Source organism: Manihot esculenta, chromosome 17 (genome assembly GCF_001659605.2).
Source record: "Manihot esculenta cultivar AM560-2 chromosome 17, M.esculenta_v8, whole genome shotgun sequence".
NCBI lineage: Eukaryota > Viridiplantae > Streptophyta > Magnoliopsida > Malpighiales > Euphorbiaceae > Manihot > Manihot esculenta.
The window spans coordinates 2,206,324-2,350,502 of record NC_035177.2 but is presented as its reverse complement, the minus strand read 5'-3'; the positions used below and the strand labels follow the sequence as shown (position 1 = coordinate 2,350,502).

At 34.9% G+C, this 144,179-nt stretch overlaps 9 protein-coding genes across 15 annotated transcripts; 4 read left to right on the top strand and 5 right to left on the bottom strand.

Annotated features, from left to right (window-relative positions):
- Positions 1–14,150: 14,150 nt before the first annotated feature.
- Positions 14,151–21,484, bottom strand: LOC110604429 (alpha-glucosidase 2-like). Its single transcript, XM_021742587.2, is given in 20 exon segments — positions 14,151–14,533; positions 14,535–14,586; positions 14,913–15,021; positions 15,124–15,353; positions 15,816–15,936; positions 16,016–16,103; positions 16,224–16,293; positions 16,398–16,518; positions 16,672–16,839; positions 17,330–17,515; positions 17,660–17,746; positions 17,820–17,962; positions 18,047–18,215; positions 19,463–19,558; positions 19,651–19,733; positions 20,161–20,278; positions 20,481–20,618; positions 20,740–20,808; positions 20,909–21,185; positions 21,327–21,484. Coding segments are annotated over 19 exon segments (2,319 nt in total). The 5' UTR covers positions 21,143–21,185; positions 21,327–21,484; the 3' UTR covers positions 14,151–14,496.
- A 14,377-nt stretch (positions 21,485–35,861) lies between these two features.
- LOC110605670 (trihelix transcription factor GT-3b) lies at positions 35,862–39,568 on the bottom strand. 2 transcript variants are annotated; one of them, XM_021744317.2, is made up of 3 exons: positions 39,161–39,568; positions 36,285–36,881; positions 35,862–36,141 (listed from the first exon to the last, which is right to left on the bottom strand). In XM_021744317.2, the coding sequence occupies exons 1-2, from the start codon at positions 39,473–39,475 to the stop codon at positions 36,285–36,287; spliced, it is 912 nt and encodes a 303-aa protein (XP_021600009.1). In that variant the 5' UTR covers positions 39,476–39,568; the 3' UTR covers positions 35,862–36,141. The 2 variants fall into 2 exon arrangements, with proteins under 2 accessions (XP_021600009.1, XP_043808126.1); XM_043952191.1 differs by having other exon boundaries at positions 35,862–36,133.
- Positions 39,569–55,893: 16,325 nt separating this feature from the next.
- Positions 55,894–57,402, top strand: LOC110605083 (cytochrome P450 89A2). Its single transcript, XM_021743388.1, has one exon. It carries the CDS (start codon positions 55,894–55,896, stop codon positions 57,400–57,402), a length of 1,509 nt encoding a protein of 502 aa, XP_021599080.1.
- Positions 57,403–68,373: 10,971 nt separating this feature from the next.
- On the bottom strand, positions 68,374–68,799 carry LOC110605430. The gene has a single exon (XM_021744018.1). It carries the CDS (start codon positions 68,797–68,799, stop codon positions 68,374–68,376), a length of 426 nt encoding a protein of 141 aa, XP_021599710.1.
- Positions 68,800–69,150: 351 nt separating this feature from the next.
- On the top strand, positions 69,151–75,398 carry LOC110604478. Of its 3 annotated transcripts, none has more exons than XM_043952788.1 (4): positions 69,151–69,480; positions 69,577–69,697; positions 72,971–73,170; positions 73,492–75,398. In XM_043952788.1, exon 4 carries the CDS (start codon positions 74,372–74,374, stop codon positions 75,179–75,181), a length of 810 nt encoding a protein of 269 aa, XP_043808723.1. In that variant the 5' UTR covers positions 69,151–69,480; positions 69,577–69,697; positions 72,971–73,170; positions 73,492–74,371; the 3' UTR covers positions 75,182–75,398. The 3 variants fall into 3 exon arrangements, with proteins under 3 accessions (XP_043808723.1, XP_043808722.1, XP_043808721.1); XM_043952787.1 differs by having other exon boundaries at positions 69,154–69,480; positions 73,246–75,398; XM_043952786.1 differs by having other exon boundaries at positions 69,158–69,480; positions 73,242–75,398.
- LOC110605431 (tetraspanin-8) lies at positions 72,658–73,572 on the top strand. Its single transcript, XM_043952767.1, has 3 exons — positions 72,658–73,170; positions 73,242–73,415; positions 73,492–73,572. The coding sequence occupies exons 1-3, from the start codon at positions 72,658–72,660 to the stop codon at positions 73,570–73,572; spliced, it is 768 nt and encodes a 255-aa protein (XP_043808702.1).
- Positions 75,399–78,236: 2,838 nt separating the features above from the next.
- Positions 78,237–89,901, bottom strand: LOC110605156 (SH3 domain-containing protein 1). Of its 3 annotated transcripts, XR_002486341.2 has the most exons (12): positions 89,756–89,901; positions 89,553–89,643; positions 86,796–86,909; positions 86,526–86,595; positions 86,300–86,448; positions 83,970–84,071; positions 83,699–83,899; positions 81,339–81,401; positions 80,805–80,957; positions 80,077–80,242; positions 79,855–79,929; positions 78,484–78,561 (listed from the first exon to the last, which is right to left on the bottom strand). XR_002486341.2 is itself a non-coding variant. In XM_021743507.2 (11 exons), exons 2-11 carry the CDS (start codon positions 89,610–89,612, stop codon positions 78,445–78,447), a joined length of 1,104 nt encoding a protein of 367 aa, XP_021599199.1. In that variant the 5' UTR covers positions 89,613–89,643; positions 89,756–89,900; the 3' UTR covers positions 78,237–78,444. The 3 variants fall into 3 exon arrangements, 2 of the variants coding, with proteins under 2 accessions (XP_021599199.1, XP_021599200.1); XM_021743507.2 differs by lacking the exon at positions 80,077–80,242 and having other exon boundaries at positions 78,237–78,561; positions 89,756–89,900; XM_021743508.2 differs by lacking the exon at positions 80,077–80,242 and having other exon boundaries at positions 78,237–78,561; positions 89,553–89,658; positions 89,756–89,876.
- A 6,726-nt stretch (positions 89,902–96,627) lies between these two features.
- On the top strand, positions 96,628–107,425 carry LOC110605681. Of its 2 annotated transcripts, none has more exons than XM_021744328.2 (7): positions 96,628–97,068; positions 97,247–97,404; positions 97,942–98,190; positions 103,987–104,121; positions 104,729–104,911; positions 106,487–106,648; positions 106,807–107,425. In XM_021744328.2, exons 1-7 carry the CDS (start codon positions 96,771–96,773, stop codon positions 107,227–107,229), a joined length of 1,608 nt encoding a protein of 535 aa, XP_021600020.1. In that variant the 5' UTR covers positions 96,628–96,770; the 3' UTR covers positions 107,230–107,425. The 2 variants fall into 2 exon arrangements, with proteins under 2 accessions (XP_021600020.1, XP_021600019.1); XM_021744327.2 differs by having other exon boundaries at positions 96,639–97,068; positions 97,217–97,404.
- A 603-nt stretch (positions 107,426–108,028) lies between these two features.
- LOC110605008 (LRR receptor-like serine/threonine-protein kinase FEI 2) lies at positions 108,029–120,660 on the bottom strand. Its single transcript, XM_021743297.2, has 14 exons — positions 120,467–120,660; positions 119,019–119,248; positions 118,385–118,520; positions 117,407–117,478; positions 117,229–117,300; positions 116,032–116,103; positions 114,937–115,008; positions 114,754–114,825; positions 114,479–114,570; positions 113,995–114,159; positions 113,536–113,868; positions 111,871–112,116; positions 111,312–111,445; positions 108,029–108,730 (listed from the first exon to the last, which is right to left on the bottom strand). The coding sequence occupies exons 2-14, from the start codon at positions 119,113–119,115 to the stop codon at positions 108,500–108,502; spliced, it is 1,794 nt and encodes a 597-aa protein (XP_021598989.1). The 5' UTR covers positions 119,116–119,248; positions 120,467–120,660; the 3' UTR covers positions 108,029–108,499.
- Positions 120,661–144,179: the final 23,519 nt, after the last annotated feature.

The window sequence follows — 144,179 nt, the reverse complement described above, 5'->3', positions numbered from 1 at the left end:
GAATGAAGTCCAGTAGCTTGCTCATTATCAGAGGGGACTGAATCATGAAATTCGCTGTATGATGGGAGTAGCTGCGATTTTTACTTTGGCAGGTGCTATTGAGATGGAGACAAGATCAGAAGAACGTGCTGAATGGCGGCCTCGACATCAATCTAATTGAAATTTTAATTACAAAAATTTTGGTTCGATAGAAACTCAGCAGTATAGAGGTAATTACAGCGGACAACCTTCTAGGGCTGTAAATTCTAGTAATCATCAGAATACTATGAAAGAAAGGAGAGATGGTAAGGGAAAGGCAATCTTCAATACAGCAGATAAAGGAGGCAAAACCAATCCTTATAAAAAATTAACCGAAGACATATGTTATCACTGCAGGCAACTTGGACATCGATCAAATAATTGTCTAGAACACAAGGGAGTTAATAATGATCGTTGATAGGTTAATGTGGTTGAGGAGATGGTTGAATCTGAGGAGGAAGTGGATGAAAACGTTGGGTCTATTGTTAATTTTAAAGATGGGAAAGTCACCTATGTGGTGAACAAAAATTTATGCTCGACCAAATAAGAAGATGGGACGCAAAGAAGATTTTACAGGCAAAGTGTCGAATGGGAGAAATGATTTGCCGGCTAATTATAAATAGCTGCAGTTGTGAGAATCTGATAGCTAAGAAATTGGTGCAGAAACTGTAGTTGCCTACACAGTTTCACCTTTTGCCATACAAAGTTGGGTGGATTAAAGAGGGTTCGACATCAATAGAATTTGCAGCGTGCCTATTTCGATCGATAAATCTTACACTGAATCTATTAATTGTGATGTTGTGGATGTGGATTGCTGTAAAATTTTGTTAGGTCATCCTTGGCAGTTTGATGTTGATGCATTGCATAAGGAAAAGGAGAATTCATACATGTTTACATGGAATTAGAAGAAGATTACTATTTTGCCTTCTAGTTCGGTAAAACATCCTAAAGTGGAAGGAAAAACTGCTATTGCTGTCTCTATGGGAGTGCAAAGGCTATCAGGCACAGTTGAGAAATCTGGAGGCACACTAGCCTCATTAGTGAGAGCAAAAGGTGAAGTGGAGGATGCACCTTCTTTACCACCACCCATGTAATACCCGGCTAGACTCCGGTATCGGAATTCCTACCGTCCGGTGGAATCTCGGATGTCGGAAGCCTCTAGTAGGGTAGAAACATGTTTTCATAAAATGTTTTAAGGATTTCATGGTTTTAAGTAAAATGGAAATGAGTTTTTGCATAAAAACAACCTTGGAGGAAAACTCAGGTTCGGCCGCCGAACCTCAAGTTCGGCCGCCGAACATGCGTGCCTTCGGGAGCGCCTTTAGGCCCCCGAAAGCATGAGTGAGGAAAGTCCAGGTTCGGCCGCCGAACCTCAAGTTCGGCCGCCGAACATGGCATGCATGCAGAGGCACGTTCGGCCCCCGAACGTGGCCTGGCCAGCCACTATAAAAGGGTCCCTTAGCCGAAAACGGGCGAGCTTTTTCCCCATTTTCGGCCAAGGTGAGCTCTCCGCCGTCCCTCACCGATCTTGAGTTCTTTCCTTCCAATCCTACTCGATTTTCATGAGTTTTTACTTTGTTTTGAAGATTTTCAAGCTTTGAGCAAAGTTTTGGAGCTTTGAGGTTCAAGGGAACTCAACCCTCCCATCTCCGAGTTTAGGTTGTCTCTCTCGATCTCCACGAGGTAAGAGCCGATCTTAAGCTCATTGCATGTTTTAAGTAAGTTTTAAGTAGATCTATGGGGTAGAATGCATGTTTAGCTCATAGTTAGGTTTATGGGTTTTATATGTGATTATGAACAATGTGAGTTGCTTGTTGTGTTGTAGTTGGGGTTTTTGTTGGTTTGATGCCCCTAGGAACTTGTATGCTTGTTTGTGTAAGTTTGGGAATGTTGTAGAATAGGTTTATGCTTGATTGGGTAGTTTTGGAGGCAATGTGCATAGGGGAGCTGAGTTTCTGCCACTAAGGGAGAAACCAGGTTCGGCAGCCGAAGGAACTTTCGGCCGCCGAACATGCTTGTGGAGGCAGCCTTCGGCTGTCGAAGCTTGCCCCCGAAAGGAGACTTTCGTCTCTGTCTGGGAGTTTCGGCCGCCGAAAGTGCCGCCGAACATGCATGAGTTTCGCCTCTGTCTGGGAGTTTCGGCCGCCGAAGGTGCCGCCGAACCTGCCTGACTTTCGGCTCTGGAGGGACTTTCGGCCGCCGAACCTGCCGCAGAAAGTGCCCTGTCCAGCCCTCTCTTGCATGTTTTTCTATGATTATTTTATGATGTTTAGGGGGTTTTTGGGGAGTAGTTTAGAGTTATGTTCATGTTTGTTTGGTCCCTCATTTGAGTCCACCTGTGTAGGTTCGGACCCGAGGAACCGAGGACCCCAGCAGTGAGTCAGCTGCTCCAGTGTCTAGTCAGAACTACCCGGAGGTGAGTGGAATAACTCATTACGTTTTAAAGCAAATAATGGACTTTTTAGCATGTTTCACGCATCATGAATGCCATGAGATGTACTAGGTTGTTTGCATTAGAATTCACGAATATGTTGCATTGCATACTTTATTGTTGATTGATGTGGATGAACGTTGGATGATCCAAAGCCCTCGATCTATGATATGACGATGTGATATGTACAGTACGGAATGTAAGACCAGTGGGACCCATTCTACGTTCGCTGGCACCATGTAAGGGAAAGACCAGGACCCATTCTACGTTCTGGCACATTTGGACAGTTATGTTATGCTATGTTATGTAAGAGAAAGACCAGGACTCATTCTACGTTCTGGCACAGTTGGACTATGTAGAGGGCTATTGGTGACAAGTTCATCCTTGATGTGATTAGCTGTGATGTGATGCATTCCATGTTGCCATATGATTTAAATGTTTTTATTATTCTGCTCACTGGGCTCTAGTAGCTCACCCCTCTCCCATTTTCCCCAGGATTGCAGGTACAGGGTAGACCAGGAGATCCGTAAGAGTAATGAAGTCATGTGTATGTAATAGATAGTGTGGACATGATAAATGTATAAATGTTATGTAGAAGTGTAGTTTTAGTCTTGTAATGAGATGTGAGGATTAGAGGTTGTGCTTGACTATATGTATAAGATATCCCTTTTAATACATGATCTTAGACATTCTATGATGATTATGCAAACCAACTCAACTTATGATGTATCGCCCATTGGGGCATTGTTGAGATCCCACAGAGGGGTTATGATTATGATTATGATTATGTACAGTGCATGCACAGGTTGAGTTTGGTATATGAATGAAAGAAAAGTTTAAATTTTTATGTATGTTGTTGATCATGTATGGGATTAAACAGGTTTACAGGTTGTATGTCAGGCTTGCTACGGGTCCCGGCGGCCTTAAGCCGACCTGGATCCTAGCGCCGGTAGCGGTCCGATTTTCGGGTCGTTACAGAATGGTATCAGAGCCCTAGGTTCATTGGATCGGACCTAGAGTGTCGGGCTCATAGTTTGTTCTAGAAAGTCAAGCACAATAGGAAGATCATGTCCACTAGGATAGGATGTTGAGTCCTGTCTTGTATGATGAGGTGAAATGCCATGATTATATACATGTGCATTGATGCTATGATATGAATAATATATATGTGATGCGGGTTCATGTGTGCCCACATGAACCATATGATGCTAATGTCTTTGTGATGTGTACTGTTTTCAGAAAACAGGATGAGAGGAACTTGTCGATCTGCACGATTGACTGGAGTACCGCTTGAGGATGAGGGCACGAGCGCCCGTCCTCCTACATTGCCTAGGGCAATGTCATGTAGAGCAAACAGAGAAAGAGTGTCAAGGGACCCTAGAAGGTCTTTTGATGCTAGCAGAAGGGGGACTGATAGGGGAGGAAGTTCTTCAGATGTGAGGGAGGTTATGGAAGAGGATCAGAGGAAGGATGTGAATCTGGATGTTAGCATGGAGGAAGAGGGAACATGGGAGTCTCAGGGAGGCGCTCAGGCCTCGAGGTATGGTTTTCCACCCCATTATCCACCCTTCCCACAGGGTTCAGGGTATCCGATGGGAGGTACATCGGATTATTCCAGCTTTAACCCCTACCCTACCTACATGCCTTATCCACCTTTCTATCCACCTTACACACAGTACCCAGCTTATCCACCCTCACCCTTCTATCCAAACCCGGCAAACCCCACCTCGGGGAATGCTGCACCCCCACCTCCACCACCTACAAAACTAGCAGCCCCAGTTACTCAACCTTCTAGACCTAGCTCAGCCGGTGGGAGCAAGGTAAAGATGACAGATTACCTTAAGCTGGATGCTCCCAAATACAAGTCAGGGGATGACCCCTTTGAGTATCTGAGAGTAGTGAAGACAATAACTGATGAGCTAGGGGCGGATGATAGCAGGGCCATTCAGATGGCAGGGTTCACCTTAAAGTGCAAGAAGGCACGGGAATGGTTCAAGTGTTATGTGGACCCGAGACTAGACGGCATGACATGGGAAGAATTTGCAAATGAGTTCGCTGGATGGGCTTTTCCAGACAGTTCCAGAGAACTGAAGATGATTGAGTTTGAACAGCTGAGGCAGACAGAACACATGAGTGTGGAGGAGTTCACGGATAAATTCTTAGAGCTATTGCCTTTTTCAGGGCAAGCTCTAGATACCGATTCGAAGAAAGCCAAGAGATATGTTATGAAGCTGCATTCCAGGTACTCCTCTTTGATTCAGTCAGTTGAGAGGGAAAGTTTCCACACTGTGGTGGATATGGCTCGAAGAATGGAGGCGAGTGCTATAGTTGAGGGGTCAGTGAAGCAGTCAGTGACCCAGTCTTCAGGGGTTAAGACCCCAAGCAGAGGAGGGCCAGGTCTCTCTTCTCAGGGCTCAAGTAGTAAGAGGTGGAATAACACCACCAAGAAACCGAAGAAGAATAAGTTTTGGAGTAAGCTGAAATCCGGTCTGGGATTCGGCGGTGGCTCGAGCTCAGGTTCAGACGGTACAGAATGCCAAAGGTGTGGGAGGCCACACAAAGGAGTGTGTCGAGCTGGGACCAATTCATGTTTCAGATGTGGACAGGAGGGACACATGGCTCGGGAGTGTCCTAGAACACCTTTTATGGGCCAGCCCCAGCAGACAGCTTCTGGTAGTGTGGCGCAGCCAGCAGCTCCAGCCACAACTCAGGACAGTGGCAGAGGTAGAGGGAGAGGAGCAGCCTCTTCTTCTGGTTCCCGAGGTGAAGGTCCATCAGCTCCAGCCAGGATCTTCACCATGACTCAGCAGGAGGCTAACACATCCAACACCGTGGTGTCAGGTAATCTCGTCATTGGGTGTTCTGATGTGTATGCATTAATGGACCCGGGTGCATCTCATTCATTTATTGCTCCAAGAGCCGTTGAGAGGTTGGGTCTGATAGTCTCTGGGTTAGAGTGTCCCCTATGGGTCAGTGGACCCAAGTGTGACCCGTCAGTGGCAGAGTCAGTCTGCTAGTACAGTCCAATTTTTGTTGAGGGAAGATGCCTCTCCGCCGACCTTGTGGTTCTAGATTTGACAGACTTTGACGTCATTCTAGGGACGGATTGGCTATCTACCCATGGTGCTACCTTGGACTGCAGGGACAAGGTAGTCAGGTTCAGAGATCAGAACGGGTCAGAGGTTGTCTTCAGAGGAGACAAGAGGGGTACACCTAGAGGTCTGATATCAGCTCTTCAGGCTCGTAGGTTGCTTAGGAAGGGATGTCAGGGGTATTTGGCTCATGTGAGAGAGCTTAGTAGTCAGGTCAGAGAGCCAGCCTCGGTGCCAGTTGTCAGAGAGTTTCAGGATGTCTTTCCAGACGAACTTCCAGGTTTACCACCTGCTAGGGAGATAGAGTTCGAGATAGAGTTGGTGCCTGGAACTAGACTGATCTCTATCCCTCCCTACAGGATGGCCCCAGCTGAATTGAAGGAGTTGAAAGAGCAGTTGCAGGAGCTGGTAGAAAAGGGTTTCATCCGACAGAGCACCTCACCTTGGGGTGCTCCGGTCTTGTTTGTGAGGAAGAAGGATGGATCCCTTAGACTTTGTATCGACTACAGACAGTTGAACAAAGTCACTACCAAGAATAGGTACCCTCTGCCAAGGATCGATGATCTATTCGACCAGCTAGCAGGAGCGGGTTGTTTCTCCAAAATAGATCTAAGATCGGGGTACCATCAGCTAAGGATAAGGGATGAAGATGTGCCAAAGACAGCTTTCAGGACCAGATATGGACATTTTGAGTTTCTTGTAATGCCGTTCGGGTTAACCAACGCCCCTGCAGCATTCATGGATCTCATGAACAGAGTATTTAGCCAATACCTGGATCACTTTGTTATTGTCTTCATAGATGATATCTTAGTGTATTCCAGGAACGCAGAGGAGCATGCCCATCATCTGAGGTTGGTTCTGCAGACCTTGAGGGAACATGGCTTGTATGCCAAGTTCTCTAAGTGTGAGTTCTGGCTGAGGAGCATTTCATTCTTGGGGCATGTAGTGTCAGAGAATGGAATAGAGGTGGACCCCAAGAAGGTAGAAGCTGTGGCTAACTGGCCTAGACCCACTTCAGTGACAGAGATTAGAAGTTTCTTGGGTTTGGCAGGTTACTACAGGAGGTTCGTTCAGGACTTCTCAAAGATTGCAGCTCCTCTGACCAGGTTAACCAGAAAGAATCAGAAGTTTGTGTGGACCGACCAGTGCAAAGAGAGTTTTGAAGAGCTTAAGAGGAGGTTGACTTCGGCACCAGTGTTAGCTTTGCCAGCTAGCAGTGAGGACTTCATGGTCTTTTGTGATGCGTCCCGTGTGGGACTGGGTTGTGTGTTAATGCAGAATGAGAGGGTGATTGCTTATGCTTCTAGACAGCTGAAGGAGCACGAGTTAAATTACCCCACACACGACCTAGAGATGGCAGCAGTAATCTTTGCACTCAAGATGTGGAGGCACTACTTCTATTGGGTTAATTGTGAGATCTTTACAGATCATAAGAGCCTGCAGTACATCCTGAGTCAAAGAGATTTGAACCTGAGACAGAGAAGATGGGTGGAGCTGCTGAGTGACTATGATTGCAAGATTCAGTACCATCCGGGTAAGGCGAATGTTGTGGCAGACGCCTTAAGCCAGAAATCACTCGGCAGTTTATCCCACATATCGGCAGAAAGGAGGCCATTGGTGAAGGAGTTTTACAAGCTCGTTGAGGAAGGCCTTCAGTTGGAGTTGTCTGGTACAGGTGCTTTGGTAGCCCAGATGAGAGTGGCACCCGTGTTTCTGGAGCAGGTGGCTCAGAAACAGCATGAGGACCCAGAGTTAGTGAAGATTGCCAGGACTGTTCAGTCAGGCAAATATAGTGAGTTCAGATTCGACAGCAAAGGGATCCTCCGCTATGGGAGCAGACTATGTGTACCAGATGACATAGGGCTAAAAGGAGACATTATGAGAGAGGCTCATAATGCAAGATACAGTGTTCACCCCGGAGCCACCAAGATGTATCAAGATCTGAAGAAGGTTTATTGGTGGCCAGCTATGAAGAAAGAAGTGGCACAGTTTGTGTCAGCCTGCGAAGTGTGTCAGAGGGTGAAGCTGGAACATCAGAAGCTGGCCGAAATGCTTAACCCGCTACCTATTCCAGAGTGGAAATGGGAAAATATAGCTATGGACTTCGTAGTGGGGTTACCGGCGACGTCCAACAGATTGGACTCCATATGGGTGATTGTGGACAGACTCACCAAATCTGCTCACTTCATCCCTGTCAGGAGTGGCTATTCTGTGGACAAGTTGGCGCAGGTGTATGTAGATGAGATCGTCAGGCTGCATGGGGTCCCTGTTTCAATAGTGTCTGATAGAGGGCCCCAGTTCACCTCCAAGTTTTGGCGGAGTCTGCAGAATGCTATGGGTACTAGGTTGGATTTTAGCACTGCTTTCCATCCACAGACGGACGGACAATCAGAAAGGACCATCCAGACCATAGAGGATATGCTCAGAATGTGTGTGCTGGACTTTGGCGGTTCTTGGAGGCAACATCTACCTTTGGTGGAGTTTGCCTACAATAACAGCCATCATGCTAGCATCGGGATGGCTCCATATGAAGCTTTATATGGAAGGAAGTGCAGATCACCTGTTTGCTGGGAAGAGGTTGGAGAAAAGGCCTTGGCAGGGCCTGAGCTAGTAGAGATTACCAGCAGGGTAATACCCATAATCAGAGAAAGGATCAAAACTGCTGCAAGCAGATAGAAGAGCTATGCAGACATCCGCAGAAGACAATTAGAGTTTCAGGAGGGGGATCTGGTATTGCTCAAGGTGTCTCCTATGAAGGGAGTTGTTCGCTTCAGGAAGAAAGGTAAACTAGCCCCACAATACATCAGACCCTTTGAAATCTTGCAAAAGATTGGGAATGTGTCGTACAAGCTGGATTTACCTGCTTCAATGGAAAGAATCCATCCGGTTTTCCATGTTTCAATGTTGAGGAAGTTTGTGTCAGATCCGAGCAAGGTTCTTAGTGAGCCTGATGTGGAGGTCCAAGAGGATCTCACCTACGTTGAACAGCCAGTACGAATCATAGACACCCAGATCAGAAAGCTAAGAAACACGGAAATCCCGATGGTGAAAGTCCTGTGGAACCACCACAATTTGGAAGAATGCACTTGGGAGACACGGGAGTCTATGCTCCAGCAGTACCCTCATCTCTTTTAAGGTTAGATCTCTATGTGTTTATGTGCTATGTATGTATGTTATATTTTATGCCATGCTATGTGCTAGTTGAGGAACATTCGGGGACGAATGTTCTTAAGGGGGGAGAATGTAATACCCGGCTAGACTCCGGTATCGGAATTCCTACCGTCCGGTGGAATCTCGGATGTCGGAAGCCTCTAGTAGGGTAGAAACATGTTTTCATAAAATGTTTTAAGGATTTCATGGTTTTAAGTAAAATGGAAATTAGTTTTTGCATAAAAACAACCTTGAAGGAAAACTCAGGTTCGGCCGCTGAACCTCAAGTTCGGCCGCCGAACATGCGTGCCTTCGGGAGCGCCTTTAGGCCCCCGAAAGCATGAGTGAGGAAAGTCCAGGTTCGGCCGCCGAACCTCAAGTTCGGCCGCCGAACATGGCATGCATGCGGAGGCACGTTCGGCCCCCGAACGTGGCCTGGTCAGCCACTATAAAAGGGTCCCTTAGCCGAAAACGGGCGAGCTTTTTCCCCATTTTCGGCCAAGGTGAGCTCTCCGCCGTCCCTCACCGATCTTGAGTTCTTTCCTTCCAATCCTACTCGATTTTCATGAGTTTTTACTTTGTTTTGAAGATTTTCAAGCTTTGAGCAAAGTTTTGGAGCTTTGAGGTTCAAGGGAACTCAACCCTCCCATCTCCGAGTTTAGGTCGTCTCTCTCGATCTCCACGAGGTAAGAGCCGATCTTAAGCTCATTGCATGTTTTAAGTAAGTTTTAAGTAGATCTATGGGATAGAATGCATGTTTAGCTCATAGTTAGGTTTATGGGTTTTATATGTGATTATGAACAATGTGAGTTGCTTGTTGTGTTGTAGTTGGGGTTTTTGTTGGTTTGATGCCCCTAGAAACTTGTTTGCTTGTTTGTGTAAGTTTGGGAATGTTGTAGAATAGGTTTATGCTTGATTGGGTAGTTTTGGAGGCAATGTGCATAGGGGAGCTGAGTTTCTGCCACTAAGGGAGAAACCAGGTTCGGCAGCCGAAGGAACTTTCGGCCGCCGAACATGCTTGTGGAGGCAGCCTTCGGCTGTCGAAGCTTGCCCCCAAAAGGAGACTTTCGTCTCTGTCTGGGAGTTTCGGCCGCCGAAAGTGCCGCCGAACATGCATGAGTTTCGCCTCTGTCTGGGAGTTTCGGCCGCCGAAGGTGCCGCCGAACCTGCCTGACTTTCGGCTCTGGAGGGACTTTCGGCCGCCGAACCTGCCGCCGAAAGTGCCCTGTCCAGCCCTCTCTTGCATGTTTTTCTATGATTATTTTATGATGTTTAGGGGGTTTTTGGGGAGTAGTTTAGAGTTATGTTCATGTTTGTTTGGTCCCTCATTTGAGTCCACCTGTGTAGGTTCGGACCCGAGGAACCGAGGACCCCAGCAGTGAGTCAGCTGCTCCAGTGTCTAGTCAGAACTACCCGGAGGTGAGTGGAATAACTCATTACGTTTTAAAGCAAATAATGGACTTTTTAGCATGCTTCACGCATCATGAATGCCATGAGATGTACTAGGTTGTTTGCATTAGAATTCACGAATATGTTGCATTGCATACTTTATTGTTGATTGATGTGGATGAACGTTGGATGATCCAAAGCCCTCGATCTATGATATGACGATGTGATATGTACAGTACGGAATGTAAGACTAGTGGGACCCATTCTACGTTCGCTGGCACCATGTAAGGGAAAGACCAGGACCCATTCTACGTTCTGGCACAGCTGGGCAGTTATGTTATGCTATGTTATGTAAGAGAAAGACCAGGACCCATTCTACGTTCTGGCACAGTTGGACTATGTAGAGGGCTATTGGTGACAAGTTCATCCTTGATGTGATTAGCTGTGATGTGATGCATTCCATGTTGCCATATGATTTAAATGTTTTTATTATTCTGCTCACTAGGCTCTAGTAGCTCACCCCTCTCCCATTTTCCCCAGGATTGCAGGTACAGAGTAGACCAGGAGATCCGTAAGAGTAATGAAGTCATGTGTATGTAATATATAGTGTGGACATGATAAATGTATAAATGTTATGTAGAAGTATAGTTTTAGTCTTGTAATGAGATGTGAGGATTAGAGGTTGTGCTTGACTATATGTATAAGATATCCCTTTTAATACATGATCTTAGACATTCTATGATGATTATGCAAACCAACTCAACTTATGATGTATCGCCCATTGGGGCATTGTTGAGATCCCACAGAGGGGTTATGATTATGATTATGATTATGTACAGTGCATGCACAGGTTGAGTTTGGTATATGAATGAAAGAAAAGTTTAAATTTTTATGTATGTTGTTGATCATGTATGGGATTAAACAGGTTTACAGGTTGTATGTCAGGCTTGCTACGGGTCCCGGCGGCCTTAAGCCGATCTGGATCCTAGCGCCGGTAGCGGTCTGATTTTCGGGTCGTTACAACCCATTAAAGAGCTATTGAAGGAGTTCCCTAGGGTATTGGAGGAACCTTCAAAGCTTCCACCTTTGCGGGATATTCAACATCAAATTGATTTCATTCCTGGATCCAAATTACCGAATCTGCCTCATTACAAGATGAGCCCAAAGGAGAGCGAAATTCTTCAAGAACAGTTTGAAGAGTTATTGAAGAAGGGGCACATTCGAGAGAGCATTAGCCCTTGCAGAGTCCCTGCCTTATTAGTTCCAAAGGAAGATGGAACTTGGAGAATGTTTATGGATAGCAAAGCCATCAATAGGATTACAGTTCAGTATTCCTATTCCTCTCCTAGATGACATGCTCAATCAGTTATCAAATTCTAAAGTCTTCTTTAAGATCGACCTTAAAAGTGGCTATCACCAAGTTCGATTAAGGAGGGAGATAAATGGAAGACAACCTTTAAAACCAAAGAAGGCTTGTACGAGTTGCTGGTTATGCCGTTTGGTTTGATGATTGCTCCGAGTATGTTCATGCGACTTACAAACCAGGTTTTGCATCCTTTCTTATACAAATTTGTGATTGTTTATCTTGATGATATCTTTATTTTTAGTCCCATGAAGAAGAACATTTATAGCACTTCCATCAAGTCATGACAGCTTTTCAAGAAAATGAACTGGTTATTAATTTTAAAAAATGTATTTATATGACAGAGCACATTTTGTTTCTTGGATTTATTGTTAACGCATAAGGGATACATGTTAATAAGAAGAAGGTAGAAGCAATATGGAACCGGCCCATTCCCAAAAGTATTTCAAAAGTTCGCAGCTTTTATAGACTTACTACTTTCTATCGGTGGTTTATTAAAAATTTCAGCAGCATTGTTGCCCCTATTATAGATTGTTTGAAGAAAGAGAGAGTGCAGAAATTTACTTGAACTGACTCTGCCAACAAAAGCTTTGAGGAGATTAAAGATAAGCTTACTTCTATTCCTATTCTTGCTCTACCTAATTTTGATAAACTGTTTGAGATTGAATATGATGCTTGTGAAGTTGGGATTGATAGTATGTTATTGCAGTCTAATAGGTCTATTGTCGTTTTTAGTGAGAAATTGAATGATGCTAGGAAGAAGTGGTTTATTTATGAGTAGGAATTATATGCAATGTTCTGGACATTTAAAACTTGGGAACAATATTTGATGGGGTAGGAGTTCATTATTCACATAGATCATCAATCTTTTATTTATTTTAAGACTAAAAAATATGTGAATAAGATACATGCTCGATTACCAATTTATTTTGAAACTTTTCATTATGTCATAAAATATAAGGCTGGCCATAGTAATAAGGTAGCAGACGCTTTGAGTAAGAGGCCTGCTTTATTAATTATAGTTAGTCAAGAGGCCATGGGTTTTGAATTTCTGAAGGATTTGTATGCTGCAAAAGATGATTTTGCTGATATATGGGCGAAGGTCCCAGCTCGTCAGCCTGCTGATGAGTTCTTGATACATAATGGATTTCTTTTTAAGGAGAACAGGTTATGCATTCCTCATTATTCTCTGCGGAAAAAATTGATTTGAGAGGTTCATGATGGAGATTTGAGTGGTCATTTGGGGCGTGATAAGACTATTGCCGGTTTAGAGGTGCATTTTTATTGGCCAAAATTGAAAAATGATACAGGTCGAATGGTACAGAGGTGCCCAGTTTGTCAAACTCAGAAGGAACATGCCCAGAATACGGGCTTATATACTCCATTACCTATTCCAGAATACCCTTGAGAGGACTTAGACTATAGATTTTATTTTTGGTCTTCCATATAATCAACATGGATGTGATTCCATTTTTGTTGTCATTGACAGGTTCTCCAAAATAGCGTATTTTATTCCTTGTAAGAAAACTAATGATACTTTTCATATTGCAAAATTATTTTTTAGGAAGGTTGTTCGTTTACATGGCATTCCTAAGACCATTACTTCTAGCAGAGATATGAAGTTTCTAGCCACTTTTGGGTGACCTTATGGAAGATTTTTGGGATTGAACTTCGATACAGTAGTGCTGCTCATCCTCAAACTGATGGCCAAACTAAAGTGGTGAACCGCACTCTTGGCAATCTTCTATATTGCATCTTTAGTGATAAGAAAACTGTATGGGATCTTACTCTTGCCCAAGCAGAATTTGCTTACAACAGTTATGTCCACAGCTCTACAATGATGTCACCCTTTGCAGTTGTGTACAGGGGAATTCCAGCACATACAGTTGATTTTATTGCCCTTCCTATAAGTTTTCATAACAGTATTGCAGCAAACAACTTGGCAAATTAGCATGTGGATGTTTTCAAACAGGTACAACAATGCCTTATGGAAGCAATGATAAGTATAAAGCTGTAGCTAATAAATATAGGCATTTCAAATCCTTCAATGTCGGTGATCAAGTTATGGTGTACCTGCGCAAGAAACGTGGTTGAGGACAAAAAAAGTACCCAAAGAAGATTAGTCTATTTCAGATTATTCAGAAGATTAATGACAATACCTATGTTTTTAACCTCCCAGGTTATATGAAAATTTTCAAGACGTTTAACGTAGCGAATCTATTTCAGTACTACCATACTGAAGATAACTCGAGGTTGAGTTCTTTACAATTAGAAGAGAATGATGCAGAGTAATTAGTTTTTGGATTTTATGACAGACTTAGACTGGACTTAATTTTTACTGCCGATATCCATTGAAGGTCCACAACAGTTTTTTAGAAAGAAAATTTTGAGATGTATGACTTTGAAAAGTGTGATAAGTGCTACATGCCAGTCACAAAGTTCAAGACAAAAATTCAATCGTTCAGGAGATCAATTTTGTATTTTTATTATTTTTTAAAATTTTTTCATAATTTTTCATATTAGGACTTTTTCTATTATAAATAGTCATTTTCTTGACTATTTGAGACACTTTTTAATTTTCAAGAATTCAATAAGAAATTTCGGTTTCTAACCTTTCATTTTTTTGAATTTCGTTCTAATCAAACGTTATTGATTAAAATTTCTCACGGAGTCTAAACAGTCTTATTTCATTTGGATATTTAAAAAATAAAAAGTAAAACAACAATTATTTTACACAAAACTCCATATTTACAATACACAACTTTTTTTCATTCATTTCACACATATGTTTTTTTTTCTTTCTTTTTTTTTATAAAATAAACACAACTCCATATTTACAATACACACAACTCCTTATTCTCACTCATTCACTCATTTTTTTTACAATACACACATCTCCATATTTATAATAAAAAGTTACATGATATTATATATCACAACATCACTCTTGAGATTTTGATAAACAATCTCTTTATTTTTTTATAATTATGATGAGATTCTTCGCTAAGACATATCCCATGAATTAACGAAAAAGGTCATCTATTTTAACATATTCAATCACCATTTTTCAGATCATTAGGGCTTGAATTATGCACCATCTGGTCCTTGAACCTCTTTAACATCTGGGATCTGCTTATAACTTTCTGTATTGGATAATGAGCAAACAACATGAAATTACCTAAAAGGTTGAATATTCATATGAAAAAAAAATTCAAATTTTAGGATTCATCAGTAAATTGACTTATAAATATAATAAAAGATTACAAAAAAAAAAGGAATATTTGACACCATATATTTACCATGCACATAATTATTAGAATAATCTAATTATGCCATCACTTTAATGCATCAAAATAGTGTTAATTGAGAAGATAATAGTAATATTATCTTACTATATATATGGGAATCAAAAAGGGAAGGCAAGAGAGAATGAGTGTGCACACTAGAATCTCCAAAGAAGAAAAATTACCTAAACGAGTTTTATACAGTTTCTCACTTACTGATACCAACTCAGAAATTTCAAAATCTGAAGGAACGGCAATTATCACATCTTCTCCATCTATGCCCCATGAATCAATCTGCGTGAACAAATTAAGATTTTAAAATACTTCAAATTAAATGGCAGTTTATTTGCAATGCAAGCTTTAGCCAATTTCTATTGTTATGTAAAAAGACTGTACCTTTGCACCTCCACCGAGTAATAATTGCACATGCAAACGTCTTTTGGGTCTCTTCCAATACCCTTTTGTTTCAGAAACTCTAACAGTAACAATTGAAAATTGAAGTTCTCTTTCACAAACTTTAATGACTATAGAATGACGTTCAGCAACATAATGTGTAAGCAGATATCCACCCTTGGTGAATTCATATCCATCACCAGCATCTTCAAATAATGTACCTTTAGCTTTTCCTGTAAATAAGAAATGGTTTATTGATCCCTTTGATTGCTGGATAACACAAAATCATGCACTTGTAGTGAGAGGGAGAGAGAGAGAGCGTAGTAGGTAACACAAATTATACACAAATTTTCAATAATAAATTAATTTAAAGATATTGTAGACATGATATATAGTGGAGTTGCTTGATTCTAAACGACTCAGTAATTTACAATTTTATCATGATCCTTGTAGCGTAAGTTGAAGAATGACATAAAAAATCACAAGATTCAGCAGTTTTTGGAAATATGTAGACGAAATACAAAGAGATATTTTTCACAATATTATCAAGAAAGCATAATTTTCTAAGAATTAAATACCAGTAAACAATAGGTTAAATAAATGAATGCTAAGTAAAAAAATCACCTTATAAATATGAACTCAAATGCATGTAAATTTTAAGATATTTTTGTGACAATTAACATGCATTATATTACCATTTTCATCTAAAGCTACAATGAGTGTCAAGTCATCGGAAAATTTTGCTTCATCAACATGCTGATGAGGGGGCCCCAAAGGAATTATAAATCCACCTTGCAAGTATAAAGTTGGCAAGTCCTATTATAAACATAACACAGTTAGGGACAAGACAAATGCATCTTTAAAAAAAAGAAGACAATTAAGATAGTAAGCATACCGGATGTGAATCATCAAAATCAAATCTCAACCAAATTCCTTTAGGCAGATGATATTGCAATTTGTCTGTTCCCTGATCTGGAATGGTACTACAGAAGATGGAAAAAAAAATATCAAAACAAATTGCATAGGCACTCTTAAAATGCTAGTTGTACTTATATGTTTATATCGTAACCTAGTGATTTATCTTATAATAAGGAGAGAAAAACCTTGCATAAACCAAAAGTGGACCCAATAAGAAGGCATTTTCAAGGGTTCTTAAGCTAGTATCTTTTGTATCTGCACAAGTAATTAGCATATGTTAAACACTAAATTAAAAAGGGAGCATTTTTTTCTTTAGCTAATTCAAATGAAATTGCATTATTAAGAGCATAAAAACATACCAGCAAAGAAAGTAGGAGTTGCCACTGGTGTACCCATTGTATGAGCAGTATAAAATAGAGTATATAAGTGTGGTATAAGGCGATAACGTCTCTTCAATGCAAGGCGACAAACTTCTTCGCACTGTTGAAACTTAAAACTGAAGTTAGTTCACAATAAAGTTGCGACAATAAGCTATGGGTTTTGCTTAACTAATGGGACTTTTACATACATATCATTAATAAAAAAATTTGTTGGTGGATTGGTTACTATCAAATTGTTAGCACACAAACAAACCTCTTTTCCAAAGGACCATGGCTCATGATCCTTGGTTTCTTTTGAAGAATGCCCACGGGAGAAAGGAAACATTGCACCGATGCCCATCCACCTTGCGAAAAGTCTAGGTGTTGCATCTTCCGCAAATCCACCAATATCAGGTCCAGAAAATGGCTGACCACTAATTCCCTATTCATAAAGTAAATCCAAAATTAGATAATTAGTTTTGCGAGAGATGAATTTAGAACGTACTTTTATTTTTTAAATAATTTACTTTCCTTTTCCTTTTACAATTTTCTCGTTTCTTCCAAATTAAACTATATCTTAATACTGAAAATCAATGAATAATTCAAGAAAAGAAAGAAGTATGGAAGACCGAGAGGCTATAAAAGAAAATGAGTTTAAACAATAATGGGCGCGAGGGTTGTGTTGAATTCCACATCGGTTGTGAGAAGGGGGCTATAGACACTCATCTCCTGGAGCTAGTTTTTGGACGAGTTAGATTTGATCCAAATTTAACACAGATCAAACAATTTATACCTAAAAAATTAATTCATGGTTCAACTATACATAAAACTAATATTACTAGCAAGGTGTGTAATCATTTTATTTTATAAGTAAACTTCTAGTCCTAAATTAAATACAAATACTAATTAATCAAACTTCATAAATTACTTACCAATTGAAGTACCATGGAGATAGACATATGCAGGTGCAGCCAATTAGAAACATTATCTCCTGTCCATGTTGCAGCATACCTTTGACTGCCAATAAATCCAGCTCTAGTAAGAACAAAGGTACGCTTGTTTTCATTAGCCAATTTCATGCCCTCAAATGTTGATCTTGCCATCAACATGCCATATACCTAAAAGTAAGAACTTAAATTTCAGAATTCATTTAGTTATCAATATAAAAATAAAAAAAATCATGACAATAAACTATTTTTAATTTCATTTGTAGAAATCACTCTCTTTCTAAAGAAAACAAATAGAAAGCAAAGGATGAATACATTGTGATAGTGTGAGTGCTCCTGATGACCCCCAAGTTCATCATCTCCTCGGTGAATATTGCTTTCAGGCATTGTTTTTGATTGTACCTAAAAAGTTAAATAGTAAGATCAAGTCCATTGAAGAAATTACAAGCACTCAAAAATTGATAATGAGAGTTACATTTTGAACAGCTGGCTCATTCATATCATTCCATATGCCATCGACGCCATTAGAAATGAAATCTTTAACTAAACCAGCCCACCAAGAGCGAGCCTTTGATTGTGTGAAGTCAGGGAAAACACAAAGCCCAGGCCATACTTCTCCTAAAAATGGATAAGAAAACAGTTAAAACTCCAAACTTTTTTTTGGGTGGCCCCAAGTGGGGGTGAAGCAAACTAAAAACCCACCAGTAAATGGTGTTCCATCTGCACTTTGAACCCAAACATCACTTTCAGAGCCGCTATCATATACAAAATAACCTTCATCACATTTGATACCAGGGTCTAGCATCCAAGTTGCTTTAAAACCTAGATTATGAAGATCATTTGCCAACGATTGTGGATTTGGAAAACGCCCCTGAAACAATACATAAGAAAATTTCTCTATCAAGATTAATAATTTCAAGTTTATTATAGAATAGATATTTGTATCTATGTTAATATCTGTGATTCAGATTATTCTTGATGCTTAATGAATTTAGCAAAAGACAAGAAACTAATAAAATTATAATGCATAATAGTAAATAAATTCAAATGAGTACATAATTATTAATCACTAGTAGCAAGTCCATAAACATGTGTTGACTCAATAAGTTATAGTTGTAAGAAGTGTTATATGAATATGATCTAATTATTTAGATACTTGCACCAAGATGGTTAATTTTAGAATGCTATAGTTGTGAGTAACCTTCTGTGATTGAGTGAATTAGATCTGTCATTGGTCGCCATGTTTATGCATGTAAATGTTATAGTATATATTCCTTTTCCTCCGAAGGAGGATTTTAGTAAATAATAAAAAATAACACTTGGGTTAAGGGTCAAGTTGGTAATTTTTTTTACATCTCCCTCTGCTTTCAAAAAAAAAAAATCAATTGGAATATGAAAACATGACTGAATTAGTCCTAATTACTCTTCGAGACGAATGGATGAAGGGAGGAGCTTCTTGAACAAGGAAAAGGAACTTCATGTACATAAACTGCTTGAACATAAGTCATGGACCCTTTTTTGGCAGAAGTAATTCTTTCTTGTAAAGAGCCGATTTCAATACTAAGGATAGGTTAAAGTTCGAAAGGTTGACCTATTCGGGAATCTCCAGATCTACCTTATTTTCAACTTCCCAAAGAATCCAGAGACTAGAAGGAATAATCAAGCAATGCTTCTCCATTTTCTCTTTCTATTTCTTATCCCTCTTCATTTTCTACAGTCACTTTTAAAGAGTTGAATGTGTACATTTTGTTTATTTGCATCTCAAGACTTAATTATTGAGTTGCAAGGTGGTTCAATTTTGGATTCCATTGACAGCCTTAGCCCACTAGAAATGTAAAAGAATAAACTTTTTATTAGAAAGAAGAATATCATAATCTTGCTTTTCTACATATATATTATGTGCATTTGTGTTTTGCGTTTGTATTTGTAGGAAATTGATTATAACTATCAAGATTAGGATAGTGCAAGCTACTAAATATGCTCCAAGAGAAAAATATCATTCTTGATTCTAGAATTGGATAATGATCATTGGAGGAGGAAGTTGTTTGGCCATAAGCTGCATTTCGATTTAATTAAGGTTGAATTTATCATGGAAAGTAATAAATAATTGAAACTTGCCTGATGAAATGTGAAACAACGATAACCATCCATATAGTCAATGTCCATCCATATGACATCACACGGAATGCCTTTCTCCCTAAATGTTTTGGCAATCTGCAAAACTCAACAACAATAACAAAGGATAATACGATGTCTAACTATCAATGGCTCATAGTAAAAGCAACAGACAAAAGTTTACACAATACCTCCATGACCTTTTGAGCAGAATCATAACTCCAACGACATTGTTGATAGCCTAAGGCCCACTTTGGAGGCATAAAAACAGTTCCTGGATAGGGAGATACAACATTAATCACTATGGTGAATATATTAAATAAAATAAAGGAACACTAGAAGTTGTCAAATGCAATTATTGAATGCTTTAAAAACAGTTCCTAGTTCAAATCCTCCCTTCATTCATCCTCCAAAAATATGCAAAAATGTGATAAATATTCATGAATTTCTTTTTTTCATTCTTTCTCTTATCCCCTATTTTCTCATCCCATTATTGTAGATTTTATTCATGAACCATCTTATTTACATATACAAGATTTTCTTGTAAAGGACGATTCTATATATAAGGCACCCAATATTTGTTAGTCAAGTTTCTAATATTAAACCTAACAATAAACCCAACACAACATGGACATGCACACAAAAAAATAATTGAAAGTGGACATAATTAGAATCACAGAGAAGGAGCCAATGTAAATTACCAATTGCATGAGATAAAGATTGCAGGACAGCAGTGGGGGAAGCAAAAGGACCAAATGTAATGACAGGATATGAGGCTGAAGCAGTGAATTGAATAATTGATACCGTCGTCAAATCAATCTGCTTATGGCATATGTGTGGATAGTAAATTAGGTGAAAGATATAACTTAAAGATTTTTAAAGAGTTTGATTATAAGGAAAATATTTACATGGACTAATCAAGTGGGTCCCACCATGAAAAAATAGATGGGACCCACTTTTCTGTCGTCTGTAGTGGACTGGATCCACCTAAAAATTCCCCATTTCAAAAGAAAAAACATACCTCACAACGTTTTGTGGTGTCAGCAAGAACACCTATGGCCTCTCCATTTGGAAGAATAGCTAGCACCCAAGGATGTGATTGATACAAGGGCATAGTTTCAGGACCATAAGCATATGAATCTGTGTTCCATGTTTCAATCTGCATTTTTTTTTTAAAGAAACTACTTACATAGAATTTCTAGAGTTCATCTAAGAACTCAATAAGAATGTGATCTAATTTCAAAGTGAAAATGACATGTATAGAATTTAAAATGACTTACTTTTTTCCCTGTTCGCTCAAGTGGTCCACTAACTTCTCCAGTTCCATAGAAGGAGGTACCTTTCGGAAGCTAAACCAAGGAAAACGAATATCATTAGCAATAAAAGATGCATGTAAAAAACAAAATGCAACTAGAGAAAACATAAAAAGGAAGACAACCAATAGCCAACCTCAAGTTTGACAATCTGGTTTCCTGAATTGCATTCAAAGGTAGGGATATAGGAAGGAACGTTGAATAATGTGTCCCTAAGCTTCGTATTGATGAATGAGAGACTAGGATATGCAGCAGCTCTATCAATTGAAGAACAATCAAATCGAAAAACTCCATCCTCCAGGATCGGCTCAAAAAACATTTTCCCTGATTTGGCATCAGAATTGACTGTATTCTCTTCATTACCAGACATTTTGGATACCAATGCCAACTTTGCACAGTCAGGCCTCTTGCTTCTGCATGCCAAAGATTGAATAGAGTTACACTCTTTATCAACCCAAGTTTATAATAAACATGACAAGAATCAGCAGAATTCAGAAAATGGTTATATTCAAACGTAGAATCACTACTGAGTGCATGCATGAAACTGAAATTACATTTTCAGAATGAAAAGCTAGCACAATGCAGAAACAGAGATGATTGAATGATGGATATTGAAGGCTTGGAATGAAACTATATATATAATAAGAACTTGGGTGATGGAATTCTAAGAGTGAAGATTTCCATTAGCGTAAAGTAATCCATCATTCACCAAATTCTTTAACCAAGAACCTCTTTTAACTTTCTCTTTAGTGTTACTTGACATTTGGGATTGGAATTAAGGATAACTCAATGGGATTTGGAAAATTTTGATAGCTGAATCACATCTTTAGCAAATATCACTTCAACCTTTTTATCATCTTCACCAATAAGTCTTGTAGCTTTAACCTCCCTTATTAATTGGATTGAGTCCTCCATGGTCTTTCAATCAGTTATGTGTATAGAGTTTAATTCAATACTAATTAATATTAATAATATAATATTTATTATTTACTTATTTATATTCTGCAAGTAAAATATAATTTGATAATGAAAAATATTTAATTGTATAACTAAAAATAAAAATAAATATTGATTCAGAAAAGTAAATTAATTAAGCATATGTAAAAAAATATAACAATACTGTTATGGTAATTAATAAGAATTAATTACTAAAAACGATATATAAAACTGACATAGAGCAATTAGTCTTGGATTTTACGGTAAATTTATACCGGATCTAACTTTTAGTGTCGACGTCCGATAGAGACCTACGATAGTTTTTCACAGAGTTCGATATAAAAATTCCATCGTTTAGGGGTCAATTAATTTATATTTTAACTATTTTTTTTTTAGATATTTTAAGTATTTTCATAATTTTGCATATTAGGATTTTATTTCTATTATAAATAACCTCTCTTAACTATTAAAAACTCACATTTTCAATTTTTTAGAAATTTCAATAAGATTTTTCATTTTATAACCTATTTTTTCTCTTATTTCATATTACGCAAACGATATTGGTTAAAATTTCTGATCGAGTTTAAATAGTCTTTTATCACAAATATTTTCTTTTTAAAGTGTTCCTCTTAATTTCAGCTAAACAAATTTTAGGATGTCATGTAAACAATTAAAAAGAAATTATTTATTTTAGTAATAAAATAAAAATAAATTTCAGTTAGGGTAAAATTTAAAAAAGAGAATGAAGCTAATTGTTATCAAATTAAATTTATGTTTGTCACTTGTTTATATAGTAAAATGAAAAATAATTTTCTTTATAGATATCGTCATTGTTAAAGCACGAAGAATGTAGGAAGAAAATCTTGCTTGCTAAAAATAAAAGGAAAAAGAGAAAAAGAAAAGAGAAAATGATAAGAAAGGAAAAAGTAAAAGGGAACTTTTACTGTTCCTAACAGTTAAAGACGTTTGGATAAAATAACAGTAAAAGTTCAAACCTTTTTTTTATTTGTTTAGGCAATTCGACATTCAAATATTTGTTAGATTGATAATTTAAACTTTCATTTTTTTCGAAAAATAATTTATATTTGAGAAATAATTTTTATAAAAAATATTTTACTACATTAATTATTTACTTGTCTTGCAGTGAATTCCATTAATGCAATGTCATGGATAAAGTATTAATTCATTTTACCATAAAAAAAATCATATTCAAATTAGTTTAATAAAGATAATAATAACTAATATAGATTTAATGATTAGATAGTTAAATAATTTAAAAAAAATAAAATGAATAAAAGTAAAATAGTTAAAACTTTAAATGAAAACTTTGATTGGTTTTACAATAGATCATAGAAATTTAAAATTTTAATTAATAGAATCAAACACCAAAATAAATTTTTAAGATACTCAAGCATTCTCTTAGTTGGGAAAAAAAAACATATTAACAAATTTCTTTTTTTTTTTTGTTAGTCCTCTTTATATTGATTTCTTTAGATATAAAGATAATGCTGCTAAAGAATTATATTTGGAATAAATAAAAGAATAAATTACTATAATTTATTTATTTATGTAAATTAGTTAAAAGAAAAAAAAACTTCACACAAATTATAAATAAAAAATAAATGAACAATTAAAAAAAAAGTAAAAAGGAAAAATGAGAAATAATATAGCTTTATTTACAACGTGATCTATCTTTAATAAAAAAAAGGTTTATAAAGTAAAATTAAAAAAATAAATTAAATTAAATTTAAGAGAGAGAGTAACGTTAATCATTATTAAATTAAAATTATTTATAAAATGAAATAAAAAATTAACTTCATTCTCAAGCTATAGGAAAGCATGAAAACTTGTAAGAAGAAAAAGAAATTTGGATAAAGTAAAATTTAGATAAAATAAAATTCATTAGTTATTTTCACTGTTTTAAAAAATATATTAAAACACTCGTTACTTTTTAAAAGTTTACTAACTATTAAATATTATAAAAAATTTTAAAATATTTTTGATATGAACTAATTAATTAATAAATATTTTAAAAATATGATAAAATTAACTAATAAATTTTTTAAAACTATAGAAACTAAACAATAAAATAATTAACAACTAAAATAAACGGAGAGACTAATTAGTAAACTTTCTAAAACGTCAGAAATATTTTAATATATTTTTTAAAATAAAAAAATTAACTAGTAAATTTTATTATATAATAAAATTAAGATTTATCCATTAAATTAAGACTAAGTAAATAATATAAATAGGAGTAAATTAATTAAAAGAGTAAATATATAATATTATTTGTAGAAGGGGAAGAGAGTGACTAACAAATATATTTAAATTAAATATATATTTACATTTAAATTATATGTTATTTTTTGATACTTATAAATTATTAAAAAATATAATTAAAATAACCTTCTAATTAGAATACAAGAAAGTATGAATATAAATGTTCTGTCATATATATCTACATATATGTATATAATTTTAATTATTTTATTTTGCTTCTTCAAAATTAATAATAAGATTAAAAATATAATCAACGATAAAAATTTTAATCTCCTAAATATTTTTTAAAATATTTAATAGGTTAATATGATTTGATTGATATCACCCAACAATCGCCCAAAATAAATCATGAGCGATCACCATAAGATAGAGTCACGTGGCAAGAGTTTGATAAGCCGATACGCGCCTCCATCCATGCAAGGGAAGACACAGACACCGTAATACCCGATTCTTCATCAAGACTTACCATTCTTTGAAGAGATCGAGTCTTTATATACCATCGAGTCTTTACTGACATGAGTATCGAAGTGGCTGCCGTAGGCGCCAACCACTTCACTTTCTCTCTCTTGCAGATTAACCAATCACAGTACAGTTCTATTTCAGCCACGTCATCAACTTTGTTTCAGCAAAGTTATTTAAAATTCATTAAATTTTCTCTGTTCATTTGGATTAAAATCGGTCTCTTATCCCCTTTATCTTAAAAAAGAAATATTTCTTTTCTCTCTCTCTACATGGCCGGCGATTGACGGGTGTCAAATTCGTCAATTAAAACTGATTTCCTTTTTCTTGATTTAATAGATTTTGTAGATAGGGTGAATGAGTGTCAATCCCAATAGGGATCTCAAATTTTATTTAATTTTTAATACCAAGTGAGGAAAAAGAAGAACTCTTTATAACAAAAGAGAGAAGAAGAGGATTTCTATTGATGAAGTTGTTTTTAAGAAAAACTAAAGAAAAATAATGCGATTGAATGATGAAATAAATAATCAAATAAAAAAAATTCAGCTAAAAGTAATCAAAATTGAGAGGTTTGCAGTTGATCGTTGATTCAAAGATAATTCATTAAATTTTTCATTGTTTGGTTATAATGTTCAAACAAGCGAATCCCACCAAATCTTCTTTAAGATTAGATTAATTCGTGTAGCGCTTTCTAATTAATTAATAACTCTATCAAACGTGTAGATTTAATGAATTAATTGCATTAAAAATAGAAGAATCTAAACTTGATCAACAATTACAAGCGAATTGTTTAAACCAAATCAATTAGTTTTTTAACATAAACAAATACATTAATTGCTACTTGTATTAACTCAATTAAATAATTATATATTTACTTGAATTAATTAATAATATATTGTCTATCTAGAAGATTCAATGGGACTCTTGAATTCCTAAAAAGACAACAATGAAGGTGGTGTTCGTTAAAAATAGAAAAAGATTGAAAACAGAAATTAAGATAAATAAAAATAAAAAAATAAATCTCACAACATAAGTAAACCTCAACTTATTAACCTCCAATTGAAAAAAAAAAAGGAGTTTAGCACTAAGGGCCATATAACAAAATTACAGAAAATAAATAAAAGAAAAAGGATAAAGGGTTCGACTAGAAGAGGAACCGAAAGGAGAGAACATGGAGAAGAGAAGGTGTAGAGATGATTGTGTAGATGCCTTCCTACTTCTAAACTAACCTTTATATAGCATCTTTCCAATAAAAAGATAACTATTCAAAAAATAAAAAAGAAATATAATAAATATACTACTACTATGATTGTTATCCTAATCCTAATTTGATTGTATTTGCAGTTATCTGAAACAATTTTGAATTCTATACTGCTGTCAAAACAGAAATCCTGCAATTTGTCCGTCAAGCTTGGGTCACAGCCTTAAGCAAGCTCGTACCTTCCAGACGAAAATAGCTCAAAAACAACCTTTTTTTATTTCTTTTTTCATTTTCAGCTCAAAATCAGTCCAAAATCAAAATCCAAGTAAAAATAAATTGTTTATATCAAAATCATAGCAAAATCATAGAAATTAATATGGAAAAAGTTGTAAGTTTTATCACTCATCAGTGATTCACGAGTTAATGCTAAGGTTACTACCAATAAGAGCAACTGCGAACTTCACTAGATGGCTAGAGGTGATAACAAAGAGGCCAATTTTCTAGCCAAAATGGCGACGGCAGAAGAATGAGAGTCGATGATACTTGTGTACAAGACTTTGACACAGGATGATCTGCCGACTGATGAATGGTCGGCTAAATAGGTAATAAAAAAATCCTCTAAATATATACTAATTAATTGTCTAATTATACAGCATATCCTCAACTCAACCATGGTTACGATGTGTAATGAAAGATGAGGGCTGAGAAATGTTTTAAAAATCCTCTAAATATGTACTAATTAATAGTATGTTATACAGGAGATCCTCAACTCAACTATGGTTACGATACGTAATGGAAGATGAAGGTTGAGAAATTCTAAAAAACATTCATGAAGGTAATTATGGAAATCACGAAGGAGCTCGGACAATCGCCAAAAAAACATTCAGATAAAGATACTATTAACTAATGATAATGAAAGATGCAAAACAGCTTGTCTAGAGGTGTCATCGATGTCAAGCGCATGCAAGTACTTTGAGATTTCAGGAAATTTTGAAGAAATGTAATTCAATTTGAATCAAGCCGAGTGTTTATGAGAAAATGCTACAACCAAAATGGCTGTTTACATAAGCAAAATATCCAGAATGTTCAACAGTAAGGTCAAGTCACGTGCTTTTATTGTAGGGTACTTAGTTCTTAAAAGAACAGATACAATAGATGCCGAGTTTAATAAGTTACGCAAAATCTGAAAAAGATTATTTAAGGCCCCAAAGGTTATTCATCGAGGGTCTTATGAAATGGCCAAGCTAAATGGCCGAGTCATTTTCCACTCCTAGAATATTTGTGAAAATTTTATTAATAATAGTTATCAATGTATTTTTCATGTGTTATGTTATTCAGTGACAAGGAACGATGGGATTGCCTTCTTTAGAAGGATTGAAGAGCATTCATTAAAGGCCACAAAGCGGGTTCCGCCAGATCTAGGTGTTAGTCCCACTAAACAAGGCCACAAGGCGGATTCCGCCAAGCCATAATCCGGGCGTCAGTCTCACTAATTAAGGCATCTTATACCAGGCCACAAGGCGGGTTTCACCATACCATAATTCGGGCATCTGTCTACTAATCAAAGCATTTCATGCCAGATCACAAGGCAGGAATCTGTCAGGCTATCTGGATTTTAGTCCCGCAACATAAGTTATCTCAAGTCAGGCCATAAGGCGGGAATTTGTTAGGCCATCCAAGTGTCAGTCCCGCAATATCAAGGTATCTCATGCCAGAGCACAAGTCGAAAATCCATCAAGCTATCCGGGTGTCAGTGTCGCAAAAACAAGGCATTTTATACCATGCCACAAAACGAAAATCCATCAGGCCAACCATGTATTAGTCTCGAAATACAAGACATTCTCATGTCAGGCCACAAGACAGAAATCCGTCAGGCCAATTGGGTATTACTCCTATAACATAAGGCTCCGAGTGTTAGTCTCGCAATACAAGGCATATCATGCCATGCATTTTTTAATTACAGTGGGACACAACCGAAACTTTTCTTTCTCATTGTATGCAATGGATTTTATTAATCTTGATCCTAGAAAAGGATTGCATATTTTGTTAGATGTCCTCTTTATAATAATTTCTTCAAATAAATACATAATGCTGCTAAAGAATTATATTTGGAATAAATAAAGAATAAATTACTATAACTCATTTATTTATTTAAATAAATTAAAAGAAAATAAAACAGTGTAACAAAAAGCTGCAAGAACAAGAAACTTCACACAAATTATAAATAAAAAATAATTGAGCAATTTTTTTTTAAAAAAAAAAAGAATAATGACAAGTAATATAGCTTTATCAAAGTGAGTGGGTCAATTGATCTTCCTTTTCCACGTAACTCAATTGTTGTTGATTTTCTCAGCAAAATCAAGGTAAAAAGAGATATTCCTTTGTGAAAGAAGGTGACTCCAGCAAGCTTACTTCTTCATTTATTCTCCCCAATCATGTCTGACTTTAAGGAGAATGTTACCCAACACTCATTAACAAAGCCTTAGGAAAACATTATTAAATTAAATTTATTTATAAAGTAAAATAAAAAAATAACTTCATTCTCAAGCCGTAGGAAAGCATGAAGACTTGTAAGAAGAAAAGCACATTTGGATAAAATAAAAATTAAAAGGAAAAAAAATAGCAACTTTTACTCTTCCTAAACCCTAAAAATTAAGATCGAGCAATATTTAGTTCAAATTGAAAAAATCGATTGAATTAAATTAATTTAAAATTTTGATTCGATTTTTTATTTATTTCAGTTTATTTTGATTATTAATTTTAAAAATTTTGAATATTACAGTTGGATTTGATTTTAATAAAAAAAATTAAAAAAATTAAACTAAACCAATTAATAATAATAGTATATTATTTTAAATAATATAAAGAGATTATATTATATTAAGGTTAAAATATTTTAATTAAATTTTAAAATATTAAAAGTAAAGTGTAAAAAATAAAAAATTTATTAAAAATTAAAGTCGATCAAATTGAACCGAATTAGGTCAGTTCAATACGATTTGATTTTTAATCAAAATCAATTTGATTTGATTTTTATAAATACTAAAATTTTAATTTTCAATTTATTCGATTTAAATCGAACCGACTGAATGTTCACACTTAATAGAAATGCACCCTCTTTTAGTATAGTATAATAATGTGATACAAGCATAATTGCATATTTTTTATCATTAATTTTTAAGAAAGAATTAATATTTAATCTCTAGATATTATATTTCTTTTACATTTAATCCCTTAATTTTATGATTTTTTACAATTTGATCCTTCAGTTGTATCTCTTTATATCTTCCCTCACTTTCTATCTCACCCCATTTATCTCCTACGAGAGAGAGGTAGATGAAAAATAATACAATTATAAATAATAACAATATAATAATTTAAAAATACATCTCCAAATACTAATAGCTAAGTGTTTGTTTATAGGAAATAATTTTTTACTTTTCGTTTTTTATTTTTTAAGAAATTTGTAGTTTTCATTTTTTTATGAAAAATTAGTAAAAATATAAAAAAATATGTTCATCTATTAATTAATATAAAAATTATTTTCAAATTAAAAATAATGAAAAATACCCAGAATTTTTATGATTAAAAAAAATTATTTGAAAATTTATTTAAAACTTAATTAGTTTTATTTTTAATTTTTTTACTAGGTACTAATAATTTATTTTCTAGTAATATAACTAATTTCAAATATTTCTTTAAATAATTAGTTAATTTTAGTCATAAAAAATATTATAATATATATATATATATATATATATATATATATATATATATATATATATATATATATATATATATATATATATATATATATATATATATATTTATTTATTATAAAAGGCTTATTATTTTGCATTTAGAAAACAACTAGAAAACATAATTTTCATTATAAAAGAAAATTGTGGAAAACATTTTAAAGTTATTTTCCAAAATATAATTAAATGTTAGAAAATTGGAAAACTGATTTTCTAATTTGCTATTTGAAAAACTAACACATGTGAATACAAAATTTTTTGTTTTCTGATTTTGTCAAAAAAAAAAATTCTAGAAATTACGTGCACCAGTTTTCTGTGAGTGAACAAATCCTATATAATTTAATTTCTAAAATATATGAATTTAAATGTTAATAATAATAAAATATAATTATTAAAATTGTAACTTATCTTAAAAAAAAAAAACTAAGCAATATAACATGAAAAGTAAAGTAAACCAACAACAATGGTCGGTTTAGGTGGAGAGGGTGAGATGAATTGACCCACTAACTTTGGTAAAGCTATATAATTATTTATTTTTTTCTTTTAAAATTTTTAGCATTATTTTTCTTTATTTATAATTTCTGCGAAGATTTTATTGTTGCTTTTTGTTGCGCTTTCTTTTATTTTATTTTTATTAATTTTGATAAATAAATTAATTATGGTAATACATTACGGATTTACACAACGATACTATGCTAATAATTTAATAGTGGGTTAAAATTATTATAAAAAATTTAATTTTTAATTAATATAATAATATATTTTAATAAATAATTTATTTTATATTTAATAAAATTATAATTTTAATCGCTTTTTTATCCATTGAAAAAAAAAAAAAAACTGCAGCTTAATACTATAAAAACAGAGACAGATAGATGCGACAAATTTCAAATCACTACTGTTGACATATAATTACAATTTTTTTTTTCAATAATTTATAATTATAATTTAAATATATAAATAAATAATTTTCAACCGCTATTTTAAACTTATTTTTATAGTAAAAATACTTATTAGTATAATTTATTTAACTTTTTAGTTCATTTGTATTTTGGATGAATGTATGGAGAGAATCCAACAAAATGTGCAATCCTGCCCTTTTGGAGGAAGAGGGAATAATAGGAAGAGGGAGTAATAAAATGCATTAGATTTTGTTGATCTATTTTAGGCTAATATATATATAAAAAAAAATCATATGTGATGACTGTCAAACTTCTGGTATTCAGACCGAGGCTAGATCCTGACGAAAGAAACAGGTCCAAAACCCAGTAAAACTCACTAGGCAGGTCGATCCAGTGCCCCCATCCAGCCCGTGATTAGAGCAGGCCAGACTGACCCAATGTTTGGATCCACCAGCGGAGAGTCTAGCAACTGTGATATGACGGGGAGTAGGAGAGCAGGCTAGGCTACGACATGGCCCTACCAGCATGTGTGCCGGAAAGAAATTAAATGGCCGCCTGATGAGAAGGGCAAGCGGGTACGTCTGTACATACGGATCTGCGTAACAGAAATAGGTGGCACTATAGCAGGATGGCAGTTATGCGTCACTAGAGAACAAAGGAAAAAGAAATAAAGGGGGAATACGGGACCCCTCATATTAAGTTTACACACACCTGTAAACCCTATTTTTCTCTGGATCTTAGAGCATCAATTGACGCCGTCTGTAGAAACGAAAGAGATCTTTTCGTCACCGGAGTTTATATTTCCATAACACTCACTGAGATCCACATGGCTAACCACAACGAAAATCACACCAGCAGCACCCCAAACGACCTAAGCTCTGCTCATGAAGGACAACAATTTGTATTTTTTAGTCCCACAACCCCATCAAACCAATCACCTGTACTATTTAATCCCTCGCCGAGCTCGACAGGAAACGCATCCAGAACCATGGTTTGATGAGAAGGGCAAGCGGGTACGTCTGTACGTACGGATCTGCGTGACAGAAATAGGTGGCACTATAGCAGGATGGCAGTTATGCGTCACTAGAGAAAAAAGGAAAAAGAAATAAAGGGGGAATACGGGACCCCTCATATTAAGTTTACACACACCTGTAAACCCTATTTTTCTTTGGATCTTAGAGCATCAATTGGCGCCGTCTGTAGAAACGAAAGAGATCTTTTCGTCACCGGAGTTTATATTTCCATAACACTCACTGAGATCCACATGGCTAACCACAACGAAAATCACACCAGCAGCACCCCAAACGACCTAAGCTCTGCTCATGAAGGACAACAGTTTGTATTTTTTAGTCCCACAACCCCATCAAACCAATTACCTGTACTATTTAATCCCTCGCCGAGCTCGGCAGGAAACGCATCCAGAACCACCCTATCATTCTCAATAGGTAGTGTTTTGTAGCTAAAGAGCCATGGTTTGGAGCTCTTAGCCATTGGTTCTGAACCCCAATCCACCTTCAACTACCAAAACCCCCAACATAGTAGTCAGAGAACGGGTGAAAGAAGTGGAGAGGTTGATAGGGAAAATGAGCTCGCAGTCAAGGCCAGAGACAAGAGGGTGAGAGAGCTTATTGAGAATGATGAGGCAAAAAGTTACTCTGTCGGGCCAACAATAAGGACAGAAAGCAAGGAGTGGGAAAGGGGATATCGCCTAGAGAAAAGGCTAAGGCAGGAGGAGACGGATGTGGACCAAAAGTTGAAAAGAATGAAGGCACAACTCCTAACTGAGCTAAGGGCAAAAGATTACCAGGCTCTCTTACCCACATCCTCACCTTTTTCAAGGTGGATCTAGCAGGAGACCATCCCGAAGAAGTTCATGATGCCGCCAATGGTGGTACAAGACAAAGACTTCATCCAATGGCCTAAGCCCATGAGAGCTGATACCAGCCGAAGGGATCCAAATAAATACTGCCAATACCACTGGACACAGCCATGATACCAATCGTTGCTACCGGCTAATCAATGACATAGAAAGACTGATCAAGAGGGGGCACCTCCGAAACTTCGTGAAAAAAAAAACCAGAAGGAGAGGCCCCAAGAAAAATGCAGCGGTGGAGAGACCCCGCAGACTAGGAACAGGGCCTATGAATGATGGATCTAGTGGAACTATTAACATGATCGTGGGAGGAACTAGAGGTCGGATGAGTAGAAGAGGGAAGAAGAGACGCGGGAATGGAGAGAGGAGTAGCAGCGAAGTCCTGTAGATAATGGGGAGTTTAACATCTCCTTTTCTCCTGAAGATGCTCACGGGATTCAAATGCCCCATGACGACGCCTTAGTCATTGAGGCTGTCATTCACAACTTCAGGGTCTGCAAGATCCTGGTAGACGATAGGAGTAAAGTGAACATGCTGCCCTACAGAGTCTTTCAGCAGATGAACTTATCGGAGGAGCAGCTGGTGAGGTATCAGGCCCCGGTCAAGGGGATAGGGGGAACCCCGGTGGCAGTAGAAAGAAAGGTAAAGGTGGCCCTAACGTTGGGAGAACTACCCCTGTCACGTACCCACTATGCAATCTTTCTGGTGGTGAAGCTCCCCCTAAGCTACAACATCATTCTGGGAAGGCCAGTGCTGTATGATTTTAAAGCAGTAACCAGTATCAGGTACCTGACATGAAATTTCCCACTGAGGCAGGGATAGTAGTACCTGACATGAAATTTCCCACTGAGGCAGGGATAAGAGTAGCCCGAGGGAGGCAGGAAAAAGCCCGGGTGGTATATTTGGCCACAGTGACAGAGCCAAGCGCGACGTCTGAAGAGGTGAATCCGGAGGTCATGGAGGTCCGAGATGAAAAGGAGGCCAGGACGGAGCCCGTCGATGAGCTGAAGACATTTCCACTATCTAAAAAAGAAGCTGACAAAGTCTTCAGCCTCAACGCGAGCCTTAACAGAGACCAGAAAGAGGCAGCAATGGCTCTTATCAGAGGACATGCCTCAAGCTTCGCCTGGAAGCCTTCTGACTTGCCAGGAATAGACCCCAAGGTGATGACCCACGAGCTCAACGTCCTCCCCGGAGCAAAGCCAATAAAGCAGAAGAAGAGAGTGTTCGAGAAGGAGAAACAACAAGCCACTCGAAAAGAAGTTCAAAAGTTAGAAGAGGCTGGGTTCATTAGGGAAGTAATGTATCCACAGTGGTTAGCAAACCCTATGTTAGTTAAAAAAGCCAATGACAAATACCAAATGTGTATAGACTTTACCGACCTAAACCAGGCCTGCCCCAAAAATTGTTATCCTCTTCCCGACATAAATAAAATGGTCGATTCTATGGCCGGTTTTGATTACATCGTCCCTTGATGCTATGTCTGGGTACCACCAAATTCCTATGGACAGGTCGGACAAAGAGAAAACCTCGTTCATAACCGAAGATGAGACTTACTGCTATAAGGCTATGCCCTTCAGGCTGAAAAACGCAGGGGAGACATACTAACAACTAATGAATAAAATCTTCAAAAGCCAAATAGGGACAAACGTAGAAGTATATGTTGATGACATGGTAGTGAAAAGCCAAACCTTCCAGCAACACTTGGCCGACCTAAAGGAAGTATTTGGGATGCTAGAGTAGTACAACATGAGATTGAACCCGACGAAATGCACTTCCTTTATCAGAGGAGGAAATTCTTGGGCTATATGGTTAGTGGGAATGGCATTGAGCCAAACCTAGAGAAGGTGGAAGCCATATTGAAGATGACAGAGCTGACCAGTGTAAGGGATGTACAGAAGCTCACATGAAGGGTGATAACACTCAACCGGTTCATATCAAAATCCACAGAGAAGTGCTTGCTATCCTTCAAAACTTGCCTTGGCTCTTTATACACTCAATGGACTTATATGTTTATGGCTATTAGTAATACTTCTTCTAATGTAGCTTACGTTGTTGCTCCTTCATCAAAAAATGGTCCTATAGAATGTTGCTATTGTAAGAAACCTAAACATTGCATTTCTGATTTGGCTCGTAAAAGATCTTCTAGGATAGATCAATCTAAATCACAACAGCTCCACAACAATTCATGCTCTGCTGCTTCAGTCACTAATGATGACAGTATAAACACAATTCCCTCCAACTCTACTTCACAATCTTTTTCCATGCAAGATCCTTAAAATTTTCTCCATCAATGATCCATTGCTTCTGGTAATCCTTTCTCACCTATCATGTTTGTCACCCTAAGTACAAATTCTTGGTTCTTTGACATTACTTATTTCAATCATATGACTTCCAATCCTGATTTATTTGTATCTAAAAATTTCAGTTTCTATTTATTTAACATACATACTGTTGATAGTTATAAAATGTCTATTATACATGTCGGTCATATCTCTACTCCTTATCTATCCATCTTGTTCCAAAACTTAGTTCCAATCATTTATCCGTTGGTTATGATGTTCATTTTTATTCTCCTGATTGTATTGAAATTGCAATTTATCTAACAACAAATATATAATACTAAAATATATTTATTATTGAATATTTTCATGATCATTTGTAATCATATTATCAATTCCTCCTTGAGGTAAAATATAAAAAACAATAGTAACTTGATCAAGGTTAAAATCATTATAAATAATATTTATCTCTATATTTTATTTCACGTCCCTTCCTTTCAATGATACTAAATAAACATAGTTTAACGTACTGCATATACATGACTAATGGACTTTTATGCAATAATGATAACATTCAATTTTCATACTGTCTTATCCACTTTATTTCTTTACTATACTACCAAAGACCTTCATTAGCAAATCTTTTTTTTTTAATAGCTTTCTATTGTAGTATTGAGAGTTGTTGAAAGTATTTTTACTTCATTCAAAACCTATATAAAGTTGATCTAGTGAAGATATTCACTTGGCAAAGGTTTTAAGTATTAGTTGAAATTTAGAAAAAAAGTTTAAGGGGTTTATTAAAGTTTTAAGGGTACACAAGCACCTAGAAAGTATGCAGTTTGTAAAATGACTGTTCTCTTACCAGATTAAAAGAGTTAAAGTGAAGTGAAGACGTTTGTAAAATGACTGTTCTCTTGCCAGATTAAAAGAGTTAAAGTGAAGTGAAGACTCAAAGGAGTATTTTGAAAGAATGAATGCAGGCTGAGTTAACTTAACTATAGGTATACGTAAATTTATATGGTTCATCCAAGATAAATTAGTTTAATTTTAATTTAAGTATATCTGTCAAAGTTCTGGCTTTTTTGCCATTACTCTCAATATAATCTAAGGTTTTTGCAATTTTATCATACAAAAGGTGACCTTATACAATTGAACTAGTAAAATTTAAATTACTTTTTATAAATAAAGCAATTTTATTATAGTTTAAAAGAATAATAAAAATAATAATAATTATTATTATAAACTAAAATATTTATTTATGTAGAACCTAACATAACTTTAGTTTAAAATAAGACTTGGTGTATAAACCAAGATATAAGAATTACTCCCATGTGATATCCACATTGCGTCCAGAAAAAAAGAAAAAACAAAAAGGAAAAACAAAAAGAAATGAAATAGAAGAAGAAGAAGCAAGAACGTAAACATTTAACAAGTCAGTTTCAGTTTGATTTTCCAAGAGAAGCTATCTATGTAAAAGTACATCAAATTCAAATCCCTAACAAAATCATGTATTCCAGAAAGCTATAAACATAAACAATATAAACAAATAAATTTCCCTAAACAGCTGCTGCAGTAGATCTCAACTTTGACCCCCAAAAAAAAAGTTTCCCCTGGTATTTGCCACTTGTACAAGCGTTTCCTGTCCGTCTCTATTTTTCTAGATTTCCCTTTTTTTCTTACAACAATTCACATAAAAAGAACGTTTTTAGTGTTGTCATTTTTCATACACAACCATGATTAAACTTTCTCTATTGATTACCAAAAATAAAAATAAGTAAAACACAAAATTTGGCAAGTAATGAGAGAAAACTCACTGACCTATTTACCTTCAATATCATTTTCGGTTATAAGTTTGTTCAGAAGTGTAATCAGCAGTACATCTCTCCTCTCAGCCCTGCTCTCTTCTCTAATTCGCCTCTGTTCTTCCCTCTCCCTCCAGGCCTGCTCAATCATTAATCTCTCTTGCTCCATTTTCTCCATTGACTGTCTCCATTCCAGCTCAAACAACTGTTGGTCATTCGCACGCTTTTCCATCATCTCTCTCCACTGCATCTCCATCTGTTGTTGCTGCTGAAAGAACTCTTTGAGCATTTCCTGAATACCACCAATATCAGGACTTGAGGTGCTCGTCACACTTGAAGACACCTCTGTTAGAAACCTTTCACGCTTCCTCTTCTGGGAATTGCTTCTAGCTAGCCTCTCCTCCCCATCTTCATCCTCATCTTCACCTACTGAGAGTTCATCAAAGGATGTGCTTGCACTCATTCTCTTCACCCGTTTCTTTGCCTGGGAAGAACCCACCTTAGAATCTAAAAGCAAACGTTGCATGTTCTTTGCTCGTTCAGTAAATACTGCATGCAACTCCTCAAAGAATGGGCAATGCAGACCATTCTCAGGATCAGATGTCTCCTTGCCCTGTTAAATTATCACATACAATAACACTTCATCAAGAAATAATGGAAGACGTATTCAATAATGGAACTGAATATAGATCTTGATACAAACATTATAACGAACAAACAAAATACACTAAATAAGAACATAAACAGTGCATGGAAGTTCTTCTTTTCTAGATTTAAGGTAACAAATTTAGCAGGTACCCAATTACAACTGATATAGAACCAATAGCATGGCCAGAACAGTCATTTCTTCTTTGCAAACGTAAACTATGCCTATTATATCAAATGTTTCATAGTGAAAAAGAGCAACACAAGGAAATAAAAGAATTAAGCAGCTAGTTATACATGCAGTATTTCTAACTATTTTTAGCAGCATAGCATCAAAGCTTGTTAGAGGAAATCACAAATACTAAGATATTTAATAATTTTGGGTTTTCAAATTAGTTTTTAATGTTGGGTACAGTTGTTAGTAGGAAAGCAGGTTAGTTGGGCTATTAATTCAACATCAGAATTCAGATGCATACTCTAGATCTCTCTCTACTGGAATGGAAGAGTGTTCAAAATGTTTCCACATAAATAGCTACCAGCATAATGATCCTAGCTATTTTTGGTGTCCATTTAGACGCTTCACTTCCTCATATATTGCACATTAACTACTCTCCTGAGAAATCAAATTATTTGCCTAGCCCCTCTCTATCCCTAGATTTATGTTACTGCAGAACCTCATTTGCTGTTCTTTACCAGATCCTTCTTTTGCTTTTTACATTCCCCCAGTCATAAGGTTGCTACCAACTTTAGGCACCTTTCTTGCATTATTAATTGAAAGATGTATTTAGCAGTTTCTAGTTTAGATTTTAGACCCAAAAACGGATGTGGAATCAAGTTTGCATTTGGTGAAGGATTAAAAAAATTGGAGGAGAAAGTTATGTGTAATATTAAGGGAGTAATGGTCAAGGGAAGGGGTAAAAAATATCAAGATGTTAAGTATGTCTTGTCTGTCTCTGTATGCGTGTATACAGGTGACAGATGGATCTCATCTGTATATTTGGTAGTTGTGATTGGTAGCAGTGTGGGAAAAATAATAATAAAAGATTCTTATCAAAATTTCCCCTTTGACATAAAGGAACATGGCTTAAATTTCAATCCCCAAGGGGGTGAATGGTAATCCCCTTACAAAATATTTCCCAAGTAAGAGTATACCAGCAGCATTGAAACTTAAAAAGGATTAAAATTGGCCTTTTACTCTTTCCCCATTTCAGCCCTTGCCATACATGCCCACAATTTACAAGTATCATAATACAACAGCACAGATCCACCTTATTTGGACATCTATCAACCATGGTATTGTTTTATGAAGTATTGCTTTTAAAATTTATTATCAAGCTACAACATAAGCAGTAATTTTTCTTTTTGAACAAATAAGCAGTATATTATTTCAAACAGAGAATACAAAAGAACTTGAGAAAGAAATTGCACCAATATGCGTGGATGGATGCCCCAATTGATGGTTGCATTTGGATAGAAGATGTAAATCCTACAAAACTTCCTACATTTTTATCTAAGCAATTTTGGCCCCAAACTTTGGCTTTGATAAGTCAAATTTATATTATTTTTCTTTCTATAAATTTGAAATACATTGTAAATCTAATACTTTTTTTTTGGGTCAATAATTTTTATGGCCAAAGAAAGCATACAGCTGAAAAAACTGTACAATACCAACATCTGCTCATTTCCCTATCTACAATATATATGTATATTGTAACTCTATACTTGTTGATAAGTATTTTCTCAAAAAGTTAAGGATTCAACTCATTTGTGCTTATAATTTTCTAAGCGCTGCATTTTTCTGTTCATAACAAATGCAACATAATTCTCCATTGAAGTGTTTTTACATGCCCAAGAGAATGCATGGTATACAGAATGATGGCATTTTGATTTCTCTTGCTAAAACGCATTCAAGTATCTTTTATATATAAATAAAATTTTCCCAAATTAACCATTGTTCTCTTGCAACATATAAGCATACATATATACATAAAAACCCTTAATTTTGCTTGTGTATTTCACATTTAGTAGTTATTCTACTGCCTAGTGATAAGATTAGTGAGGAAAAAAAGCCTCTGCCATTGAGAAAATACCTAACAGGAACTAATATATCTACTCCATATCTGTCCAACAAACTCTGGTAAAATAATAATAATAATAATAATAGAAAAAGAATGAGGATCACATCCTATAACGGCTAGAAAATTTTTAAAATTTTCATTTGAGATCGTAATCAAGAGCAGAAGATACCTTGTAACGATTGACGAGGTTCTTCCACTTACACTTGCACTGGTCAGGGGTCCTACGGTATCCTCTTTCTCTTAGCTTTGCACTCACGATCTCCCAAAGCGCCTTGCTCCTCTTCGCAACCGTAAAATCTTTCTCCAGCTCCGCCCGAATCCCAATCAAGTCCTTCGTCTCTTGTTCCGTCCACTGTTGTTGCTGCTGCTGTTGGCCCCTCTCTTTTGACGCCGAAGGCGAGATATCCTCTGCTGGACTCAGCATCGTTGATGCCATCGCCATGCTCATCGGCCGGAGAGAGTCGTTGTTGATGCCGCTAAACATCGCAAAATTTTACTGTTATACGTATCCGTATTAGGGTTCTCCAAACTCCACTCTTTTCATTTCAAGACAGCATGTAGGTTTTGTTTACCATGTTCGCGGGTCGGGCCTTACAGATATTCAACCCGATCTAATTTTATCAAGGAAAATTACTATTAAATCTTTAAATTTTTAAAAATTTTATTAGATTAGAAAATAATTAGTCGATCTAAATTTGTGAATTATTATAGATTATTTATTGATAAAATAAAAAAAATATAATAAAATAGACTTATATAGTAAGATTTGAAAAGTTGAAAGAAAAAAAAAACTAATTTTTGTTAATATATTTTATTTTTAAAATTAAAATTAAATAATAAAAAATAAGTTATTTAAAATTATTTATTTTATGAAAATATTTTTTAGAAAAATATTTTTTATATTTTTTTAGAGTTAATAAAAATATTTTTTAATAAAAAAATAAAAATAATTTTTCTACATTGTGATTAATATATTTTACTTTTAAATTAAATTAAACAACAAAAAATAAATTAACTTGTTGAAAATATTTTTCAAATGTAAGTTATATTAATTGTTTCAATTAATAGAGACTTATTGGAAAATACTTTACGTAGAAAAATTTTTCTGTAAAAAATAATTTTCCATGAAATAAATTATTTTTCATTGTTTAATTTTAATTTTAAAAAATTGTTAACAATTTTATATATATAAAACTCTTAATAAGAATTTTAAAGTGTTAAAAAATTACTCTCTTTTAAAAGGGAAAGTCATTTTGTTTAAAATAATTTATTTTTTTCTTGATAAAATATTTTTTATTAATTAAATTTTTTAAATATTTTAAATGTTAAAAAATATGAAAAATATTTTTTTTAAAATAAATAAAGTCTTAAAACGTATATATATTTTATAAAATTCAATTATTTAGTCATTAAAATAATCATTAATAAATTTATTTTAATTTCAGTAAAAAATAAATAATATGAATATTTAAAATTATATAAATTAAATAATATATATAATTAAAATTAACTAAATAATATAAACTTTTAAGGCCACTAAAATTATTTTTTAACAGAAAAAACTAAAAGGTAAATTTTATAAAATATAACTGAATTTTAATTCAACAAGTTAGTGAATTTTTAAAAATTTAAAATCTTTATAGCAATTTTTTTTAATTCAAATAGACTTATTATTAATAAAACTATATTCATAAAAAACTTAATCAAATTAGATTAAACTAACCTGAATCAATAGGTTTTCTCGGAACATCCGACTTAAAATTTGAAGTGTTAAGTGAAGAAGTCCGAAAAAAGAGTTTTGATAAAAGGTCTCGATTCCAACACTTGCCATCCGACATGATTAACCCAGCAACAGTAAAGTTCTTTAGGCCATCAACCTGTGGGGTTTCTATATATAATTTTCCAAACCCTTACATTAAGACCGTTACCTATTATCTATCTTAATCCTTTAAGAAGCAATGGTTGAACTTGCAATAAGCTTTTCCAACAAAAACTGGTGTTAGACTCTTCTTCTGCAAACAAAATGTTCTCTCTTGGAAATTATTTTACTTTAAAAATTTTACTGGATAGCAATTATCCTTCATCTTGCTTGCCAAGTATTGCTATATTAAAATGATAAAGACTTTGAAAACTAATTCTGTCGTAGTCTTTCCCTAAATACATCTTCTTCCAAGTTAGCCAATGGATCCGTCTATGCCCATTTCCTTTGGAACCCTACTAGAAAAGAGTTTATCATTTGTTGGAGCTCCTCGTATAAAGTAACAGGGATTGAAAAGGCACTCATACAATAAGATGAAATTGGTTGTATGGCAGATTTTAATAAAATTTCTTTACTTGCACTTGAGAGAAATCTTACTTGTCAACTATGAATGCGCCTCCACACTCTTTCTTTGAGAAAAGCAAATACTTGTTTTTTATTGCAGCCTATTAATAATGAAAAATCAAGTTATTTACCATAATTAGGGGGATGAGACCCCTAACTCCTTAAAAAAACCATAGTTTTAGTCTCCTTATCCCCATTAGAGTTGAAAAAATTTCTGATTTTTGAAAAGTATCTGCTTGTCCCACTCTCATAAATTTGGAGGATATTTTTTATAGCCCTACACTACTGCATTTCTATTTGAAAAAGGAAGAAACTATCGTATGCAAACAAAAGATGTGATACATTGGGAGATCGTTTACAAACATTTGATCAATGCACATCTCCTCTTATTCAACCCTTCTAAATAGACCAAAAAGCCCTTCAGTACATATAATAAATAGATAGGGGGAGAAAGGGTTTCCCTATCTCAATTTTTAACCGGAATAATTGGTCCGAATTCAGCTCCATTAAGCAAAATAGACTATTTCACTGTAGTGACACGCATCATAATTAAATTCACAAACTTACTATCAAACCCCATTTTAAGTATCACGAGTCGTAGAAAAGTCCCGTATATTCGATCATAAGCCTTATTTATATCAATCTTTAAAGTAACCTCCCTTTTCTTTTTCTGAGTCTTCCACTCCATATGATGAATAATCTCAAACGCAGTCATGACATTATTAGTAATAAGCCTTTCAGAGACCAAGGCAGATTGTGCAGGAGTATAAGAGACTCTAGAAGAGACTTAAGTCTATTTGCCAAAACTTTAGCTACTATTTTATAGACGATATTACAAAGGGCTATCGATCGGAGATCTGTGAAGGAGATAGAGTTCTCAACTTTAGGAATAAGCACATGGTGTCATTTAAGTGTTTAGGGAGTGCACTATTTTAAATCCAATGTTGGCAACTCAAAGTAATGGACGGTCTAATAATATCCCAGAATTTTTTATACAAAGCATGATTTATTCTATTAGGACCTAGGGCTTTAAACGACCGGTAAGTCTAAATTTTATTTATTAGTCTAAATTTATTCATAAATTATTATTAAAATATTAAATAAAATTAAATAAATTGAAAATAAAAAAATAAATATGTAATGAATTTATTTAACTTTTTAATGATAGTTTATAACAAATTTAAACCAAAAAATAAAATTTTATATTTTAACTTTATTATATAAAATGAGGATAAATTTATCTGTCGTGTGATATGATTATGTGGCGTTTCCATTAATAATATAATGGTAAATTAATAGTTGTTTTAAATTGATGAAAATTTTAAAAATATAATATTTAATTGGTTATTTTTAAAATATAGAATAAATTATAAAAAATTATAAAATATATAATTTTTTTATAATTATTTTATATTATATTATGATAATAACACAACGATAATATAATATCTCTATTAATATAATTTTTAAAAATTTAAAAATACAAGTTTACATTGCCTATTTTTAAAATATAATTGTAAAAATCTATAAAGTATAAGATTTTTTTAATAATTATTTTTAATTTTAAATAATAAATTATTATTTCAGTAATTTTTTAAATATTAAGACTTATATACTATTTTAAATTAAAATAAATATAAAAAAAAATTACAACTTAAAAATATCTTAAATATAAACTATGTATAAACTATATACATACACATAGTTTATACAAAAATTTAGCCTAAGCAAAGCAAAAATAATATAATGTACAATAAATGAATTTAGAAGTGTAGAAAATTTATAAAATTCTAAGTAATACAAAATTTTACCAATTTCTAATTAACATAAAATATAATTCAAATATGCCATATTTAACTTAAAATAATTTTTTAATAAATTTTATTTAAAGCATTTTTTTCTTAAGTTGAATAATTATTTCACTTTTTTAAAAAAAAATTGCTCTCTTAACTTCATGGCTATTTTATTTGCCCTTGAATTTGTAAAATTACTTAATCCTTATATGCATGCACTTTCACTGAAATTTAAATTTTTAAGATAAGGAAAAAAGAGAGAATTTGCATAATGCTTTTTACCCATCTTATTTTATTTTTTGAAGTCAACTTATCTAATGAATCGTTGAACTATGCATATAGCTTCTTCAGATTTGGAGTTTAAGCTTTTTCAATAGGATGAATAAAGTGAGGGGATGAAATTCATCTACCTCCAAAACAATGAAAAAGCCCACAGCAAGGAAACAATATGTGACTTTGGCAAAAACAAAGGGAAAACCATGCAAGGCATACATTCAATTACCTTGGTCCAGATAATGTAACAGTCGCATCCATAGGTTGGCATACATTAAATGGTAAGATCACACAAGGAAAGAGAGTTCTTTTTTTTTTTTTTTTTTCATTTTCATTTTATTTTCGCATTTTTACAAGAGAGAAGTTTGATCAACTTGATTCAGGAGGCTTTTCTTTCGGATGTTTGGAGGCATAATGATCACCAAGCTGATTGCTATTTGCTAGCAGAACCTGAAATTTAAAAATGTGCAGTTTTAGCATACTTCAACATATGGGGACAAAATGTTCTACAAACTTATGCAAGTGGTAAACTCATTCACGCCATCTCGGTGATCTTGCCTTGCCAGAGCATATGGCACCTCACCCCCAACAACCCCCGCTTTCCTTTTTCCCCCCCTTCTTTTTTCTACCCTTAACACTGACTCGTTAACTATTTACATTGTATTATCGTAAGAAACGTCCAACTTTTACACTGGTCGTCAACCTACTTCAGCCCTCCTCCGCTTTGCAGGTTTAAGACTGGGCTAGCTATTTAGATGTATTACCGTGAAAAGGACATATAGGACAGAAGTAGCAGTAGCACAAAAACCATATATGGAAAGCAAGGATCAAGCAAAAACAAAAAATGGTATAAAGCAATATGAGAAGAAAACAACGCAAAAATATATATATATATATATATATATATATAGTAAATATTCTAATGAGCTGCAAAACAAAGACTGCACTGTTAATCATTTCTGACTCGTGTCTCAAGTTGGCCGCCACAGATATCAACTTTGAAACCATGTATCTCTCTGGCGAAGGGTTCAACTCACTCATATTGACAGGTATACTTTCTGTCAAAAGACATGACCCAATAGTATCTGCAATCAATACTTGCTTTCAAATGGGTTACTTACTGAATTCAGCTTAGATAAATAGTGCCTTGCAATGAATTTTTTTTTTCATGGGATCTCTAGAGCACTGACCCTAATAATTTAAGGTTTAGCAATAAATGAAAGGGCCATCAAGAAGGTTCTATACTGTCAAAGAATAAAGAAATGGAAAACATGCTTCACTGGAAATAACATTTGCTAAAAGTCACATAATAGTAAAAATATTTTCTTAGACCAACAAAAACACTAGCACTCTAACCTAGATTGTTAGAATCAATTGACCGTTTTTAAGTCCCATGCCTTCTTATCCATTATAAGTACTCTACAGTATTATGATGGATGATTGTTGGATGCAACAAAAGGGTGGAATTTATATACAAGGGAGTCATTCTGATGAACATTTAAAAGAATTTCTTAATCATTATTCAATTCAAGATAACTATTTTAGATAATTTTTTTAAAAAATATACATATTAGCATATATTGGAAAATTAAAAGCGTGAAATCTTTAAATGGAACACTAGAACACTAAAGTGAAAGCAATCATGCAAACATTCCAATTATAGTCCACAGTAGAACAAGAAGCTGAGCCATATTTAGAGTTCCCACAAATGGCTACTGCAGTTATTGGATTATAAACACTGTTTAACCAACTAAAGACTCAAGAGAGAGTGAACTAAATTGACAAATAAAACATATTATCTTTTGGTTTTTTAGGGTTAATTAAATTCAATTAGAAAAGTGCAACTCAATTTTTTTTTTCAAAAACTGCAACTCAATTCAATGCTAATTAAAGAACAAAAAATCTCAAACAATATTCTTAAACAGTTAGTGCCTACAAGAAAGTACTTATCAAGTCAATGTCTTCTTAATAAGCATCAAAATCAAAATCAAAACCAACCAACCAACAAATATCATTTCAATACCAAATGACACTAACTCAACAATCCAAAGCATCATATATCCTCAAGTCCAACAGAGTTCAACTTCTAAAGCCAGAGGGAGAAGAAGGCACAGGATAAAAAAAGTTTTGGTCAATTTTGGATTTCTTTCTATACCTAAATTTTGACAAACATCCTTTTTGATGCCGTTAGGGGGAAAAAGTTTAATTCTTTTCCAGGTTTTCATAACTAAAATACATCAATCTTTGCAAATAAATGAAAATTTGTTCTCTAACTAACATATTTATAGTAAAATTTTTCTCCGCAGCAACTCAAATAACAAATCCAATCACAATCACAATCACAACCTTCTTAGCAGCAAATAATAAGAATTTAGAAATCAAGAAACATGGCCCAGAAATAATCAACAAATAAAAGAAAAAGAGAAGCTAGATCTCACATGAAATTAAGGGGGGAAAAAAAAGAAAAGAAAAAAAAGAAAAACCTTGCAGATGGGGCAGCAGACTTTGAGAGCAACGGCTCTGGCCTCTAACTGAGAGCCTTTTGGCTTCTGATTCCTCTCTGCATTTCGCCTCTGCGCTTCGATCTTTTGCTTCCCTCTGGTCATCCTCTCCAATTTTCCGATCTACGTCCACCGTTTGCACTCACGCGCACAAGAGGCCTAGGAGAGGATTATTATTGGAACAGGCGAATTGAAGCCTCAAAATTTTTGAAGATTGACGTATTTACCCCATCAGTTTATTTTTCTATTTCCATGTCCACAAACTTTTGCATTTAACTTACGCATAAAGTTTAGTTTGGTCCCTATACTTATCGGCTATCTCAATATGGTCCAACTAAATTTCAACTAGATACATAATTGCATTTTTATATTATTCGAGACTAACCTATTAAATAGTTAAATTATAGTTATAACCTATTAAACATTTAAATCATACATAAATCATTTAGAAAATTTTCTCCCTCTCCATTTTTTTTAAAGAAAAAAAAAATTCAATCTCTTCCAGTTTTTCCTTTAAATTTTAACTTAAATTTTTTCTACCGTCTACGTTTTAACGAAAACTTTTCTAGTTTAAGAAATCATAGCCCCTTCTCTAACACAAATTTCATATTTGTATTTGTTTGTTTTTTTTCCATGCTCGTAGAACTATAGAATCCTATATTTGTTATTCTCTATGATTATCATTCAACACAGGAATAGGAAGCAAGATGCTAGTGATATTTGCAGAGACCCATGAATACTCCAGGAAGCGTGAGTGATATGCCGAATAGGTTACCATCTCCACCTTCATTAGTGCATAGCAAATTTAGAGATTCTCTCAACAGTTCGGTGCTTTGTGGTTTTTCTCTTGCCTTGCTTCAAACTCTTTCTGCTTCTTTACTCCTTTTCGTTGGTTGTTTGCATGTAAATGCTATCATCTACAACTTCAATAGATGACTTCATATTGGTGGCATTAATTTGTCTCTATAGAGAGCGAGAATTGGTTGTCGATTTTGTTGTATTTCGGTTTGGTTTCTTGTAACGAGGCTAGACTTACTTTTTTTTAGTTGGGTTTAGAATATACGATATGTTTTCTTAGTCATGACTAGAGGTGAGCAGTATTTCATTTAAATAAAAGAAAATTGATCAAATTAAATTAATTCAAAATTTGATTCGTGTTTTTTATTTATTTCGGTTCAGTTTTTAATTTAAAAGTTTTCGGTTATTTCAGTTCGATTCTATTTTGATCAGAAAAAAATCAAAAAAATCAAACTGAATCTAATAATATATTATTTTTAATAATATAGAAATATTAAATATAATAAGATTAAAATATTTTAATTAGATTTTAAAATATTAAAAATAATGTGTGTAAAATAAAAAATATATTAAAAATTCAAATTGATTAAATTAATCAAATCGAATTAGATTGATTCAATTCGATTTGATTTTTTATCAAAATTAACTCGGTTCGATTTTTATAAATACTAAAATTTCAATTTTCAATTTATTCGATTCAATTTTAAACCGAACTAACTAAATATTTACCCTAGACTTTGAGAACTAGATTAATTCTTGTAATAGACCTTGAGCCTCTTAATAGATGTTATTTTTCTAAAAAAAAAATCTAAGCTTATCAAAATTATAATAAATTAAATACAAATTAACTAAATTATTGATTATTTATAAAAAAAATCAAATAGTTTAACATATGATCAACTGTAATCGAAATTTTGTTAATTAAAATTTAAATTTTTATAAAATGATAGAATTATTCTTATTTAATTTTGTTAATTTATGAAAATTTTAGAGTATACTGAGTGAAAATGTAATGAGCAATATATGTGATAAAAAATTTTACTTTTTTATAATTTTAATTTAGATGTTTAGGTTAATTCTAATTAATAAAACGTTGAAAGTATTTATTCAAGCATTTAATCTCCTTTCTGCTACATTCCATAAACTAACTGCTACGCTCAAAACAAGGGAAAATTTCTGGTTCGCTTAGTAGAACACTAATCTTATAATGATATAGGACTGATTAGATTTTATCAAGAGTTTTAATTAATAATATTTAGTTAAGACGAAATAATAGAAACGAGAGATTAGAAATTGAAAAATTTTATTGAAATTCTTAAAAAATTGAAAAGTATCTTAAATAGTAAAAAAAGACTATTTATAATTGAAAATACCCAAATATGCAAAATTATAAAAATATCCAAAAATATAATTAAAATATAAAATTGATCCTCTAAATGGTAGAATTTTTGCTTCGGCCTTTATCATACTTTTAAAAGTTATGCGTCTCGAAATTTCCTTTTCGAAAAGTTATCGTGAATATTCATCAGACGTCGGTAGTAAAAATTAGGCCCGGTTCAAGTCTGCCATAAAGTCCAAGCCTAATTATCCCATATCATTCCGTTCCACTTGTAAAGAACTCGATCTCGAGTTGTTATCGGTAAGGTAATACTAGAATAGATCCGTCACGTTAAATATTTTGAAAATTTTCATCTCATTTTGGAGGTCAAGAATATAGACATTGTCATTTATCTTCTGAATGACCCGAAATGGACCAATCTTTTTGGAGTCAAGCTTTTTTTTTGTTCTCTACCATGTTCCTTGCGTAAATACACCATAACTTGGTTACCGACATTGAAGGACTTGAAACGCCTATGTTTATCAATTGTAACTTTATACTTGTCATTGGCTTCTGTAAGGCATTACTGTACCTATTTGAAAATATCCACATGTTGCTTTGTCAAATTGCTTGCTGCGATACTATTGTGAGAACTTGTAGGAAGGGCAATAAGATAAACTGTATGCGCTGGAATTTTCCTGTACACAACTGTAAAGGGTAACATCTTTATGGAGCTGTGGACAACATTGTTGTAAGCAAATTCTGCTTGGGCAAGAGCAAGATCCCAAGCAATTTTCTTATTACTACAGATGCAGCGCAGAAGATTGCCAAGAGTGCGGTTCACCACTTCAGTTTGACCATCAGTTTGAGGATGGGCAGCATTGTTGTATCGAAATTCAGTTCCAAAACGTTTTCATAAAGTCACTCAAAAGTGAGCTATAAACTTCATATTTTTGTCAGAAGTAATGGTCTTAGGAATGCCATCTAAGCGAACAACCTCCTGGAAAAATAGTTTTGCAACATAAGAAGAATCATTAGTTTTATTGCAAGGAATCAAATGCACATTTTGGAGAACCTGTCAACAATGATAAAAATGGAATCAGATCCACTTTGAGTATGTAGAAGACCAAGAATAAAATCCATAGACAAGTCCTTCCAAGGTTATTCTAGAATAGGCAGTGAAGTGTATAAGCCCGTATTTTGCGAATGAACCTTCTGAGTTTAACAAACTGAGCACTTCTGGACCATCCGACCTGTATCCCTTTTCAATTATGGCCAGTAAAAACGCTCCTCCAACCCAGCAGTAATCTTATCACGTCCCAAATAATCACTCAAACCTCTTCCATGGACCTCTTGAATCAGTTTTTCCCGCAGAGAAGATCGAGGAATGCATAACCTATTCTCCTTAAAAAGAAAGCTATCATGTATCAAGAATCCATCAGCAGGCTGGTGAGCCTGGACTTTAGCCCATATATCAGCAAAATCATCATCTGTAGCATACAAATCCTTCAGAAATTCAAAATCCACAACCTCTTGATTAACTGTAATTAACAGAGCAACCCTCCTACTCAAAGCGTCTGCCACCTTATTACTATGGTCAGCCTTATATTTTATGACATATAATGAAAGGCTCTAAAATAAGCTATCCAACAAGTATGCATCTTATTCACATATTTTTGAGTTTTAAAGTGAATCAAAGATTGATGATCTGTGTGAAAAATAAACTCTGACCCTATTAGATACTGCTCCCAAGTTTTAAAAACTTGGAATACTGCATATAATTCCTGCTCATAAGTAGACCACTTCTTCCTAATTTCATTTAATTTCTCACTAAAGAAGGCAATAGCCTTTTAGATTGTGACAACACTCCGCCAATCCCAACTCTACAAGCATCACATTCAACCTCAAACAGTTTATCAAAATCCGGTAGAGTAAGAATAGGGGCAGGAGTAAGCTTATCTTTAATCTCTTTAAAACTCTTGTTAGTAGTGTCAGTCAAAGTAAATTTATGCACTCTCTCTTTCTTCAAACAATCTGTGATAGGGGCAATGATGTTACTGAAATTTCTGATAAACCGTTGATAGAAAGTAGCAAGGTCATGAAAGCTGCGAACTTTAGAAATAGTTTTGGGAATGGGCTAATTCTGTATTGCTTCTATCTTCTTCTCATCAACATGTATCCTTTCTGCACTAACAACAAATCCCGGGAATAGAACGCGCTCCGTCATATAGATGTATTTTTTTAGATTAATAACTAGCTCACTTTCTTGCAAGACTATCATGATTTGACGGAGGTGCTGTAAATGTTCTTCTTCACTGCGACTAAAAATCAAGATGTCATCAAAATAAACAACCACAAATTTGCGTAAGAAAGGATACAAAACCTAGTTCATAAGTCGTATGAATGTGGTAGGTGCATTTGTCAAACCAAAGGGCATAACTAGCCACTTGCACAAGCCTTCCTTAGTCTTGAAGGTTGTCTTCCATTTATCTCCCTTCTTAATCCGAACTTGGTTATAGTCGCTTTTAAGGTCGATCTTAGAGAAGACTTTAGACCATGATAGCTGATCCAACATGTCATCCAGCCGCAGAATAGGAAATCGATACTGAACTATAATTTTGTTGATAGCTTTGCTATCCACGCACATTCTTCAAGTTCCATCTTTCTTTGGAACTAATAAGGCAGGGACTCCACAGGGGCTATTGCTCTCTCGAATATGCCCTTTCTTCAATAATTCTTCAACCTGTTCTTGGAAGATTTCACTCTCCTTTGAACTCATTTTGTAATGAGGCAGATTTGGTAATTTTGATATAGGAATGAGATCAATCTGATGTTGGATATCCCATAAAGGTGGAAGCTTGGAGGATTCCTCCACTATCATGGGAAACTCCTTCAACAGTTATTTGACAGGTGGTGGTAAAGATGGTGCATCCTCTGCTACGCCTGTTGCTCTCACCAATAAAGCTAGTATGCCTCCAGATTTCTCAACTGTGCTTGATAGCCTTTGTACTCCCGTGGAAACAACGACAACATTCTTCCCTTCCACTTTAGAATGTTTGACAGAACCGGAAGGCAAAATAGTAATATTCTTTCGATTCCATGTGAACATGTATGAATTCTCCTTCCCCTTATACAAAGCATCAACATCGAACTACCAAGGGCAAACTAACAAAATTCTACAGCAATTGATAGCGGCTGTCGAAGCCGTAAAAAATAAACCTATTAATAATCAATAATTAAGAACTGAAGATAGTGGCAATAGGATCGAATCCACAGGGATTTAACACTAAGGATTTCCCTAACAATGACTTGGGGAAATGAATAAAAGTAAAATAAAGGGAGTGTTTTGGAATGATGATGAATTAAGATTAAAACTAGAGTAGTAAAAGAAAGCAATAAGTAGAAGATGAGTAAATCAATGGTAAAAAGACTCTAGTTGAAGCATAGGATCTATTTCAGTTTAGAATTGATCATTGATACTTTGATTCTTCGATTTATTTTAATAAATTAGTTTAGGTTGTAAAATACGCTCCACACAACTAAATTTCTCCTTAAGTTTAGTTTGATTAGGAAACGTTCGCTAATCAAATACTAGTTAATAAGTTGCCAAGGAGTGTCCTTGAGGTTCTTCACTTTTCAACTATTAACTGCTTTATGAAATAGAGAAACCCAATTCTAACTTTGCCAACCGTGTTGTTTAGTTAGATCATATAATCTATTGTTATTTGTGTTCAAACAATCCAAGCAATTACAGACCTATATCATTCAAAACTAACAATATATTACTTCGCAATTAAAAGCAACGGGCCCTTATTGATTCTAATAGCAAGGCAATAATAACATGAAGAACAAGTTGCATAAATACTGAAAAAATAGAAGTTTGACAATAGAGTTTTAAATTTTCCAGTTCATAACAAAACTGAAATTATCCCTACTTCAACTAGAAGAAGATGTGTTTAGCCACTCATGGTGGGCAAAGAATACATAAAGAGAAAAGAAAGAAGAAATGAAGTTTTGTGCACGGGTGCTGAGGCTCTGCCGAGAATTGGGTGATTTGCTGCTGCTGCTACTTGCTGCCCTTTTATAGGTGAGAAACCCTATATCAGTCCTTTATGAGCTGAAACTCCAATTTGACTTGGTTTTTGATTCCTTCTTTGCTTGTATTTCATCATAAATAGACCTTCTTGGGTGAAGAAATCCTTTTTGCACGGTATTGGATGTGTTTTTTATGAGTCTTGGCGTATTTGAGATATGATAGGACTCTTAAAACTCGAATTTCTGCAATTCCCGTACTTCTGCACTTTTTTGTTGGCAATAGTCGATTTGGGCAGTGATTTGGGTAAATTATTTGCCCTAATCATTTCTTCAAGACACTTTCGGGTTTCAGCTGTCACTGGCTTCTGGCGATTTGGCCAGTGATCTGGGCAAATCCACTTGAACATATCAAGACTTGAGTTTTGGCTTCTTCTTCCTTCCACTTATGCAGCTTCCTTAGTAATTCTTTGAGGCTGATTTGGCCAAATCACTTCGGCCAAATCAACTTTTCAGCATTTGAAGCCATTTTTCACCAAGTTTTCATTTTTCATCTTTTCTGCAAAAAATATTATAAAAATACAAATTAAGCTAGAAAAATGTGTAATTTAGTATTAACCATAATAGTAAAAGTGAGGCTAAATTATATTTGATCAGCAATCTATACCCACAACATCACAATTAACAGGTTCAGTGTAAGATTTACCGATCGAGATAGGCACGCTGCAGATTCTGTTGACTTCAATTATCAGACCTTCCTTAATCCATCTGACTTTGTATGGCGAAGGGTGCGGTTGTGTAGACAACTGCAATTTCTCCACTAATTGCTTAGCTATCAGATTCTCATAACTGCAGGTTTCTATAATTAGCCTGCAAATTGCTTCTCCTACTCGACATTTTGCCTGGAAAATCTTCCTCCTTTGCGTCTTATCCTCCTGTTTCGTCGAACATAAGATTTTCTTCACCACATAGGCGACCTCTCCATCTTTAGAACCAGTAATAGATCCGTCATCGTCATCCACTTCCTCCTCAGATTCAGCCACCTGCTCAACCATATTAACCTGTCGGCGATCATTATTAACTCCTCTACGTTCTGGATAGTTATTCGATTGCCTGCAGCGGTAACATATGTCTCTCGTTGACTTTTGATAAGGATTGATTTTGCATCCTTTGTCTACTATAGTGGCGACTGCTTTTCTTTTATTGTCTCTCCTTTCTTCCATATTATTTTGAGGATTGCCAGAATTTACAACCTTAGAAGGCTGCCCGCCATAATTACCTCCATACTGCTGCGTCCCTGTTGAACTAGAATTTCTGTAATTAAAATTCCGATTATATTGATGTCGAGGCTGCCAATCAACACGCTCTTTTGGCCTTTTTATCATCTCAATGGCATCTGTCAAAGTGAAAATCACAGTTACTCCCATTATACAGCGAATTTCGTGATTCAGGCCTCTTTGATAATGAGCAACCTGTTGGGCTTTGTTCTCACAGTTTTCACACCTAGCCTGTAACCTCAAAAACTCCTCGGTATATTCATCCACCCTTCGATTCCCCTATACACAGTCATGATACCGGTTATACAAAACCTAAGCGTGATCACTAGACAGGAACTGCTGTTCAATCATCTGCTTCATCAACACCCAGTTTTATATGGATTCCAGCATCATTCAATAGCGTTCGTTTTGAACCGAATTCCACTAGGCTGCTGCAGCCCCTTTTAATTTATAGGCCACAATCGAAACCTTTCGATTCTCTTCTACGTTCAACACTTCGAAGAAACGTTCAACACTTCGAAGAAATGTTCAACCTCCACCAACTTATCAAGAATAGATTCTATATCCAACGAACCAGAAAAATTTTGAAAGTCTAACTTTATCTTGTAACCTTCCTGATAATTCTGTTAGGGATTTGCAGGTACAAGATTGACAACCATAGGATTTGGAACTTGTTGGGGGCATTCAATTGCGGCGGATTGGTGGATTCCCTGCTGCAGGGCTAACTGTCCAATCATCTCCCTCAATTCTGCCAAAGATGCCTCAATTGCAGCAAGTCACAACTCGTAGTTGTCTGCCACGAATGAACTTCGCTCTGATATCAATCTGATATAGGACTGATTAGACTCCGTCAGGAGCTTTAACTAATAATATTTTGCTAAAATGAAATAATAGAAACGAAAAGTTAGAAGCTGAAAATTCTTATTGAAATTCTTAAAAAATTAAAAAGTATCTCAAATAGTTAAGAAGAGACTATTTATAATAATAAAAAAATTCTAGTATGCAAAATTATAAAAATATTCAAAAAAATAATTAAAATGCAAAATTGACTTCATAAACAATGAAATTTTTTACTCGAACTTTTTAGAAATGAGAGAAAAAAAAATTATTATTAAGTCTCTAAATCCTTAAAAATTTTATTAGTTCATCCATATTTAAAAATTATACAATTAACCTATATTGAATATTTATATTTTTTAATCTATATAATTTTAAATATATATATTATTTAGTACTTATAAGATTAAATATTCATACTATTTAATTTTTGTTATTAAAGTCTAAATAAATTCACTAATAATTTTTTAATAAATTACTAAATAACTTAATTTTATAAAATATAGAGATATTCTACTCGTGCAATTTTGATATAAAGACGAACTAGTAAATTTCTAAAAACTTATGAACTTATACTCATTCTCTCATAAATAAAATAACAACACTAAATATTATTTTTATAGAAATAAATAACTCTGTTCTATTTTAATCTAAAAAATTTACTTTTAATCTTCAATATTTCAACTTCTAGTATACTAATATTTTTTAAAAATATTTATAATTCATATTTATTGTTTATAATCACTTTTAATAATAATTAATAATAGTTATTTTTATTTACTTTTATTTATTTGATTGGAATTATATATTAGATTATTTAAATTTATGAAAAATAAAATTTGAATTTTTAAAAAATTATTTTTATAAATTATTTAGATATAAAAAATTTTAAAAAAAATGAATTTAATAAATTACGAGTTGGATTAATTTTATTTAAAAATAAATTATAAATATAAATAAAATTAAATAGTATTTATGTGGATAATAGATTAAACTATTTAAATTAAAAAAAATTAGAATGGAAAAATTCATTCGATTTGTAAAATTTTATTTATGTAAATTTTCTCCAATTACTTTGAGTCTCAATTTAAAAACTTTATCTTTAATATTTATATTAACAAAAAATTTTTTTAAAATGAATAAATTTAAAGATTTTACTGAAAAAAATGAAATTCGACTCTGACTTAAATATCATGAAAAGAAATTTTTTTGGGTTAATTATTACTTTATGAAAGAATGCACCGTTAAACATTAAATTTATTTTGTTAATTATTTATTATTTTAGGAAAGAATACACTATTAATTATTAAACTTATTTTGTTAATTTCATATCAAACATATCCTAAGAAAGTGATAATTTTTTTTTATTTTATTTAGTTGAAAATTTATTTATATAATTAAAATTACATGTTAAACTAACTAAATTTAGAGAAAATAAATTTTATTTTTTTAATAATAAAAGTGTTTTACTAGTAATATTAGATTATTTAAAAAATTTTATAGATTATTTAAATTTTAAATAAATTTAATAGATAATAAATTAAATTTAATAGATAATAAATTAGATAATAAATAATGGATTCCTGCTCTTAATTACTTACTATTGATTATTATCTTAATTACACTATTCGTTTTGGTAGATAAATAAATAAATAAATAAATAAAACGGTAGACCGTCTGTGCTTGATAAATTAACTCTGTAAACAATTTGTCATCAATCACCACGGACTACCTGCAAAATTCTTCATTCATGGATCCATGGCTCTTGTTCATCACCATTCTCTGCATTTCTGCTTCTCTTTTCTCTCTCTTCTTCCATACTAAAAATCTCCCACCAGGACCTCCTACCATACCAATCATAGGCACCTTCTCTTGGCTTCTCAAATCCTCCAAAGACTTCTCCTCCATCGAACCTCTTCTTCGTCAACTTCGTCCCAAATATGGCCCTATTCTCACCCTTCACATTGGTTACAGACCTGCCATTTTCATAACCACCCATGAAGCTGCTCATCGAGCCCTTGTACAAAGTGGTTCACTCTTTGCTAGCCGCCCTCCAGCACTTGAGACCACTCGGATCTTCTTTAGCAACCAACATACTCTCAGTACTGCACCATATGGTTCCTTGTGGCGATTACTTCGTAGAAATTTCATGTCTGTAACTCACCCTTCTCGCTTACGTTTATACTCTCATGGACGTAAATGGGCATTTGAGATTTTAAAGAAGAAGCTCGTTGAAGAAGCTGAGTCATCGGACGTTAAAGCTTTTCCTGTGGTTGATCACTTTCAACGTGCCATGTTTTGTTTACTGGCTTATCTGTGTTTTGGAGAGAATTTTGAAGAGAAAGTCATTAGAGAGATTGAGACAGTGCAGAGAGCTTCGTTAACAAATTTTATTAGGTTCAACTTGTTGAATTTCATGCCAAAACTGGGGAAGATTGTGTTCAGAAGGATGTGGAAAGAGCTTTTACAGATTCGTAGAGATCAAGAAAGCGTCCTTCTCCCTCTGATTAAAGCTAGACAAGCAAAAAACAGAAATATTATGAACAAAGAAGAACCCATATTCTCATATGTTGATTCTCTGCTAGATCTTCGACTTCCAGGTGGTGAAAGAGAGATTTCAGATGGAGAACTGGTGAGTTTATGTTCAGAGTTCATCAATGGCGGAACAGACACTTCAACCACTACATTGCAATGGGCGATGGCTAATATAATAAAGCAAGAAAACATACAAAACAAGTTGCTGAAAGAAATCAACGCAGTAACAGAAGAAGGAAGTGAAATCCAAGAAAAAGATCTAAAAAGAATGCCTTATCTGAAGGCAGTAGTCCTGGAAACCCTCAGGCGACATCCTCCGGGACACTTCATATTGCCACGAGCAGTGACAGAGGACGTGAAATTTGATGGGTACGATATACCCAAAAATGCAATGGTGAATTTTACAGTAGCAGACATGGCATGGGATCCCAAGGTTTGGGAAGATCCAATGGAGTTTAAACCAGAAAGGTTTATGAGAAATGTAGAAGAAGAAGTGTTTGATATAAGAGGAGTAAGAGAGATCAAGATGATGCCTTTTGGTGCAGGAAGAAGAATTTGCCCAGCTATTTCAATGGCACTGCTTCATCTTGAATATTTTGTGGCCAATTTGGTTAGAGAATTTGAATGGAGTGGTGAAGTTGATTTGTCAGAGAATCAAGAGTTTACTACAGTCATGAAGAATCCGCTTCGTGTTCGTATCACCCCAAGGAAGCTGTTAAGTTAATTTTAAGCTTTATTTTGTTTTTTTTTTTTTTAATTTCTATACTAAATACGTACTAGTCTATTATAATTTTTTACTGATTTTTTTCCTTTTTCTGACAGGCAGTAGTAGAGCAATAGTATTCTAAGCAACTACAATATCTAAGAAATGATGTGTTTGCTTTCAAAAAAAAAATAAAAAAAAAAAGAAATGATGTGTTGGTTCAGCTACCGTGGCATCAAAAGATTAAGTTATCAAGTAGTTTATTGTTAATTTTAGAAAATCATACTTTTCTCTATGTATTCTTGTGTACCAGACTGTTATAAATAGAGCTAGATAGCTCTGCTTCTAATATACGAAAACACACAAGTTCTTCACTATTTTCAATTTTTTTCCTTGTTAATATAGTATCAGAGCGGAGAAAGTCCAGTGAAATCAGATATTAACATTAAGATCACCATAAAGAATCCCCACAGAAACATGGAGCTCCTGATGGTCAATATTCATAGTTGAATTCAAATCATCCAGGAGTTCTAGTATTAGCTCCATTAACCTGAAAGAATTATAGGTCATGGAGCAGAGCTGTCGAGATAGGGTTCGGTGCTAAAAACAAACTTGGATTTGTGAACAAAAAAATAGAAATGCTAGATGAAGATTCAGAAGATTATGAGAAGTGGAGGAGGTAAGATTACATGATAACTTCTTGGCTATTAAATTCAATTGATAAAGAAATAGTATGAAGTTTTTATATACTACTTCAGCTCAAGATCTATGGGAAGAATTGCTTGAAAGGTATGACAAGAGCACAGGACTTTTGATATACCAAATCAAGAGGGAAATTTCTTCAATATCACAGCGTGGAATGTCAATTGCTATAAATTACACGAAATTAAAACAATTATGGGGTGAATACAACAACATTGAAGCCATTCCTTCTTGCACTTGTGGATCTATGAAGATAGCAATAGAAGTTCATAACAGTGACAAGTTAATCCAATTTCTTAAGGGACTTAATGACACATAGGATTAGGTACCACAAAGCGTATTCTAAGATCTTGAGAGTTGAGGTACAAAGAGAAGTCCAACTGAACATTCCTGAGAATGTAGAATTAGTTGCACTTATTGTCAGACCAAAAAAATATGATCCAAGAAGAGGCTATTGTGATTACTGTACTCTTGATGGTCACACAAGAACTGGTTGTTTTAAACTCATTGGCTATCCCGAATTGTTCAAAATTAGAAACAAGAATCAAAATCAGAATTCACAAGGTCAAAAGCCTAAGTTTGTTACACATGTTGAATGCAAATCAGATCTGGTTGATAACTATGTATTTAAAACTCCTTTAAACACTGGATCCTGTTCTAATCAAGGAAAGATTGATGAACTAAATTCCAAATTGGAGAACCTGCAGCTAGAGATGCAAAAATGGATGAAAGGAAAGCATAATGCAGTATCAAATACTGTGATGACCAATGCAACCACTTCCTTCTTGCAGACTCATAGTTACTCTGGTAAATTCTGTCCTCAATTGGCTTGTTATGCTGGTACATTAAAAGAAGATTCTTGGATTATAGATACTAGAGTCTCAAATCACATAATTTTTAGTTCTCAAGTTCTTCAAAATATTACAAACACGTATACACCAATAACCATTTGTTTACGTAATGGTGATGTACTTACTATAAATAAGAAGGGCAACATAAAACTGCATGAGTCATTCACTCTAACTAAGGTTCTTCTGATCCCTAGTTTCAAGCTAAATCTCCTTTTAGTATTCAAATTGCTTCAAAATACCAAAATTCACTTTTTTTTTTCTTTCTGTTGTGTTTTTCAGGACCAGAAGACTAGTACAATAATAGCAATTGGAAAGGAGTATGAAGGATTATATATTCTAGATGCATCTAGCTTTCTTCCTTTTACAATTCAGTTGTGAACATAAAAAATTTCTCAGCTTGTTACCTCCAATTTTGTAAATACCATTCTACCTCAGTGATAGATTTTATTAATAAAGAGAATGTTCAATGTTTTAATTTTATATCCAGTACTGATTTTGCTTTAATTTATGCCAGATTTGATCATAATTCTTCTTATAAACTCATTCATATTGATAAATATAAACCTTTTATTGATTGCAATTACAAATGTGAGTTGTGTTATTTAGCCAAATAAAGTTTCCCATGAGTGATAGCATGGCCCAATTTTCTTTTAAACTTTTACACATAGATCTTTGGGGGCTCTATGGTGTGCCATTTATTAATGGGGACAAGTACTTTCTCACTATTTTGGATGATTATTCAAAACATGAACAAAGGTATGGATCTACATTTTATGAAAACGACTACTCTCCATAATAATTGTAATACCCGACTAGACTCCGGCATCGGAATTCCTTCCTTCTGGCGGAATCTCCGTTGGAATCCAGAATTTATCAGACGTCGAAGCCTTCTAGAAGGGTAAAATAAGGTTTTCATAAAATTTTTTTAATGCTTTTATGGTTTTAATGAAGAAAGAAAATTGAGTTTTGAAAGAAAATACCATGGAGGAAGAGCCCATGTTCGGCCGCCGAACATGGCTCTCTTGTGGGAGCACCTTTGGCCCCCCGAAGGTGGTCTGGCCAGCCACCTATAAAGGGCCCCTTGTCCGAAAATGGGCGAGTTTTCTCTCTCTATTTTCGGGCATAGGTGAGATTTCGCCCTCCTTTGGTTGATTTTATGATTCCCTTCAAATCTTACAAGTTTTTTGATAAGCTTTTATCTTATTTTGAAGTTTTTAAGCTCAAAACCGAAGTTTTGAAGTTTGGGGACCTCTAGAGACCCTTTCTCCTAATCTCCAAGTTTGGGTCACGCCTACCCTCGATCTTCAAGAGGTAAGTGTAGATCCATACCTTTGTTCATGTTTTGAATAAGTTTTAAGAAGGGGTTGAGGGTTTTGATGTATGTTTAGGCTAGTTGTAAAATGTTAGGGTTTATGTTGGTTTATTGTTAAATGTATGAAAATGTGATGTTTATGATGTTGTTTGTTGGGGTTTAGGCTAGTTTTATACCCCTTATACATGTTGAAGTGTGTTTGCATGCTGTGGGAAGTTGGGAGATAGGATTTGAGAGTTGTGGGGCTGAAATGCATGAGTTTGTGTCGGGTTCTGCCTTTCTGGAGAGCCCAAGTTCGGCCGCCGAACCTGCTTGGGAGGCAGCCTTTTGGCCGCCTAACTTGCCCCTGAAAACATGCACTTTCGGCTCTGGAGGGGAGTTTCGGCCGCTGAACCCGCCCCCGAAAGTCCCTGACTTTCGGATCTGTGAAGGACCTTCGGCCGCCGAACCTGCCTCTGAAGGTCCCCAACTTTTGGATCTGTAGGGACCTTTGGCCGCCGAACCTGCCGTCGAAAGTCCCCTGGCCAGCTTTCCCTTGCCTGTTTTGCATGCATGTTTTATGGTGTTTTAGGGAGATTTTTGGGGAGATGTTTAAAGTCCTTATAAAGTATGTTTGGTCCCTCATTTGAGTCCACATGTATAGGATCGGACCTGAGGAATCGAGGTGATCAGCAGTGAGTTAGCTGCTCCAGAGTCAGTTGAGTATTAGCTAGAGGTGAGTAGAACACAACTCTTTTTATTTCAAAGCAATTAAACTTTTAAGCATGTTCATGCATCATGAATGCCATGTATGTAATAGGTTGTATTGCATTAGAATTCACGAATATGACGCATTGCATAATATGATGTTGATGTGGATGGATGTTGGATGACCCATTGGCCCTTGATATGATATGATATGATATGATATGGTATAGAAGTCCAGGTCGAGGCCCATTCTACGCCCCTGGCACAGAGTAAGAGAAAGTCCAGGTCGAGGCTCATTCTACGCCCCTGACACAGATGGATATGTTATGTTATGATATGTTAAGCGAAAGTCCTGAGGAGCTTCCGTTGTGGGTCGGGCACATTGGATTATGTAGAGGGCCATTGGTGACAAGTCCATCCTTGATGTGAATTGTTTGTGATGTGATGCATTTCATGAAAGCATATGTTTAATGAACCGTTTTTACTGTTCTGCTCACTGGGCTTTTGTAGCTCACACCTTTCCCCTAACCCCCAGGTTTGCAGGGTCAGAGATAGCAGGAAGTCAGCAAGGATAATGGCTATGTCATGTAATAGAGTTGTAGTGGACATGTAATGTAATGTAAAGTAATGTAATGAGGATTAGTATTGTGCTTGGCCCTAATGTTTATTATAAATCATTGTTGTACATGATCGTTATGTAAATATTTTAACAATGAGATATGATGAACCAGGCTTGACATATGAGATGTTGACCCAACTGGAGCATTTGATGAGGGCTCCAGTAAGGGGTTTTATGTATACAGTTATGATACATGCACATGTCAAGCTTGGTATATGAAAAGTTTAAAATTTTTATGAAAATGTATGATCATGTATGGAATTTTATCAGATGTACAGGATGTATGTTAGGCTTTCTACGGGTTCCGGCGACCTTAAGTCGATCTGAATTCTAGCGCTAGTAGCGGTCCGATTTCCGGGTCATTACTTAAGAACTTGTACCTTTACCACACGGTAAATCTATTATTGATTATTGATGTTTTTACACAGTTAAGGTGAAACCTAATGGCAAAATAGATAGGCTCAAAGCTTGTCTCGTAGCTAAAGGTTACACACAGATCTTTAGGCTTAATTACATTGATACTTTCTCTCTAGTAGCCAAGATTGCCTCTGTTCTTCTTATCATCTCATTAGCTGCAATTAGTTGGACCCTTCTCCACTTAGACCTTAAAAATACCTGTAACGACCCAAAAATCAGACCGCTACCGGCGCTAGAATCCGGGTCGGCTTAAGGCCGTCGGGACCCGTAGCAAGCCTATCATAAAACCTGTAAACCTGTTAAATCCCATACATGATCAATACATATATAAAATTTGAACTTTTCTCATTCAATTTCCAAATTCAACCTGTGCATGCACAACTCATAATCATCAATCCCCTCATTGGAGTCCTCAACTATGCTCCAATGGGTAACATTCATTCATACATTGAGTTTGCTTTTCATAAAATATCATTAAACCATTACATTTGAAGGATCATGTATTAAAAGGGATAAACAACATACTAGGGTCAAGCACCACTCTAATCCTCAATAACATCATTACATTACATAATTATTCAATACTATACATTACATTACTGAACTGAACATTACATTGCAATATTTATCATGTCCACCACTAGCTATTACATAACCACGACTTTACTCTAGCTGACCTCCTGGTCTAACCCGTACCTGCAAACCTGGGGTTAAGGGAGTGGGGTGAGCTACTAGAGCCCAGTGAGCAGAATAATAAAACATAGTATTTAAAACATATGATAACATGGAATGCATCACAGCACAAACAAATCACATCAAGGATGAACTTGTCACCAGTTAGCTCTCTATACAGTCTAAACATGCCAGGGGCGTAGAGCAGGCACGCCTGGACTTCCATAGCATAACATACATACCCAATCATGCCGGAGGTGTAGTGCAGGCCCCACCCGGACTTTCTCTTACATTGTGCCAGGGGCGTAGAGCAGGCACGCCTGGACTTCCATATCATATCATCATATCATAACATATGAGGGCTAATGGATCATTCAACATTCATCCACATCAACAACATAATATGCAATGCAACATATTCGTGGATTCTAATGCAAGCACCCTAGTATATCTCATGGCATTCATGATGCGTGAATCATGCTAAAACTTACATTATTTGCTTTAAAACGTAGAGAGTTATTCCACTCACCTCTGGCTAGCTCTAACAGACACTGAAGCAGCTGACTCACTGCTGGGGTCCTCGGTTCCTCGGGTCCGAACCTACACAGGTGGACTCAAATGAGGGACCAAACATACATAAATATGACTCTAAGATACTCCCCAAAAACTCCCTAAAACACCTTAAAACAATCACAAAAATCATACAAAGGAAGGCTGCACAGGGCACTTTCGGCGGCTGAAAGTCCCTCCAGAGCCGAAAGTCATGCACCTTCGGCGGCCGAAGGTTCCCTCCAGAGACGAAACTCATGCATGTTCGGCGGCACCTTCGGTGGCCGAAACTCCCTTCCAAAGCCGAAAATCCACTTTTGGGGGCAGGGTTTGACAGCCGAAAGTTGGCCTCCACAGGCAGGTTCGGCGGCCGAAAATCTCTTTGGCTGCCGAACCTGAGTTCTTTCCAAATGGCAGAAACTCAGCCTCTAACATGCACAAATGCCTCCCAAACTTTACAACTCAACCAAAACATGTATAAACACATACAATAGCTCCTAGGGGCTTCAAACTATCCTGAACCCCAACTACAACACATCAAACACACATAAACAACCCACATTGCACAATAACTCAACATAAACCTATACATGTATTTCTACCCCATAAATCAACTTAAAACTTGCTTAAACATACAATGAGCTCTAGATCGACCCTTACCTCTTGAAGATCGAGAGAGAGTGTGACCTAACTTGGAGATTTGGGGAAGATAGGTTCCTGAGGTCTCCAAGCTTCACAACTTCGATCTAAACTCGAAATCTTCAAAAACCAAGTTAAAATCCATAAGAAATCATGAAAACTCGAAGGAAGAAGCTCAAAATCAACAAGGGACGGTGGAGAGCTCACCTTGGCCAAAAATGGGGAGAAAAGCTCGCCCGTTTCGGACAAGGGACCCCTTTATAGGTGGCTGGCCAGGCCACTTTCGGGGGCCTAACGTGCCTCCGCATGCATGCCATGTTCGGCGGCCGAACCTGGACTTCCCTCACTTATGCCTTCGGGGGCCTAAAGCACTCCCGAAGCGCATGCATGTTCGGCGGCCGAACTTGAGGTTCGGCGGCCGAACCTAAGTCTTCCTTTCAAGACTATTTTCATTCAAAACTTAATTTCTTTCTTGCTTAAAACCATAAAATACACTAAAACATTTTATAAAAACATGATTTTACCCTTCTAGAGGTTTTCGACATCCGAGATTCCACCAGACGGTAGGAATTCTGATACCGGAGTCTAGCCGGATATTACAATACCTTTCTTCATGGTGAGCTAGTTGAAGAAATCTATATAGAGCAACCACTAAGGTTTATTGCTCAAGGGATTCAAGTTTAGTGTGTCATCTCTAGCGATCTTTATATGGCCTAAAGCAATCTCCGAAAGCATGATTCGGAATATTTAGTACTGTGGTTGGAATGTCTCGAAGTGAATATGATCTTTCTGTATTTTCTCGTCATGATGGAAATAGTGAGAAGTGTATTTACTTAGTGGTCTATGTTGATGATATTGTCATTATTGAAAATGATCATGATGGGATCACTCAGCTTAAACAATATTTGTTCAGTCATTTCCAAACTAAAGATCTAGAAAAATTGAAATACTTCTTAGGGATTGAAGTAGCACAGGCTAAAATGGATATTGCTATTTCTCAACGAAAATATGTTTTGGATATATTAGAAGAAACAAGAATGTTAGATTGTAGACATGTGGATACTCCCATAGACCTAAATGTCAAACTTGCTCCTAAATAGGGGGAGTCACTTAAAGATTCTGGTACATATAAAAGATTGGTTGGCAAACTCAACTATCTCACTATCACATGACCAGTTATTTTCTTTGGTGTAAGTGTGGTTAGTCAATTTCTTCAAGATCCATACAGTAACCACTGGGATGCAGTTATTCGTATTCTTAGATATATCAAAGGAGCTCCAAAAAAAGGTCTACAATATGAAGACAATAGTCACTCACAAATTGTTAGGTATTCTGATGCAGATTGGACAAGTTTTCCTTTAGATAGACGATCTATTTCAAGATATTGTATTATGATTGGAGGGAATCCTATATCCTGTAAAAGTAAAAAACAGGTTGTGGTTGTAAGATTAAGTGCAAAACTAGAATATAGAGCTATGGCTTTGACAACATGCAAACTTATTTGGCTGAAACTTCTTCAGAAATTGAAGTAGGGCGACACTGGCCAAATGAAGCTGAGATGTGATAATCAAGTTGCTCTTCATATTGCATCGAATCCAGTTTTTCATGAGAAGACGAAGTATATAGAGGTGGATTGTCACTTTGTTAGACAAAAACTGAGTCGGGATCCATTTCTACTAGGTTTATCAACTTAAATGATCAGCTAGCTGATGTTTTTACAAATTCACTCTGAAATTCATGAATCGAATATATTTATAACAAGTTTAGAGTATATGACATATACACTCAAGTTTACGAGGGAATGTTGAAATACTTTCTATAAATAGTCTAGATTTATAGTGACTGTGTGTATAATTAAGTGTTTAGATGATGTGATATGATTGAGATATGATTAGGTTATAATTAAAGAATTGATTTCTTTTATTTCCTATTATATATTCATGTAAGTAATATATATACTCCAATCAGCTTAAAAGAATCATCAAGTATATTTCTCTCAGAATCTCTCTTTCTCTATTCTTTTTCACCACTGTTTCATTATGTATACGAAAGTTTGCAAAAATCATTTATTATACATCTAATTTAAAAGCAAGAAAATAAAAGTGAAAATGGATGTTGATCAAATAGGAAATTCTTTTATGCACTCTTACAAAAATTATTTATTATATATCTCATTTAAAAGAAAGAAAATGATAGTGCAAATGAGCGGGACAGTTAAAAACAAGTTTTAAAAGCATACATTTGAGCATATAAATTCATCCGATTCAAAATTGACATATTATTTAAAATTATATATAATAAATCTTATTCAAAATATGATGTTAAATATAAACAAAATATTTTAATTTTTAATTTAATTAAATAAATAAATCAATTTATATATTAAATGCATACAATAATTTTCGTAATAAAATAGAGAGACATAAAAAAAACAAACTAATCAATTAATTTTTAAATTTTAAAAAATATATTTAAATGTTTATTTACTTTTAAAAATTCTATTAAAAAGTTTTTGCAAATTGAAATACTGTTTTCATTACTTTTAATAAAATATGGAGAGAGAGAAAATTTCTTACAAAATTATTTGCTTAAATAATAATATAAAGGCTTTTTTATTTTTTTATTTTTTTAATATTATAATTAATGGAGAGACTTTTTAACAAAATTTTTAAATTATTGAAATATTCTAATATATTCCTTTAAATCAGGAAATTAATTAATTAATTTTTTTTATTATAAAAATTAAATAATAATGTTTTACACTCATTTATCTAGAAACTTTAAATTATAACATTAATTTTTAATAAAAAATTATTTTAATAATTAAAAAATATTATTTCCAAACGTTAACTAAGTCCACACATTCGGTTTTCTACTCTTAATTAGGTGTACTTTCTTTTGAATTTGTTCATCATAAGAGTAATAGAGCTGTTGATTCAATTGTCCAGTTATATTTTAGCTTTGTGGCTAGCCCTTCGAACTAGTCTCGCTTTTATAAATCTTATTGCGTTTTTTATTGTATATTTGATTAGTGGCTAACTCTCTGAAACTAGTCTCGGTTTTATAAATTTTATTACGTTTAAAGCCATATAATACATTATCGGGCAAATTAAAAAAACTTTTTTTTAAAGAAAAACACAAACAATGTAAAATTAAGAAAGGTCTGACTTTATAATTTTTTATATTTATTATCAAAATTTTTAATTTTAGATAAAAAAAACCTCTAATTTTTAATTTATTATAGTTATAGTAATTTTTTAAATTAATATTAATCAAATTTAAATTAACTTGTAAGATGCATGTTATTATTTACTACGTAAACAATTTAGTTAATGAAAAATAAACCTTAATGAAAATTCTAAACCTTTAATTATATGATATTCACAAATTATATAACTAAAAGTACTTAATTTTTTTTCTTTTTAAATAAAAATTTTAATCGAGAATTTTAAGTAATTAATAACTTTAAGATTTTAATGAAAATTTAATTGAAATTAATAAATTACTTATATAAAAATAATGATGTAAGTTAATTTAAATCTTATTAAAATTAATTAAAAAAGTTATTACAAGTTAAAATTTTTCAATTTAAAATTAAAAGTTTTGATTATAAATGGGAACCTCTTTTGGGCTAAGAAGCCATTAAGAAATAGAAAGTGCATGCTGTATATTCAGCATGGCTAGAAGAGGACAAAGATATTGGGCATTCCCCAACCATACGTAATCCAGAATTCCAAAAGGAAGTTGGCAATTTAGCCAGAATGAGCTAAAATGTTTGCAAAGGGAAGTTGGCAATTTAGCCAGAATGAGCTAAAATGTTTGCTTGACGTCCAACCTATTCAAAACACCAATACTCAAATTCTGTACTGATAGACATCACATCCTCAACACATAAATCATGATAGGGACCAACTTTCTAACCAATATAGATGGCTTATTATCCCATTGCACATTCACAAGCTCCAACCCATATTTAATAGCATGAATTTCGGCCAATGAAGAGTCCCAGCCCAGGTTGCTTGGATTTGCTTAGTCGCTGAGAGAAGCACTTGTCCACCCCAATCTCTGATAGCACAACCAAAAGCACTGTAGCCTGAAGACCAACACCCTGAATGAGAATCAGGATTAGCAGCTATATTGAATTGACATAAGAAAAACAAGCTTTTGTCAATCACAGACTGGATGTTAGATAATGGTCATAAACAATTCAACAAAAGCATCATCTTTTGTGCTATAAATTGATTGGATCATAAGAAGAAGATTGCAACCCAGAGATGACACCCAAAATTAGAGTTCTATAAGGTAAAAATTGCAGCAACCTTGACAATCTACCAAGAGACGATGATAATTGAAGACCTCCAAACAAATACAAACTTCCAACAGTGGAGATCCTCATCCTGTGCAACAACTGTTATATTTTCTCACTCAATTTTCCTTTCTCCCCTATTTTCCACCGTTCCAAACAAGGGGCCAAATAATTATAGTTTTTAAATACAAACGAATACTAACAAATGAAACAATAACCTCAGCAACAACTTTATGACTTAGTAAGTCATCTCATAATCAAAATCATCATCTTCGTAATCATGATTGGGCACTTCGCTGTATTGATCTCCAACAGCAAGGTCACCATCTGCATTGTAGTGGCTATCCTTCTCAATTTCAGGGATTGTTGAAATCTCCTCCTCTAATTTCTTCAATGCATCATAGTTGATCTTTGAACTCATGGTCTTCTTCTTGTTGCTCTTTCTCTCATCATCTTCAACACCACCAGTTTTAAGAGCTTTCTTGGCAGGACCATCTTTCTTCTTCTCTTGTTCTGCTCGCTTTCTCTTGGAGTAATCTCTCTGCAATAGCTCCCACATTATCTTTCTCAATTCTATTTCCTTCTCGTCACGAAGATAACCGGCGATCTCCACATCATTAATACCTGTAAGGTCCAGCCCATCGGAGACGGCCTGTTTTTTCATTGCCGTTGATCAAAATTGCTAGAAAAAATCGATCAATTTGCAATATCAGATGGAATGCGTTAAAATAAGCATTGGAGGCGGTGGCCGGGTTTCCATGCCTGAGTTTGCAGCGTTAATAGCAAGCGACTCGGCTTTTGCGAGACGGTTTAGGGTGCATCAAATTACCACAGTACCCTTACGTCATACTATATGCCGCCTCCTGCCTTGAGTCGGTTCTTTTTTTTTTTTTTTTCCAAATATAATAGTTTGATTAAAATAAGAAAAGCCCATTCAGAAAAATTAATTAGTAAGTGTTTATAATTTTTAAAATTAATTAAAATGTTTCAAATATTTTAAACATTATTGTTAACATTCCGTTAACTTTCAGAAAAGTCATAACTGCCCTTTTTATTAAGGGAAATTCTGTTCTGCCCATCACCTCCAACCAATCGAACTCTTCCTTGTTACCAGAGCATATCAACCTTGCTCTAGGTTTGGATAAGAATTTTACAGCATACCTCTGCACATCCTTCACTTCTTAATTCTTCAATGTCCACTCTGCCACCATCTGTCCTCTGTTCTCCTCCTCCTCCATGTTTGTCACAGTGGCTCCTCAACCACCTTCCTCTCTCATATCTTCAATCTCTGGTGGTGCCGCCAATGATGATAACAATAGGAATCTGATGGGTTTTTCCTCCTGAGGTGTAAATGTGTTCTCTCCTTTTTCATTCATGAATTCACCACCCAATTTCCAATATTGATGTTGCAATTTTGTTTTGCGATTTTGTTGTTATGAAGCTAAAGCAATTGAGAAAGTGATAGAGATGCAGAAAAGGGAGAGTAATGAAGTCTTGCCACATGGAGCTGCTAACAAAATAGAACAGAAGACTTTTACAAAGGGCAGCATGCTTAACAAAGGGTATGGAATATTTCATTTTAATTTGCAGCTGCATAGCTGGGTTAGCTTGCTAGTCCGGTAGACCATTCTCCTGGGATTTATTTCCCTTATATCTTGTATTTCTTTTAGAATTGGGGAGAAATCAACAGAAGGGAAAATCTGTAATTTCCCATTATCTTGCAAGGCATTTCTGCTATTGCTTAGTCAAATCACGATTACATTTCTTTAATTTTCTTTTCAATTTATTTTTCTCTGTTCCTAACTCTATCAAATGGTTCAATCCGTCGAATTCTTAAATTCACAATACAACTTTTAAAATGAAAATAGAGAGGAACATGGAAACATGGCAAGAGTATTTTATTAACAAATAAAATTCGTTACTAAATTCATTATTAATTTACATTTATAAATACAATATTAGTTCTTTCCTTTTATCATTCATTCTATCATTTTCTTTCTTTCATTTTTTTTTACTTTCACTCATTTCTTATTTTTTTCTATTGTTTTCTTTTCATTTAAGTTTCTTACTTTCTAATTTTTTTCCTATTATTTTATTCTTCTATTATTTTTTTCTTATTTTCTTTCCTTTTCTCTTATTTTCTTTTCTTTTTTTCTCTATAATTTTCCTTTCTATTACTTTCTCCATTCTCTTTTCTTCCATCATTTTTCTTTTCTTTCCTCTCATTTTCTCTATAATTTCATATTAGTTTCTTTCATTTTATTTTTTTTTTCTATTATTTTCTCTTCATTTATTTTCGTCTCTAATTATTTATTCCATTCTCTCATTTCTTTAATAATTTTTTCCTATTCCCTCATTTTTCCCTCTTTTCCATAATTTTTTTTATCATTTTCTTTCTTTATCATTTTCTCTCATTTCATATCATTTATTTTTCTCTTATTTTCTATTTTCCTCACTTTATTTTATCATATATATATATATTTTAAATATATTTGCGTTGCTAAAAAATATAGGAAAAAAATTTAAAATTAATTAATTATAATAAGTTTTAGATATCTAAATTAGCTAGAATAAAAACAGGCAGAAATTAAATATCTAAATTTAAAATGCATCTAAAGTTAAGATGTCTAATTTTAGTCTAAAAAAATTTTAGATAAGTTAATGTCAATAAACTTTAGAAACTTATTTTCTCAAACTTTAAGAATTAAAATTCATTTTCCAGAAAACCATTTAATTGAATGAAAGTAGATTTTATGATTCAATATTAACAAATCAACTCACTCACTCTTTTACATTTTTTTCTAGCAACTGTAATTGTAAACATATAAGCTATAAGCAGATATACAAAATGTTGAGATTATTTATGTAAATAGCCTAGATTTATAGTGGTAATTAGGGATATGATTGTGTGATATGATTGAAATATGATTAGGCTATAATTAGAGAATTAATTTATTTTCTTACTTAGTGTGTACTCTTGTAAGTAGTATATATATCCTAATTGGCTTGAGGGGAATAATCAAGTATTTTCTCTCAAATCTTCTGCTCTCTTTTTCTTGCTTTCATCAAAGTTTCACAAAATAAACACATAACAGTAAACAGAACACACAACGCTTACTACTCCCCATTTTATCATCAGCAAAAAGGAAATAGGAGTAATCATCCAAAAAGACTAAAAGAAAATTATTTAGATATCATCCAAAAAGTTTTCAAAAATAGGTAGTTAAAATAAAAAATCAAGGGGTTTCTCTTTGCTTCCAGACTCCCTAAGTTTTGCCACTTTGGTTTCCATTCTATGTTTACCACTTCTTCTGAGTTTGACTTTGGGAGGTAAGGCAGATTGGTCACTGTCTGAGCTTAAATCATCAGAAGTAGAAGACTACTTAGCAACTTCCTTTTTTTGCTTGAAAGTTGGAACAACATCCTTATCCAAAGCAGAGGAAGCCTCATTGTGTTTAGTTTTTGGTGGAACAGGTAGGATAGATTTCCTAGCTGCAGTTTTGGTTAACTTCTTAGGTAGTGGTGGTATTTGGACAGTAGGTTCAACTTGTTTTTTAGGTTCTAAAACTGAAGGTGCAACATTAGATGGTATCGGTTTAGTGGGATTTTCCAAAACAGGCTCCAAAACAGATTCTACATTTGAATGTGCAGGAGCAACATTCTCAGATGAGATTGGATCAATTGATGGTTTTCTAGAGATTTCTGTTTTTTAAGGATTACGCATACCGGTATGATGAATAGGTGAAGGCATAGCTTAGTCATTGGGAGAATCTTTAGAATTGACTTTTTTTATGAGATGGAATTAGGGTAAATATAACAAATGTAGTATTTCCTCGTAATTCGGTAACGATGTGGCGGACTGCTTATAAGGAATCATCATTATTATAGGCGTAATAGAGATATACTGGACTGTACCTGATAATAGTAATTTTATGTTGAGACTTGTATTATTTGGAGGAGGACAAGTTTTGATGATAAACTGGGTATTGAGGTGTCCGAATCTTCCTTTTCTCGGGTGGAACTACATTACTTGTCAAATTCTTATCATATGAATTTATTTTATGGCGACAGCTCATGGCCTATTTTAGGCGATTCTCATGTATGTAGCATCACAAACGATAAATTATTATAAAAGAAATTAATTGATTGAATGTTCCAAAATTCTTGATTTGAAGCAGCGAAAAATCGTACTTAATACCAAACATGCACATAGCAAAAAGGCTAAATTGGGATCAAAACATACTAGAAAACTAATTGATTAAGACCTAAAAATAGGCTCAATGGCAATAAGGCCCTTCTGGTATAACAGAGGGAGAGGAAGATTAAAACTGAAACCAGAATTCAGTTTTCTGTGATCAAATTGAAACTAAGTACAGTAATAGAAGAATGAGACAAAACAGAAAGGAAATCTTCAAAACTTGTCTTTCAGTTGCTCCCAACAGCAATCTAGTTAATCTACAAATATATTTATTTATCAAAATTTTTCATTTTCACAATGTGAAATTCTTAATTAATTACAGCAATGGCTAGAACAAGCTACTTTATCCTCTGTGGTATGAACATTATAACATTCTTAATTTCCATGGCCATTGTAGCCCATGTTTCCTATGCATGGAGATTACCAATACAACTCTATGGCTCTTCACCTTCTGCCACCTTTCTTAAAACTCCAATTCTCATACTGGGAATTTCCCTTTTGATCCTTTCAGTTATGGGATTGGTTGCTTTGCTTTGTCATTTAATCTTTCTTCATAGAATTTATTTGTGGGTTATACTTTTCATCACAATTTCTCTCTTGATTTTCATTATATTTTCGTTGCTTGTCACCAATAAAGGTCCTCAAGGGATTGGCTCTTCAAGCAGAGAGTTTAGGGTTAATGAATTCTCTTCATGGATGCAAACTCATCTTGTGGGTAAAAATCATTGGTTTGATATCAAGAAATATTTGCTTGATTATGAAGTTTGTGATAGCTTTCAAAGAAAGTTGGATGCTTTACCTGCTGCTATCTTATGGGAGGTCGTCACGTCTGTCGAGGTATGTTTCGATTATGTACTCCACATGCAAGATGTTTATCTAGTGTAATTTTTTTCTTTTTGGCTTGGCAGTTAGGTTGCTGCAAGCCCCCATATAGTTGTGGATACAAATTCAAGAATATAAGTTATTGGGAAGTGTCAAATTCAGGAAATGAATCAAAAGAAAAGGATTGCAATTCATGGAAGAATGATAAGGAAATATTATGCTATGATTGCAATTCATGCAAAGCTGGATATCTTGAGGAAGTTAGAGAACAATGGATGATTTTAAATCTCTTTAATATATTCTTTGTGATTTATCTTCTTATTCTATTTCCACTAGGGCGTCTCTCCTTGCAAAACCACCCAGAAGCCAATCATGACAGTTATAGATCTCCCTGTTAGTCTCCTTGATGGAGTGTAAGTTCCCTTTCAAATGGGGTTTTTTAGTTTTCTCTAGTTTTATTTGAAGATCTACTTGCATGTTTGGAGATCTTCCCTTCAAGATGGTTATGAAGCCTCTTCAGCTTTCTAGGTTGGCAGTGAAAGGGAGGATTCATCACCTCTGCCTTCCTGTTTTTATGGCTTTGAAGGTAATGAACAGAGAAGTTCTTCTGTTATGTTGTCTGTTGGAACTTTCTTCCTCATTGATGACCAACACTAAGTTGAGAATATAGAGATGTTTCCATGAATGATGATAGCCAATGTCAGTGAAGCTTCCTCTGGGAGAGATGCTACTGATTCAATTTGTTGTGTGTTCGTTTTGCCCATTTCCTTCTTCAAGGCTCCAGCTGCTTGTTTTGGTTTTAGGTTGGATTGTAATTTTTAGCTCGTGTATGAGTTTTGTATCTCTATTCTAAACTCTTTCAATGAAATGAAATGGGTTTTCTAGAAAAAAAAAATTATAAAATACATTAAAATTTATAAAAAAACTCAATTTACTCTTTAACACACCTGTAAAAAATAACTGAATTATGATAGGACTAGAAAATCCCAGTCGGTAGAAGCGATTTATTATATAATTTCTCCGTTAAGGTTAGGGTCCCGCACATTCACAGAGAAAATGAAGTTGGGTCCCACGCGTTGAAAGTGCGAAAAAGCATGAGCTAGCCGTTAGTAGTGTGACGAAGTGAAGAAGCTCCCACTTCATCCTTTCCCTTCACACCAATACCTGCGAAAACCTCTCTCTCTCTCTCTCTCTCTCTCTCTCTCTCTCTGTGGAAATGGCCGATTTCGGAAACCTTTCAGACACCGACGATTCAGCAGTGGAGGAGCTCATCTCCCAAGCTCAAGACCTCTGTGTTCTTGACCAACTCTCTAAGATCAATTGTGCTGCTTTTTCTGAATCACTTCTTCCTTCTGATTTGGAAACCCGTTTCCTCAAACTCAAATCCAAACCCATAACTTCAAATCCCAACATGGATTTTGATCCTAACAAATCTGACTCAGTTGGGAAAACGAGCTCACTGAAGGATGAAGTGGATACTTTCTCGAATGCTAAAGAGAAAGAATCACCAAGAAAACAGATTTTCTCGCCTAAGGAGGAAAACCCAAATGGGGAAAAGAGTTTGGAAGAGAAATGTAAAGATGAATCGCTTTTCTCTCCTTCTGATTCTTCCTATTCATGGATTGAAAATTTCATTTCCACGCCATCCAAACATAACTCAGGGAAGAGAATGAGTTCGTTTAAGACTCCTTTGGGTTCGTCGAACTCTTCCAGGGATTCGCCGTCTCCTCCTCGGAAATCCGGCTGCTTTTGGTGTTCACCGAAGAAAGATTCAAAGAAAAAGAAGAAGGAAAACTGGAATATCATTGATTGGGGCAGCAACAATGATGAATTCTTGTCGGACTTAAACATATTTTCATCGAAAGAGCAAGAGAAGATTCTAAGGAAGGCAATGAAAGAGGAAGAGAAGATTAGCAGAGAAGCAGAGAAGATTGTGAAATGGGCAAAACAGGCATCAAATAGAATGAGTTTTCATGGGATTGAAGATGAAGGCAGCGATGATGATGATGATAAAAGCAAAATTTAAATGATATTTTGATTTCAATTTGATGTTTATTTCTATTTGGGATGATCATACATGTTATAGAAATAGTTATACAAACCAATGGTAACATTGTCTGGAGAGATGTTCTAAACACCAGTATCCACTTACGATGAAAATTAATATGAAATAGTAGTATTTATTTCCAAAGGTAATATAAATTTAAAAATTTTGAAAAATACGCTATTTAATTCTTATATTACATAGAAATTCATTAGTTAATTTTTTGATTTTTATTAATTTTAATGATTAAGTACTGTCTGTCTTGTGTATGCGAAATGAGGTCAAACCGTAACTAAAAAAGCAAATTCAAAATTCCTTCTTAAAGTGAGTCGGCTCATGTTGAGCGGTCGGAAAATCAGGCGGAACATACCTTATAAAGCCCAGCTTGTAATGTAATTAGAGGAAGAAGAGCAGGACGCTCAACCCAGTCGGGAAATCAGGCAGAACATACCTTACAAAGCCCAGCTTGTGATGTGACTAGAGAAAGAAGAGAGGTCTGGTCACTTTGTAGATTGTTCGCATGCACGCTGAAAGAGTTAAATGATTGTCTGGCATAGAGAGAAGTTCTTACATATCCGTATGTACGAATCTGAGTGACAGAAATGAGAGACAGATGACACTGTAACAGAGAGGCAATTAGACATCACTAGCGGATAAAATGAAAATGAATAAAAAAGGAGAAACGACTTACTCTCCAAAAAGAGCCTATACAACCACCGTAAATCTTGCTTTCCGAATTTCAGAATATCAAATATTATAAAAAATTTAAAATATTTTTCGTACGGAGTGATTAATTAATAAATTTTTTATAAATTTAAAAAATCAAATAATAAATTTTTTAAAATTATTGAAATTAAATAATAAAAAATTAATAATTAAAATTAATAAAAAATTAATTAATAAATTTTTTAAAATATTAAAAATATTATAATATATTTATTAAAATCGAGTGATAAATTAATAAATTTTATAATATCATAAAAATTAAATAATTTCAGATTTCATCCCATAAATAATGTTATATAATATCTAGGTACACTTTATTGTGAACTTTCATAATATATATATTAGGGAAAATTACTTTGTAGTCCCTGAGATTTAACGTAATTAACACTTCTGTCCCTCTATTTTGGCGACCCAACACTTAAGTCCCTCACTTTCTTTTCTGTCTAACTTCGTAGTCCTTCCGTCCAAAATAGCAGTTTGGGACACGTAAATTGACAAAATTAACCTTCTTCTTCTTCTTCTTCTTTCTTTTTCTGCAACTTCTTCTTCTTTTTCTTCTTCTTTCTTCTTCTTCTTCTTCTTTCTTCTTCTTTCTTCTTCTTCTTCTTCTTTCTTCTTCTTCTTCTTTCTTCTTCTTCTTCTTCTTCTTCTTCTTCTTCTTCCTACTCTTTCTGCAGCAGCTTCTTCTTCTTCTTCTTCTTTCTTCTTCTTCTTCTTCCTACTCTTTCTGCAGCAGCTTCTTCTTCTTCTTTCTTCTTCTTCTTCTTCTTCTTCTTCTTCTTCTTCTTCTTCTTCTTCTTCAACTGGAGAGAGAAAGCATGAAAGAGAAAAAAAAAAAAGGAATTTCACATTAAGAGAAGGGTATTTCTGGAAAAAATTATCACCTCTCACTTTTGACTCTTTGACCAAACGGTTTAAATGGACGGAAGGACTACGAATTTGGACGGAATAGAAAGTGAGGGACTTAAGTGTTGAGTCGCCAAAATAGAGGGACAGAAGTGTTAATTACGTTAAACCTCGGGGACTAAAAAGTAAATTTCCCTATATATTATGATTTTAATTAGAAAATTTAAAACATGTTCAAATTTAGCTATAATTGGTATAATATGAAATATGGAACTCCAACAATTTTTAAAGGTAGTAGGAACTCACAGCGTTTGGCACTGGCTATTGGCTCAATGGCCTTATAAGGATAATTTTTATCTAAAATCACTAAATATATTTTTATTTTAGTTAATTAAACTTTTTTTTTCTAAAACTATTTAAATTTCAATTAAACTTTTATTAAACTCTTTTTAACCTATAATTATAGGTTTCCAGATTAACATGAATTTTTTTTAAACAAAAATTTTCTTCTATTATTTATTTTATATTTTTTTCTCTCTATTTATATAAAAAAAATTATATATTTTTTATTTTCTCTTCATTTCTCCCTCTTATGAGTATACAATTTTATTTTACAATATATAAAAAATAGACAAATTTAAAATTACCTAAAATTATTACAGCTAGTCATAATAAAAAAGAAAAAATTGAAAATAAAATAATTTCTTCTTTTTACTTTAATTAATACTCATTAAATTAATAAAAAAAAAGTTAAAAGTAACATTACCCTAATAATCATCACTCATAGTATTAAATTTTTTTTAATAAAGTCAAAGGAATATATATAATATATAGGTTCTATTTTATTCTATTTTTTTTAATAATTTATTATTTTTAAATTTTAAATAATATGATTTTATTCTACAAGAATAGAATAATAATTATCTAAAATTAATCTTATTATAAATATGTATAAAATTATGTAAATAACTATTTAAAAAACTTATTCATTAATCTTTAAAATAAAATGATAATGAATAAATAATTTATTTTTAATAAAATTTTATATTATTATTTTTTTATTATATATTTAAAATAAATTTTTTTTTTTTTTAATTTTTTACACTTAAAAACTACATTACAATTAATATTATAATAAATCACGTGGAACCTATATAGAATGTTACATCATCATCCAGATATAACATTCAAAATGACTTGGCATGTAACAGTACTACATCATTCACAAAAATAATATAATATTCTACATAATCATTTAAAATGATGTTATTATTGCCATCAAAACCACATTATTAAAATAAAAATTACGTCATCATATCACATCAACAAAACTTAATGCCACTAATTACTTATCTTAAAACAACCCTCTTCACAACATAAGTAAAACAACCCTCTCCACAACATAGGTTTTAAAATTGTAATTTCAAATCTATAAGCCTAAATCTTGCCATCCAAGACAAAAACGAACACAGAATACACTTCAGCTATACCTTTCAAATGAAAATAATACACTACACAGGTACTTTCATATTTGCCATACAAACTACCACAAGCCAAAATAACCATTATTGATCATTGCGATTATAGTTGCTGTGTATTACGTAAACATGAAATTATCGTACAGTTGAAGCATATACAAGTTCTGGGGAATGCTTTGGTTTGGTAATGGCTTTTTAATTTTCTTCGATGATCTTGTTTGCTGGTGCTTTTTCCTGCTTTTCTATATATGCAGAAGGAAACCATCCAGCCTTACCTCTGCATTCTCCTTCAGACCACCCTGTTGGAGCCACCTTGTGATATCACACATCATAAATGGAAAATGTTAGGATAAAGGCGAAGAAAGCAATCAACCATTAATATTTAATAGAACGAGTGAGTCAGTCGCAAGCATTGCACTTGGCATCTACGTGGTTTTAGAGAAAAATACTCGGGAAACTATAGCTTGACCTTTTAATCTAAGTTCATTGGAACCCCGAGCCTTAAGAGTTACAAGTTTAATGGCGCCATTTCAAATGGCAAGAATGCAAAGTTTGCAGAATGCCCAGGTTCTAGCAGCGGGAGCTTGATCCATATTGATGGCTCATGAGGCCAAAATAATAACTATTATTATCAGCTGGAAAGGCTGCTGTATTCTCTTTTAATTCACTAGTTATTAAGAGTAATTATTTCCATATGAATCATTCAGAGTCATTTTCCAGGTCGCTTTAGCATAAAAGAATATATGGCAAAGCCATCAGTAGTTTGCAACTTGCAACCTCGCACATTGGATCAGGCGAAACGACATCAATATTTTATGAACATGAATCTTAAAGAGGAGAGGTCCACAGGAATAACAACTTTAAAGGACTGCACTAATAGAAATTATTCAAGTTTTTAATGCATCTTACCCTGAATAATGCATAGCCCAAACATAATGTTTCTAGGATAGCCAGTAAAATTATTTCATAGAATTTAGTAGATAAATAATCCTACAATGGTGATTAATTTATTTGAGTAATATCATCACTAAGATAAAATAAATAGAAAAATAAAAATAGAATACTCAGAAAGCAATAATAATTTAGATATAGCCTCATAGATATTTGCTTATAAAATTTTATATATGGACATTTACATTTACACTTGTCCCAAAGGTTGCTAGAAGATTATGATCTTCTGCAGCCATTTATGCTTGGGAAAACTATACTCATGTTGCTTTTTGACAATTTCTATATATAGTGCCTAATCCTATATTTTCTATAATTAAGTGGATTTCAACATTTCCCATGATCCAAATTACTAACGTCAACAAAATCAGATAAAAAACACAACATTAATAAAATAGTCGGTGCTTAGCACTTGACCACCAATATCATCTTTTTTCACTAATGGACAACATATTGAACTTGACCATAGTTCTATTTTGAAATTAATACACTTAGTTGAACAAAATTGAAGTTTTAGGCATCGAAACAGAAATTCCCAAAATATTCATAAACGACTATTGCTATTATCCCTTTACAAATTGAGATTTAGAAATTTTTCAATAAGTTTAACAGGTAAGTTCATGGATTAGAGAGTGGATTAGAGAGTGCAGAAAGTACCTGACGGACGAGAACATAATCATCCAGAGATAGACTTAACTCCCCTTCCGCTTGAGCATCAAATGCATGTATAACCTGCAATGTTAGAAGGTTCATAAAGGGAAAGGTAAAATCAATAGAAGTAGTAAATTAAGAAATAAATATTTATTAGCATCAAAACAAAACATTTCAAACGATTAGAGAAACTGAACCAAAACAAGTACTAATCCTAGAATCACTTACAGATAAACTAAGGAAGAAACAAATTAATGCTCTCGATGGTAAATCACATTATGAGAATCACAGTTTGGAAATCAATAGTCCTGATCCAAATAAGTGAGTGCCTAGACGCATTATGACATTCTTTGATATGTATCATCCTTAGTTGTCTTGATGATAATCTTCATCTCTGCCATATTCGGACATATTAGATGTTAGATCTTAAGTTAAAGTTAGTGGTTTATAAAGTTCAAAATTTACACACTGACATCTCAAAGCATAGAGTGAAATAGTTTATGTCTAACCACGAAGTTCAAGATGTTAGAAGTAATTGTCTGTCTTAATGTTATGTAGCCTAGTCCTAAAATGGAGCATCTAGAAAATCTTCATTGGTCAACGTTGGATTCTGTTAGTTAATGCCATTTGCCCTTTTCTTTTTATTCAAATATAAATGCTCAAATCAGTAGGCACTTCAAGCACAAAGAATAGGAAAATGTTCTGGTGACCTAAATGAAATGATAAGATCATCTTGCAGATGAAATTATAACCTAATAGCAAATACTGTATCAATTTTAAATAACGAAATGTGACATAGGATGCAATCACATCACATATTTCAAATCATAGATTAGGCAATCACAATTATGTGGAGTAAACTATTTCAAGGAAAATTAATATATTTCTTCTCATTCACATGGGAGCAAGTTTGACTCTTTGGATAAGAATATATCTGAAGAGATCAAAAGCCTTACCTTTCCTATGAACAATGCACCCTGTTGATTAATATGCATTTGATCGCCAGATCCATTTGAAATAGCGTCTTGATGTACTGGGGGCATGTTAACATCTTGCTGAATGGTCACTGATTGTGATGAAGAATCATTTAATTGCTCCTCCAATATCATCTAACTCCAATAATAAACATTTTACATAGCACCAGTCATGATCTTCCTCATACAAGCATTGAATGTAGAATAAATGTAGACAAAAGGGAATGTTATTGACACATAAACAATGCCAAAAGCTCAAGAGTACAAAACACAAATATATATAAATAAACAGACATGAGTACAAACATAGGCCCTGTTCAGTAATACTAGTTGTTCTAGTAGCTATAAGCTAAATGTTAGGATGAGTAAGGTTTCATGATCCACTATCTAATCACTCTAAATAGCATTTTAACCCTGGTCAACACACTAAAATAGTACCTTAAAAGCCGTTGCTGAACAAAGGGAAAGAGATTGAGATAGAAAGAGAGATATTACAAAGCCAGAATGGTTACAAACCTCAGCATGTAACTTATCCAAAATATCAAGAACATGTTGATGATAACATCTCTCAGCATCCACCTGAAAAATAACCTCATTTCAAATCCACATGCTGAAGAAAGAAATGAATATTCGTACCTCAACTAAATATCAGCCACTAGCAAGATATAAAGTTAAACAAGATTTTTGTCAAACAAGCAAGCAAATGTTATGTTTTACATTTGTCTACCTTACCATCAGTATAGGAAAACACTTTCAGCATAACATAACAAATAAAGAAAAGCACTATATAAGTAGAGCCTTACACAACATAAATAATAGAATCAAATACACAAACATACACCCCACATACTAGTATTTAGTAAAACATAATGTTGATATTATCAGTTGCTCACTCTATTCCACAACATCTCGATGCAAGATCTCAATTCTCAACACCAATGAGAATCGCTCTCTTTACTCCATTGTGTGTTATTTGTTCAACATAATTATTACAGAAGAATGTAAATTACGGTTTTAAAGTCTTTATTTTGTGTATTTATGCTTATTAGCTAGTTGGATAGAGTGTTGTCAAAGGCGCACCTCAAGCTAAAGGCTGCAACTCTAACACCTCAAAAAGAGAAAGACATGCGACCTTTACTAGGCACATGCCTTACACCACCTAGGCATGCACCTTGCTCCAAGCTAGAAATCTGCACCTTCTTTATTTCCACCTTCAGCGAGAACTTTCATTGGCAAGAGATCACTAGACTCGGAATCTGTCAATCTACTAGTCTAGCATTGACGCATCATGAAGTCTCTATAATTAGTGTTGCCAATGATAAACAATAGTTGGCATCTCACTAAAACCACCATATCCAGAATTGTGTACCGCCTATGTTTCCTTTTTCAACACTCATGCACTTTAATTCCTCTTTTTATATCTTACATTCAATCTTCACTCATTAGCTCTCTCATCTTTTCAGCTTGTTGGACTCCTTTTGTTTCTAGTACTAATAAAATAGAGTGATACAAGTAGAAAAAGAAAGCAATTTATCATCTATTATATCTACTTAAATTCTCATGATATTTTCCTTTTTTATTTTTAAACACCACTGACTGTTGTGTAAGTCTTTATTTCAAGAGTTCTCTATTTTTTTTTTCTTTTTCAGGAAGGCACTAACATGCTATTTAAGCAAACTATTCCTTGGTACCTCTGTTTCTAAAAGAACATAACATGTCATTGAAGTCCTCCATTTCTACATTGTTCAAAATTTCTTTTTCTCCTTTTTCCTAGCAATGCTATTGTGTTTGTTTGTTATATCACAAATATGGGGTTGTTTTTGAATGTCTAAACAGCAAGACTAGTACCTCAGCTTTTTGCGCCTTTCCAGGAGTAGGACCTTTAAAGGGGCTTACTCTATGACCTACTTCAATAGAAATTGATATTAGTATCAACTGCCTAAGCAGTAGGGAATTTGTGTTTGTTTTATTTTCTAACAAAGTTCTTATGATGCTATTTTAAAGAGAAAAAAACATGTTAATGGTGAAATTTATATTCATTTTATATAATTTTTTATGGTCATTAATTATTTGTAAATTAGTAAGTTTGACGAGTTTTTGACAAGTTTTGTTATATAGAGCTTTTTTTTTTTTGAGCTCACATTATTCAGGCGTCCCCCTGCACCTAGCACCTCATTCATCACAGCTATTACTCAGGACCCATGACCCCTTGGCGCCTTGCTCCTTTAACGAGTATGGTAGGATCTCTTTAGTTTAGTTGATTCAATATCTATTAGTTTCCCTGCATTAGCAAATTTTTTAGAAAAATTTGCATAGTAAACTATTGCAATTGCCCCATGCTGTTTCTATAGTTTAAATCCATGGTATTGACATGTGAGGTACTTTTTAGTTTTCAACTAGCGTAACCAAGTTGGACAGGCTTGCCCATGCACATGTGAATTAGCTTTAAGCAGTAAGCACGACTAAATCAGAACTTTGAACATGTAATTATTTTGAATTTTTAGCAAAAACCATAGGGTAGTAGCTCAAACATTACTGCAACTGATAAAATCTCTTCTTAAAGGGACCTTGATATAACATCTGTAAGTAATGGCCACTATTATCTTAACATAACAACCACAATGGCTTAACCTATTTGCAATTTTAAAACCACCTTCTAAAAAATGGATAGCTCTAACATAAGGACCAGACCACTGCATAACTGCATTATATAACATTATCCACCTTTGTTTCATTTGACGCATCTATCTCATTAAAACTTGCATGCAATTCAATAAAAGATGTTGACAGAAATAAACAGTATCTCCTGCAACATCCCATGCGTCATTCATTCATAAATGTGCAAACAGGAAAAGAAATGAGATCATTAACTATACCATTGCAAATAGGCGCTGAACAGTAATCTGCTGCTGCTGATTTTCAACTGACAACATGGCAGCAGTTGCTTCTTTCCCAAGTGCCATTACTGTAGATTTAAGTTCAGTCAGCCTTGCTTCTGCATCTCGAAGTCTTGTGCAAGTCTCTGCAGATATATCAGATTCTCTAGTCTTTGATTGACGCCTCAATACATCAGTGGCCTGATGAGAAAATCCCTGTTATGAATCTACCATTTAAACCATAACACACCCATGACATGCCACAGATTACCTGGGCATCAACCTCTTGGCGGAGCTTTTCATAACGGTGGGTTAAATGGCGAGCATCCTCCAAAGGAGCTCCTGTTACTAATGACCGAAGAGGCTCACAAACCTAAATATTGAAAACCTGTTACAAAGTTAGAAACATAAAAGAAATGGAAAGAGTATAAATTCTCTGAAATGAAGAGTAACCTAAAAATTTCAAACCTCTCCCATGTTGACTCTTACTAACGTATAAAAAGCATAAAAAATTTACAGCATTAGCAGAAAAAGAACAATGCTACTCATGAAACCTACTAGCACATGCTAAGAGAATATATCGCTTACATTCTAATGTTAAACAAGCTTGCTTACATTCTTATATACCTTCAATATTAGATCTTTTCACAAAAACCACTCTATATATCAGCCCAAGGCACTGTTAGAATAGCATGCAAAAGTTAGGCCCTACTATATGGACACAACAAATTTCTACAAACATGTAATCAGTGCAGGACACATGACAAAAAAGTAGAAGGCCATGAGTCACGTTATGGTGACTTAGCTTAGTAGAAGGCTGAAACATACATAGCCAAGAGTCACATTGAGGTGACATAGCTTGGTAGAGGGCTGAAACATTAAAAATGAACTTATCCCAAATCTGGTTTAAATTCTGCAATTCTCTAAAATGGCAGAAATGAATGTGCTGTATACAGAAACTTAGCTCAGAACAAAATATAATGCTTTCCCAAAAAGATAAAGCAAGCAATGCAAGATGGATTCATTTGGTGAAGCTGCCTAGAGTTGCCTTTTCATATTGGCCCAGCTTGAAAAATTAGGAATCCAGGGTTGAAATTGCAGAAGATTAGATTAAATTTAAATCTCAAAAAGAAACATCAATGGAGTTTAATGTTACATTAACCCCCCTCCCCCTTGCTTTTCCTCTTCTTCTTAGACCAAGTCTGATTGGCATTGCCTCTTAGTATTACCACAACAACATCTATGTTGGAAATTACAGCTCCTGCATTTCAATTAAAAACTAAAAGGAGAAAAAACAAAACAAGACAATGACAATGATAGACTCAGCATTTTAGAACATGCAGGCAATTAAAGTTGCAACCACATTACAAGTGTAGGATCATATAACTGGAGCAAAATAAGCATTTCAAAAATATCTGCGCTAGTTAAAGGTCCACCAAACTTTAATTTGTAAAATAAAAATCCACCAAGATTAATTTAATGAATATAAAAATCCCTCCCACCTTTAATAGCCAGTTTGCAGATAAATGCTAACCAGAAATTTTAAAAATTAAAAACAAATAAAGAAGACAAAGAATATCAATATCCTCATCATCTTCCTTTGTATCACCTACTCACTATCTCCCTAACCTACCCACCATTTCCCTCTTCCTCTAATCAACATTGGCTGACCACATTCCCAGGAAAAACACTCTCATATAAATCCAAACTAAAAATTCAACAAACACAAAGAGGAGTGTTTTGCAATTTTTTTTTCCTTAAATAACCAGAGGCAATAAATGCTCCATCAACATGCACACCAGCAATGTTATATAATTAAATCATCCAACAACATATTCTCCAGCAACGTGTATTCTAGTAATTATCACCCAAAGTCACCAATCTCAGTGAAATCCAAATTATTGGATAAATTAATCCAAAAAGAATGCCTGCACCCAAAATAATATACACTAGAATAAAATCCCCATCCTAAATCCTTCTCCCACTCTAGAAAAATCCAAATCCCAACTCAGGTTCGTCAAAGGTGCAAAGCCCAAGGCCAGATGGGTGATATCAAGGATCTATTTATGGTGTCAATTCTCCAATTCCATCCTTGATTGCCACCCATGCAAGCTTCTTTGTGCTGACATTTGTGGAACACAACAGATGCTTCCATGTCTCTAGAGGGCAGCAAAGAGAGAGAGCTGGAAGAGAAGCATGGATTGCAGGTGAATGGGTTTTTATTTAGAATTACTTTCTGCATTTCATCATTGAAATACATATTGTTAAAGGTTAGAAGCGCTTTTATGTTTACTAAATTGGTGTGATGGGAGTTTTATATTACAAAAATGTTATTATAGCACCCTAAGTTCGAGGAAAACTGAATGAAATTTAAACTTTTTATTAATATTTGTTATAAAGCTTGCCCCATATAAAGCACCCTCAAGTACATTGCCTTCATGCAATAGGCATACAGACTCATGTATTGGTAGATATTTACATATATACAAATCTGCAAAAATGTAATATCCCATGAATGAAGTTGTTGTGTTATTCTTTGTGAGATGATTGTCGAAGAACTACGAAAAAAACGGATGAAATGGAAAAAGGTGAAGAATTCACCTGATCACCAAGGATTCCAAGGAAAGTTTCCCTTTCATTTTCCATTAAATTATGTGATGTACCAAATTGAAGCACAGCTCTTGCAACATAAGAATTTGTGCATTGATTATCAACTCCATATTTGCAACAATCTTCAGCCAACTTTCTTGCTGAAATATTTGGGTGAAATATCATCTATCAGCATTGTAAAGTAAAAAAATGCAAAGAAAAAGCAAAACAAACTCACCTATCTCCATTTGCTTTGAACTTGCAGATACAAACCCTTCAATGCTACGAACAATATTCTTCTGAAAATGCTGTGGAACATAAGAAATTTTAAGAGCTTGGTCAGATTAAAAAACTCTTCTCATTGAAAAATATTTATTGAACTTTAACCAAATTTATCTATGATTGATGTACAGATATAAATGCGTGAGACAGACAAAAAGAAACCTGAATCTTTGAAATATGGTCAAAGTGTGATTAAATAAAACAATTACATGTCCAAACATTGTACCTTCGCTGACCTTGTGGAATTGTATAGCTTTTGAAGCTGTTGGTAACACTGAAATTCAGCTTCATCAACAATAAAAGCTTCATTGCCAAAATGCCCCAAATGTTTCAATACAGCCTGCAAAACATGGACATTTGAAACAAGCATAAAATTGAAGCTATGGATGAAATGAATCACACTGATAATCTTATCGTGGTAAAAATCCATTTTTCATTTGCCCCATTGTTCTTTATTAATAATGCAAATCCACCTTTTTCTCCTTTGAATTTCCAATAAAAAATAGCAATACAATTAATGTAAATAAGAAACTTGAGTTTTATTCTTCAGATGCAGATATTCATATGATTAGGAAAATAAATCATTGCACATTCTCCGCAGGAAAACAAAAAAAAAAGAATACAAAAATGTAATAAAAGAGTAATACAATCTAATTACTGGAAGTTTAAAACAAAATTTCTTAGTCATCTACTAGATTTCTCCTAATGTTCTAAAGGCCACAAATAGTTTAACCAGGATCCATCAGAAATAAATCCAAGACAAATGAGGTTTTCAGTAGGTAAAAATTAGCATAAAATGTTGTGACACATTAAAAATCCTAATAAAAAATCATCAGGGTACTTCCCTGTTTCAATGCATTGCATTGGAGCGAAGTGCCATACAAAACGGGAAAGAGGGTATAACATTCACCAAAAATTGATGCAAGAACAGAGGATTAGAGTTTCACAGGCAAAGGTTCCAAATTTTCAGGATGAGTGTAATTAAAGAAGGGACTAAAAGAAATTAAGACATGAAGTGATGCACCACGACGAGTAAGATTTTTGACCTTTAAATAATAGACGAAGGGTAGAGAAAATAACAGACATGCCATAGCTCATTTCTCATACAGGATTGAGCAACACAAGATTGAGAATTCGGATTTACAGCAATAGTATCTGTTATAGTATAAAATGTCAAGTTACAGACCAATATGGTCTAATACACCAAGACCAACTAAGTAACGCCAATATTGATGCAAGGACCCGAAAGACTACAACTTTCTATTTTCCTGCTGATGACCTAACCATCAATGACCCAGTAATTATAAAACACCTTTTCTCCTCTCTTTTTCCATTTCAGCCTCTTGATTCTAGTGTTTGAGACCAGAATACTTCATTTGCTCAATTAAAAATTGTGCTTCAAAAACTTTATGCAAAATAAGGTATTATTTTGGTCCCATTAGTAGTTGTTTGGCTAGGATAATAAATTTTTAGATCTTCATCTATGTGATTAACATACTTAGTTTTTTATATTGATTTAATAAAATATAATGTTGCAGGATGATAAAATCAGATAAGATCCAGAACAGCAATCACATCTCATACTATACTGCCATGGGAACCATTTCTAAGGGTAAGTAGCTTTTTTATCCCTGAGTTACGCGAAAATGAGCACATGTCCCTCGGTTTTTAGAAGTCAATTGTTAAGTCATTGTATTTTGATGTTATCACACACTTTAGTCTTTCCACCCAATTTTAAGTTAATTTTGTTAAGTCAATAGAGTAGTAATGATCAAATGAGATAGAAATATTTTAAATTCCTAAGATAAATTACTTTTTATTCTCTAGGTTATGTCAAAATTAATAAAAATATCTCCTTATTTACAAAGGGTTTTGCTGATGGATTTTGACTAATTCAACACTTTAAGAGTATTTCGATCATTTCTCAATCCATTAATAGAAAATCAGTTGGAGGATCGAAAGTTTGACAAAGTAAAAAAAAAAAAAAGGACTTAACTATTGATATTTAAAAACCAGGGGCATATGTTAATTTTGAAATAACCCCAACACTAAGTAGTAATTTAACCTTTTCAAAACCCTAGATAGATGCAAGTAAAGAAAATAGACCATGAAGTTAGAGCATCTCCTTAAGTTCTAGAGTAGCACGTAGTACCTAAATATGGTGAGGAACAGGCAAAAGCCTCCACAACATATATCGGGTCTCACTGCCTGGCAGCTTAAGCTTTAGGGATTGTTTGGGTGTTGTAACACTGAACTAGAGCCCCCACACAATAGATGTGAGTGAAGCTTATGCTTTAGGCTTACATTTCTTATGTTGAGTTTCAAGTAATTGTAGGTAATCTAAAATTGCTTTAGAATCATACTAGTAAATATAAATAGGGTAAAACTCCTTGTGAATATGATGCAATTGAGGGGGGAAAATCAAGTTTTGAAGAATTTATCCATGTTTTGCCTGACCCAAAAGAAATGTAAGAGTTGATGGATTATTCATATATCAAAGGATCAAGCAGAAGTCACCTATTCAATAAATTTTTTTAATTTTTTAATTTTTTTTTCCATGCAGAAGAAATTTTGAAAATAATAATAATAATAACGCACAAACTACCTGCCAAAATAAGCAACAGCCAAAATAAGCAACAGCCAAAAATTTCACCATAAGTAAGCAAAGAGGATCTAAGAGGAAAATCCCCCCGAAAATTGCCAAGCCCATTGGAAGTGAATAACCTAACTTTGCAAGAAATTCAGTGAAGTTTACTTCAACTCAATAATAATAATTTTTTTCACAATTTACTTGAAAAAATGAAAAGAATAAATAAAAATTAAATTACATAATTCAAATTCGTTTACACTATGTCAATATAAACAAAGTAACTAACTAACTGAATCACCGATCAAACACACAAATCACCAACCAGTTTTTTTAAAAACAATAACAATAATAATAATAATAAAAACAAAGAGAGAAAGAAGAGAGACAACTCACTTGCTGTTGCTTGGCAACTTGCTCTCTAAGCCTGGCAGCTTGTTTTTTGATGGCCTCCATATGGAAAAGAAGAAAACAGCAAGTAACAACTCTGAAAAAGCAATCCCTAATAATTGAATCAGACGTAATGATGAGGGTTGTGGAAAGGAGAATCAAGCAATTACGTGCATAAAAGAGAAGAAATTGAAGAAGTTTCACATCACCTGAGACTATAAAAGAGAAGAAAACTTTGATCTCATCTTTATCTGTTTTCCCTTTCAACAGATAACAAAGGATAGATATAGACAGATGGATACTCTGTAGTGAAAACTGTCGTTCTCTTTCTGTATAATTAATGCACAGAATTTTCCAAGAAAATGTTTTGACCTTGGTCCCGACACGCACGTGCTAACACGCTCGGGTGTTCTTTTAATGACTCACTTTTAAAAGATTTATTATTTAGTGGATTGTAACCATCAATGATTTTAACTATTAATATTAATATTGATAAGTGGAAGTTTTAAAATTTCATTTTAAATATATTTTTAAAATTTAAAATAATAGTTAATAAATTTTTTATATTATATGATAACTAAATAATAAATTTATTTTTAAATAATTTAAAAAATTTACCACTTAATATTTAAATCTTGTTGTTATTACAAGTCAATTCCTATATTAACTTCATCCATAAATTGAAATTTTTACTCATTTTCTTCATTTTTACAGTTAGATTATTGCAAATAGACTAAATTACTCTTTGATTAAGGTTTTAAAAACTCCGCTAATTATTTATTTTATTAATTTTAATTATTAAATATTTTATTATTTAATTTATAAAAATTTATTAATTAGTCTCTCAATTTTATAAAAAATATATTAATTAATTCATCTGTATTTTTTTTTTGAAAAAGAGAGAAATATCATTAATTCAAACCGATCAAAAAAACTATATGAGAAGTAGGGACATGAACCCAAACTCCTTGACCTGACTCAGAATGAACCGATGTTGCTAGAATATGAGCGATATCATTCGTAAACCTGTGAATAAAACCACATCTTACTTCTTCATAACTGGATAGAATCAATTTACAATCTTGAACCAAAAGACCAAAAGGTGATAAATCATTTAAAGAAGCATTGTTAATGGACACAACAAGAACCTGAGCATCCGATTCGAAAAGAACTCGATCACATCCGCACTCTTTAATCCAGCTCAACGCCTCACGAAAATCCATTGTCTCAGCACACTTAACCTCCATCTGATTGCAAAAACAGTCTGCTTTAGCCGCCATAAATCTACCATTAGAATCTCGGACTACGCAGCCGAAGCCTAGTGAATTTCGTTGCGAGTTTAAAGAGGCGTCAATATTAACTTTAATCCAACCCTACGGTGGAGGAGACCATTAGTTCATTTGTATTGAATGTATTTTAAATTTTTTTCAATATTTAACACCAAAAATTAACAAAATGACTAATTAGTAGACTTTTTAAACTATGAGAGATGTTTTAATATATTTTTTAAAATAAAAAATTAATTAAAAATTTTTTTATATCATAAAAACCAAATAATAATTTTTCTATCAAAATAATACATTAGGAATTAAGTCTCACGTGAGGTAACATCACCTGTGGATTTATCAATATAGGAGCAATGGTCGTTTGGCAAATTTACAATTTGGATATTTCAATGCCTAGTTGGTACAGAGGAACATAAATTGTATATGAAATAACAAATCAATTCCAAGCTTTTGCAAAAAAGATCCATTTCTTTTCATGATGATGATATGAGAACCAATTTGAATCAGAAAACCCAAAGCAAAGCTGGAACTCCTATTATACAATGAAGGAAATAATTCATTCATGATTGAATCTAATATTAAAAGTCCAAAAAAATATAATTTATATATTATCAATATTTTATTTTGAAAAGTCTATATTTATTTTTTTATTTAAATAAATTAAATTTTTTTTTTTGAAAAGGGAATAGAGCCCTTTAATTTATTATACGATCATGAAAAATATTCATACAGTCAGCATCCAAGAGGAGCTTAATATTAGATGAAGGCAAATCAATAAGACTCATACCAAAAACTCCACCATGCGCACTATTCGCAAGATAATCAGCTACTATATTAGCTTCCCCATATATTTGCACGACCTTAATCTCTCATTCCCACCGGATAAGAGCTCTGCAATTAATAACTAAAGACTGCAGTCTATAAACACCACTGCCTTGACCTTGAAGAAGCTGAAGAGCAATTTGAAAATCAGTTTGAATAATAATTTTTCGCCATCCCCTACTCCAAACCACATTCAAAGCATGATATATGGCCCATAATTCTGTCTCAACCACACCACAAACTCCCAACACACAACGAAAATCAAGTAGCCATTTACCAAAACTGTCTCGAAAAGAATCCGCATAGCTTGCAGTTCCTGAATTTTGACGCACATTACCATATGTGTTGATAAACTCTCCATACGCTCTTTTATCTTCTTTTTATTCTCTCTTTTCTATATTAGATCTAAAATAAAATTTTAAGTCGCTAGATAACTTTAATAAAAATTAATATTTGAATTTTAATTACGCGGTTACGGTGAAGCCAGAAGGAGGCCAAGAAATTATGGGCCCTCCTAAAATTTTTAAATATGTTAGAAATATATAGATAATTTTTTATAAAACATGAAAATTTATTATTAAATATCAATATGTTCAGAACACTTACCGACTCACTTTTATTTTAAAATTATTTAATTAAATTATCATTATATTTTATAAAATCAAATTCCTTCATCCATTTGATAAAGAAATTTTTACTATTTAGTCTATTTTTTATTATTTTTTAATTTAAAATATTTACTTCTCATTATTAAGATTTTAAGTCCAAATTTCTATTTAAATTTTTTTATATTATTTATTCATTATTTAATTTAATTTTATATACCAATTTTATTATTAAGTGATAATTTTTTTATTTATTTCGCTTAGTTACTAATCTATTTATATGATTAAAATTATATGAAAATAAAGTTTAATAAATTAGAATATTTTTTAAAAAAATATTAAATTTCAATAATAAACTATATGGTAAAAATATTATATTATTTTAATAATATTATTTTTTTATGAATTTGCATATTACAACTATAACAGAAAGAGATTTTTCTACTGACAACTCTATAATAAAATTGATGACGAACCATTAATAATTGATCGATAACTTATATGGAAAGATATATTTGTAAATATTATAATGATATTATTAAGAATATATTTCAATCAATGAAATAATTGAGGAAGATATTTGTGATTTAATTATAATAGTTTATTCACTTTTTATAAAAATTTATTTTTAAAATATATATTTATTTTATACTCCCTTTATTCCATAATTTTTGTCTATTTTAATTTTTCATACATATTAAAAAAAATAATTTATTTTATTGAATCTCTAATTATACTCATTTTAAAAATATTTAATTTTATTAAATACTAATAAATGTTTTAAATACTTATATAAAAAAAATAACAATTAATGATAGATTCATTTGAAAATAATATAAAATTAAATAGGATTATTGATGTTATATAACAATCATTCAAAATAAGTCGTAACCTGTCAACACAAAACAGGGCCGCATGGTATCTTACAAATGAGAAACGCGGACTAGCACGAGGAAAGGAAGATCCAGACACCTTAACATTCGAGCCATCACCAGAAGATTCGCCCTTCTCCCAATAAGATGAGTTTCGGCAAGAAATTACCATTACCACACACATTACGCCTGTAATTGCAGGATTCTCACCTATTAGCAGGTGATGTCTTGTATCAAGCAGACAGCCACATTACCGCCGGATTATCAGAAAAATATCATATTCATCTCTACCTCTTAGAGTATAAAAGGAAAAGAATCACAGAAACAAAAGTACGATATTCTAAAACACTAAAACTCTCAGTGGTTCATTATATTTTCTTGAAGTGACTCCCGTGGGCATCCATTACCACTTTACGTTTTCTTCCTTGCAGGCTCTAACCAATCATAGCACAGTCACATTCCAGCCATGTCATCAATCTAATTTCAGCAACATCATTTGATTCCCTTATTGAAAAATCATTAAACTCTATCTGTTCATTGAGGTTAAAGCTGGTCTCTTATTTCTTTTTCTTTTGAAAAAAGTGATCTCTCTCTTCTCTGATCTCTCAAAATGGTTGGAATTATACATGTCATCACGGGAGGACCTGATAAGGGCAAAGAAAAAAATAAGCACGTGGCAAAGGATGTCTTATCTGTCTATCAAGAATTATGGACTAAGCAAGAAGTAAGGTTCGGTCCTACCAATAAAGCAGTAGGGTTCTTTCAAAAAAACCCTTAGTTGTCAAGATCCTCCTGAACCGGTATGAGATAAGATGGGTACTTGTGGATACAGATAGTTCTGTTAATCTTCTCATCTTAAATGTTTTAACAAGTTAAGCTTAGATAAAAACAGTCTTGCCAGAGTTTTCTATCATTTAGTAGGATTAGGAGATAAGACAGTGGCAATATTAAGTACTATTAACCTTCCTTTGGTGTTGGGTGATGAGAGGTATAGGCGAGAGTTGTATGCAGAGCTTGTGGTGGTAGATATCCCATTTGCATACAATGTGATACTCGGCTGTCTAGTCCTAAACTGCCACGGTTTCATTATTAACACGGGTGCTATTTGTCTTAAGCTTCCAGCTCTAAAGGGCATAGCAGCGGTTCGAGCCCATTCGAGGTTAGCCAAAGAAGGTTACGGACACCAAGCAGAAAATCTCGAAAAAGTAACCATGCCAATTGACCTGCTGGAGAAGTCGGAGTCTCACGTAAAACCAAAACTAGCAGACTCGGTAGAGGATGTCTAGATAGGAAAGGAGTAGAAGATACGGTTCAGCACTACACTAACCGGCAAAATAAGGACTCGTCTGGTAGAGTTATTAAAGAGCCGAGTATCAACTTTCATTTGGTCCCCAAAAGATGTAATAGGTGTGGACTCGACTCTTATCACTTATAAGCTCTCTATTGACAAGAGCAGGTGATCAAAGAAAAGAAAGTTCACACCAGAGAGATAGCAGGTGATCAAAGAGGAGGTTGATAAACTTTTGAGCGCATGATTGATAAAGGAAGTATAGTATCACACATGGCTGGCCAATGCAGTCCTAGTAAAGAAAGATAACGAAAAGTGAAGAATATGTGTAGACTTCATCAACCTAAATAAAGCATGTTCAAAAGATCATTACCCATTGTCATCCATTGACAGATTGGTGGACTCGACCTCAGGCTATGTGGTGGTCTCTTTCCTCGATGCCATCTAAGGATATCACCAAATTATGATGGATATCGAGGATGCAGAAAAGATCACTGTTCATAACAGACAGAGTTTTCTGCTACAAGGTAATGCCTTTTGGATTAAAAAACATAGGAGCCATGTACCAAAGGTTAGTGTCAGGAATATTTAAAGACATGATGGGGTCAATCGTTGAAGTATACGTCGACGACATGGTGATAAAAATTTGATCTTTAGAAGAACACCCGGAGGATATCTGGAGAGTCTTTGATATCCTGGACAAGGTGGGTATGAAGCTGAACCCAAAAAAGTGCACCTTCAAGATAAAGGCTGGGAAGTTTCTAAGATATATCATCTCAGAAAGGGGCATAAAGGCGAATCCTGAGAAGATCAGCGCTATCCAAAACATGGAAGCACCCGAAACCGTCAACGAAATACACAGGCTAAATGGGCGAGTCACTGCCTTAGGCCAATTCATATCATGTCCAGCCAGAAGGTATCTCCCGTTTTTCAATGCCTTAAAAGGCGAAGGTAAGTTTGAGTGGGGAAAGAGTGTGCAGAGACCTTTGAAAGTTTAAAACCTTTTTATCCTCTCATCCATTGCTCAGCCCACTTGTCGAATATAAAGTTTTGTTTCTATATTTGTCTGTGATGCAAGAGACAATTTGCTCGGTACTCGCTCGTGAGAGCAATGGGGAATAAAGTCCAGTATATTATGCAAGCCATGTTTTGAAAAGGGTAGAGTTGAATTACCCTCCTCTTGAAAAATTGGCGTTTGCAGTATTCATGTCGGCTATAAAGTTGTAACCGTACTTCGAGTCACACACTATACAAGTTAGAATCGATTATCCTCTGCGAAAGATTTTACACAGGTCGGAGCTATCAGGACGATTGTCCACCTGGGCGGTAATATTATCAGCCTATGATATCAGGTATGTTCCCAGAAAGGCCATAAAAGCCCAGGTTCTAGCTGAGTTTATCACAGAGATTACTCCACCAATAGAACTGTCGAAATCCTCTTGAGCAACCATAGAAGAATGGAGAGTTTGGACAGATGGAGCTTGCAAGGCTGGGGGCTCAGGAATTGGGATCCTTTTGCAGTTCCAAACTGGCATAAAACTTCAATATACGGTAAAGCTCGCCTTTAAAGCCACCAACAACATAGTTGAATACGATACAGTAATAATGCCCTAAGAATCATCAAGGAGCTAGATATCCAAAAATTAATTATTTTTAGTGATCCACAATTGGTTGTTAATCGGTGTTAAGGACAATTTAAAGTTCGAGAACCGAATTTCATCAAATATGAAGAAAAGTTATGGTCCATAAAGGATCAAGAGCGGGCAAAGCAGCTGCGAACTTCACTAGGTAGCCAGAAGTAACAATGAAAAGGTGGATCTTCTAGCCAAGATGATGGCGACAGGTGAACAACACTTAACTTAAGCATTCCAGTTCGAGAGGTTACACATTCTACTTTGAATTTTAAATAATTCTTTATATTTGCCATTTTTTCAGTTTATTGACTTGAGCATTAGAGTTGTAATCATAGACGCCAACCACTCACCGTCTCTTTTTTGCATACAGCTATGTTAGAAAATTAATAAAAAAATATTTTTTTATAAAAGTGTAAAATGAATAAAAAATTATGGTATAGACGGAGTATTAAAATATTCAATAAGGCTAAATATATTGGGTGGGTTGTAGCTCATGCTCTTAAAACTCATAAATGATGGCGTTTTTAAAATACTTCAAAAATAAATTTTGATTTAAAAATGAAATATTTGGCATTTCGGCCATTCATTTACGGTTTTACACCAATACAAAGGTTTGCAATTTTAGCAGCTACCCTTAACCCTGCCTGAGCTAAAGCCAGAGTAACCAAAATGCTGAGGCTCTTCAATTCTGTTTTGAGTTAAAGAGTCCTCCGAGACATGAACCTCTCCGTCGTTTCTCAGTCCGTATCTCTCCCGCTTCCACCCAACAGCCGCACTATCTCTGGCTTCGCCACCAATGCCCCAATTATTCACCTTCCATCCAAATTATCCGCCCGCCATAATCACATCACCATCCGTTCTTCCGCCTCCGACCACCCTCTCACCTTTCTCCGAATTGCTGCTTCTTCTGCCGTCCTATTCTTGGGTCTAACCGTTGGAGTCTCCCAAGCAGCAGCTTCCACTTCTTTTCTCCAACCTCTGCCCTCTAAATCGCAGGAACTTGCAGTCACTCAAGGTAGTAAATCAATTTTTGCCGTTAAGAGAAATGCTATAGTTTTTTTATTTATTTTGATTTTCCTGGAAGCGAATATTATCTTTCTGATTATTTTTTTTTGTTTAATTATAAATAGTTTGCTTATGCTGAGATTTTGTTGGTTGGAAAGTGAATGCTTGGTGTAATTTTATGAACCCAGATGGTGATGATGCTCATGGCGATTCTAAAACTGTGGAAAGGCCTGAGAAGGAGGAACTGAATGCTGCATTTGAAACTTGGAAGTCAAAAACTTATGCGTTGTCTGTTCCTCTTACCGTTGTTGCTCTACGGGGTTCCATCCCTCCTTCGTGGGTAAAGGTCAGAAACTACATACTAGTTTAAGCTTTTCTGGCTGTTCCTTTTTTTTAGAATTGCCATCAGCATCCTCCTTTGCTAACTCTTCATCAAGCTAGTGCAAGCTTCTGAAGAGTTCCGTCCAATTCTGGGATTATAACTGGTTAAATCTACTGCATGGGTAACTTAGCTCTGAGGGGTGAAATTTGTCATTAAGGATAGAGCTCAAGCATGCCTCTGATGGAATGTCCTTTTTCACTCCATTTCTGGTTATTCCACATATCCTGTTCTCTTCTCTCCTTTTTTTTTTTGGGTTGTTGCACAACTTAATATAGTAAAGAAACTCTGATATTCTTGGTATCAATACTAGGGTATAATTGAAGAATGACATTGAATGCTTTGTGGTTCCAAATAAAGTAATTGCACTTGGAAATTGTTGTATTACTAACTTACCATATCAAAAGGGTTTGCTTGTCAATTGGATGCTTTTCTCTTTTTAAATATGATATCCAACTTTTTAACATCTCATTGCTTTAGCTTAAATCTTCTTTTAAAATGTAGGATTTCATGCAATCTCAAGGAAGGAGATTAAGACTTCGTACAAAGTTCCTTGGAAGTCTTGACAACATCTTTTCTGACTTATCAATGTCCTTTAACAAACGCAAAGTTGGTCCTGCATCTGTTGCAGCTGCTGATATTGTTAGTATTGGTGACTCCTGGCTTAGTTTTGCCATTAGCAAAGCTATAGTTGAGCCCATAAGAGGGGTAGAAGATCAGGACTGGTTTAAAGCTTTGAGTGACAAATGGAAGGTAAGAGTACAAGAGTACTTGAAGTTCATATTTTTTGCTTGTTTGACATTTTTTAACATCATTATGTGGTAAAATCTGATTCTAGAATCGTTTAGACTTCATGAACACATAGGAAAACTACATCTTTTCATGATATTGTGCAAATGACCAGAAAAAAAATTGATGTAATTTATAGAAATAAATGCAGTCTAACGCAGGGTTTCTTGCCAAATGCGTGGTATTTTTTTCCTCTATTTGTGATTTGGAAATATTTCCCGAATCATGGTGAATTTGTGCACTTCAGATGGGGAAGGACAATGTCTGTAGTGTGAGTGGTGGCATGAGTTACCGAGTGTTTGGATGCTAGTAAAAATATTAAGAATATTAAAGAACTATGCTACAAATGATTTTTTGTTGGGTTACATGCCTTTACTAGCAACAACAACAGTAAATAGTTTATAATTTTATTTTTTATATACATAAATATATAAAAACTTTTATATTTTGTAGCAGATATCTTCACTAAGGCCATCTCCAAACAACATTTTCAAGTATTACAGGATAAGCTATCAATTCTAACCTCCCTAGTATAGAATTGAGGGGGCATGATAAGGATAACCCAATACTTAGTTGTATATATATCACATTTAACAAATTGATATTTTGTGCATATGTATGAGCTCATCCTTGTATCTAATGTTATCAATGTCAACAGAACTTGTATAGCTATTTCAGATATAAGTACAACATCTTCACATTGCATTCGTATATGTGATTATACTAACTAGTCCCAGTCATGTGAGGATGTGCTTCCACAGAAATTAATTAAAGATGTGCATGAGAACAAGGATTGGAAATTATATTTGATTTAATCCTCCAGTAATTAAGTTCCAGTGATCGCATAAACCTCACACTCTTCTCTATAATACTAATTAGTAATTAGTAACAGGGCAAAACCACACATCTAGAGGATAAGTCACTAGCTTAAGCAAATATGCCAAAGAGCACAATACACCACCACTATTTCTCAATAAAGCAAGAAAAGAAAAAGAAAATGAGAAATAATAATTCTAGGAACAAGCTCCTAGCCTAACAGAATTGCCAAAAACAAGAAATCACACTCCAGTGCCCCTTTGCATTTTTGTACTTATAGTCTACTCTTCACATGGTTCTTCCTATGCGCAATAGTTTTATTGGCTATCCTTCCATGATTTCCTCCAACTGATTCTCCTTTCTAGAGGCTTCTGCCAACTCATCTTCTATGCTACAGCGCCCTTGACGTCTATTCTGGAATAAACCTTCAAATTGCTTTGCTTCCTATTCTTCCGGTCTAAGCTCTTCACCTGATCCGTAACAGATAAAAGAAAAAATTTAGAAGTCCCGAAGACAAGCAGTTTAGTGAAACTAGAAACTAGAATACCTTTTAGTCATAAAAAATAAAGGTAAATACATATTATCTTGTAGAACCTCCAAAGGACTCATAAAGTCAAGGGCCTTGAGGAGCATTCTATTGATAAGATAAGCAGATACAAGGACTGCATCTCCCCAATATGCTTTGAGTAGATTCATGGTGAACATAAGAGATCGAGCTATCTTTAATAAATGCATGTTTTTCCTTTCAGCAATGCCATTTTATGCAATAGTATAAGGACAACTTGTCTATTGTACTATTCTATTGAACTCCAAATAAGCAAAAAACCTACTATCCATATATTCTCTTCAATTGTCAATTCTCAAAATTTTCACCTTAGTATCAAATTGAATACAGATCATCTTGTGAAAGGATTGAAAATAAGAAAATACATCACTTTTAGCTTTAATCAAATATACTTAAGTCATCCGAATGCAACAATCAATAAAAATGATAAACCATCGATTACCAGATGAGGAGACAGTTTGAGTGGGCCTCCAAACATTAGAATGAATAGTCACAAAAGGAATTTTGCTTTTATTATGACCCAAAGGATAGGAGGTTATAGTGTGCTTAGCATACTCACAAGTATCACAAAATAAAGAACCAAACTGAGTTCTAGCAAACAAACTAGGATAAAATTTTTCTAAGACAAAAAATGATGGATGCCCTAACCGCCTGTGCCACTGTATTACTTCCTGATTGACATTCTTATTTTCTCTAAAACAGACTTGAGATATTGGAGAACCTGAATCACCTTCCAACATGTATAAGTAATCATGCAGTCTACCATTGCCAATCATCTTTTCTGTGAGAAATAATAATTCTAGGAACAAGCTCCTAGCCTAACAGAATTGCCAAAAACAAGAAATCACACTTCAGTGCCCCTTTGCATTTTTGTACTTATAGTCTACTCTTCACATGGTTCTTCCTATGCGCAATAGTTTTATTGGTTATCCTTCCATGATTTCCTCCAACTGATTCTCCTTTCTAGAGGCTTCTGCCAACTCATCTTCTATGCTACAGCTCCCTTGACGTCTGTTTTGGAATAAACCTTCAAATTGCTTTGCTTCCTGTTCTTCCAATCCAAGCTCTTCACCTGATGTAACAGATAAAAGAAAAAATTTAGAAGTCTCGAAGACAAGCAGTTTAGTGAAACTAGAAACTAGAATACCTTTCAATCATAAAAAATAAAGGTAAATACATATTATTTTGTAGAACCTCCAAAGGACTCATAAAGTCAAGGGCCTTGAGGGGCATTCTATTGATAAGATAAGCAGATACAAGGACTGTATCTCCCCAATATGCTTTGAGTAGGTTCATGGTGAACATAAGAGATCTAGCTATCTCCAATAAATACATGTTTTTCCTTTCAGCAATGCCATTTTATGCAATAGTATAAGGACAACTTGTCTATTGTACTATTCTATTGAACTCCAAATAAGCAGAAAACCTACTATCTATATATTCTCTTTAACTGTCAATTCTCAAAATTTTTACCTTAGTATCAAATTGAATACAGATCATCTTGTGAAAGGATTGAAAATAAGAAAATACATCACTTTTAGCTTTAATCAAATATACTTGAGTCATCCGAATGCAACAATCAATAAAAATGATAAACCATCGATTATCAGATGAGGAGACAGTTTGAGTGGGCCTCCAAACATCAGAATGAATAGTCACAAAAGGAATTTTGCTTTTATTATGACCAAAAGGATAGGAGGTTATAGTGTGTTTAGCATACTCACAAGTATCACAAAATAAAGAACCAAACTGATTTCTAGCAAACAAACTAGGATAAAATTTTTCTAAGACAAAAAATGATAGATGCCCTAACTGCCTGTGCCACTGTATTACTTCCTGATTGACATCCTTATTTTCTCTAAAAAAGACGTGAGATATTGGAGAACCTGAATCACCTTCCAACATGTATAAATCATCATGCAGTCTACCATTACCAATCATCTTTTCTGTGAGAAGATCTGAATAACACAGTGATCAGAAAAGAATTTAACTTTACAGTTAAAAGCATTGGTGATAGCACTGACAGATAAATGGTTGATAGAAAAACGGAGAATATGAAGGACATATGATAATTTAATATTGGGTGCACAAATAATAGAACCTATTCTAGATATGGGAGTAAAAGAACTATCAGCAATTCTAACACTCTCTTTGGTTAGAGAAGAAAAATAATTGAAAAAGCCTTTAGAAGAGTCTGTTATGTGTCTATTCGCACCAGAATCAATAATCCATGGAACAATATTAACAGAGGAAGCTTTACCTTTACAAAATTAGATGTGGTACCAGAGGTGGAAGAGGTATTAATATGAGACATGAGGCGTTTGAGACTCTGAATTTCATTAAGAGAAAGGAACTTAGCAGCCCTTATCCCTTTAAAGGGCTCCTCCATAGTTTCTGCTAAATTAGCTTGAGTTCTAGAAGTACCTTATTTTCCCACGGCCTCTAGTGGGACGATCATGTAATTTCCAGCAAGTTTCCTTAGTATGTCTCGGTTCCCCACAATAGTCACAATGCAGTTGATCTTTCTCAAAATTAGGAGGCTGTCATGTACTCAAACTAGTTGCCAACCCAGCCTTCTCAACTGGTGTAGTATAGAGCATAGCATGTCGGTGACTTTTTTCTTGTTGAACATGGGCATGAACCTTTTCACAAGAAGGAAAAGGGTTCCCCAACACTTGGACTCAAATTGGATCATATTCATTATTCAACTCTGCAAGAAAATTATAGACCCGCTCCTTTTCAATCATTTTTCGAAATTTGATTGCATCTCCAGTACAGTTTGCCTTGAAGTCTTGATAGTAATCAAGCTTCTGTCATAAGCCACATAGCTCAGAATAAAATTGGGAGATAGTCATTTCTCCTTATTTAGTATCATGGATCTTATTTCGAATATCATAAATTTGGGCATCATTCCCAATCTTGGAATAAGTTAACATCAAAACCTTCCATATCTTTGCAACAATACCAAATTAACAAATAGGACTTAGAGAGATGAGGTTGCATAGAGTTAAGTAATCATGTCATAACAAGACAGTTATCTGAGTCCCATTGAGGAAAATCTCATTCAGTTGCTTCTTATTATTTGTGACATAGCCCTGTAGTCCTCTAGTCTTGATAAACAACAAACAAGACCTTGACCAAGCAAAATAATTGGTTCTATCAAGTTTTACGGGACTAATTTGCAAGGAAGGGTTATCAGAGTTAAGAACCGAGACCTTTTTACCTTTTGTTATGGTAAAAACAAATGAACCGTGAAAGAATAGTAGGTACCCAAGGTTGTACATACAAGAGAACTCAACCAAATCACCAAAAGACCAGGTAGCGGCATGGGATGGTCGGAAAAGGGGTCGAAAACAGTGCCGGAGTGGACTGGACGATGTAGCAGCGTTGGATAGTGTCTCATGCACCAGGAAGGATGGGCGTGTGAACCTCACGCGCGTGGCTTCCGGCGTCAGAGCTGGACAACTGGCCGGCGACCCTGCTGGTGGCTGCAATGAGTTGAAAAAAGACTCCTAAACAGGGTAGTACCAAAAAGGTATATCTAGGTTTTAGAAACCCTAAAAAGGAAAAGTTGAATTTAAACCCTAAAGTCAGGAAAAAGTAATGATACCATGAAGAATTTTGGAGAATTTTAAAGTATTCTTGTATTTCACTCTTGATTTTTACAAGTAAGTTACATAATTATTTATACACAAAGAATTACAACTAAATAGGAAGTAAATAATCAAAAAATAATTACAGAGATAATTAAGGATCCTAATTTATGACTAGAATCTGTAATCAAATCAAATCATATCACTAGAATCAGCAAGTAAGTCAACATTATAGGATATGTGCCGACTCATATTCATGCATTCAAACACTCGAGTGACAAAGATCTCTAAAGCTGAACAGCATAGTCAATAGAGCACTGTTTTCTCTCAAGCTGAAGAGCATGGTTAACTCAGCACCATTTTTTTCTTAGGCAAAAAGTAGTTATCTGGTTGTATTTTGGATGATGCATTTGGTTGTATTTAATGATCTATAGACTATATATATGTATATATTTTTTTTGTATTATAGTTTATTTACACAATGCATCCTAGCATCCGTCTCTAAGTTTATATTCATATCCCCTTAGTTCCAAATCCGAAACATGGATATATGCCCGTTTCTGACACTTGCACATGAGTCTGGATAACATAACCCAAAGTTAAGAAGCAAAAGTAAGTCGCCAGGCATTATTAAGAATGGATTTTAATTGGGATATGCTGATAATTGCTAATATAGAATTTTTCCTTGAGGTCCTACTGTATTTTCCTCAGTTAAAAATGATATTATTGTTTGGCTGTTCCTGCTTCTCCTTCGTGTTTCCTTATCCTCCACTAAACATGTCTCAGGTCTACCTACGCAGGAACTGTGAGGGGATAATAGATCCAAGTGGTGAAATATGGGCTGCTCCATACAGATGGGGCTGTTTGGTGATAGCTTACAAGAAAAGTAAATTTCAGAAGAATAAATTGGCTCCTATTGAGGTAACTTTATATATATTCCTTTTGCTTTCCTCCTTTGTGGTCAGATGGATAAATGACAAGCCCTCAAAATAGGTCTTTTTAGTATATTTATGATCTGTGAATTTTCATTGGTGTTAGAAGTAGAAGAAAAGATAGATTGATAGAAGAACTGACATTTGCCCTTAAACTTAAGTCCCGTGCATATGCATGCTATCGGGTGAACTGGTGGAAACATGTGTTATTATGAAGTTCTTATTTCTTCCCAATTTGTTTGTTACATTACATTTCGGATGTCTTCACCTAGTTGTTTTTCCAGTACTAATTTTAAACACATCCTCAGTTTATGAACTTTATTACCCTTGATTGTAAATGAAATGGAAAAGATAAGGTAGTTAAGGAACCATAGGCACTTTCACAATTAACTGGAACTTGAATGTGGCAAGTATATGTCTATTTCAACTGTTGATACCTTAGAGGGACAGACTATTTGGGACAGAGGAAGTAGTTAGACATGTTGGCATGTTTTGGTTTTTATAAAATTTACTTTATGGTTCTATAAATAGTTCATTAAGAATTGCATCTGGCATGCAAAATTTCCAGTTAAGATAACCACCAGCCACTATTGCAGGATTGGGCAGATCTGTGGCAGCCTAAGCTCACAGGGAGGATTTCTATGGTTGATTCTCCCAGAGAGGTGGTTGGTGCAGTTTTGAAGTATATGGGAGCATCATACAACACTAAGAACATTGAATTGGAAGTTACCGGTGGGAGAAACTCGGTCCAAAAAAATCTTGCATTGCTTGAAAAACAGGTATTTTGTTTGATTATTGCATTTCATGCTTCCTTTTCTGAATAAAAATAGGTGGTGTAATGCATTTCCAGCTAGTATGGCAACTCCAAGGATTGAATTGAACATCAAAAAAGGGGAAATTTTTGTTCAGCTATCGGTTTATATTAAGTAGCATTTTTGAATTTTCCATGAGTTGAGTATAGAAACAAGCAAGTAGTTGGAGGTTTCATAGCTAAAATCTGATGAGGGTCTTCTTAAGAATTTGGTGATTAGTTGGGTTCAGATTATTATGGTTATTCCTTTCTCTTTCACACAAGGCTTCTTAAAGAATGCCTTATGGCATATTGAAGGCACGTGAAGGCTGGACATGTACTCGATGCCACCTGCTTATGAGTCCCTGGAAAATTTATTTCAAAGGTTATTCCATTTTTCCCTTTGTAATCGAACATAGGACTCACATAATTTCATAATTTCATTTTTTGGAAGACAAAAGATTTGGGGATCTTTTCATTGGATTGGAGAAATAGTTGCTGGAATTTTCATTTCCACAATTTTGTGACCAATTGGATCTTGATTCTTTTTGCATCGTCTTGGCCTTTATTGCAGTAGATGTTGAGCCCTAACTCTGAAACTAGCATACTGTGTTTGGGACTTAGGGTTAAAACCATAAGTCGATATGTGATTTTTTTTTTCCTTTTTTCTGTTTTGTTTTAACATTTGAATTCATTCTATTGACAGCTAAAACCAGGTTAAATAGATGTACATATAAAACAACTAGACACAAAACAATTTCCTCGGTCAATGATAGAAGTACAAAAATATTCAGATTTAGATTTTTTTTTTAAAAAAAAAAGGGGAACAGAAGGATCAAGTCTTTAAACCCCCAAAAGAAAATAGATTGTAACAAAATGACCAAAATAAAAAAAAATTCCTATTCCTGAGTATGACTATGTACAGATTTACTACAGTTATTCTATTCCTGAGTATGCTAGCTAATTAGGAATATAAATTCCTATAATTATGCTCTATACTAAACTGGATAACAATATATAAACTAAACCTGGGGGAGGGGGGGTGTATCATGGGAATAATGGTATATAAATTTGTTTTCTATCAGTGCTGGATACGACAAAGTCTTCTCAAATCACTACATTGATGAGGACACTATTTCAGCACTGATCTCATCAAACAATCCAATTGTAGTATAGAAACTACTGCAATAACTCCATATTTTCATCTCAGTGGATACAACATTTGAAAGAGTGTTCTATTTTCCGGTGCCATATTCCACCAGAAATTCATATCCTGACCACTTACCCAGTGCTGCTGTAGAAATTTAATACCCTTCGCTTAAGTAAATACTTCAAACTACAATGATCTGTAAGAACCACAAAGGGTGTCCCCGTGAACAAGCTTGCAAACGTCTTGCTAACCTTATAAATTCCTTCTCATATGCTGGTACCTTGTGATGCCTCTGTGGAAACGTGCAGCTTGTCATGAATCAAGTGTTATAAAACCCTGAATTTGTTGTTATTATAAATGTTGGATGTTCAGAGGAATGCTGTTATAATTTCCATTTTCATTGGTTATATATAGGTCCGGTTATTTGATAGCACACACTACCTGAAAGCATTTGCAGTGGGAGATGTATGGGTTGCTGTTGGTTGGAGTAGTGATGTTCTTCCTGTTGCCAAGCGGATGTCTAATGTTGCAGTTGTAGTCCCCAAGTCCGGAGCTAGTTTATGGGCCGATCTCTGGGTATATCATCCTGATTTATCTAAATATAATGCCCTCTCATACTATCCAAAATTCATATACACCTTGAAGTTGAACCCTTCTTCTATCCTGAATTGGAACCAACACTAAGTTGCAATTCATAGAGTATGCCTAGATGATAAGTTTTATTCTTTGTGCAGGCAATCCCTGCCGCTTCAAGACTTGAAACAAATAAGATTGGGGGGCGAGTCAGAGGACCATCTCCATTAATTCATCAGTGGATAGAGTTCTGCTTGCAAGCTGCAAGAGCACTACCTTTCAAACAAGAGGTAGTTGCTGGAGCAACTCCATCTGCCCTTGAAAGCACTCCAGTTGATATCCCTAGAGGGCTCAACAAAGGTAGGCCAAAACTGGACACAAATCTTATAGCTGGTGTACCACCACCTGAAATTTTGACCAGGTGTGAATTCTTGGAGCCATTGTGCGATGCTACATTGTCAGAGTACAAGTGGCTGCTAGCCGGTATGCAGAAGCGTGGTCCTAGTTTTATCCATAAACTATATCATTACATCTCATCGAAGATTCAATTTTTTGGGTTAAACCCGCATTCAAAGGTAACATGAATCTGCATAAAGTTGTATATGTCGTCCATTTCTGGTCATGGAAGCAACTTCCACGATGCAAATATGAGGTTACGAAGGTTTGGTTTATACATGTTGGCACATGGTGTAGATACTTTCTTGGGTGATCTTCATGTAAAAATACAAGTGATCAAGTGACTTTACTTTCTATAGTGAAAATGTTTAATTTCTGAAATAATTTGTTTTCCTTAGCATCTTTTAAATACTTGTTTGTGAATTTAAAAATGAAGGCATGAAAGTAGAGAAAAACTCGGAACATAAACAATCATTTCATGAATGATAAAATTACTTTCATTTTCTCAAAATCCCATTGAAGAAATTAACTTGTGATCTCCTTAGCTGTTCAAACTCTAAAAGAAAGACATATTGTTATGCTATAAGAATAGAAAATGTTATTTAACCTCTTAGCCAATTAATTTTAATGGCTAAAAATATTTTGACGTTTCTTGTATAGAAATACAGATTAGGCCAATTTTTGGTCCAAGTGATTTTTGCCTGTTACGATTGATTCCATTTTGAACCGAAACCATTTTGAACTGAAACCGAACCGACGATTGATACCATTTTGAACCGACGATTGATTCCATTTTGATCCGAACTGATCCCGTTCGGATCCCCTAACCAGGACGACTCTTTTAAGAGTGTCATTTACAATAATAAATAATATTTTTCAACTTGTAAGACATTGAAAACATAAACATTCTTGCAAATATGTTGATGTTTACAATAGGCAACAAGTAGATGAGTTGATTTTGAAGATACAAGAACCACTCCAAACAACTGAAGCAAAGACACTAATTATTGCAATTAACATATTTTACAAAAAAGGTGAATCATAGAAAAAAAGTCCTTGGCAAAGACGAGATAATTCTCAATTTACACAAATTGCATATACACTTAATTTGAGAGACAAATGCTAAAAGTGATTACAACCAAAAACAAGCAAAGGAAAAAGAATAAGAAAGGGATGAAAAGACAAAAGTATGGAGATCAAACTACCCGTCCGAAGAGGAAATAACGATCCATTTGAACACTCCCCATACATCCATTGCAAAACGTGCAGATCCTAACAGAGGAAAATTCCACTGGCTGATTAATCAGTTGCTAAAGGTCTAACAGACAAATGAAGTGGTGTTGCCTTTTTTAAGTTGTCATAAATCTGCAGAAAGAATGAACGAATAAAATCAAGATACAAAACTGCCGCAGATTCTAAGCTCCCTCCACTTGCTTTTGCACATTCCTTTAATAAAACTCAACATGTGTCATTATCACCAGATGAATCATAGAAGTCACTTGGGCATGGTGTCATGACTTCAGACTCAAGTAACTGAACCACCCTGTGCATGGTGGGTCGTTCCTCTGGGCTTGAAGAGACACATTGAGTGGCAATTGAAAGCAGCGCATCAAGGCTTTCTATCTGCACACCCTCACAATTGGGATCAACAATATCTCGTTGCCTGTTCTCCGTGACCAAAAAATTTAACTGCAGGAAAGGAAAATGGATGAATAAAAAATGGCATCCACAGTATACTTTGCATGGCGTCAGCATTTCAAGTGAACACAGGCTGTTCACTCAAAATCTTGCTTGAAAAGTCATTTTTATGAAATTAGAAACAGCATGAAGCCAAAGTCTAGAGGAATACATGAACTAAGCTGATTTTGAATTTTTCAGTGTTCAGACTCAGCTTGGTTCTCCTCAATCAAGGTTGAATTCAACTTGGGCTCATAGTTGTTAAACTCAAGGTTGAATTCGACTTGGGCTCATATTTGTTAAATGCCACAATGAATAATGGAGCCTTCGTGCAGGCACACACCCAATAAAGCTAAAATTTTTTATCTAATAATTCAAGTGTATAACGAGGCTGTTTGTAAGTTCACCAAACCAACTAGTAGACTTGCAACCCTAAAGGCAAGCATTTGAAGACATAACAAGAGGATACAGGCCCATTATTTCAGATGTTCTCAGAAAATACTAACCATTATTGGACCCACAGTTCCCCTAGAAATTTGTTGTGCTTCTACTGTAACTATAATCAATCATGGAAGTAGATTGTTCAAGCTACGACATGAAAGGAATTGTTCATAGAAACAAAGGAATTGATCCCAAAGAGTGGGAATGCATTAAAAATGTAAGCTTATGGCATTGAAATTATCAAAAGTGGATTATACTTTGAGATACATCTCATTGTTAATCTAATGGCATTAATCTTGTTAACTATCCTACATCACTTAGATATGTGGGTAATGAGTCTCTTATAAAGACGGGCAATCTTCCCACCTCAAGCTAGCTTTAGAGGTTTAGTCAGGCCTAGGTCCATTTTCTTAACAACTCTTATATTCAAAAATTATACTTACCTATTGCATTGAAGTTTTAGAAGACAAAATACTTTCAAAGATTATCAAAATTACATTTTATGGTTTAGCTCATTCTTAGGATAATGGCATTTAATCTTATATTTTGTACAGTACGCATGCTTATTGCATTGAAATTTAGAAGACACTCTGAAATATTCGTGTTTTAACAAATGTATCTCAAACTATAAAAAGTTAACTAATATCCCCTAAACTAACCACATAAATTTATTTATACCCTCCTGTTAAACTTAACGGTTAAATCTAACAGAAATGCCACATAATCATCCTAATCAGCATCAAAAATTAATATTTTAATTCAACTAGTAATTGTTGAAAAAACTCCAAACTTTATCAATTTCAACATTATATCCTAAAATTTCTTTTTAACAAATATACCCCAAATCAATATTTCAATTTTGTTTGATTTTTAATTTTGATTCGATTTATTTATAATTTCAAACGACATATTTTAAGACCCAATAACTCATTTTTCAACCTTTTTATTGCATCGACAAGTGCATTCAATTTTTTTACGTAGTTATAAGTCATAAGTGATGTGATAATATTAACTCTAATAAATAAATAATCACAATTCTCTCAACTTAAGAAATTAATTATATTTATTATATTTATTTTGACTAGACTAAAAGTCAATAATCAATTTAATAAATTTAAAATGGATAAATTCATAATATAAAATATAAAATATAGTCATAAATTAAATTTACTTTGCCATTTTTACCGATTATTGACTTTCAACTCTATTGAAATAAATATAACAAATATAATTAATTTTCAGATAGGGAGAATTGTGATTCTTGATTTACTATTAGTATTATTAGCACAATACTTATAACTGATAATTACGCAAAAAAAGATTAAAATATGAATTATTGACTCATCCAAAATTATAAGTAAATTGAATCAAAATTAAAAATTAAACAAATCAAAAACTGATTTGGAGTATATTCGTTAAAAAAAAAGTTGAAGGTATGATTGTTAAAATTGATAAAGTTTACAATTTTTTTTGAAAATTATATATTTGGATTATATTAAAATATTAATTTTTAATACTGACTGGAATAAAGACATGCCATTTTCATTAAATTTAACGGTCAAATTTAACGGTAGGATATAAATAAATTTAGGTGGTTAGTTTAAGGTATATTAGCTAACTTTTATAGTTTGAAGTATAAATGTTAAAACACGAATAGTTCAGGGTTTTTTTCGCCATTATCCCTAAAAATTATCAACATTGAATTGTATTTTAAGATTTAGCTCATTGTTAGGCTAATGACACTTAATATTATATTCTGTACGTTATGCAATAGTACTGCAGTGAAATGTTACCAAAAAAATTATCAAAATTGGATTTTATTTTAAGATTTAGCTCCTCGTTAGGCTAATGAACTTAATCTTATATTCTAAATATTATGCATAACTGTTAGCAGCCTTTGAACTGTTCCTCATGAATCAACTGTGTAATTAACACAATATACACTGCAGAACAATATAAGCATGCACAAGTACTATGTTAAAGAATTCTGATATTTTTCTGTTCACTGATGCTGGAATTCTTTTAATAATGGGTCAGATTTCCTTGATATCTATAAACCAACCATCTCAATTATAGTAAATGCTGGAAAACAAAAGGGAAATTTGTTTAAACCAAAACCAGAATTTTAACATGTACAGGAAAGAAGACCTACCCAACCAACAATGTTAAGGCCCTTCTCAATGAATGATGCATCTGTGGGTCGCTTTCCACTTAATACTTCAAGAACCAAGACCCCAAAACTATAAACATCTGTCTTTTCAGTTGCTCTACCACTTTGCATGTACTCTGCAAATGAAGTGTAACAAACTCGGAATGTATTATGTTTGAAGGTTTACATGAAATAAATGTATAGTATTTCAAATTGGCATAACACAATTGGCCAGCACAAGAACAATCAGACCCCTTGTTATCCGCGTAGGTTATAGGGCATAGGCTAAAGAGATTAGCAGATAGAGAGGAATTCTTCATCTTTACATTGAACCTTTTAATCACTGTTCAACTGTCAAGCGTAATAGCATTAGGAACAGCTCATGAAAGTATTATGCCTTCCAAAGAATTATGAGATATATATCAATTACCAAATTTATTACCAAAACCAAATTTTTATGAGTTCACTGTTAACAACAAAATAAAAAATAAAAAAAAAAGTTCATCCCAAGAATTTGGATCAAGTAAGAACAAAATACTTCAATAGTAAAAAACTCACTTACCAGGAGCTAGATAACCAAATGTTCCTGCAACAATGGTTGTAATGTGTGACTCTTCATCCTCTAACAATTTGGCAAGTCCAAAGTCAGATACACGAGCCTCTAAATTGGCATCAAGCAAAATATTGCTTGACTTTATATCACGGTGTATGATCCTAGGGGAACAATCATGATGCAGGTAGGCCAGTCCTTTTGCTGCTCCCATAATGATGTTCAGACGTGCATCCCAGTCCAGTTGATCAGATCTTTCTGCAAAACGCCTCACAAAGGTTCATCCCACTTTTTTTTCCCCATTTTTTTATTAAGCAAATTTAAAGATGGGGCAAATTGTCCAAGTCAAAGGGAAAAGTTATAGCCAAGACAAAAACCTAAAAGCTACTTCAAACCTAATCCACACCTTCAATCAATCAGACAATGCCTAGGGCAGACCGTTCCCAAGAATTTCAATATTTCCAACTTTTTTTTTCCAATCTACTGAGATCTTGATCACCGTAAGTCATAAGTGTCACAAGGCAATAATACTCTTTCATGCTCCACAACAAAAATTATACTAGCAACAGCAAACCCGAGGACTCATATCACAATCACATCATTATCATCTGAGCACATGGAATCAAATAAATGGCAAAGCATCAAATGGGATGAGGATGACCGAACAAATCAAATCATTAAACATCTGGTTTGTTTCATAGTTTATAGGGCTCAATGTAGAAACAAACCATAAGAGCAGAGAACAGCCAATGCAAATAATGCTAAAGCTATTTAGCTAAAAATTGCCCTGGCAGTATTTCCATGAGTAGGCTGTCACAAGCCCTTATTCGAGAGCCACACAACGTCGAAGGTGCAACACTGCATGGAAGCTGTCACACATTAGCCAATGCCAAGGACAGAATGTGCCTAAGAATTTCAGTAATGCCATTTCTTTTTCTTTTCCAATCAAGATGGATAGAGATGCTGATCAGCACAAATGTCAAAGGAACAGTAACCGAGTAGATAGTAATCCTAATCCTAAATTTGGTTGTAGATTTAACAGAAGAAAAATGAAAAGGAGAGAAGAAAGGTATCAGAGATCAACAGAAGGTCTGATTTTCTAGTTACACAACTAGGAAAAATTATTAGCAGCAAGCTGTCGCATTAACAGATGAAATATGCCTGTAAAATGAGTGTTACAGACCAATATAGAGCATAAAATCCTAATTGAAAAAGGTCACCAACATCAAATCCTAAGAGAACTTCTACAGTTTGTGAACAAGGAAGCAACACAGAAACACAAACAGTTGAAATTCTACAATTTTGTTGGTGAATCACTAAGCTATGCTCTTTCCAGAGACAACAGCAGCCATAGGAAGAGACATGATAACCCCAGGGCATGAGAGTTCATAAATCATAATTACATGAAATAATCTAAGCATCATGCAAATGAATTAAATTTCAATATAAGAAAATGTAACAGAAAAGAGTAAATCAAATAAAAATTCATAAAGCATCAAGCAGGATTCTGATCTTGTCTCCCAAGATAACATCACTCTTCTAATTGTCATAATAATTACCACATACCCCTTTGCCAGATCCAGTCAAGGTTATGTCAAGTTAAGAGAGCTAACATACTTATGAGCATAGGAACAGATAAAAGGCACATAAATGCAGTTCATGAATTCCAATACTTACCATGCAGCGCTTCATCAAGACTACCACCAGCGAGGAAATCATATATTAACAATTTTGAGGTAGGAGAATTGCAATAACCTCGCAAGTTCACCAAGTACCGATGTTTTATGCTTCCCAGAATCTCAAGCTCCCTCTCAAAGAATCGATCAAAGCCCTCATTCATCTTTAAAATTCTTTTCAAGGCAAATTCATTGCCATCATCCATAGCAAGCTTGTACACTGTTCCAAAGCCCCCACAGCCTATGATATGCTCCTCATTTAAGTTTTCTAATTTCCTAATTATGTCCTTTGATGAGTATGGCAAGTCCCCATGAAACATTACAATCGAAGCACCTGAAGCAACAAGATTAAAAAAATTGAAATGGTTGAGTTTTAGGAACTTAAAATGCATACATGTAAATGTGGGAGAAAGACAGAGAGAGAGATCACAAAGATATTTCCAGTAGTTAAGAATAGTACCTCCACTGACATCCATCGCAATGCCATCACTTTCACTTTTACCGAACTTCTTATAAAGAAAGCAACCCCAGAAACACATAAGTGCCACCAGAAGGAGGGCACCAATTGTTGCAGAAGCACTAATAAACACTCCTGAGTATTTCTTCTTTCCACCTTGATCTTGAGCTAAAAATTTTGCAATTTTTATTAATCTAAACCGCTAAGATAATGTGTAAAAGACTAGGTAACATGCGCAATATTCTTTCTGAGATGCAAATTTTTATGTTTTAAGGAGACTTCAGAAACTCCAAAGAGTCAGACTTTAGCTCCACATAGTTAAGTTCATGTCAAGAGCCATTTTATACTTGTATGCCTATGTTTTCATTCAGCATTCTAAAAGTGGATGATGCAAATATCCAGATCTGTGGAAATTATAACCTGGCAAATTGAGCTGCCTATGTGAACTACATATATTTTTTGAAGATTATCATGCTTGCAAATTCACCTGATGGAGGAGATTGTGGAGTTGAAGGTCCACTTTCATCTTTGCAATTCATATTGATCTGCGTCCCGCACAAACCACGATTCCCAGCAAAACTATAAAAGTTTACATTTATTAGCAAAGGATCTCTTTTTTACTTATGTTATGGGGTAAAATTACTACAATAGCAAAGCTAAAATCTCAACAAAGTGTACTGCTTATATAATGCACCTCAAGGTTATTAGATCACCACAAACTAAACAACCAAGAATTCATTAAACATGAAAGGTTGGACTTACGAGCTTCCTGTAAAGTTGCTGAGCACACCATCAGATGGAATTGGTCCAACAAGAAAATTGTTTGATACATTGCTTCCGAAATGCACCAAGATCATATTAATAAACATCAGATTTGAAGTAACACTTGATAATGCCAATTTTTTTTATTAGAAAAACTCACAAGAAGTAAACAAAGATACTTACAAAGTAATGAGTTTGTTTAACTTCCCAATAGATGATGGGATTGACCCACTAAGAGAGTTGCTTGAGATATCCCTACAGAATCAGTGAGCAGAATGCCAATGAGTTTCATCAACCACCAATATATGACAAATTTATTAATTTGGATAGCCAAATCAAGATCGAATAATGAAATAATTTTTCTCTCACTTGGGAATATTATCATGGAATCTGAAATCCTTATTTGGCATTCATGGAAAATTAGTAAGTGCACCATGTCAGCTAATATTCTTCAGATCTTTGATCATGCTAACAAATAACTCAACCACAGTAGAATTTTTTTTCTACTATTAATTTTCTATGCCATTAATAATATCTGCTGATATGAGACATGAATTTATTTTACATCACTCCATAGAAACAGACAGAAGTAAATTGGCATAAACCAAGAAGCTTGACTTCCTTGCTATCTTCCACCAGGATGAAACTCGTGACTTATGAGTTAAAACAATCATGATAGTACTTCATTTCTGTCTAGACAAAATACAAGAACCAAACCTACTTCAATCCCATCATATCCCATAAAAGCACAAGAAAGGAACTAGATCACAACTTTTACTTTAACTATAAGACTTGCAGTTCCTAAAGTTTAGCACTTACAAACAATATTCTCCCTCAGATTAAAATAGGAAAATTAATCAGGTCAGAGAAGGATTGAACAGGAATATAGGCCACAGACAGGTGACGTTGGTTAAGAGGCACATCTGATCCAGCAAACCAAGTTCTCTGACAGGTTAATATTATAGTACTCGGTGAAAGGTTAGGGTTAGGCCCATTCAACCCATCTCTGTTTTCGATATTTGAAGAGATGGAGGATTAAAAGTGACACACAAACTATGGACAAAAATAATATATTTCATTCTTGTTATAATAGGAAAAATAATTATTTACAAAAAAAAAGAAAACAAATTGCATCATTAATTGAAAGATAAACATGATAATCTCATCTCTGGAAAAAAAAGAACTCCATGAAAACTTGCAAAATAAAAAGCATCACATATTTAAGTTGAATTATCAGCATTGCTAAATAATAAAATTTGTCATAAGGAAAGAACTCACAAATATTGAAGCTCTGACAAGTTTCCTAGTTCCCCTGGAATTAGGCCACTTAAGTAGTTACCCTGCAAGTATCTGTAGAAGACATATTTACAATTCACTTTGCAACCATTTAAAAGAAAAAAATGTAAATAAGATATAGATTAACCATCTAAGATGGAATAAAGGGTGCCCACTCAAAATTAAAAAGAAAAACTAACTTCATTTTCTACAAGGCAAACAATGTTTATCAAGTTGATCTACATTTTTTAACTTATTACACTATCTTAGAAGACAAATTTGCAAGGAAAAGAAATTGATGCGGTACACTACAAATATTGTGGTTCGTCCATTATATGCAGGGCCAGCAATGGGGCTAAAAGACTGTCTAACAAACTAAGAAAACGGTTTGATATTTGCATTATCCACAATATATATGTATATGTGTATATATATATATCTCACAAAAATTGACCAAGTTGCCTTCACTTTAAATTAAAGGATCTAAGGGTGCATTTACAAGTCAGTTGAAATGAAGGGATACTAAAATGACTTATTAGCTTCTTTGATGTTTTTTACATGTAGATTAGGTTCATGAACATGGATGAAACTTTGTTAGATGATGAAGTTGAAATACCCACCAACGAGGTGTATTTCAAATATACTCTAAAATTTAGCTAAAGGATTTTCCCCCTATTTCTACAAGTCCAGATCCTTATTTAATTGAACTAAAAACTCAGATGCATTATTTCAAATGTTCTTTCCAAGTGATAACTCGATTTAGTGCTTATTTTCGTAAGTTTAGGGACTTCTCATTAACAGCCATGTATTATGAAGAAAAGCCAAAAAGGCAAAAGAGAGAAAGACACTCTTTTATGGGTAGGTCACAGAAACAAAAACAAGAAGGTAAGATTTTCACGTTAGAAAAAATATTTAAATGCACATGCAATGCCTTTTGACACTGAATTATATGCCACAATGCTTGGCAGAAGGATTAAAAGTAAACACCAAAATTTATCAAACCAAAAAGGCCATAAAAAATAAAAGCCCAAGACAAGTTTAGAGAAGAGCAATCTGTAAGCTTGAGGAAATTTACTTCAGATGTTCATAAAGCCTTTTTTTTCCTGAAAACAATATTAGGTCTAAAGCATCAAATCATTAGACTAGAACAGCAAATTATTCAGTCTTGACTACCATAATTTTGCCATCAGAGATACTTACATTCCCTGCAACTCCGTGCAATTTCCCAATTCTGAAGGAATTGTTCCATAAAAGTTGTTGTTGTATAGAGCTCTACAACATATAAATATTAAAATGCATGAGAAATGGCACCTTATCTTCTAATTCAGCTAATATGCAACCAACAAATAAGAAAATAATAAATTGTAAAGTCACATACAAAATCTTCAGGTGCTCTAGCTTCCCAATGTCAGGAGACATAGGTCCACTTAATTTGTGATTCTTCAGACTCCTGAATGAAGAAATTTAGAACAACCAAACAAATGCAAAATGCTAAATTAAAACAAAAGGCAATTGCAAATAACATGTTAATTTTTAAACATTTAAAGGTATTTATCATATCGTATCATGAAATAGAATTCAAGGGCAAGGAGAGTATGTGTCTGCATGTGCGTGTGAATAAGAAATGCACATGAATGTAATATATGAGTTATGAAACATGTTATGTTACTCTACCGCATAGCACACCTTTTCAAGCAAATGAACAATAAACCTAAACAGATCGATTGGGGAAGATACAAGTATATGAAATCACAAACAACCAAAGTACTGAAACAGGATTTTTTTCCTCATTCATTTTTTTCATTATTCAGTACAGCCACCTAAAGAAGGAATATTCACACATCTGGGCATCATCGAGGTGACAACAGATTATAAAGGCAATAAACTTTCAGGTGTCGACAACTACAATTCAAACATGCAGTATATGTGACTTTGTTTAATAAATTTGTGACAAAAGAATACTGAAGAAGCAATTAAAAGTGTCAGTCTTATGGCACAGACTCCATCTAAAGGACTTTAAGGAAACTAGTTAAATTAATTTCCAACAATCCATCAACAAGATCTTTTACTGTCTATGCTTGTAATTTTATTGGAAGAAACATAAGGACTAATCTTGCCTGGTCTTCACAAGACAAAGGGTGGGTCCATCAATGCCACAAGATACTTTATATAATATATGGAGACGACATTTTTCAAGACCATTGAAAAGCAATGCACAGAAGAAGTTGCCTGTTATTTTCCACTGATTACAAATTCCCTTCAAATAAATTTGTTTCATGAAAATATAGCAGCTTAATGACAAGAAGCTTAACTTGAAGCAATTATAGCAAGGAAACCAATGTGGGGAAGAACTCACAGGTATATAACTCTCTTGGTTTTCTGATCACAGGTCACACCTCTCCAATTACATGGATCAGGATCCTCAGGTCTCCATAGAGGAAGGATACCATCTGAACTAACGATAGCATTTCTGAAGTTTAGAAGTGCCTCACCTACAAGATAAGAAAGCAAAAACATTCTACTTATATCACACGTGCACTTGAATGTATGCAGTTTCACACACAAGCACTGAGAAAAACCATGATATATGGAATATAGTTTTCCTAAAAACTGCAACATAATGAAAATATAAAGTAAAGCAACACCTTAACATATCCCAGCAAGAAAATACGCTCAAGGGCTAAACTACTAAGATGCTTACAACCATGCAGCAAACATCCATCATTGTCAGCTACAAATCTAATGGAGAAATTCCATTAATTGATGAAGTACTGAAACAATTAAAAAAGCAAATCCACACCATTTCCCATGAAAGAATAGTCAAATGGTAACTCCATCAGAGTTTGGCAGCAAGACATGCAATCTATTGTACAATTAAAAAACTATCCAACATAGATGGCAAGAATTTGATCATCAACCATTCAACACTTTGCCATAGCTTATAATTAACTTGGAACAGAATACAGGAGAAAAACTCAAATATTACATACCATCAGAATTGATAGCTCTACTTTTGTTTAGAAGGATATAGAACAGTAGAATGTGAAAAAGCCAAGGCCCTTGACATCTCCTCAGATAGACGGCCATTATGGCAATGGTCAAGCATAATACAGCCACTACAAATCATCTGACAGGCCAAAGTCCAAAATGCTTCCCTTGTAACATATATTTATCTGATTGACTATACCATATGGCAGCCAAGAAGAATGAAAAGAGTTTCCTGGGAGAAATCAAGTGTCACCACAACAACAATAGCAAGAAGTAAGCATCACACAACAAGAGGGGGAAAGTACCCTTCTAAAGTAAAATTTAAACTCCCAACTAAAACTCACAGGTTTCAAGCATATAAATTCAAATAACATAAATAGCTGGAAACATGCTTAAGAAGATGTACAGAGTTATAAACTGAATTTAGTTTTTGTATTTTCTCATGCATTTACTCTTCACTTCAACAAACTTGAGCTTTCTTTTGGCAACATTGTTCTTCGCCATATTTTTAATGAATTCTAATTATAATAATAGAACAATTTACACAGGAAGCCAAGGCACAAAGTGGAGGAAGAAAATAAATAACGCTTTAGTTACAATCCAGATAAGCCCATTAGACACCTGTACCCATTATGCTAAGTTAGAGATCAAACTTTTCCAACTTGAAACTTTAAGGATTAGTCTCATTAGCATTACCAGTAGAGGCCAAGAGACATCAAGTTTGTAACAGCCCATATCAATCGCGCACAACAAATGAAAATCATTCCATTCCTCATTCACCCAGCTATACAATCTAAATTACAAAATTACAAGGGACCACTTAAAAACAATAATGCCGCTTCATATTGGAAACTTTACCGGACATGAAATCTACACTAGTCAGAACAGTCTATGAGAAAAGTTGGCTCTTATAATCTAGAGTCATCCGTCAGCTACCAAAATGAAACAGCATCAAAGTGACACACGGTAAGTTAATGCAGATAAATGCGATATTCTTTTAACTCCACATCAAAAAGAAATTTTAAAAAAATATATCATATACAAGTAAAAGAAGCAAAAAAATGAAAAATCTAAACCACAACTACGGAAAACCTCCGATGGTTAACCACATTACCACTAAGCTCAAAAATTTTCCAAAAAGAAACAAAGAAATACTCGGAGTTTGACCGACTAGAAGCAAAAACACACGAAATCTAAGACTACCCATCAATCGAATTGCTCTAAAAAGTCAGAATATTTACAGTTGTTCACACCTGGACCGACTCGCCCACCCCCAAAATGAATAAATAAAAAGAGCTAAAAATACAATAAAGTTTAAAAATTAAAAGAAAATAAGGCCAAAAAAACCCTGATTTTATGAAATTTTAGCTCAAGAAGAAAATGTGTTTCCAGTTCTCTGAAAAAAAGAAGGAAAATTCGAAGAATTAAGAGCAGATACACACACACAGACCTTAGATTCGATCTGTGAAGCAGAATGAAGAGAGTGAGCTGTAAATTGATACCAAACAGAAAAAACAAAATGAAAAACAAAACCACCTCTCTCTATTTCTTTTTTTTTTTTTTTTTGAAGCAAAGATTTTCTCTCTGATTTTTTTTCCTTTTCTTTTTCTTTTGAGAGAGAGAGAGAGAGAGAGAAGAGAGATTGTGAAGAGTGTGTGTGCTGCTAGTGAGTGGAATAGGTGCCTGGCATTAAAACGGGCATCAGCCCAACCAATCACAGCAAAGTGGCTTCGCACGCGTGATGTAGACATTCTGTACGTGCCAACCGACGCTTGTTGCTGCCTTCTTGCATACTCTATTGTAATAGTTGTAATAAATAATCCTCCTCTCATTTTTAAAAGGGGTAAATACAATAAAAATACCCTATGATGCTTTTTAAAATAAAGTTTTATAAAATATTTAATTTAATTTAGGTATTTATAAATTTAAGTATAAATTTTTATTTTATAATAAAATAATTTCTTTAATTATAATTTATTTTTATATTTTTATAAATTAGTTTTTAAATATTATAATTATTTATAAATAAGTATTTATATATTTTTTCAAATTAATTTCACATATTTATTAAAATAAATTAATAAAATAAAAATTAAATAAAAAATTTTGATATAATATGCATTTAAATTCAAATTCAAAGAGTTTTTTCTAATCTAAAATTTTCCTTCTATGTGATTTTTTTATTAATTAGAACAAAAATAAGATATCATATTTTTTTTTATTATTATTTTTTACATATAAAAGATTAAAATTTATAAATATAAGAGCTTGTTAATAATTAAATATTTAGAAACCAACCTACAAAAACATAAGATTAAATTAAAAAATTATTTTATTAATCAAATAAAATTTAATGAACTAAATTTAAAATTTTAAAAATTAAAACATAGGTTTTATTAAATATCAAGATATAAACTGTAATTTACCAGAAAAATTTGACTACGCTTACAGTATAAAAATACAAGACCCTTTTTATTATAAATTAAAATATAGAACCTTATTCACTAAACTATAAAGTAGTTTTATGTAATTATCCCTTTTTAAAATTATTGCCAAATTTCTCCATTTTATTAAAATTGATTATTTAATTTTTAATCACTCAATTAAAGACATTTATATATTTTATAAAATTAAATTTTTTGATTTTCCTACTAAATAAAATATTAGCCTAACTTATTTTACTTTTAAATATTTATACTATTTAATTTTTATATATTAACTTTAAAAATTATTTAGTTTATAAATTTTAATCATCTAAATTTAGTTTTTGTTAATAATGTTATTTAATCTATAAAATTTTAATTATCAATAGTATTGAGTCCTTTCTCTTTTTTTTTAAGCTATTAAGTCCTTTCTATTAATATTAAAATAAGTTATTTAATATTTTCATCGGTAAAAGAATAAAAATTTTAATTATATTAAAATTTCATTTATTTACATAAAATAATGTATATTTAAAAAATATTTTTTTAGAAAATATTTTTTATAATAAATATTTTTTCAAAAAGTAACTTATTTTTTAGTATTTAATTTTAATTTAATTTAAAAATAAAACATGTTGATAAATTTATATATATAAATTTTAGTAGAAATTTTAAAGTATAGAAAATAAAAAGTTAAAAGAGAAAGTCGTTTATTAAGTAATTTTTTTATTGATAAAATATTTTATATTAATTAAATTTTTTAATTATTTTAAATGTCAAATAAATATAAAAAAATATATTTTTATAAAATAAATAGAACCTTAAATTTCATTTATTTTTTGAAAATGACTGATATTAGGGAAATATTTTCCATCCATGGAAAATATTTTTTTCATCAAAAAATTTATTTTCTATTATTTTATTTTAATTTAAAAATAAAACATATTAATAAATTTATATATATAAATACTAATAAAATTTTTAAAATATAAAAATAATTTTTTTAATTATAGCTAATTAATTAATTTTGACCTAAACTATTTAAAATTAAAATTTTCTTATTTAGTACAATAAAAAATTAATATTTAAAAGAATTTGTTCTTTTAAATTTTAGTTCTACTGAACCATCTTCATTTTGTATAATATAATCTAATTCTTTATTTTCTTTGAAAGGTAAATTTGGTATTGTTTTTACTGGATATTTCCAGCTTTCAGGTAAACTTACATCTTTCCATTGTATAGTTTTATGAATAGTTATATTTGCTTTAGATTGATCTATTTCCCAGAATATTGTTTCGCCTTCTACTCTATTATGGTCTATTGCATTAGGATATAATCCTGTATTCATTATTTTATAATTTAACCTATAAAATATTTCATAAATGTGTGATCCTTTTAACATATTATAATTGTGTGTCAATATATCTAAAGTTAATATCTTCATTATGTGTGGATATGTTAATGATATTGTAAAATTAGAAAAACAGTTTGAATATGTTGGTCCGTTTGTTAAACTGGTTTCAAATAATCCTAATAAAGAATCTTTATAATTTATGTGTCTACAGTCTCGTAAAGCGACATGCATACTGGTATTTAATCATTCTACTGTTAATGGTTTAATTGCAATTTGTACTAATCCTATATGCATAAATCTATATCCTTGATTAATATATTTTATAATTGTCTTTTTACTAAGTAAACTCATATATTGATTTTCAGAATATAAAGGTATTACTTTTTCTTTAGTTTTAATAGCTCTAGCAGATTTAAAATCTAGAATCCCTTTCTTATATATATTAGATATTGGAGTTATAGGTGGTTTCCAATTAGCTAATTGTTGGATTCCAAAATCCTGAATAATATCTTATCATACAATCTTTATCATTTATCTTTTGTTTGAGTATACCTCCATATCCTATATCGGAAGCATCTGTTTCTACTATTTTTGAAAAATTTGGATTACAAATATTTAAACATGGTAAATTCTTTACATATTTTTTAATTTCTTGAACTATTTTTGTATGTTCATTATTTCATGGCTTAGGATTTGTTTTTAACCTATTATATAATGGTTTACAAAAAATTCTTAATTTTGGATAGAAATCAGAAATGTAATTTAGAGATCCTAAAAACCTTTGTAATTGATTTTTGTTTTTAATTTCATCTGGGAATTTGTCTGCAAATTCTATACTTTTTTGGATTGGTACTATTGTATTTTGATAAATTTCATGTCCTAAAAATCTAACTTTTGTTTGAAATATTTTCATCTTTGGTTTAGATAATACTAATCCATTTCTTTTTATGGCATTATAAAAAATTTGTAAATGTTTAATATGTTGAGAAATATTCTGACTAAAAATTAAAATATCATCTATATATGTAATGATAAAATCATATGGGTTAGAAATGTTATTCATTATTTTTTGAAATTCACTTGGTGCATTTTTTAACCCAAAAGGCATGATGTTCCATTCATATTGTCCAAAGGGTACAGTGAAAGCAGTTTTGTATTTATCTTGTTCTGCTATCTGGACTTGTCAAAATCCTGATTTCATATCAAATTTTGAAAATATTTCTGCTTTATATAATCTGTTTAATAAATCTTGTTTATTAGGTATAGGATACCTAATCCATCTTAAAACTTTATTCAAAGGTTTGTAATTTATGACTAACCTGAGTGCTCCTCTTTCTAATTCTGCATTTTTTATTACATAAAAGGCCGCACAAGACCAGAGAGATTTGCTTGGTCTAATTAAATTTTTTGTTAATAAATCTTGAATTTCTTTTTTGCAATATTCTAACATTTATTGATTCATTTGTATGGGTCTTGCTTTTGTTGGAATATTTTGTTCTTTAAAGTCTGGTTCATAAGGTAATGTCACTATATGTTATTTTCTGTTCCAAAAAGCTGTAGGTAAATCAGAACATAAGTCTTTTTCAAATTTTTCTTGTATGGTTTTTATTTGCTGTTGTATATATGGCGTATCTAATTGCTCATCAATTTTTTTAGAATGCAAATCTTCTTTTAAGAATTTTATTTGATTTTCTATATTATTTATTTTACTTACATTTATTTGTTGAAATAAATTTACATTGATTGGTAATATGAATTTAAATATAATATTTTGTCCTAGAATGTTGGTTTCTAAACCTAATATATTAATAAATTTATATATATAAATACTAATAAAATTTTTAAAATATAAAAATAATTTTTTTAATTATAGCTAATTAATTAATTTTGACCTAAACTATTTAAAATTAAAATTTTCTTATTTAGTACAATAAAAAATTAATATATTTATTTATTTTACTTAGTATAATTTATAAAAAAAGATTTCCTGTCTATTTCTCATGTTATATTTTTTAATGTATATATGAATATTATTTGTGAAATAAATATAATATTTTATAATTAAAAATATTATATTATTTAAAACAGTACTGAAAATAATTTTTATTTTCTCTCAAATTAATTTTTTCTAAATTTGAATGACATGCATAACTAATATTTTTAAAATATGAAATATTTTTTGAATTTTAGTTAAACTATAATTTTATAAAAAAAAATTTAATGTTTATAGTAAAAAAAAATATGAAAGTAGATATATATAAGATTGTCTTTAATATTTTTATTTTTTAAAAAAATTGTAACTATCTTGTATTTTTTATTATATTTTATATTTATGCTTTTTTTAGACATAATTAAGTAAGAGTTAGTATGCACTCTAAATGAGTTTCAATCGGTAATTACATACACAAATTACATGTGAAACAATTCGGCTCAAACTGATTCAAATAATTTTTTAATTCACTTTTCACTTAATCTACAATGGTTAATTAAAATTATTTAGTAGTTTCATACTAATTATTATATACAATTTTAATTTTTCATTATCTTTCAATATAAGACAGCTTTCACATCGAAAATAAACAGCCGGCTGTTATAATATGTACACCATTTAGAAATATATTTAAAATTCTTCGTAAAAGAAAAATATAAATTACAATTATCGATTAATATACGGTTTATATAAAAAAACATATAATTTATTAAAGATATTATATTAGATTGAGTTGTACTAACTTAAATAATGCATTGATAAATGATATTTATTTAGTTTACTTAATATAGTATATACGAAATAAATATATTAAATTTTTATTGTATTAAATAATAAAATATTAATTTTGACTAATTTAAGTTAAAATTAATCAGTTGAGAAATAAAATTTTAAAATTATACTATAATTGATAAAGATTGAAAAGTTTAAAATTTTTTTATTATAAAACTTTTATACACGTCAGTTATAACAATTAAAATATTAGTATTATTGCTATGTCAACCACCATGTCAGCAATTCTTAATCTCAATTTTGATCATGAACTAAAATTAACATCAAAGTTTCAAATTAAATTAAAATCAACAAGAAAAATAAAATTAGTTAAAATTTTTAAATTTTTTAAACATTTAAACCTTTAAATAAAACTCATGATTTAATAGTAATTTATCATTTATTAATTAATAAAAATATACATAACGTAAATAAATATAATAAATTTTATATTATCTTTCACTATGATACCATCTAATTACATTACTTCATTAAAAATGAATAATTAACTAAATTATTCTGAAAAATTAATAAATTTAACTTTTTATTACCTTTTAAATTATGAATATATTAAAAAATAATAATTAAATTATTTTTTAAAAGATATCAATGGAAAGAGAAAAGAAAATAAAAGTAAGTCTGTTTTGAGATGGATAGTAATAATAATTTTATTATTATTTAAATGATATTTAAATAGTTTTCATTGGATTTTAAATTCAAGAGTTATAATTCTAGACATAACTCCCATACTAATAAGCAATGTACAACCATTAGCATTGTTTTCATTTTAGGTTTACATGCATTTTAATTATTTTTATTTATAATTATATGTAAACATCATTTGTAATAATAATAATAATAATAATTTTGTAATACCCGGCTAGAATCCGACACCGGAATGCCCGTCGTCCGGTGGAATCCGGGGTGTTGGAAATCTATAGAAGGATAGGATTTATGTTTTTTCTTAAGTCTTATGATATGTTTTCAGGTTTTTAAGTTAAATGGATTTGCGTTTTGAAGAGAAAAGTCAATGGGGACTTTTGCCACGTTCGGCCACCGAAGGTAAGTTCGGCCGCCGAAAGTGCCCAATGTTCGACTTCCGAAATTCAGGTTCGGCCCCCGAATGTTGCATGGTTTTGCATGTGATTCGGCAGCCGAAGCTGAGTTGCTCAGCCAGCTATTGTGCATTCCTTAGTCAGCATTTTGGACAGGTGTTATCTCCAAAATGTTGCCAGAAGCTTGGCCATGTCCCCCATGACTCATCTGCAAGCTTTTTAGTAGCTTATGCAGAGGTTTGTTGTTTTTCTAAGGTTTTGACGGTTGTGAAGTTAAAAAGTTAAGTGTTTTGAGATTAGTGAGGTTGAAGAAGAGTTGATCCATTTTCTTCGTTCAGATCGTTCATCTTCTTGTTTACAGGAGGTACGTGAAGATCTTGAATATGTTTTAATGATTTATAGAAGTTTTAAAGAGGTTTGGTTAGAAATGATGCATGCTTAGGGTAAAAAGGGATGTTTTTGATGCTTTATGCATGACAGCATGATTGTGTGTTCTGTTTGATGTGTTTGTTGGGGTTTTAGGTAGTTTTGGACCCCTTTGTACATATACTTGAGTATATGTGTGGAGAGGAGTTTGAAGTATGCATGTTTTGAGAGGTTGAAGGGATGGAGGAGCTTGTTTGCCATCGGGGCTGAGTTCTGGATGAACTCAGGTTCGGCAGCCGAAGGTGCATTCGGCCGCCGAACCTCTTGCATGGTGGCTTTGGCCGTCACAGCTTGCCCCCGAGAGTTTTGATGTTCGGCTCTGTTTGGGGGATTCGGCCGCCGAAGGTGCCGCCGAAGGTTAGAGACTTTCGTCTCTGGAGTGTCTTTTGGCCCCCGAAACTCGCCCCCGAAAGGGTTCGGCAGCCGAAAGTGGAAGTTCGGCCGCCGAAGGTGCTTGAGTTTCATCTCTGGAGAGGACTTTCGGCCGCCGAACCTGCCGCCGAAAGTGTCCTGTCCAGCTTTCCTTTGCATGCTTTGCATGAGTTTTAGAGTGAGTTTAAGGGGATTCTTGGGGAGTTTAATAGAGTTGGTCATAAACTAGTTTGGTCCCTCATTTGAGTTATCTGTACCTATACAGACCAGAGGAACCTGAGAGAGCAGCAGTGAGTCCTGCTCAGAGTTGTCAGAGCCTGCACAGTCAGTCAGTCCAGTTAGCCAGAGGTGAGTGGAACGAAACTTATGACTCATTTTAATTAAGACATTAACTGTTTTTAGCATTTTTCATGCATCATGTTTATGCAATAGGTTGATTGCATTAGAACTCACAAAGATGTTGCATTGCATAGCTATATTGTTGATGTGGGTAAAGGCTGAATGATCCAATAGTTCCAGACAGAAAGTCCAGGAGCCTTTGACTACGCCCTGGCAGGTATAGAGAAGTCCAGGAGCCTTTGACTACGCCCTGGCAGGTATATAGTAAAGTCCAGGAGCCTTTGACTACGCCCTGGCAATGGTAAGTACAGAGGTGTTATATACACATATACATATATCACAGGAAGACCAGGTGCTCGATTCTACGCCCTGGCACAGAGTTACTGGGACTATGTGGTGACAGGTTTACCTTTGATATGGTGCATTTCATGAGATCATATTTTACTGTGATGTTTTACTGGTCTACTCACTGGGCTATAGAGCTCATCCCACTCCCTTAACCCCAGTTTTGCAGGTTCAGTGTCCAGTGTACAGGGACAGTTCAGCAAAGTACAGAAAGAGTAAAGAGACTTGTAATAGCTTAGAGTGGACATGTAACTTTAAAGAGATGTAATAATTGTGTTAAAGTTGTGCTTGACTTAGTTGTGTTGTGTTGTAAATCTGTTGTTATGTACATGATCTGGATATGTATATGTTTTACAGAGGATGTGAAAAACCAGGCTTAACAGGTATGAATGAACCCATCTAGAGCAAGCTCTAGTCAGGGAGTACAGAGTACAGAGTACAGAGACAGTGCATGCACAGGTTAAGCCATGGTTCAGCAAAGAGTTTTTATTTTCACAGTAAATGTATGATCATGTATAAGATTTACAGGTACACAGAGAGTATAGCAGGCTTGCTACGGGTTCTGGCGGCCTTAAGCCGACCTGAATCCTAGCGCCGGTGACGGTCCATTTTGGGGTCGTTACAGATTGGTATCAGAGCCCTAGGTTCACATGATCGGACCTACAGAGACAGTGTCGGGCTCATACAGGGTAGAAGTGGTCAAGCACAATAGGAAATCATGTCCACTAGGATAGGGTCTTGAGTCCTATCTGTGATATGCCATGTTATGCATGTGCTTTCTTGATGTTTATGTGCTAAAGTGCTATGTATATGTTGTTTCAGAGAGAGGAAAGATGAGAGGAACTCATCGATCAGCTCGATTGACTGGAGTCCCACCAGATAGTGAAGGACCAACTGCTCGTCCTCCTGCATTGCCAAGGGCAAGGTCTCAGAGATCTAGCAGGGAAGGTACGTCAATAGACCCTAGAAGGTCTGTCGACGAGAGCAGAAGAGGTACAGCTAGGGGAGAAAGATCAGAGGAAGCTATGGGGATTGACCAGTCTAGAGATGATAGCATGGGTATAGGCCGATTTGAGGAAGGTATGGGAGAGTCACAGGGAGGCGCTCAGACCTCAGGTTTTGGCTATCCAGAGTATCCGATGGGAGGTATGTCGGAGTACTCTAGTTTTGTTCCATATCCTCCTTATATGCCTTATATGCCTTATCCTTATTACCCACCATATCCTATGTATCCATCCTCCCCTACCCAACCAAGTGCAGCATACCCAGAGCCAAATGACCCAGTACCACCACCAGAACCAGTAGCCCCTGTTGTTGACAGACATCAACCTAGCTCATCTGGAGGTAAAGTGCAAATGACGGAGTACTTGAAATTGGATGCTCCTAAATACAACACGGGAGATGATCCATTTGAGTACCTCAGAGCAGTTAGGATGATAACCAGTGAATTGGGAGCAGATGATAGGAGAGCCATTGAGATGGCAGGTTTCACATTAAAATGCAAGAAAGCCAGAGAATGGTTCAAGAATTATGTGGAACCCAGAATGGATAGCATGTCATGGGGAGAGTTCGCCAATGAGTTTGCAGGGTGGGCTTTTCCTGACAGTTCCAGGGAGATGAAAGTCATAGAGTTCGAACAGTTGAGACAGACAGATGAGATGAGTGTTGATGAATTCACAGATAAGTTCCTGGAGTTGCTTCAGTATGTGGGTCAAGCCTATGATACTGATCAGAAGAAGGCAATGAGATATACTATGAGATTGCATCCCAGGTATTCTTCCTTGATTCTTCCAGCAGAAAAGGAGAGTTTCCACAACATAGTGGACGCAGCCAGGAAAATGGAAGCTAGTGCCAATATTCAGAAACAGTCAAAGGCACAGGCTTCGGGTTCTAAAGCCCCCAGTGCAGCAGCGTCAGGTAGTAAGAGATGGGATAGAGCAAAAGGCACAAAGAGTAAGTTCTGGAATAAAGTGAAGTCAGGTCTGGGAATAGGTAGTGGCTCAAGCTCTGGCACAGCTCCAGTCTGCAGAAGATGCGGAAAACCACATGGAGGAGTTTGTCGGTTGGGATCTACAGTTTGTTTTAGATGTGGACAGGAAGGGCATATTGCTCGGGATTGTCCTCAGGTGACTTTTGCACCATCCTAGCAGATGAGTTCAGGCAGTGTGGTACAGCCAGTTGTACGGCCAGCAACTCCAGTCATGCCTCAGAGTAGTGGCAGAGGTAGAGGGAGAGGGGCAGCCTCTACTTCAGCAACAGGTTCCCGAGGTGGAAATCCGGTAGCCCCAGCACGGATTTTCACAGTGACACAGGAGGAGGCTAACACGTCGAACACAGTGGTGTCAGGTAATCTCATCATTGGGTGTTCAAATGTGTATGCTTTGATGGACCCCGGTGCTTCTCATTCCTTTATTGCTTCGAGAGCCATAGAGAGATTGGGTTTGATCAGTTCTGAGTTAGAGTATCCTCTCTGGGTCAGTGGACCTAAATGTGATCCATCAGTGGCAGTGTCAGTCTGTCGTTTCAGTCCAGTGTTTATAGAGGGTAGATACCTTCCAGCTGACCTTGTGGTTCTAGATTTGACGGATTTTGATGTCATTCTAGGGATGGATTGGTTATCTACATATAGTGCTACTTTGGACTGTAGAGAGAAGATAGTGAGTCTCAGAGACCAGGATGGGTCAGAGTGTGTCTTCAGAGGAGACAGGAGAGGTACACCCAGAGGTTTGATTTCAGCCCTTCAGGCTCGTCGTTTGCTTAGGAGGGGTTGTCAGGGGTTTCTAGCTCATGTGAGGGAGCTAGATAGTCAGGTTAGGGAACCAGCCGCAGTACCAGTAGTCCAAGAGTTTCTTGATGTGTTCCAGATGAGTTACCAGGACTACCACCTGATAGGGAGATAGGGTTTGAGATAGAATTGCTACCTGGTACCAGACCTATCTCTATTCCTCCCTACAGGATGGCACCAGCAGAGTTAAAAGAGTTGAAAGAACAGTTGCAGGACTTGGTAGATAAGGGTTTCATCCGCCCTAGTACCTCACCTTGGGGTGCTCCAGTGCTCTTTGTCAGAAAGAAGGATGGATCCCTCAGACTTTGTATTGATTACAGACAGTTGAACAAGGTCACTATCAAGAATAGATATCCTCTACCTAGGATTGATGATCTATTTGACCAGCTAGCTGGAGCAGGTTGTTTCTCGAAAATAGATCTGAGATCCGGGTATCATCAGTTGAGAGTCAGAGAGGCAGATGTGCCTAAGACAGCTTTCAGGACCAGATATGGGCATTATGAGTTCTTAGTGATGCCGTTCGGGTTGACTAACGCCCCTGCAGCATTCATGGATCTCATGAACAGAGTTTTCAGTGAGGTTCTGGATCACTTTGTCATTGTTTTTATCGCAGTTCTCGAAGTGTGAGTTTTGGTTGAGGAGCATTTCCTTCTTGGGACATGTGGTATCAGCAGAAGGTATTGAGGTAGACCCCAAGAAGATAGAGGCTGTAGCTAACTGGCCCAGACCCACGACAGTAACTGAGATTAAAAGTTTTCTGGGACTGGCAGGTTACTACAGGAGGTTCGTTCAGGACTTCTCAAAGATAGCAGCTCCTATGACCAAACTGACGCAGAAGAACCAGAAGTTTGCCTGGTCAGACCAGTGCGAAGAGAGCTTTGAGGAGCTCAAGTAGAGATTGACAACAGCACCAGTGTTAGCTCTGCCTGTCAGTAATGAGGATTTCACAGTGTTCTGTGATGCGTCTCGAGTGGGATTGGGCTGTGTTTTGATGCAGAGTGATAGGGTGATAGCTTATGCTTCTAGACAGTTGAAGAAGCACGAGTTGAATTACCCTACCCATGACCTAGAGATGGCAGCAGTTATCTTTGCACTTAAGATGTGGCGGCATTACCTCTACGGAGTTAAATGCGAGATCTTCACTGATCACAAGAGTTTACAGTACATCTTGAGTCAGAGAGAGCTGAATTTGAGGCAGAGAAGATGGGTAGAATTGCTCAGTGATTATGATTGTAAGATCCAGTATCATCCAGGTAAGCCGAATATTGTGGCAGACGCCCTAAGCTGGAAGTCACTAGGCAGTTTATCCCATATAGCAGCAGAGCGGAGACCAGTTGTGATGGAGCTTTACAAGCTCTTAGAAGAGGGGTTACAGCTAGAGTTGTCTGGTACAGGTGCATTGATAGCACAGATGAGAGTGACACCTGTGTTTCTGGAGCAGATAGCTCAGAGACAGCATGAGGACCCTGAGTTGATGAAAATTGCCAGGACTGTTCAGTCAGGCAACAGTGCAGAGTTCAGATTTGACAGCAAAGGGATCCTTCGCTATGGGAGTCGACTTTGTGTGCCAGATAGGGGCAGTGTGAAGGAAGACATTATGAGGGAAGCTCATAATGCAAGGTATAGTGTTCACCCAGGAGCCACCAAGATGTATCAGGATCTGAAAAGGGTCTATTGGTGGCCAGCCATGAAGAAAGAAGTGGCGCAGTTTGTGACAACATGTGAGGTGTGCCAAAGGGTGAAACTCGAACATCAGAAACCAGCCGGAATGCTTAACCCATTACCGATTCCAGAGTGGAAATGGGAGAACATAGCCATGGATTTTGTCGTGGGTTTACCAGCAGTGTCCAACAGGATAGACTCTATATGGGTGATTGTGGACAGACTCACGAAATCTGCTCATTTTCTTCCAGTTCGGAGTAACTATTCTGTGGATAAGTTGGCACAGGTCTATCTAGATGAAATAGTGAGATTACATGGAGTGCCAGTGTCTATAGTGTCAGACAGAGGACCTCAGTTCACCTCCAGATTTTGGCGAAGTCTGCAGAGTGCGATGGGCACGAGATTAGATTTTAGCACTGCTTTCCACCCACAGACTGATGGACAGTCAGAGAGGACCATCCAGACCATAGAAGATATGCTTCGACTGTGTGTGTTAGACTTTGGCGGTTCTTGGAGGCAGCATCTACCTTTGGTGGAGTTTGCCTACAATAACAGCCATCATGCTAGCATAGGGATGGCTCCTTATGAAGCATTGTATGGGAGGAAGTGCAGATCACCTGTTTGCTGGGAAGAAGTAGGAGAGAAAGCTCTTGCAGGGCTAGAATTGATAGAAATTACCAGTAGAATAGTGCCAGTGATCAGAGAGAGAATCAGAACAGCTCAGAGTAGACAGAAAAGTTATGCAGACGTTCGCAGAAAACAGTTAGAGTTTCAGGAGGGTAGTATGGTATTGCTGAAAGTATCTCCAATGAAAGGAGTGGTTTGTTTTGGGAAGAAGGGTAAGTTAGCGCCACGATACATTGGACCCTTTGAGATTTTGCAGAGGATCGAAAATGTGTCGTATAAGCTGGATTTACCTGCTTCTATGGAGAGAATTCACCCGGTATTTCATGTTTCTATGCTACGGCAGTTTGTGTCAGATCCGAATCAGGTGGTGAGTGAGCCTGAGGTGGAGATTCTTACAGATCTCACCTATATAGAGCAGCCAGTGCGAATTCTGGACACGCAGATCAGACAGCTAAGAAACAAGGAGATTCCGATGGTGAAAGTTCTCTAGAACCACCATAATCTAGAAGAGTGCACCTGGGAGACGCGAGAGTCGATGCTTCAGCAGTATCCATATCTGTTCTGAGGTTAGTTTCCTCCTTTTAGTATGTTTATGGTTTGTTTTAGGAACATCCGAGGACGAATATTCTTAAGGGGGGGAGAATGTAATACCCGGCTAGAATCCGACACCGGAATGCTCGTCGTCCGGTGGAATCCGGGGTGTTGGAAATCTATAGAAGGATAGGATTTATGTTTTTTCTTAAGTCTTATGATATGTTTTCAGGTTTTTAAGTTAAATGGATTTGCGTTTTGAAGAGAAAAGTCCATGGGGACTTTTGCCACGTTCGGACGCCGAAGGTAAGTTCGGCCGCCGAAAGTGCCCAATGTTCGGCTTCCGAAATTCAGGTTCGGCCCCCGAATGTTGCATGGTTTTGCATGTGATTCGGCAGCCGAAGCTGAGTTGCTCAGCCAGCTATTGTGCATTCCTTAGTCAGCATTTTGGACAGGTGTTATCTCCAAAATGTTGCCAGAAGCTTGGCCATGTCCCCCATGACTCATCTGCAAGCTTTTTAGTAGCTTATGCAGAGGTTTGTTGTTTTTCTAAGGTTTTGACGGTTGTGAAGTTAAAAAGTTAAGTGTTTTGAGATTAGTGAGGTTGAAGAAGAGTTGATCCATTTTCTTCGTTCAGATCGTTCATCTTCTTGTTTACAGGAGGTACGTGAAGATCTTGAATATGTTTTAATGATTTATAGAAGTTTTAAAGAGGTTTGGTTAGAAATGATGCATGCTTAGGGTAAAAAGGGATGTTTTTGATGCTTTATGCATGACAGCATGATTGTGTGTTCTGTTTGATGTGTTTGTTGGGGTTTTAGGTAGTTTTGGACCCCTTTGTACATATACTTGAGTATATGTGTGGAGAGGAGTTTGAAGTATGCATGTTTTGAGAGGTTGAAGGGATGGAGGAGCTTGTTTGCCATCGGGGCTGAGTTCTGGATGAACTCAGGTTCGGCAGCCGAAGGTGCATTCGGCCGCCGAACCTCTTGCATGGTGGCTTTGGCCGTCACAGCTTGCCCCCGAGAGTTTTGATGTTCGGCTCTGTTTGGGGGATTCGGCCGCCGAAGGTGCCGCCGAAGGTTAGAGACTTTCGTCTCTGGAGTGTCTTTTGGCCCCCGAAACTCGCCCCCGAAAGGGTTCGGCAGTCGAAAGTGGAAGTTCGGCCGCCGAAGGTGCTTGAGTTTCATCTCTGGAGAGGACTTTCGGCCGCCGAACCTGCCGCCGAAAGTGTCCTGTCCAGCTTTCCTTTGCATGCTTTGCATGAGTTTTAGAGTGAGTTTAAGGGGATTCTTGGGGAGTTTAATAGAGTTGGTCATAAACTAGTTTGGTCCCTCATTTGAGTTATCTGTACCTATACAGACCAGAGGAACCTGAGAGAGCAGCAGTGAGTCCTGCTCAGAGTTGTCAGAGCCTGCACAGTCAGTCAGTCCAGTTAGCCAGAGGTGAGTGGAACGAAACTTATGACTCATTTTAATTAAGACATTAACTGTTTTTAGCATTTTTCATGCATCATGTTTATGCAATAGGTTGATTGCATTAGAACTCACAAAGATGTTGCATTGCATAGCTATATTGTTGATGTGGGTAAAGGCTGAATGATCCAATAGTTCCAGACAGAAAGTCCAGGAGCCTTTGACTACGCCCTGGCAGGTATAGAGAAGTCCAGGAGCCTTTGACTACGCCCTGGCAGGTATATAGTAAAGTCCAGGAGCCTTTGACTACGCCCTGGCAATGGTAAGTACAGAGGTGTTATATACACATATACATATATCACAGGAAGACCAGGTGCTCGATTCTACGCCCTGGCACAGAGTTACTGGGACTATGTGGTGACAGGTTTACCTTTGATATGGTGCATTTCATGAGATCATATTTTACTGTGATGTTTTACTGGTCTACTCACTGGGCTATAGAGCTCATCCCACTCCCTTAACCCCAGTTTTGCAGGTTCAGTGTCCAGTGTACAGGGACAGTTCAGCAAAGTACAGAAAGAGTAAAGAGACTTGTAATAGCTTAGAGTGGACATGTAACTTTAAAGAGATGTAATAATTGTGTTAAAGTTGTGCTTGACTTAGTTGTGTTGTGTTGTAAATCTGTTGTTATGTACATGATCTGGATATGTATATGTTTTACAGAGGATGTGAAAAACCAGGCTTAACAGGTATGAATGAACCCATCTAGAGCAAGCTCTAGTCAGGGAGTACAGAGTACAGAGTACAGAGACAGTGCATGCACAGGTTAAGCCATGGTTCAGCAAAGAGTTTTTATTTTCACAGTAAATGTATGATCATGTATAAGATTTACAGGTACACAGAGAGTATAGCAGGCTTGCTACGGGTTCTGGCGGCCTTAAGCCGACCTGAATCCTAGCGCCGGTGACGGTCCATTTTGGGGTCGTTACAAATTTATCTTTAATTTTCAAATAAAAAAATTGTTGTCCATCAATTTAAACTTTATAGAAATAAAATAAACTAATTCTAGTATAAATAAAATCCAAATTAAATAATGAAAATTTGAAATTAAAGTTATTATTATTATTTAATTTTTATATCTTGAATATGTTTTTAATAATTTTAATTAATGTGTTAACAAAATTAATGTAGTTAAGGACCCTCTTTGGAAACAAGCCATGGATACCGAGTATAATGTACTTCTAAGAATGGTATTTGGGAGTTGGTTCCTATATCTGATCGTATATTAATTAGTTGCAAGTGGGTTTTTCGAATTAAACGAGAGCCTAATGATACCATTGACAAGCACAAAGCATAATTAGTAGCAAAGGGATTCTCACAAAAACCAGGTCAAGATTATTTTGAAATACGTTGAGTCTTGTTACTAAACCAGTAACAAGTTGGGTGGTTCTGAGTCTTGCAATTTCTCATGGTTGGCAGATGCGATAATTAGATGTGAATAATACCTTCTTACAGGGTACTCTTTATGAAGATATCTACATGATGCAGCCGCCTAAATATATAAATAACCAATATCCTACTCATATTTGTAAGCTCAGGAAAGTGCTTTATGGCCTTAAACAGACGCCAAGAGCATAGTTGTAATACCCGGCTAGACTCCGGTATCGGAATTCCTACCGTCCGGTGGAATTTGGGTGTCGGAAACCTCTAGAAGGGTAAAAGCATGTTTTTATAAAATGTTTTCATGTATTTTAGTGTTTTAAGTATGATCTTAAATAAGTTTTTGCATGAAAATTCTTTAAGGAAAAACCCAGGTTCGGCCGCCGAAACTCACTTTCGGCCGCCGAACATGCATGGACTTTGGGAGGCACGTTAGGCCCCCGAAAGTCTAAGTGAGGGAAGTGCAGGTTCGGCCGCCGAACCTCATGTTCGGCCGCCGAACATTGCATGGATGCGGAGGCACATTCGGCCCCCGAACGTGGCCTGGCCAGCCACTATAAAAGGGTCCCCTTGGTCCGCACGGGCGAGCTTTTTCTCTCCCATTGTCGGCCAAGGTGAGTCTCCACCGTTCCTCCCTCGATCTTGAGTGTTTCCTCTAGATCTTTCATGGTTTTAACAAGTTTATAACTTTGTTTTGAAGATTTGTGAGCTTTGAGCAAGCTTCGAGTGCTTGGAGGTTCAAAGAGCTTAATCTCTCCATCTCCAAGCTAGGATCGCTTTCCTCTCGTTTCTTCAAGAGGTAAGGGTCGATCTTGAACCCTTTTTATGTTTTAAACAAGTTTTAAGTAAGATCTATGGGTAGAAATGCATGTTAGGACATATGTTGAGTTTATGGGTTTTGATGATGTTTGAGCAATGTAGCTTGATTGTGTGTGAATGAAGTGTTGTAGATGGGGTATATGCATGTTTGAGACCCCTAGGAACTTGTATGTGTGTTTTGGTTGAGAAATATGCATGATCTATGGTTTTGGGAGGCAGGAGGTTCATTTGAACCAAGTTTCTGCCGTTTGGCAGAAACCAGGTTCGGCAGCCGAAGGGAGTTTCGGCCGCCGAACCCCTCTTGTGAAGGCAGCTTTCGGCTGCCGAAGGTGCCCCCGAAAAGAGACTTTCGTCTCTGTCTGGCACTTTCGGCCGCCGAAGGTGCCGCCGAACCTAGCTGAGTTTCGTCTCTGTCCAGGACTTTCGGCCGCCGAAGGTGCCGCCGAAGGTGCCCTGTTCAGCCGTTTCATGCATATTTTCTGTGATGTTTTCATGATGTTTTAGGGGGTTTTTGGGGGATGTATTAGAGTTGTGTTTATATATGTTTGGTCCCTCATTGGAGTCCACCTGTGTAGGTTCGGACCCGAGGAACCGAGGACCCCAGCAGTGAGTGAGCTGCTTCAGTGTCTGGTCAGAGCTAACCAGAGGTGAGTGGAAACAAGCTTAATGTTTTAAATCAAGCAATTAAATGTTTTGAGCATGTTTCATGCATCATGATGACATGTAATAGGCTGATTGCATTAGTTCACGAATATGTCGCATTGCATTTTATTTTGTGGTTGTGGGTGAATGCTGTATGATCCAATTAGTCCACGAGACTTTATATATGTTATGACAGGAAGACCAGGACCCCATGCTACGGCCTGGCACGAGGCTTTATATATGATATGACAGGAAGACCAGGACCCCATGCTACGGCCTGGCACGAGACTTTATATATGATATGACAGGAAGACCAGGACCCCATGCTACGGCCTGGCACGAGGCTTTATATATGATATGACAGGAAGACCAGGACCCCATGCTACGGCCTGGCACGAGGCTTTATATATGATATGACAGGAAGACCAGGACCCCATGCTACGGCCTGGCACGAGACTTTATGTATGTTATGACAGGAAGACCAGGACCCCATGCTACGGCCTGGCACGAGACTATGTTGGGACTAATTGGTGACAGGTTCACCCTTGATGTGGATTGTCTGTGATATGATGCATTTCATGAAAGCATGAACTTTAATATAATGTTTTTAGTTTCTGCTCACTGGGCTTTTAGCTCACCCCTCTCCCCTAACCCCAGGTTTGCAGGTACGGGAGTGATAGAGAAGAAAAGAAGAGAAAAGTCATATGTATGTAATAGCTAGAGTATGTGGACATGACAAATGATAAGAATGTAATGTAATTATGTTATTGAGGATAGAGTTGTGCTTGACCATAGTATATGTTAATCCCTTGGTATGTACATGATCTTGTGTTTTGATATTGATGTAAACCAACTCACCATATGATGTATAGCCCTTGAGGCTTTGATGAAATCCCACAGAGGGATTAATGTTTATGTATATGATGAATATAGTGCATGCACAGGTTGAGTTTGGTGAATGAAGAAAAAGAAAAGTTTTTAATTCTTATGTATGTTTGTTGATCATGTATGGGATTAAACAGGTGAACAGGATGTATGTAGGCTTGCTACGGGTTCCGGCGGCCTTAAGCCGACCTGAATCCTAGCGCCGGTAGCGGTCCGGATTTCCGGGGCGTTACAGAGTGGTATCAGAGCCCTAGGTTCATATGGTCGGACCTAGAGTGTCGGGCTCATAGATGTTATAGAAGGTCAAGCACAATAGGCAAAAATCATGTCCACTAGGATAGGATGTAGAGTCCTGTCTTGCTATGATTGTATGATATACCATGATGATATGCTATGTGTGTAATGTAGCTGTGAGGTTCATGCTTGCCGACATGAACCATTTAATGCTAATGTTTATGTGATGTTTACTGTTTCTCAGAAAACAGGATGAGAGGAACCCGTCGATCTGCACGATTGACTGGAATACCACCTCAGGACGAGGGCATTGGTGCCCGTCCTTCAACATTGCCTAGGGCAATGTCAAGTAGGTCCAACAGGGACCGAGCAGTGAGAGACCCTAGAAGGTCTTTAGATCTGGGAAGAAGCAGATCAGTCAGAGGATCAGTGCAGGGAGGTATGTCAGAGGATATGGGGGATCAGATGGATGTTGATCAAAGGAGGGATGGCAGTTTGGGCGTCAGTATGTCAGAAGAGGGTATGGGAGAATCCCAAGGAGGCACTCAGGCCTCGGGATTTGTTCAGCCACCTCACTATCCGCCCTACACCCAAAATCCCGGGTATTCGATGGGAGGTACATCGGATTACCCTAGTTTTAACCCTTACTCCACACAGATGCCATACCCACCATACTACCCTCCATATCCACAGTACCCAATGTACCCACCTCCACCATATCATCCAAATCCAGCAAACCCTACCTCAGGGGATGCTGTACCTCCTCCACCACCAGCACCTACAGTCCCAGATACCCAGATACCTCAGCCTAGCTCATCTGGGGGAAGTAAGGCTAAAATGACAGATTACATGAAGTTGGGTGCTCCCCAGTTTGAGTCAGGCGATGACCCGTTCGTATATTTGGAGAAGGTCAAGATGATCACAGAGGAGATCGGAGCTGATGATAGTAGAGCCATTCAGATGGCTGGTTTCACCTTGAAATGCAAAAAGGCCCGTGAGTGGTTCAAAAACTATGTGAAGCCGAGGGTGGATAGCCTATCGTGGGAGGAGTTCGCTAATGAATTTGCAGGATGGGCTTTCCCTGATAGTTCAAGGGAATTGAAGATGATAGAATTCGAGCAGTTGAGGCAAACCGATGACATGAGTGTAGACGAGTATACTGACAGGTTTATGGAGTTGCTGCCTTTTGCTGGGCAAGACCTTAGCACAGACCAGAAGAAGTCGAGGAGGTATATCATGAAGCTCCATCCCAGGTATTCCTCCTTGGTACAGTCAGCAGATAGAGAGAGTTTTCACGCCATAGTAGACATGGCTAGGAGAATGGAGGCTAGTGCCATCGTTCAGGGGACAGTCAAACAGACAGTGGCACAAGCTTCTGGTTCTAAAACTCCGGGAGGGGGAAGGTTAGATCCCTCTACCTTGAGTGCAGCAGCTTCAGGCAGTAAGAGATGGGGTAAGCCCAAGGGTAAGAAGAATAAGTTCTGGAACAAGGTCAAGTCTAGTCTGGGGTTTGGCAGTGGTTCTAGTTCTGGGGCAGATAATGCAGCTTGTGCGAAGTGTGGTAGGCCACACAGGGGTTTATGCCGGTATGGGACGACGACCTGCTACAGATGTGGGCAAGAGGGGCATATGTCATGGCAATGTCCTAAAGCAGTTCCTATGGCACAGACACAGCAGACAGCTTCAGGAAGTGTGGCACAGCCAGTAGCTCCAGCTGCTACACAGGCCAGTGGCAGAGGCAGAGGGAGAGGGTCAGCCTCTTCTTCAGCAGGGTTCAGAGGTGAGGGTCCGTCAGCTCCAGCCAGGATCTTCACCATGACGCAGCAGGAGGCTAACACATCCAACACCGTGGTGTCAGGTAAACTCATCATTGGGTGTTCTGATGTGTATGCATTAATGGACCCGGGTGCATCTCACTCTTTTATTGCACCGAGAGCCGTTCAGAGGTTAGGATTGATGGTCTCTGAGTTAGAGTGTCCCCTATGGGTCAGTGGACCCAAGTGTGACCCGTCAGTTGCAGAGTCAGTCTGCCAGTGTAGTCCAGTTTTTATAGAGGGAAGATGCTTGTCCGCCGACCTTGTGGTTCTAGATTTGACAGACTTTGACGTCATTCTAGGGATGGATTGGCTATCTACCCATGGTGCTACCTTGGACTGCAGGGACAAAGTAGTTAAGTTCAGATGTCAGGATGGGTCAGAGGTCGTCTTCAGAGGAGACAATAGGGGTACACCTAGAGGTCTAATTTCAGCTCTTCAGGCTCGTAGGTTGCTTAGGAGGGGATGTCAGGGGTTTCTAGCTCATGTGAGGGAGTTGGATAGTCATGTTAGAGAGCCCGCCTCAGTGCCTGTGGTGAGCGAGTTCTTAGATGTTTTCCCAGACGAGCTGCCAGGGTTACCACCTGCTAGGGAGATAGAGTTCGAAATTGAGTTAATGCCTGGTACCAGACCGATCTCTATCCCTCCCTACAGGATGGCACCAGCCGAGATGAAAGAGTTAAAAGAACAGTTGCAGGAACTGGTAGACAAGGGTTTCATCCGACCGAGTACCTCACCTTGGGGTGCTCCAGTACTCTTTGTGAAGAAAAAGGATGGATCCCTCAGGCTTTGTATCGACTACAGGCAGTTGAACAAAGTCACCATCAAGAATAAGTACCCATTGCCAAGGATCGACGATCTATTCGACCAGCTAGCAGGAGCGGGTTGTTTCTCCAAAATAGATCTGAGATCCGGGTACCATCAGTTGAGAATCAGAGAGGAGGACGTGCCAAAGACGGCCTTCAGGACCAGATATGGGCACTATGAGTTCCTTGTAATGCCGTTTGGGTTAACCAACGCCCCTGCAGCATTCATGGACCTCATGAACAGAATATTCAGACCATACCTGGATCACTTCGTTATTGTCTTCATAGATGATATCCTAGTGTATTCCAGGAATGCAGAGGAGCATGCCCATCATCTGAGGATAGTTTTGCAGACCTTGAGGGAACATGGCTTATATGCCAAGTTCTCCAAGTGTGAGTTCTGGTTAAGGAGCATATCATTCTTGGGGCATATAGTGTCAGAGAATGGAATAGAGGTAGACCCCAAGAAAGTAGAGGCTGTGACTAACTGGCCCAGACCCACCTCAGTGACAGAGATCAGAAGTTTCTTGGGTTTGGCTGGTTATTACAGGAGGTTCGTACAGGACTTCTCCAAGATTGCAGCTCCTTTAACCAGATTGACCAGAAAGAATCAGAGGTTCGATTGGACCGATCGATGTGAAGAAAGCTTTGAGGAGCTCAAGAAGAGGTTGACTTCAGCACCAGTGTTAGCTCTGCCAACCAGCAATGAGGACTTCACAGTATTCTGTGATGCATCCAGAGTAGGCTTGGGTTGTGTGTTGATGCAGAATGGTAGGGTGATCGCTTATGCTTCTAGACAGCTAAAGAGGCATGAGATGAATTACCCCACACACGATCTGGAGATGGCAGCAGTTATCTTTGCCCTCAAGATGTGGAGGCATTACCTCTATGGGGTAAAATGTGAGATCTTCACAGATCATAAGAGCCTGCAGCACATCTTGAGTCAGAGAGATTTGAACTTGAGGCAGAGGAGATGGGTAGAACTGCTCAGTGACTATGATTGTAAGATACAGTACCATCCGGGTAAGGCTAATGTAGTAGCTGATGCCTTAAGCCGGAAATCACTTGGCAGTCTATCCCACATCACGGCAGAGAGGAGACCGGTGGTGAAGGAATTTTATAAGCTCATTGAGGAGGGTCTACAGATGGAGTTGTCTGGTACAGGTGCTTTGATTGCACAGATGAAAGTAACCCCCGTGTTTCTGGAGCAGGTGGCTCAGAAACAGCACGAGGACCCAGAGTTAGTGAAGATTGCCAGGACTGTTCAGTCAGGCAAAGATAGTGAGTTCAGATTCGATGATAAGGGGATCCTCCGCTATGGGAACAGACTATGTGTACCAGATGACATCGGGCTTAAAGGAGACATTATGAGAGAGGCTCATAATGCAAGATACAGCATTCACCCTGGAGCCACCAAGATGTATCAAGATCTGAAGAGGGTGTATTGGTGGCCAGCTATGAAGAGGGAAGTGGCACAATTCGTGTCAGCCTGCGAAATATGTCAGAGGGTGAAGCTGGAACATCAGAAGCCGGCTGGAATGCTTAACCCGCTACCTATTCCAGAATGGAAATGGGAGAACATAGCTATGGACTTTGTAGTGGGGTTACCGGCAACATCCAACAGACTAGACTCCATATGGGTGATTGTGGACAGACTCACCAAATCTGCTCACTTCATTCCAGTTAGGAGCAACTACTCTGTGGATAAGTTAGCGCAGGTTTATGTGGATGAAGTCGTCAGACTACATGGGGTCCCGGTATCTATAGTGTCAGATAGAGGGCCCCAGTTCACCTCCAGGTTTTGGCGGAGTCTGCAGAGTGCTATGGGTACCAGGTTAGATTTCAGTACTGCCTTCCACCCCCAGACTGATGGACAGTCAGAGAGGACCATCCAGACCATAGAAGATATGCTCAGAATGTGTGTGCTAGATTTTGGCGGTTCTTGGAAGCAACATCTACCTTTGGTGGAGTTTGCCTACAATAACAGCTATCATGCTAGCATAGGGATGGCTCCCTATGAAGCTTTATATGGGAGGAAGTGCAGGTCACCCGTTTGTTGGGAAGAGGTAGGAGAGAGGTCCTTAGCAGGGCCTGAGCTTGTTGAGATCACCAGCAGGGTGGTGCCCATTATCAGAGAAAGGATAGAGACTGCCACCAGCAGGCAGAAAAGTTATGCAGACATCCGCAGGAAACAGGTAGAGTTTCAGGAGGGGGATCTAGTATTGCTCAAGGTGTCTCCGATGAAAGGGGTGGTTCGATTTGGTAAAAAGGGTAAGCTAGCTCCGCGGTACATTGGACCCTTTGAAGTCCTGCAAAGGATTGGGAATGTATCATACAAGCTGGACTTGCCTGCTTCTATGGAAAGAATCCATCCGGTTTTCCATGTTTCCATGTTGAGGAAGTTCGTGTCAGATCCGGGCAAGGTTCT

Excerpts from the sequence above, each read along its gene's own strand:
- LOC110605670 (XM_021744317.2), bottom strand. The coding sequence starts at position 39,475 with ATGTTTAGCGGCATCAACAACGACTCTCTCCGGCCGATGAGCATGGCG. Across the intron at positions 36,882-39,160 it reads ACCTCGTCAATCGTTACAAG|GGCAAGGAGACATCTGATCC; the intron begins GTATCTTCTGCT and ends ATAATTTAACAG.
- LOC110605083 (XM_021743388.1), top strand. The coding sequence starts at position 55,894 with ATGGATCCATGGCTCTTGTTCATCACCATTCTCTGCATTTCTGCTTCT.
- LOC110605430 (XM_021744018.1), bottom strand. The coding sequence starts at position 68,799 with ATGAAAAAACAGGCCGTCTCCGATGGGCTGGACCTTACAGGTATTAAT.
- LOC110605431 (XM_043952767.1), top strand. The coding sequence starts at position 72,658 with ATGGCTAGAACAAGCTACTTTATCCTCTGTGGTATGAACATTATAACA. Across the intron at positions 73,171-73,241 it reads AGGTCGTCACGTCTGTCGAG|TTAGGTTGCTGCAAGCCCCC; the intron begins GTATGTTTCGAT and ends TTGGCTTGGCAG. Across the intron at positions 73,416-73,491 it reads AAGCTGGATATCTTGAGGAA|GGCGTCTCTCCTTGCAAAAC; the intron begins GTTAGAGAACAA and ends TATTTCCACTAG.
- LOC110604478 (XM_043952788.1), top strand. The coding sequence starts at position 74,372 with ATGGCCGATTTCGGAAACCTTTCAGACACCGACGATTCAGCAGTGGAG.
- LOC110605156 (XM_021743507.2), bottom strand. The coding sequence starts at position 89,612 with ATGGAGGCCATCAAAAAACAAGCTGCCAGGCTTAGAGAGCAAGTTGCC. Across the intron at positions 86,449-86,525 it reads TTCAAAGCAAATGGAGATAG|CAAGAAAGTTGGCTGAAGAT; the intron begins GTGAGTTTGTTT and ends CAAATATTTCAG. Across the intron at positions 80,958-81,338 it reads TGGATAAGTTACATGCTGAG|ATGATATTGGAGGAGCAATT; the intron begins GTTTGTAACCAT and ends TATTGGAGTTAG.
- LOC110605681 (XM_021744327.2), top strand. The coding sequence starts at position 96,771 with ATGAACCTCTCCGTCGTTTCTCAGTCCGTATCTCTCCCGCTTCCACCC. Across the intron at positions 97,405-97,941 it reads TCCCTCCTTCGTGGGTAAAG|GATTTCATGCAATCTCAAGG; the intron begins GTCAGAAACTAC and ends TTTAAAATGTAG. Across the intron at positions 104,912-106,486 it reads TTGCATTGCTTGAAAAACAG|GTCCGGTTATTTGATAGCAC; the intron begins GTATTTTGTTTG and ends GGTTATATATAG.
- LOC110605008 (XM_021743297.2), bottom strand. The coding sequence starts at position 119,115 with ATGGCCGTCTATCTGAGGAGATGTCAAGGGCCTTGGCTTTTTCACATT. Across the intron at positions 115,009-116,031 it reads TTGTCAGAGCTTCAATATTT|GGATATCTCAAGCAACTCTC; the intron begins GTGAGTTCTTTC and ends CTGATTCTGTAG. Across the intron at positions 108,731-111,311 it reads GCCTTAACATTGTTGGTTGG|TTAAATTTTTTGGTCACGGA; the intron begins GTAGGTCTTCTT and ends CCTTTCCTGCAG.